Source organism: Candoia aspera, chromosome 7 (genome assembly GCF_035149785.1).
Source record: "Candoia aspera isolate rCanAsp1 chromosome 7, rCanAsp1.hap2, whole genome shotgun sequence".
Taxonomy (NCBI): Eukaryota; Metazoa; Chordata; class Lepidosauria; order Squamata; family Boidae; genus Candoia; species Candoia aspera.
The window spans coordinates 45974024-46118202 of NC_086159.1; the positions used below are offsets into that span (position 1 = coordinate 45974024).

At 37.7% G+C, this 144179-nt stretch overlaps 2 protein-coding genes across 11 annotated transcripts in view; both read right to left on the reverse strand.

Annotated features, from left to right (window-relative positions):
- Positions 1-497: 497 nt before the first annotated feature.
- CNOT2 (CCR4-NOT transcription complex subunit 2) lies at positions 498-64434 on the reverse strand. 7 transcript variants are annotated; one of them, XM_063309141.1, is made up of 17 exons: positions 64326-64399; positions 39052-39121; positions 30012-30134; positions 26286-26352; positions 23063-23210; positions 22043-22225; positions 19949-20028; positions 16655-16780; positions 14180-14304; positions 12855-12975; positions 12606-12762; positions 8100-8161; positions 7941-7990; positions 6546-6646; positions 5784-5928; positions 3115-3204; positions 498-1634 (listed from the first exon to the last, which is right to left on the reverse strand). In XM_063309141.1, exons 3-16 carry the CDS (start codon positions 30120-30122, stop codon positions 3139-3141), a joined length of 1542 nt encoding a protein of 513 aa, XP_063165211.1. In that variant the 5' UTR covers positions 30123-30134; positions 39052-39121; positions 64326-64399; the 3' UTR covers positions 498-1634; positions 3115-3138. The 7 variants fall into 7 exon arrangements, with proteins under 7 accessions (XP_063165211.1, XP_063165212.1, XP_063165207.1 ...); XM_063309142.1 differs by lacking the exon at positions 3115-3204 and having other exon boundaries at positions 26328-26352; positions 64326-64398; XM_063309137.1 differs by lacking the exon at positions 3115-3204 and having other exon boundaries at positions 64326-64397.
- A 74015-nt stretch (positions 64435-138449) lies between these two features.
- Positions 138450-144179, reverse strand: part of RAB3IP (RAB3A interacting protein) — a 15122-nt gene continuing 9392 nt past the window's right edge. For 2 of the 4 annotated variants that reach the window (XM_063309145.1, XM_063309148.1), the window contains 5 exons: positions 144009-144137; positions 142280-142392; positions 140328-140427; positions 140156-140225; positions 138450-138855 (listed from right to left, as the gene is read on the reverse strand). In XM_063309145.1, the coding sequence (XP_063165215.1) occupies positions 138773-138855; positions 140156-140225; positions 140328-140427; positions 142280-142392; positions 144009-144137 (495 nt within the window). In that variant the 3' untranslated portion in view covers positions 138450-138772. The remainder of the gene's footprint in view (positions 138856-140155; positions 140226-140327; positions 140428-142279; positions 142393-144008; positions 144138-144179) is intronic. The other 2 variants (XM_063309147.1, XM_063309146.1) reach the window with 2 other exon arrangements.

Below are 144179 nucleotides of genomic sequence, written 5' to 3' on the forward strand. Positions count from 1 at the left end.
AATATAATAGCTGACTTAAATTTGAAACAGTAAAGGGATATGCACTCCCCTTTCCCCCATTGTCTAAAGAATATAGTTACAGTGCCTTTCACAAATAGAATGTGTTCATGTTGGTTTATTTGGTTTTGAACCTCCAGGAAAAAAAAAAATCAAGCATCAAATGAAATGTATCTTTTCCTCTCAAAAGTTTAAAACAACATACCCACACAAAGTTACTTCAATGTGAATTTTTGGACCACCTTCCTCAATTGCCCAGCTAATCCATCCCAACTGCTTAACATACATTATTCTATTATGCTAGCCTGTTTAATCAAGCGTTCAGGCTACAGTGGAAATGGATGCAACTCTTATTCAATGAAATGTCTGCAGTAAAACTACTTTTCATATTAAGTGCCACAATCATTTTATAGCTTTGCATTTTTAATACTTCAACTTTTTATATTTTTTCATTGTTGAAGAAGTGATATCACAATCTCAAATCAAAGTCAACACTGCAGTGAGGAGAGCTTTTCTACTTTATTACAAAGAGAAGAAGCCTTTATGTGGTCAGAAAATACAAGATTGATCTTTTTTTTTTTCTCTTCCTATGAAACGCTGCTGTTCAAACAGCCAGAGTGAATTGTCTCAGTTCACTTCGTTAAGTCCCATCACATTCACTTGGGTATGGATGTCCTTGGCTGCTGAAATCTGGCCCTTTAGTGCACAGGGCGACATAGACGTCCCCTGACCAGCAGTTCCAGAATGTCCCGTTTTCATATATTGCATCCATGCACACCTCCTAAAAATGAGGTACAGCAGGGCAAACATTTTCCAAAATAGATGTCATATATATAATATATACACATTCGTACATACATACCTTTATTCATGTGATGTCCAAAAATTTAAAAAAAATGTACACATTTATTACAAAATCGTAACAAAGACTGGACAGTGTTTTGCTCATTCTGGAAAGATGAAGCTCAGTAACACACAACCTTGGAAATGAACCAAAAGTTGTGGCAATTTCTTTCTTCTAAACAGATATTCTTGCATTAAGTTGGCGAAAACTGCCTTTTCAAAAACTGAAGGGGAAGTAAAATGAAGGAAGCAGACCTTGCTCATCTTTCCAAATGAAATACGAGAAGGATCTTCACATAAAAATGCACAAACATTTTTTTATTACCAAGAGTGCTACAATGAACAATGCAAATTTTATTGTCTATTTTGTTTCTTTTTTCCTTTTTTTTTACATTTTGGAAACTAAGTAGTAAACTTTTGTCAGTGTACTTGCTTGTCTTTACAGACCCAAGCTTGTCTGCTGGCAAAAAAATAAAAAGAATATAAAAAAAAATCCGACCCTGCTCAAACTAAAGGAAAACAAATTATAAATTTAGTTGTTGGGCAGCACATAATTAGTAAGGCAGGACTTCAAATGGTGACCCTTTTGCATGAACCAATTGCCAGATCCTCAAAAGGAATTAAAATCGGGATGCCTGAGCCACTTCAGTTTTGCAGTTATGTTGAGTATTGTGCTGAGACAGCCATACCCAAGACAAGGGAAGTCTTCAGAAGGCTTGCTGAGCAGGGTTGTAGTTGAAGGTGGATGGCAAATGAGGCCGTTCTTCTAGTTTATCATATTCCAGATGGAACTCCTGCAAATTCAAACAAAGGTAATTATTCTACTATCAGCCAACAGGCCATTAAAATTAATGGCTCATATTAGCACACATTCAACCCAAAGAAAGCACTGTTTATTTCAAATTAATGAAATACATTTTCCCTTAGAATAGTCCTTTAGAAACTCAAGTAATCTATTTAGTTGTCTGTCTCTTCTTTATTATAATGTACATATTTCTAAATAAAGGTATTGACATTAATGTCACATTATGTAGGTATATAAAGCATATTCCAGCTTCTGGAAATCAGTGGTTTAAAAAAAAAAAATACTGTTTTCCAAAGTCTGTAATATGCCTTGCATTTATTTTATACCAACTGCATGAGATCTAACTGGATTAATTTTTAAAAATGAATTCATAATAGAAAGAGATTATGTTAGTATTGCCCATATACAGTTCTGTGAGAAAGCATTTGCCTCCTTTCAGATTTTCTGAATTTTTGCATATTTTTGCCAGGGAATGGTATCAGAGCTTAATGTGGGTCCTATTAACATATAAATATGTTTGGTCCTTATTTCAAAAATAAGCTAATACAACATGAGATGTGCCGGCATGAAAAGTAATCACACCCTTACATTAAGCAACCGGTTATGCCATCTTTAGCTGTAAATACCTACAACCAACTTCTTCCTTTAATTGATGATCAGTCTCCCACATCATCACGTAGGAATGTTGCCCTGCTTTTTTTAATGCGTAACTATTTCAAATCAGTAACATGAGAGTTTTCTAGCATGAACTTGTTTCAGACAGTGTCACAGCATTTCTATGAGGTTGAGGTCTGGGCTTTGATTTTACCATTCCAAACTACTGAATTTGTTTTCCTTATTCCATTCGTTTGTAGCCTTGCTTATTCATTAGGGATCACTGTCATCTTACATGATCCACCTAATCTTCAGCTGATGGACAGAATTCTTTGTGGACTTCTCTAATAACAAGCAAAATTCAAGCTTTCTGTAATTATGGCAAATTATCCAGGTTCTGAGGCAGTAAAACATACTCAAACCATGACACTTCCGTGCTTGATAGCTGGTATGAGGTTCTTATTGTGGAATTCAGTGTTTCATTTCTGCAAACTGTTACTGAATTGACTGAACCAGGGAGGCAATTATTTTTCACATTGGCAATGCATACTGGATTACTTTATTTATGAAATAAATGAAATCAATAGCAGTCATTGGTGTTATTTGTCCACTCATACAACCTTTATTTATCAGTAGGTCCCCTATGAAACTCTGATAACATTCAGCAGCAAAGATATGCAACCATTCAGAAAATCCAAGAGGGGTGAATACTTTCACACAGAACTGTATTTACAGGTCCAATCAACACTTTGAAAAGTACCTGGAAAGAAAACAATTAATCAATAAAAATATTAATTGCTAGAAATTAGATGGAAGCTGGTGCTCTCTGAATGCAAATGTTTCTCTCTTCCTTTCTGTATCAGGGAAGTACATACTCAATAGCAGAGAATATATGTAGCTCAGGGTTGAACTGTGGAGTCCTTCTGGAGGCACTGATGATGTTGCCTAGTCGGGTAATGAAACATCTGCAAGCAAACAACCAAGCTCAGAGAGCACCAAGGACTCCACATGTACATATTAATTATAGCACAGAGCAGTCACTTCACTGCCACATATGAAGATGTGTTTGCCAACACATGTCAACATTCCAGGAAGCTTCAGATTGGCTTTCCATTTTGCTGTTAAACCCCTTAATTACTACTAGCTTTGGAAAGAGATTTTAAAAAAAATCTCAGGGTCAAGAAAAAAATTCCTCCCCACTTTCCCAGTGACCCCAACAAGTACTAAATGGTAAATATTCTGCAAGTAACTATTTGCAGTATTGTTTTTAGACATTCATTATGCAAAGAAAAAAATTCAATCTCCATCTTTTCCCCCCTAAAAGTACTGTAAAACATTGATCTTGAGTCATACTTGAAGAAGCAAAGAAAGGTACAAATTATAGTTTAGTATCTCCATATTAAGAAGCATATATTTGAATGGGAATTAAGTAAAAGTGGTTTTCATTATGAAGTTGTTTCAAGGATGTTACTGAATAATTAGCTTTCCCCCATGACAATACTGTATTTCAAGTACTTACAAAATAAGGACTTAATTTATTCATTTTATTAGCACAACTTATATGCCTATTTCCAGAAACTGAATGTTCAGTATTACTATAGTAAGATTAAAAATAGAAATCAATTAATACAATTACAATAATTCAATCCAATTGACCATCATTTGGGGATAGCCTGATCTTTCTTATTTCCAAATTGCTTTCGAAGAGCCATGTTTTTACAGTACTCCAAAAATGTAGTAAGGAAGGTGTGGACTAGTATGCCATAGAAGGGAGGAAGCCATTACCAAGAAGGCTCAAGTCCAAAGTCCCCAAAGATGGCATTCTCTTTCTCCCAGATATTACCAGAAGAGCAAATTCAATTCAGAGATATCCGAGGCCCTGGGAAATATAGGGCTTTAAAGTGACAATCAGCATATTGAATTGCACCCAGAAACTAAGTGATAGCCAATGCAGCTCCCACAGTACTACTGTTACATGAGCACTCATAACTACTCGGGCATCTGCATGCTGCATCAGTTGAAATGTCCAAATGGTCTTCAAGGCAGCCCTGTCTACAGCAAATTGCATTAATCCAGCTGCTGAAAATGTGGCAAGAACATGAGTGGCTGTAAAGACTACCAACTGAGGAAAGGCCAAAACTGGTACACAAGATGAAAATGTGCGATAGTTCTCCTGGCCATAAGATCCACCTGCTATTCAAGTAAAAGCTATGATTCCAGGAGGACCTCTTGTGCCAGTTCTTTCCAGGGGAATCCCTGGAAAAGATGAGCTATCTCTGTATTCAGTTGGATTCCAAATCCATAGCTATTCTCTCTTTGTAGGATTTAGTCCAAGCCTGTTTTTCCCCACCTGGGGAAATCTCCAGGCACTGGATCAGAACCTTCAGTCACTACATCTCTTGCCTGGCTCAGGGTGGAAACACATAATTGCACATCATCAATATACTGTTTATATGTCACCCTGTGCCAGCAGATGAGCTCTTCAGTAGTTTTATGTAGATGTACAGTGTAGATGTTACACTGTAGGGAAGGACCAAGTCCTGTAGCATCCCATAAAGAATGGCTGAAGACTTGACCTCCCTTCACTCACCACTGGAATTGGCCACTCTGGAAGGATACCCAATGAAGGACATGATAAATGATATTGAAGGCTGCTGAGGCCCACCAAGGCTAGGATAGTCACATCCCCTCTATCCTGATCCCACCAAAGGCTGTTGATGAGAGTAAACAATGTGGTTTCAATCCCACATGGCAGCTTGGCTTGAATCCTGACTGAAAGAGGTTCATATAATTTGTTATATCTGGGTTCTTTGTAACTATGGTTCAACTACTTCTTACAAACTTCCCTAAAAAAGACAAGAAAGGAGACTGGTCAATGGTGGTCTAAAATTGCTAGGTCAAGCTAAGGTTTCTTGAGGAGGGGATGCATCATCCCCTCTTTCAAGTGGGAGGCACCACTCCTTCACTCAGGGGTGCACCTGCACCCAGCATTCTCTTACCTCCCTTCACTTTCACCAACTTGGTACAGCAGGAAACTAATCTACAAGTGGGTAGCTAACAGCACAGAGGATCCTGTTTACTTCTTCAGGCTTCACAGGCACAAATCAATCCCTGATAACTTCACAAGACAAAGCCTCCATAACCTCAGCTGAATCTGCTCATCTAGCATCTGTTTAATTTTGATTAAAAAAAACAAAGCAAACTGAAAACAAAAAATAAGCTCCCATTTACTAGGGACTCATGACACATTTCTGACCCAGAAAATTAAAAAATCAGTTACAGTTGAAATAAACACACAATTAACGGAAAGTGACCAAGGCAACCGACATTCATATGAATTTAAAACATTTTCCTTCTACCATATGCACACCTCCATCCGCTTGCTAAGAATTTTCAGAACTGGAGCCTCAGAAGTCACTGTATTTTAAACTAGTACTAGCAAGCATGTCTCACAAAGTAAATTTAAAAATTTGTGAGAAAAAATCCTACAGTAATAAGGAACATGAATTTTAAAGATTTGTTTGGGGAAAAAAAAAAGAAGTACCTTAGCTACTTTTCTCCAGTTAAGACAGTCAAAGAAATAGTATGTTCCTCTCTCATATGTATTGGTTTTCATTGTTGGCTCCATGCCTGGTGCCCTGGTAATCCATACTCTCTCTTCTTTGTGGTATCTCCAATCTCGGTTAAATCTTTCATCATCCAATCAGGAAAGAAAAGATCCTATTAGCTGGACTGATTTTAACTTGTTACAAAATAAAATCAGAATTCACGATATACCTTCACATATACAACTACGTTAAATATGTGCTTCTATGTGCAACAACAGCTTATAAAAATAATATATTTAAATATGTAAATCCCTTTGCAGTATTTGTCCTAAATGCAAACGTAGGTTAATTAAGGGAAGTATTTAGGTATTCAAAGATAAAGTGGAGCTGTTTGCCTTCCAGTAATTGGCTGTTTCATAAAAAAGAAACACTTATCACAACTGACCATTTATAAATAGAGAAGCCTGCTGAATAGCAGTCATTTTTTGAGAGTATCCATTATGTGTTTTAAAAACTCCAAACAGGTCTACTAATCCAAAAGATTCCATAGTCCTGACACAGGAGTTCTGTGCCATGTAAAGCCCGAGAGAAGGAAGCCTACAAGTCGAAGGTTTTTAAAAAAATTAAACAGTTTTTGCTTGAACTTCCCCTTCATATGGCATACAACAGTAATTTGTTTTTAAAAGAAAAGCCATTCATAATTTTAAAAATTATCTGAATAATTCTCTATTATAAAATTCACTAAAACATGAACATACAGCTCTACTGCTGCTAATAGCTGTAATACATCTCCTCCATTCATATAATAGAGATAAAAGAGTAGATCTTCCCCATAGCGACCAAGTTTTATTGCAGCCAACTGAAAAGGAAAAAAAAAAGACTTTAAAAAACTCTTAAAAGGAATGGGGCACAAAAGGCAATGTAAACATTTTATTTATGTTACTAAGAGACTATTAAAAAATAAAGATCTTAGAGTTAACTCTTTGATGCTATACAGACACATCCATGTAGTTGGTGAGAGAAAGCAATGCTGCCAGAATAATTTAACTGGCTTCCCTAAATTTCCCTAAATGTTTGTTCTAGCACCTACTTCCAGTAAGAACGGCAAAACAAACCAGGGAATCTCTGCCCATTAGCATCATACCTAAACCAGAATTCCTGTTTCTTAATAGACCAGAATTATAACCACAGACTTGTACGTAACTTACAACTCTTGATAGTTAAGAGAGATTTAAACCAAAGATCTTAATAGAAATACAATAATAGACAAGCCAGAGGTAAAGACTTCTCAGCCTGTTTAGCTATTCTTCTGTCAGGCATAACTAAGTAGAGGTGACTGAGCAGCATTCACACTCATATTACATTTGAACAGAATCTAAGAGAACCTGGACTATGAACCAAGTTTATAGTATGTTTTTTCCTTGTAGTGCAATAATATAGTTAATAGAGTTTGAAATTATAATTTACCTATTTAGCAGCACTGAATAAAGAATTAGAAAAATCTTATCTTAGAATTTGTTTTCTACAATATGTTTATAATTCTGTATTCTGTCTCTATGTAATTAGCATTCTGGCCTTTGATAATATATCTTCTGCAAATAAACTTGTTTTGAGTACTCCTTCGGACTGCTGTTTCTTATATACATGCACATTTCAAAAACACAGTATGACGTTTTCCAGGAGAAAAAGCAAAAATATTTAATATATGGATTATACTGTTAAAGTAGTATTTATTATGTTAATAAAAAAAGTCCACCCATTCTCCTGAAGTATAAGCTGAGAACAAATGTGGTGATTTTATTTGGTTTAATAAAACTTCCTTTAAAAAATCAAAACTATTCATTATGATACCTTATATTTTAAAGAAACGTTTCTCTAAAATATACAATAGGCACATACCATAATAGGGAAATGTGTTTAAGTAGGAATAACAAATATTTAGCAATTAATTGAGATTTTTAGCATTTGAACCATTTTACATATATTCATCCTAAAAACAGCCTGTTAACTTAGTGTCACTGCAGAATGACACTTTATTCAGGTCATCTGATGAGTTAATACCACTATGCATACAGATTCTCAAAAATGTAACAGCCTGAGAAATTTTCTTTATTTCTATTTTATTCTGTTAAGGGACCATAAAGTATACTCACCTTATCCCTAATGTGAATATTTGTTAAGTATTCAGAAGGAACATGGAAGTCTGGATAAGGGAATGAGACGTGATTTAATTCTTAACCCATGATAGTGATTTTCAAGAATATTAAGAGTACAGTATGTTAAATATACATGTATTAATTGATCAACCCTACCTATGTCTTGAGGTCGACAGGGTGAAGAAGCCCAAGGTGATGCAAATTTGGGGTAAAGATTTCTGCATAGAAAAAAAAGTGACTTAATTGCTTAGAAAATAATTGCTTAATTTTGTTCGCATACACAAACAGAAGCAGGTTTGCAGATTATCTAGATTCTAGACAACACAACATCAACTGAATATACTAGCTGGCCCTGTATCCAAATGGAATCAACACTTCCAATGATTGTCTGTTTATCCTGGTTGCTTCTTACACTAGTACTGCATCTAAAGTTCCTTATAATATCCAGACTTTAACTGGGTGCCTTTCTTTTAAGGGAATTGTTTGATTTGTATCTTGGAAGAATGGAGAGAACACAATGAAGTAATTCCCAAACTTAAAAGAAAGTAATCCAATTCAGCCGCCTATGTATCAAGGACGTGTGGTGCTTTAGAGTGAAGAACAAAGGTGCTTCAAAGTGCATGGGGCTGCGGCTGCTGCATGTTTTCCTGGGACTGCTTAATACATAAAACTAAACCAGATTTCCTGAATAAAGTACTAATTCATGCCATATTGTATTGGGGGGTGGAAGGACCTGTTGCTAAACTTCAGTTTTCATCAGCTCAAAGGTATGGCCAGTGATCAGGGATAATTGCAATTGAAATCCAGTAAAATATGGAGTGTCTCAAATGCCATACCCAACAGTTTGGTATCTCTTAACTGCATTAAACCAGCATTTCTGAACAATTTTTACAAGCAATTCCTCTGTGAAACGTTTTTCGTCCTGTAGTTCATCAGTAGTCTTACTGGCACAGATTTTTCATCACACCTCTAAACAAATTAACATTTCACTCATAAATGAAATGAGTGAAATGTTTAATATCATTTAATATCAAACATTTTATATTACAAATGTTTGATATTAAAATTCTATATATTACAATAATGCAAAATCCTAACGTTCACATTGTAATTGCTTCAAAATAGCCCAACTCATCCATTCTGCATCGTTACTTTCTACAGTGAGAAACTGAAAAAGTTCATTCAGTGGTCCTATTTCCCCATGGTCTGCAAATCTTATGTTTCCTTTTCTTTCACAAGTAACTTAAAAAAAAACACAACAGGAGTCCAATGGAAATAGGACACCTGTAAAAAGCATGAATCTTTGGATTCTGTATTATGAGACTAACAAAAGATTTTTCTTATGAGCAAGAAAAATGGGGCATTCTTCAGCTCATACACATGAAAGGACTAAATTAAAAGGCATATTTTATAAGCACACATTTATCTCAAATAAAATGAAAACACTCTCATTGATTTTATTTTTTGTTGAATAATTTCCTTTTAAGTGTTGAAGATGCAAGAGTAAAGATTGACAAGCTTTATATAATAACATTATACAGCACAAAAATGTTGCACATGCATGCTAAAACATCATTTGTGCCTTCCAGGATTTTTTTTTTAATCTGTTCAATCATGTCCAATTCTCCGAGACTGCCTGGACAAGTCCCTACAGTTTTCTTGGCGAGGTTTTTTGGAAGCGGTTTGCCATTGCCTCCTTTCCAGGTCTGAGAGAGGGTGACTGGCCCAAGGTCACCCAGCTGGCTTTGTACCTAAGGTGGGACTAGAACTCATGGTCTCCCAGTTTCTAGCCTGATGCCTTAACCATTACACCAAACAGGAATAGTTTTTTTTTTAAAGAAAATGTTGATTTTTTGAAATATTAAGCCTATAATCCCAAACTCGTACTCCAGATATGGAAACTGGATGGCAATTATTGACAAACAGAGCAATTTCTGGGTCCTGGATTTCAGACAAGATCACTCTGGAGTTATTGCCACTTATATCTTGCAAGTATAATTAAGCAGATTAGTAAGGGCATATTAGGACATACTTTCAATTAAGCAAATAGGATATGGTCTATCTATTATTCTTAAGAAATTAGAATGTTAGTTTTGAACAGCAAAGACAGTTTCATGCCAAATTAGCACACACTTTGCAAGAACTTAAAGGGGAATCTGGTTATGAAGCTATCCCAAATATAAGCAGTTAATTTATCTCATTAGTTAAGGTTCAATACCAACAACTAGATAATAAAAGAAACACAAAATAAACTTATTAGAAAAAGTGGGAAAATATTTGATAATATCAATTCCAATACTGTAAGAAATCTGTAATGAATTTTAAACAATATAGGATACTGTAACAACATTACATAAGGTTAAATTAGAACCTGTTCAGTATACAAAGATATGCTAACATGACTTAATTTTTTACACTAAGTACTATATGTAGTAATCCTCTCTCTATCAATACTGCCAATGCTTTATTGATGAAGAGAGGATTATCTACAAATAGTTTGGGAGAAGGTATTAATATATCATTTACACTGAGCATAGTGGCTATAAAAGGTGATCTGCTGAGCTATAGTAAAGCCTCAATTTAACAGACCTCTACGCAACAGATTTCGGGTACACTAAATTCCCATCCAGACATCTGGCTGAAATAACAAGTAATTTTGTTGGATCCAAAGTATCCCAGATAAAGCAATTAAATAATTCTACATCATTTGTGTAATGCTGTCATTGAAAAAATGATACAATTATGTCATCTGCTTCAATTTACATCATAATGCCATCATTTGGAAATCATGATTCTCACAAATGATGCAATACCTAATTTACTTTTTGCCACTTCAATTGCATCATTTCTCCATCATTTGACTCTTTGAAAGAACTGAGGAATAATGGACAATCCGTCCCCAAAATTGGTCCATTAAATTGATGTTTCACTTTGTCATTAATGGTAGCTATATTTTTCCATTGTTGCAGCAATCAATTATCAATTATCAACATACTTAAAAATATCACTCTTTTGTCATATTAATTTTTGATATGTGCCATACTAGTCATATGTCATACTAGTTTTTGATTGTGACTAAATTAACATTATTGATATCTAAAAAAAGTATATGCTTGAGAATAACTTTATCAAAACATGAATGAAACATGTTTCATTTTGGAATAAACTAGATTAATTATTAATTAATCTGATATAAAATTAATTGGATCAGAGTAATGCTGCAAACATACCATACCTGTGCAAAGCCTTTGATAATCTCTTTCATTATATTTGTCTTAATAAAGTAGTAAAATATGGGCAAAATAACACTATTTGCTGGACTCAAAATTGGCTGAAAAACTACACTCAAAGAGTGCTCATTGATAGCTTTATTTCAGCTTGGAGGGAAGTATCAAGTGGAGTGCTACAGAGCTAGTGCCTGGCTCCTGTTCTGTTCAACATTTCTATCAATGATTTGGATTAGGGAGTTGAAAGGACTTGCTACAATTTAGCAAGTTTGTAGATCATACAGAGGTGGGATGACCAGAACCACTGGGTGAAAACTACAAGTTAGCATGCTTAGATGCAATGTTTCAAATAACTTCCTGACTGAATAAGTTGCCAGCCAGTGAAAAAGGTTACTTATATGAAGCAGTGACTGGTGGTCTTCAGAGGCTACATAATCATTTGTTGAAAATGTTCTAATAGATTTTGCACTGAGTAGAAAGCTGAGCCTGATGATTTCTAAGTTCCCTTCCAAATCTTTGATTTTATGTTTTGGAGAGTTAACAACCATTTTGTGACCAGGAAAATGTGATAAAGATGCAAACCAATATTACTGGGGTTGAATTCTCATCTTTTCCCAATCTCCCAATTTACTGGAGTTTTGAGATTTTTGTAAATGCAATGGTTAATTTAAAAAAAAAACTTCTCTGGACTCCAACTGAAGAAAACTGATCATTATTGGCCAGTTAGCCACTGAATGTCAATGGCACAAATCTGGGGGCTTCAGAAAGTACATGTGACTAATGGAATATAAGCTGTTCCCCAATATATTTAAATTAGATTGTCTAAGCCCTCTTGACTTGAAATAATGACTGAAACTAAGCATTTGTATAGAAAAAAAAGAATTATTTTATAAATCATAATTTCATACATTTATTCAGCTGAATATGAAACAAGACTGACTACTTTTCCATATATTTAACAATATTAACTTTTTTCCCATATACCAATATGGTTAGGCAAGTCATACTGGTATCTGACAAGTAACCTGTCATATTAACTTCAGTGTAAACCAATTCAAAATAAAGAAATATTAAAACTAAAACACAAAAGATTTAAGGCTACGTAAAGTCTTTCTGAAATACAACTAATATGCAGGGAGGAATACACTGTCAACAGCTGCACAGATATATCATAAATTTGTGTTTTCTCTGATGTGTTAAATTTATTATGAACGACATATTAAAATGAACAGGAATGAAAAAAGTGTCCTGATTTATTGAAAGCTTGCTAAATTACACATTAACATCCTGAAGCTAATTGTGCAAATGCATATTCTACCATAATTACATTTTACTCTACCTTAGTACAATATTTTTAAAGTGTGTTATTCAAAGGTAAGTGACTGTAGCTACTAGCTTACATTAAATAATGATATTAAACCTGAAAGCAACTTACTCAGGAGAATTGAGATTGAGACCTAGAGTTGTCAAGTCACTTCCTAATGCAAGATGTACCATGCCAGGGTCTGTCTCTGCTGCCCTGATGAATGTTAACAAACCAATCATTCCAAACTGGTCTGTCACCATCCCCTGTGGAATGTTGGTAACCCGACCTAGAGACACATAAATCAGAATATTATCTAATAATAGAGAACCAATGTCTTTTGAAACATTAGTAAAAAAACAAGAAGCTTAGCAAACATACCATCAGGTAACACCTGAATCCCCTTTTTCTGCTGGTTATTGTTTTGCGTTGTTGAACTTTTATCTCCAGGAAATTTTGGACCATCTGCACTAGAAGATGTTTTGCCTGATGTATTCAAATTCTGTTAATAGGTATAGAGAAAAAGCAGTATTAAAAAAAATGGAAGAAATAGTTGACCAGCTAATTTAGTTATCTGATGTTTATAAAATAGCATCCTGCAGGGGTATCTCTCATGTTTATATATTTATATAAACTTGTGAAGTGAGATCATCCATGGATCAATACACTGATGATAGCAAACAGTTTCTCCATTACATTCAATTCAGGTGAGGCAATAGATAAAAAACATTGTCTGGGATCACTAATGGTCTTAATGACAATAAATTAAACCCCAGTCCTGCCAATATGAAATTTCTGTTCAGGGAGATGGTGTACAGCCATTTGAGGCACAGGTTCATAATCTAGGTGCTGTTCAGAGCCATGAGTATTTTACCAGCTAAGGCAGATATGCCAATATAGGGTGTATAAAACTCAGGCCAAATATACAATTTATTATATAAATTACATTAAATATTCAAATTGGTTGATTAATAAATGCTAAGAGAACATAGAAAATCTTCTAAACACTTTTTACTTGTTTGATGGTCTTTGAACATTTCTATCTACAGTGATATTTTCTCTGAAAAAAATAATAATAAAACATTGAGACTGTTCTAGAGGGGCCTGACTTTTGGAACCCCTTGGAGAGAGAGTCAGACAGACAGACACTATGTTCTAAGGCAGTGGTTCTCAAACATTAGATTCTTAAATATGATTGAGGACCCCAAAGACCTTTGGTTTATGTGGATATATCAATATATACAATATTAGAACTTAAAGCTGAGAAATGTTAAAATATTTATTTGACTTTGCAGACCCCCTGAAAGGGTCTTAGGGACCTCCAGGGGTCTCCAGACCACACTTTTGAGAACTGCCATTCTAAGGCATTCCTCTCTGAATCCCTTTAACCAGAAGTAAAGTAAATTGCAATTGAGCAAATTACCTTATCAAATACAGCACTGCATTTGAAGAATGTTATCCCCAACCTACGAAAACTGGTTTGCTAATTATATCTGTAATTTGGTAGGGATGGGAGTGAAGGACTAGTTTGCTCTGTTGGTTTCTATGCTGAAAATTATCCTGATATTTTTCACAATGAATTATGTAATATAAATTCTTAAATATAAATACACACACGATTTAATTGCCTTCTTAAAGGTGAATTATAGTGTGTATGTATGTATATGAATGTGAACTGTTCTCTCTTTAAATGAAGGCAAACTTACAGGTTTACTGTCATCATTACTCGATGTTGGATCTTTGTAGTTCGAGCCTGGTAATGCCGGAAAATCTTCATTGTGTATTGAAAAGTCCTGGGTTTGCTCATTTGCTGGTTTTGTTACCATCCCAACTATATTGGAGATAAATGCACCATGTTAAATTATTTAAATTGTAATAATTTTAATTTTATTTCACTATATTGTACTATTTTATCATTACTGGATTAATTTTCATTTTGAAAGTAAGCCTGAGAATATTTGTAGGTTAAAGAGACAGAAATTGAATAAAAATACGCAATTAGATGGTTAAAATGTCCAAATGTTTCTACTTTAATGAACAAATATAGGAAAAAGTGAAATATCCGTTTCAGACCTTCTGTCTGTAGTAATAATTAATTTAGATGAATATATTGACTCTTTATTCAGTATTTGATTTCTTTAAAAAGTCAAAAAGATTATTATTATAAGTTTTACCTCTGGAGGTAACAGAACATTATTTTTAAAGAAAAATATGCAATTAATATCTAAGTGCAAATTAGTTTTTAAAAATCACTACCAATTAATTATTTTTCAAAATGGTTTTGTTACATTACTGAAATATATTCAAATAATTTGTAATATTCCAAGCTGTATTCATGATTTACAGTAACTAAGTAAAGGCATAAAACTGAGAAGAAAGTATATGATTGAACTGCTAAAGCTAATGTAACTGAGACCAAAGGGATAGCTTGTGCTTGCACAAAAGATACAAGGCACAGCTGGACAAAATGTCTGTATCAGCCCTACTCTCTTTATGCTCAGCCTCTGTAAATTCAGAGGATTGTGTGAAGGAATTCTCATTCTGAAATGAGGATGTTCTTGATTCTATGTCTTTGCCTTTTGTTGTTATTCCTTGAAGAAAAGGAGCAAAATTATTTATATTTACGTTTCAACACTTCATATTCTTTACAACAGCATCTTCATTTATCCAAGTGTCCTGGGCACCTACTTTCATCACCAATAGTCAATATGGCCATGCCATGATAACAAGAACAACTAGAACTTTATAGTTCAACGTATCTGGACAGCAGGCTGGAGAATGCTAGTTTTAAATATTTAGCTCCATGAGTTTTTTAAAAATTTCATAAATAATATTTTCTGCAAAGCTCCCAGTTCATTTTAAATATTCTAGAATAATCAAATCACATCTTAGCATTTATTAATCATATTGAACTTTCATAAATTTTATATCTTAAGTTAAATTTTAATGTTTGGTTTGGGAATGCCTTTGTGATCTCCCATTTGGACTACTAAAACACATTCTGTATCTCCTTGAAGAGCATTCAGAAGCTTCAGCTGGTGCAGAACGGGGCAGCACAGGCAGTAAATGGCATGCCAGTTATTCAGCAGTAACACCACTGCTCCGTGAGCTCCATTAGTTACCAGTTTGCTCCCAGGTGCAATTCAAGGTGCTGGTTTTGTTTGTTGCCTTTGAGTCTGTGTTGACTCCTGTTGACTGCCCGGACAAGTCCCTGCAGTTTTCTTGGCAAGATTTCAGAATTAGCTTGCCATTGCCTCCTTCCTAGGGCTGAGAAAGAGTGACTGGCCCAAGGCCACTCAGCTGGTTTTGTAACTAAGGCGAGACTAGAACTCACAGTCTCCTGGTTTCTAGCCCGGTGCCTTAAAAACTACACCAAACTGTCTTTCTACATGCTGGTGTCACCTTTAAAGGTGTTGGTAGTCACCTTTAAAACCCTACATGGCTTGGGAGTGTTACTTAGGGGACCATCTCTTCCCACTCATTTCTAAGTGTCCTCCTCATTCCGGGAGGAGAGACATACTGCAGGCACCACTGGCCAAGGCCTGTCGCCTGGTGGAACCTTGAAAATGATCCTTTTCTGTCGTGGCACTTGCCCTCTGGAACATCACCACTCCTGATTAAGTTGATCCCTACCCTTCTGGCCTTTTGTAAGGCCCTGAAGACCTAGTTCTGTGCTTGAGCCTGGGGCCCCAGGTGTGTGACAGAATCCATGTTCTGGCTCTGTTGAGGAATTTTTTATGATTCTCTGGCAGCTGTGTGTTTTATTTTTGGTTTATTTTAGAAATATATGTATTTTTATTTATTTTAAAGTTGTATGCTGCCCAAAGTCATGTATGTGAGATGGGCAACCATATGAATCAAATAAATAAATTGGCTAAATAAAACTTTGCATAAAGGTAAAAGGATTAAAGACACTAAAAACAAACCCTCACCATTTTATATATGTCTGTTCAAAATTCCACTCAATTCTATGGGGTTCACTATCAGCAAACAGGCATTTGACGGCAGCTGAAAAACCTACAGATAATTTTCCTTTAGGAACGTTCCTTTATCAGGCAAAAGAAAAGCTTAGTAATAATAACACTAGCCAAATGGTAAGTTCAGCAAGAGCTGTTTTTAATGCCTAAGGTGTCATGTGATCAATGCTGCAAAGATACCAAATTTATATAATTTACACTCACCATAGGGTGCCCTTCCAGCTAGAGGGTTTATTAATGGAGTTGGGTTCCCACTTCCTTCCCTTCTATTTCTGTCTGCTAGTGCTGGAAAATCTGAAAGATCCAGTCCTGTAACATTTTCACTGCCATCTAAAAGAAAATACATGATGTTTTCAAATTTATAAATTTACAATAATGTATTTGGAGAACCATGCATACATATCATAAACAAACAATTCTGTAGCACCTTAATTATAATTATATTCCATTTCTTCCAAGTTACTATACCTGTAGCTTGGGAGAAAGAAGACAAGGGAGGGAGGAGAGAAAGAAAAAAAAATCCTAAGGAAAGAGCAAGTAGTGGTTTAACCCCTCTAAAAGAAACAAGTTTAAAAGATAATATATTATGCCTTCTGTGTAAGCAGGTGAATCCCAAGAAAAGATGCACATGATAGTGAAAATGGGAGACTTCAACCATGCTTATATCTGCTGGAAATCTATCTATGGCAAGAGTCAGAGGTCCAAGAAATCCCTGTCCTATCTTGCTGCCAACTTCAATTGTCAGAAGATGGAAGAAAGAACAAAGGGGTCTGATATCCCAGACCTAATCCTTACCAACAGGGAGGAACTGAAGAAGTGAAGGTGACAGGAACCTTGAGAGAAAATGGCCATGTTATCCTTGAGTTCATGATATCAAGGGGAGGAGGAATAGAGAACAGTCAGACTTGAATACTGGATTTCTTGAATTCAGACGGAAGAGGAAGGATCAGGCTTGAAATCCTGAGGAGAAAAGTGTCTGGAAAGAATGGGAAATCCTACTAAACAAGGTACCGAAGGCACAATCACAAACAATTCCTACCAGAAGGAAAAACTGGATACATCTTAAGAGAGCATGTGGATACATTTATAGCTTTCTAAATGCTGTAAAGAAAAGGGGATATGGATACAAAGTGGAAGGAATGGTACCAAGGAAGGATACAAGGCAGTCACCAGAAACTGTAGGGAATGTATCAGAAAGGCTAAAGTGCAGAATGAACTGAGGCTTGCAAAGAAATATTTCAAACAATAAAAAGGCTTTTTGGGGGATGAGGTGTACATCAGACACAAAAGGAAAAGCAAAGTTAGGTCTGCTGTGAGCAGAAAGAGGTAAATTGGTGATGAATGATGGAGAGAAGGCAGAACATCTTAGCTCATATTTTACTTGCGTCTTCTTTCAGAAGGGAAAACGCCTTCACTGGCCATTATTTTGCCACTAGTAGGAGAAGAAAACTGCTGCTCAGGATAGGAAAGAAGAAGGTAAAAGAGTACAGCTAATTTCAATGAATTCAAATCTCCAAAGTGATTTACATGCTAGGATACTGAAAGAAATAAAACTAATATTTGAGAAATCCTAGAGAATTAAAAAGGTGCAGTTTATAAAACAGCATCTTTATGAGCACTTGGATAGAAATGCAACAATTAATAAAAGCCAGCATGGGTTTGTAACAAACAAGTCAGCCAAACTAGCCTTATCTCCTTCTTTGACAGTTATTAGCTTAACAAACTGGGAGAATGCTATAGATATAATATACCTTGACCTCGGCAAAGCATTTCATGATATCATCATGAATAAAATGGTAAAATATAGGCTAGATGATACATGATAGAAAGAGTCATAGTTGGCTAAATGGCAGCACTCAGGGAATACTCATAAATTATTCCACATTAGATTGGAGAGTAGCATAAAATGGGCTCTGTGCTGGGCCATGTGCTTTTCAACATTTTTAATAAAGACCTTGATGAAATTGAGGGAATGACGATCAAAATTTCAGGTAACACAAAACTAGAAGGAGCGGCTAATACTTCAAAGAGAAAGAGAAGATCTCAACAGGTTTGAACACTGGGTCAGAAATGAATAGGATGAAATTTAACAGGAAGAAATGTAAAAACTTGCATCTCAGAAGAAAATAGCAAAGGCACAAAAGTATAAGATGGGGACTACATGTGAAAAGGACCTAATAGATCACACTTATATGAGCCAGCTGTTTGATGAAGTGCTGCTGAAAAGGTTAAATGCTATTTTGGAATGTATTAACAGGAGCATGCAGTCCAGATCATAGGAAGTAATTGTCCCGCTCTACTGTATTTTGCCTTGGCCCAGTTCTGGGCATCACAGTTAAAAAAAAAAAAGATACATGGGAGCGCGTTCAAAGGACAGTTACTAAGATGGTGATGGGCCCAAGCCCTATGAGGAACAGTTAAAGGAACGGGGCACGTTTAGTCTGCAGAAGAGAAGATTGAAGTATGTAACAGCAGTCTTCAGATTTCTAAAAGTTGCTATACAAAGAAGAAGCTAGCTTGTTCTCTGTTATTCCTTAGGACAGGTTCAGAATCAATGACTTGAAACTACAGGAAAGGAGATTCAGATTAAATATTAAGATGAATTTCCTGACAGTAAGAACTGTGAACCAGTGGAATAGCTGCCCCAAGGAGTGGTATGTTCCTCATGGCTGGAGGCAGGATTGGCGTCTGTCTGAAAGGCTTTAGCAGATCCTGCACTGAACAGGGTACAGGAATTAATGACCTCAATAATCCTTTCCAATTCTATGATTCTATGAAAACCAAAACCTAGCTGTCATCCAAAATGTGCGAGATTTACAGCATAGGCTTCCCTGTTCCTGACTTGTTAAGTGTGAGAATATCTACTGCTGGGAATAGGGAGAAGCTTTGTTCTTGCTTATATTGTTGGTTTTAATTGTAATTTGAGTTTTCCTTTGGTTTTATTAATGTACACTGCCCAGTGTCATGATCACATGAGTTGGGCAGCTATGTATATCTTCTAAATAAGTAGAGCAAGCCTGTAATTCCAGCACTATAACATTCTGCTTCTCTCAGTTTTCCACAGATACTGAACAGCTATGACAATATGTGGATTAGTGGATTTGGTCCATAATTAAAATTGATTTATTTATTTACAAAGTACTGTTGCACTGATATCATTACTCAAGTTGTTTATTTATGAAATAACTTTGTAAATAGAAAATAAATTTATTTATCATTCTAAAATATATTTTGAACACTAAAAATTCAGTTCAGTGGAGAGATACACTGGCATAAACAAGAGGACAGCTTTGACAATTTCCTTTTCCTGTGAAGTCACATGAGGCTGCAAAGGACACAAGGGGCTATGAAGAAATCAGCAGAATCATCTCCTTCACTTATGAAAATGAAGTGTACTCAAGACCATGAATATCTGTAACTAGGAAAGGAACATAAAAATACACACAAAATAAGCTTCCAAATAAAACTCTAAAGAATGAGGATTTAAAATAGGCTTACCTGTTCCATTAAAAATATTACTTGATAAAGAGTTATTCATTCCAAACGCCTGATTCCTGTTCATTCCAAATCCAGACATGCTAACATAAACAAAAGAGAAGGGGAAAGAAACTTAAGATATATAGATATATATCTATCTCTTATCACCTTATTTTTACCTGCAGGAGATGAAAGGAGAAAATTATACACAACCAGAATGTCACTCATATTGTCTGATTTGTGTATGTTCACTCCTCAGTAAATCAGTTTAAACATAAAATAAAAGAACAGCTTGGCTTGATAATAGAACCAACTAGCAATAAATGGTGGTCATATGGTTGGAAGCAGTTGACTCTCATTTGTGAATAAACACTCTGGCTAAAATAGGAAGTGAGTTACTGACTCCAACTGGAAATTAGATCCTGTTTTCTAAATCTGAAAGAATCTAGGCTGACAACCCACCTATGAACTCTTAAAGACTCTATCTCAAATTCAGGTAGGAGCCCAATGGAGGATTCAGCCCGTAAATGCTACCCAGGGATTATAACCCACCCCACCTCTTAACAGAACATAGCTGCATATTATTATATTTAATGCACCAAAAGATACCAAGAAATACAAACTGAATTGGATACAAAGATCTAAGATTTAACTCTGTGTGTACTCCAAGGCCATTGCTTGAAACAAATTGTTATGAAAAATTTTGGGCTGACACTGCTGAAAATGAAAACTAACAAAACAGAATTGAATGTGAAACGAAGCTCTGAAGATATGGAAAGCATGATCAGCCCCACAAGCCTTTAAAAAACAAAGAAATCCAAAACCTCTTCAGGAAGTTACAAGAGTACACATCAAACAAATCATTATGTGGTTTATAAACAATGAAGATGCCTCCCTAATGTCAGATCTCAGGGATAACTCATAAGCCTAAAGCAATTTCTACTTTTTCTTCCCGATTCTCACCATCACCAACTGTTTATTTCTTCCATTTAGCCATTTCTTTTTTATATAGAAAACAACCCAAGAGGAATATACCCACTGGGTTTGCCTGTACCACCTATCCTTGTGAAAAGACCTTAGCCATGGGTATAACAGTATTCTCATTAACCTGTTGTCTGTAACAGATCAGATGCAACACAAATGTTAATTTTATTACATTAATTGGAAATGGATTTCCAATAGGCAAGTTCACAACTGATTAGTGACACAGGGTGAAAGTATTAGAAACAGGAGTAAATATTCAAATAACATTCTAATACCATCCACCTGTTTCTTAGATATACTGTATTTGATACAGGTATTTTCTTAAACAGATATAATAACTGCTATTTTCAGTCAACAACTAACAAAGACTGATACTTTGGGTTAATATAACGGATGGGGGGTGCTGCTTTTCACTCAAGGGATATAAAAGAAGAAAAGTTAGACCATTACTTCTTATTTAGTATTTGCCTTTCTTCCATAATCTTTTAAACTTGGTTGGGAAAAACGTAATGAAACAGAGAATCTAATCCAAAACAGGTGCCAGAAGTCAATATGACATAGCAAAGAACTTTGGAAGGAAGATTAGTTTGTACGTCATGAGGAGTTTGCATCAGAAACTAAGGATATTAGCTCCACTACATAGATTATGTATGCCAAATGAGCCTTTGGAATATTACAGTCATTACTATTTAGTCACAGCCAAATGATGAGATCTTGTTTATCCCAGTGTAAATTCAAAAAAAAATTGACAGATTTTAATAATCATATTTTAACTAATAATTTTTTAGAGATCTTAATTTTTAAGGCTACAAAAACAATGACATTTTCAAACAGACAAGTTTCTCACAAGCCGTCTACCTCAACTTCCTATTCTAGATAAAATCCAAATATGTTATTTAGCTCAGAGGATCACCATATTAACATATTAACCTCTCCTATCATTTCAATGATGAAACAACCATAGCAGAACAGCATTTACCTCCCTGCTGTACAACCTGAAATATGCTCTGCTTCTGGATCAGAACTGTAGCATGCATAGGAATGGAGAGGGGTGAAAAGGAAAGGGAAGCTCTTTGTGTGACTGAGGGCCCCTCATATAACATGGGATACACCATCCTGAATTTATCTTACCTGTTCACAGTAAAAGGTTGTCGAGAGGGTTGTTGCTTTGGCATACAGATTATGCTGGGTGAACTTCGATTAGGACTGCCTAAACCTGAACTGCTCATGCTGTTTGTCCTGCTGGGAATTCCAATGCCCTGGCCAACCTGGGAGTGGTTCATCATATTCCTAGGATTCATAGGCAATATACCCCTGAAAAAGATGATCCAACAGTAGAGAATAAGTCAGCATATTATTATTTTCACTTTGTCCAAGCCAACTGTTTCTAGGTGGACATTTTATACACACATGAAAAGACCACCAGCGGTCCATATTTTTTTCATTCCTATCAACCTTGATTGGTTATGGTTTTAAACATTTCAGATTCAGGTCTTCCCAGTTAAATTAGGCTCAGTTATTTAAAAAACAATATTAATACTCAAACTTCATATGTTCCATGAAAGCTAGGACTTGGAAAAATTAGTACTGGCTTATCAGGCTAATGCCCTGGTTCCCAGACTGTGCACTATGGTGCCCCAGGATGCTGCAGCAAACTCACAGGATATTTTACTACTTAATAAATGGAACTGTTAGTGCTTTCGCCGCAGAGCTCCAGGGTGCTGTTTGGGAACTGCTAGGCCTGTTGAAACCTGAGAAAGTTTGAGAATTCCTAGACTAATGCACATTACTGTTGCCACTTAAATTTGGAAATGCTGTGATGCTAGCAATAGCACTTTCATCTGTTATATAAAATGTTTACATTTTATTTATTAAATTTTTATGGCTCACCAAGCAACTCTTTTATCAATGCTGCATGATTTTCCTAAAAGGCATCCACCTATCTACCTCAAAAAATGTAAACATTTTCTATAGTAGAATCAATACCGTATTAGAAGTTTTTGCCCTACACCTTCACAAGTGCAAGTAGCAACCCAGAAAACTAACACTTGGTTTATCTCTTCAAACAATATCTAGAATGCAAACTAATTTTAAGCAAAAAAAGCAGTATATTGGAGAATGTCCTGGAGAAGTATTTGTTATCAATAATACCTGCTCGGAGATGGAGGCGTGTGAAGTGACATTGTTGGTACCCCTGTTGTTGGCGTTACATGGGTTGGTAACTGCGTGCCTTGTGATAAGCTGCGATTTAACTGAGGGGTATTGTTGCTCATTCCCCTCATTGGAAGGCCTAGTGCACCTATTGAAAAAAATTCAGAAGAAGGGGAATGGAGTGAATTAAGGGACAATCTTATCTATTTCAGGAAAATATTTGCTTTAACAGTAAAAATGGTATCTTAATAAATATCAATGGAAAATTTGAACACAGTAGACCACTCATTTATGAAAATAGATTTAAGTTCACTTCTTCCAATTTCCAAACTTTATTTTTTATTAAAAATGTTGTTAAAAGACCTTTCAAGTGGGAGAATTATGGATTAAATATGTAGTTTATTTTTCCCCCAGAAACTCATGAGAATCAAAAATAAAATTTTATTTTATTTTTTAAATGAATAAATAGTTTCCATGTTTGGAGGAATACCCTAAGTGTCTTAGTCAATAATCTGCTTCATACAGTTTAAACAAATTGTTTGTTTATTAAATATCAAGATATTTTGCAGGGTACTGTACATCACAAGTTTTCATTTCCAACATTTATTGGTAGATATGCCACTTACACTGATGCTCCAGTAAGTAGCCACAGCTGAAATCCTATGCCAACTTACTAAACAATGACAGTAGGCTTGCATCAAATGTATTATTTGTGTACTATTATTTAATCCAATGGTGTCCATCTGCAAGTGGAATGGATACTGCTGGCATAATGGTTTCTTCTATTTCCCCCTTAAAATAACTCTTCAGGAAGTTTCTGGAGATGGGGAAGGCAATGGGAGTTATAAGATGGGAAGAAAGGAAGAGAAAGGAAGAGAAACAGACGGGAATTCCTCTTCTCCTATGTTCTCTTGAGTAAACATGGGTAGGACAGGGCTGTATCTTGGTCACAAATATAAGCATTTAGGTGTGATGCAATCTATGTTTCAAAACCTCAATTTACAAAGGTCAAATGAGTATTTCCTGGAGGTGTCAGAGATTTAATAGCTTATGTATCATATAGCTTGCTTTCTGGAGACAAGAAAAGAATAGACAAGGCAATGCACGTTTGTAGTCAAAATCTGCTTTTGATGAATGTAACAAATCAAACTATTCACACTAATCAAAAATTACAGAAATATATAAATTGTTTTCTTAAAATATTTAAAATATACTCCTCCTTTCAGGACTTCTTTGTGAAGTATTAATTATATGAAATATGCATATTTATATCCATGTGTGCATGCCCACATGAACGAGAGAAAGAAGATTACATGAAAATGTTATAGATAGTAGTAAAGAGAAGCATCTAATACATTGCTCATTTTACTACAAGCAATTCTTTTGTTTTTTTTGAGGACAAAGAATTTAGAGCTGGGCTTCTAAAACGTATTTCAGAGAAAGGCTTATGCAGAATAAGCAACCTTAAAAGAGAATGGCGTTTTATGTTCTATTTTAAGTAAACTAATAAACTAGTACTTAAGGTAAGACTTGATTAAGCTTATATAACATTTATACCAGTACCACTAGAATAAAACAAAGAATAAATAATATGAAATATTTAAAATATTTATCATATGCTGAGGTGGAAAGGGTCTGAAGATACCACTATTTGTCTTGAACTTATCATAAACACACACACACTGAAATACTAGTTATTTGGTATAAGGAAACGCTGCTTAAAAAGCAATACATACTTGCCTTTTGTTTCCTATACGAAGGACTAAACATCATGCATACTGCCATCTCCCTAAATGAGCAGGGAAAACTGCCAACACTGCTGTCTACAGGGACAAATTCATTCATGTGTGTCTGGGATTTCAGCTCCCTAACAGCTTAGGATGTTAAGTACAGCTGCTAGGGATGTGATTATTCTTTGTTATGGAAAATTCTTGGAGCTATCACTTTATATGCCAAAACCCTAATTTCCCCTTGAATGGTCTGACCACACTTTCTATTCTCTGCCAGTCTTGCAAGCAGTTCACAGGTCTGAGAGAAAAAGGCTCTAAAATATACTACTATGCTCTCCTACACGTGAACAAGAGAAACAGAGCATTCTGAGGATCAACTTAATTGGCATATTGGAATTATGAGGATTCCTAAGGCACCCTAGCTGAGAACTGCAATGTAAAAATTATACAAATAGAGCCATTTTGGTTATGTCACTTCAACTCTAATGAAGAAAAGCTTCAATCTCACAGTTCAATATGGGAGCCATCTAGGATAGTCACAATTTGATAATATTCACAGAAACTTTTAGACAGAAGCAAGAGTCATTTGGGGGCAGTTTAAGCTTTACCAATATCTGGGAACATTTCCGACCAATTCTGTTATAACGAAGGGGCTAGCAAAATAATACCTAGGAACTGATGTTTTTGATTTCAATTCCAAGAGGATGTTGCCCTTCCTAAAGTATGATTCATAAATATTCCCTTTATAAATACTAATAAAAGTTTGCTATTTATTAACAAACAGAAAAAAACACTGCCAGATGTAAGATGCTTAAAAGCTTTTGTGAAATACTGACTTTGGCATAAACTGAAAACGTCATTGTTATATAGCAAGTTAGATGGGATCTAAAACATATTTCCAGTAGTATTATTATTTATTTTCTAATAACTTAAGTGACAGGAATCTAATATGAACAGCTGAATGTTCTGTAGAAGTACTACAATGAAAAAGCTCCATTTATGAATTGTTCATTTTTAACACTCTCAACTGAAACATTGCTTGCAAGCATATTACAGGAAAGAGGTTTACATCATATTTTTAAGATGTAGTTATGCTGAACTTATTAAGGCTGTGCAAATATTTAAAAGAGATGTTTTGAAAAGCATGCTAACGTGAGCAAAGCACTTGTCTTCAAAGTACAAAAGTAGTAGCAGTTTTTGGAAGAGTTTCACATCTGCTCTGAAAGCTGTTCCCAGTTGTCTGCATGTGCACACACACAAACTCTTCTGCTGACAAAGCAAAGCAGCTGAATATGCACACACATGTGCAGATAACTGAAGACAGCTTTGAAAGCAGCTGTGCAGAGTCCCCAAAGACTGCATCTTTTTTAAATACTTTGAACAGCCGAAAAAATTGTATCAATAGGAAAAAAGGCTACATCAAATGAGCCTAAATTTAAGGTAACTTACACACACATACAACCATTGGCCTATTATAAAAATAGATTTCTTACTTTGTTGCCCATATAAACTTGCCCCAAACTGAGACAGCTGACCTGATGTTGATGGTGATGCCAGTATCTAAATTGGAAAATCAAATGTAAAAAAATTAGTCAAGGGTAAAATATAGATGTTATAAAATATTAAACTCTTTAAAGACAAGCACTGAAACCCACTATTAAAATTAATTTTATTAATTTAATTCAGTAAGATTGAGCAATTATCAATATATTGGTTATGAAAACTATCATGAGCACTTGTATAAATTTAAATAAAACTGAATATTATCTATTCTGTTATAATAAGTGGGAGGGTGGAAAGACCCACATGCAGAGCTTTTGTCTTAGCAATGAACTCCTGAGGCACCGCAAGCTGCCGAAATGATACAGACGAAGTGATCTCTGCTGCTAATTAAAGCAGCCATGTCTTTTTTCAGGCTGAAAAAAAAATGCATAGGCTTTAATAAGCCAGTTCATTAGAGTGAGCAGATAAATGTTCAATGAGGTATGAAATACTTCTCTGAACCTATTTGCAAAGTGTGACACCTCTTCTCACCAGTACCTCTCCACCTTAAAAACTGTTCCAGAATAATATGATCTAATCTCTAGGTGCTGAGAGAGTAGCACCTGTCAATGCATATTGGTTTGGGGGCAGGCAAATAAGGAATAAACTGGAGTAAAAGCCACTCCACTACATGGTCAGATCATTTTTGGGTGAGATTTCAGTTGACTAGACCAAAGGTCCAGTTAATAAGGCCTAAACTTAAAGGGAAATCCTGACTACTCTCCTAGATGATCCAAGCAACATGGCTGGTGATTCAGTCAAGCCCATAGCCTGGCTATGGAAAGCAAAATAAGCCTCAACGTTTCACTGATTTTCTGATCAGGTCAGGGAATGAAACAAGCTGGTAGATGGCTAAAGCACAGCAGCATATATTTTGAAACAAATGAAATTGGGCATATGTTCAAAGGCATTTCATCCCTGTAAGGTTGAAGAAGTGGTGGAAGTGACAATAGGGCTTACTTCTCCTTTGCAACTGAATCCTCAGTGAACTGTCCAGCAGACCTTTCACGACTGATGAGTAAGCTGCTCAAGACTAATTCAGCACTATGCCCAGATGACCACTACTGTAATTTATTTACTATGAGGGTAAATTTGCTTGCACTACTTCCAAATTAGATGCCACACTTGAGACCAGATCTATTAAAACTATAAAGGAAAAGAGTGGTCAGAGTTTCAATTACTGTCATATGAGAAAGTAAAGTGGTTGCTGTGAGCTGCCTAGGGTCACTGTGAGAGATAGGCAGCCATATAAGTTCTTTAAATAAAATAAATAAGTTTGTGAATATTTGTTTTTTTAACCCTTGTCAGCAACACTGGTATGATTTGACAGCAAGGGACTTTTAAGTTAAACCAAGGAGTATAATGCCTCATTACACTGTGTGCACAATTATTAGGCAAGTGAGTATTTTGACCATATCATTTTTATGCATATTTTCCAACTCCAAGCTGTATAAACCTGAATGGTTATTGGATATAAGCATATCATGTGATGTGTATTTGTGTAATGAAGGAGGGTGTGGCCTAAGGAGATAAACACCCTATATCAAGGTGTGCATAATTATTAGGCAGCTTCTTTTCCTCAGGCAAAATGGGCCAAAAAAGAGATTTAACTGACTCTGAAAAGTCAAAAATGGTAAAAAGTCTTTCAGAGGGATGCAGCGCTCTTGAAATTGCTAAGATATTGGGGCGTGACCACAGAACCATCAAACGTTTTGTTGCAAATAGTCAACAGGGTCACAAGAAACGTGTTGAGAAAAAAAGACGCAAATTAACTGCCAAAGATTTGAGAAGAATCAAACGTGAAGCTACCAGGAACCCATTATCCTCCAGTGCTGTCATATTCCAGAACTGCAACCTACCTGGAGTGCCCAGAAGGACAAGGTGTTCAGTTCTCAGAGACATGGCCAAGGTAAGGAAGGCTGAAATTGACCACCACTGAACAAGACACGTAAGTTGAAACGGCAAGACTGGGCCAAGAAATATCTGAAGACAGATTTATCAAAGGTTTTACGGACTGATGAGAGTGACTCTTGATGGACCAGATGGATGGGCCCGTGGCTGGATCAGTAATGGGCACAGAGCTCCACTTCAACTCAGACTCCAGCAAGGTGGAGGTGGGGTACTGGTATGGGCTGGTATTATTAAAGATGAGCTAGTTGGACCTTTTTGGGTTGAAGATGGACTCAAAATCAACTCCCAAACCTACTGCCAGTTTTTAGAAGACACTTTCTTCAAGCAGTGGTACAGGAAAAAGTCTGCATCTTTCAAGAAGACCATGATGTTTATGCAGGACAATGCTCCATCGCATGCATCAAAGTACTCTACTGCGTGGCTAGCCAGTAAAGGCCTCAAAGATGAAAGAATAATGACATGGCCCCCTTCCTCACCTGACGTAAACCCTAATGAGAACTTGTGGGCCCTTCTCAAACGGGAGATGTACAGTGAAGGAAAACAGTACACCTCTCTGAACAGTGTCTGGGAGGCTGTGGTTGCTGCTGCACAAAAAGTTGATCGTCAACAGATCAAGAAACTGACAGACTCCATGAATGGAAGGCTTATGACTGTTATTGCAAAGAAGGCTGGCTATATTGGTCACTGATTTTTTGTTTGAAATGTCAGAAATGTTTATTTGTAAATTTTGAGTTGTTTATTATTCTCACTTTAACAGATGAAAATAAATGAGTGAGATGGGGGAATTTTCGTTTTTCATTTAGTTGCATAATAATTCTGCACACTAACAGCTGCCCAATAATTGTGCACACATAGATATGCTCCTAAGAAAGCCAAAACCTCACTTTTACTTTCTTAAATATTCAGGTTCGAGGTTTATTAACATTTTGGATTAAGCGAGAGCACTGTAGTTGTTCAATAATGAAATTCATCCTCAAAAATACAACTTGCCTAATAATTGTGCACACAGTGTATTTAATGGAATTGTGTTCCTTATATGCCCACTGCTGTGAAAGAGGCTGCAGTTTGTTCTGTCCTTGGAGTTTCCTTGACACTCAGGATGTGAACAACTACTATCTAGTTATAAATACCACTTTCTTGAGCAAGGTTATAGAAAGGATGAAGGCCAGCCAGCTACAAATGCACTCAGAGAAAGCCTTTTTATCATTTCAGTTTGGCTTCAGGCCTGAATTCATCAGTTCAGGTAATTAAGAATGTTTTAATGCTGTAAACATCCTTGGGTACCTGAACTGATGAATTTTACAGGGATACAATACAAGTGCTACCTTTAGATGTTCTTAGATATCTTAGTAGAATTTTGCACTATTGGCAATTGTGACTTGCTACGGTGGCACCGCAGGACAGGAAGTGGAACTGTTGTTTGTATTCCTATTTGTAGCACCACCACTGTAGAGTATTTGGCCCAAGAGTAATTGGGCTCCAAAATCCCACCAAACTCCATTCCCCTTCCTTCTTGTATCTATACAAAGTCACTAAGGAAACTTATCCTGTGACTGAGAACACAGTTATAACCAGTAATACAACCATGCTATACTTTTACTATTTTTGCATATAGCACTCTGCTCTTTTAAGAGGAAGAGCAGTTAACTATAGTAAAAGTAATAGAGAATATGTATTTTTTAAGTAATGTTGAATAACGTTAGAAAAAACTATTCCCATTATGCCTAAAGGGTTAGGATAAAATATAATATGCACAAAAAACTTACATCTTTTTCTGATCGATGTGGGAACATCGAAGACTGGCTGTAGTACATATTTTCATCATGGTAGTCACTGTCGACCCCCTCTACAAACTTCTTTCTTGAAGCACCAAACATGCTGTTTGTCACCTAGATGATAATATATAGCATTGTTCCCTATAATTATTTATAAAATAAAGAACCCTAGGCATTTAAATAGCAAACAGATATATTTATGCGTACTCATGCAGGCTTTGGTCTGACATTATGTCTTAACATTATAGAACAAGCCTTCAGCTTTTGAACTCACCCTGCATCTGTGTAACATCCACAAGGATTTGCTTTATTTTCAACTAATCAGATTTACTCATTTCACCTCTCTAGATAATTTCTAATTAGTTATAATTATATTTTAGATAAACAAACTAACTTCAGACTTCATGATTCTGGCTTGTTTGCCTAAATTATAGTTATTTAACCCTTGTTCCAGTTTTAAACATGAATTATAAACCATAGTTAAATTGAAACTGGAAGCAAAAGCTTATGAAAAACTGCTGAGGATCCTAACAGAGGGGAAGGGAAATGCAAAAGTTCAAAGCTTATGCATGTTACAGTATATGATTTTGAACTGCCAATTAGCACTATGTACAACTTTCTTTCAAAGCCAAATTCTACAGTAAGAACAAGAAGCAATTTAATTCTTTAGCTACAGTTTTTAAAAATTACTCACACTTGTATACCTCTTTTTAAAAAGACCCACACATATAGTTAGTACTAATAAAGGGGTGTTTTTTTGCACATTTTCTTACTTTTAAGGTTTGGCTGGTTCCTGGATTTTTACTATATTTTTTAATTGCATCTCTGTATTGTCTTTATGTTGTAGAACTATGTACAGTATTTTTCAGAAAACCTAGGTTATTGGACAACAAACATCACAAATAAGCATGCATGAAGAATTCTATCATCTTACGCTCTTATAACATCCCACTGAACATAACTAACATACCTACTTTGTTGATGAGTAATGGAGATACATATGCAAAACCTTGCCTAGTCATAGCAACACTTTACCAAGAAGGCTATATGTTAATATTTGCACTGCTGTGGTACCACAGTCAGAAAAACCAAGCCATGGAGACCATGCCTATAAGGGATGGCTCCCTTTGTGCCCAGTCACTATGATACTGAGTTTAATTGAAGGTATTGTTTCTTAACTTCTATTTTATAGAAAACCATATCCCATCCTCCTCCAATGCACTTAACTAGTGTTCTCACTTCATGATTACCACATCCCACTGCACAAATATAATTATCACCTAGAAAAGGAAATGCTTAACAGACTATGGGGATTATCTTCTCCTTTATTCTAACTGGGCAAATTGATGAGAGGAGAAATCCTCAATGGCAGAGATGAGAATCAGAGTCAACAGAAGTATTGCCCTGTATATGTGAAGACAGAGAGAATGTTCTGCAACAGGTAACTCTTTCCTATTCCTTGTAATTTGGGAGATATCACAACTATTGCCAAGTGCTAAATCCAAGGTAGAAAATGTTACATTTTATTCAGACATTTGCATTAGAAACAAACTGCAACTGCTCCCATGTATTCATGTATTCAGCTGTGATACATAGAATTCCATCTCCATTCTATCTAGTTACTTTATTAGATTTACATCCCATTCTAAAGGAGGTGGGAGCTCAAGGCAGCATACGTAGGTGCTCCCCTCTCTTGTTTTCCCCCACAGTGCTGTTCCTGTGAAGTAGGCTGGGCTGAGAGAGAATGACTAGCCCAAACTCACTCAGCTTCTTCGGCTGAGGGTACACTTGAACCTCCTCGGTGCCTTTTTAATGCCTTCATCAAGAGACTGCACTAGCTCTTTATGACAGTGGGTAGAAACCTGTGGCTTAGTTGCCAGCAGATCCACCACCATGGCTAACCATTCAGAATGCTGGGACCAGTACATCTTAAAACACAGAATGCCACATTATGTTCATTCCAGGTATGAAGTCAGAAATGTTATAGAGATACTGAACCAAGTTGCATGACTTTACAATGATTTATCTACCTTTTTATGATCTGCACTGTGCATAAGAATCTTATATGACAATGGATATTTTCAATTAGTGGCAGAAAAAAAGATACATTTTAACCATAAATTTAACTAGATTTACATCTGCGAGCAGAATTAAACTGGATCATGCTCCTAAGAAAATTTGTGAATTGTGAATCTAATACACTTAGTGTAAAGAAGTTGATCTGCTCTATCTCATACACCTTTTCTAAGAAGTAAATAATATACGAAGTGTATAATTAGTGACTCAAGAATCATAATTCAATGTATGCAAAATTTGCTTCACAAGGCAGCCACAATGCAGTTTGTGTCTGGAAAGTGCTATAAATAGCAAATATTTGTTATTTGCTATTTATAGAACTACAGAAATCAGATCAATTGTAGGCATAATTCTAAGAGTTGTATTTTGTTAATCTTTTAACTAGGCTTTGTGATCTCTAAGTTTTACTTAGTCTACTCTTCTAATTTAGAAAATCTGTTCAGGTAACTTTTATAACAGGTTCAGTAATATTTATCCTATTTACCTATGGATTCTTTCAATCAAAACTAAATGTGAGACTTCAAATCTGACCACATACCAGATATAGAAACAATGAGAAACCACTGTATCATTTGGAGGAAAAACCTTACTTGAATGGAAAAAGATATTTTCTTTGTCATTTTATATACTTTGTTTTTGTATTCTCTTCAAATAATGTTTAAGCTACAGGCAGGTCACAATTAGTGTGAGTTCAAATAATGCAAAATTCGATTTAGTGCAAACTGTAAACTGATACCAGGTCATGTTTAATGCGACCCAACATTCAGTTAATGTGAAGCTAGCACATGTGCAATTGAGGCCAGTGCATGTGCAGTTGAATTTGGGATTTTGGATGCTGCTAATCTTCATGTGTGCAAAATGGAGAAAAGGAAGATTCCGTCAAAGGAAAACAGTACAGTAAGTTCAAAAAATAAGAGGCTCATTATTACATTAGAGCAAAAAAATTGATGTCATGGAACAACATGAACATGGTCATTGTTGTTGTTTATTCGTTTAGTCGCTTCTGACTCGTAGTGACTTCATGGACCAGCCCACGCCAGAGCTTCCTGTCGGTCGTCAACACCCCCAGCTCCCCCAGGGACGAGTCCGTCACCTCTAGAATATCATCCATCCATCTTGCCCTTGGTCGGCCCCTCTTCCTTTTGCCCTCCACTCTCCCTAGCATCAGCATCTTCTCCATGGTGTCCTGTCTTCTCATTATGTGGCCAAAGTATTTCAGTTTTGCCTTTAATATCATTCCCTCAAGTGAGCAGTCTGGCTTTATTTCCTGGAGGATGGACTGGTTTGATCTTCTTGCAGTCCAAGGCACTCTCAGAATTTTCCTCCAACACCACAGTTCAAAAGCATCGATCTTCCTTCTCTCAGCCTTCCTTATGGTCCAGCTCTCGCAGCCATATGTTACTACAGGGAACACCATTGCTTTAACTATGCGGGCCTTTGTTGTCAGTGTGATGTCTCTGCTCTTAACTATTTTATCGAGATTTGTCATTGCTCTTCTCCCAAGGATTAAGAGTCTTCTGATTTCCTGACTGCAGTCAGCATCTGCAGTAATCTTTCCACGTAGGAATACAAAGTCTTTCACTGCTTCTACATTTTCTCCCTCTATTTGCCAGTTATCAATCAAGCTGGTTGCCATAATCTTGGTTTTTTTGAGGTTCAGCTGCAAACCAGCTTTTGCACTTTCTTCTTTCACCTTCATCATAAGGCTCCTCAGTTCCTCTTCACTTTCAGCCATCAAAGTGGTATCATCTACATATCTGAGATTGTTTATGTTTCTTCCAGAGATTTTAACTCCAGCCTTGGATTCCTCAAGGCCAGCTTGTCGCATGATGTGTTCTGCATACAAGTTGAATAGGTAGGGTGAGAGTATACATGGTCATAGCAATACTAAAATAGGATGAGATCTTGGAATGCCTGAATCTATGGTAGATATTTTTTTGTTTTTATTTTGCTTTCTATAACTACTGTGACTTCGTTAACCATAAGTTTAAATTATAAGTATAATCTTTTTATCCTTTACTGTAAAATTTCATTAATATAAATATCAAATTTATGTTTAAAAATTTTCATTGAGCTAAAACCAATTATCATATTTTCCATAGAAATATCACTTCAAATAGTGCAAATTTGAATAATGTGACCATTTCATGGATTAACCACACTAATCGAGACCTACCTGTATCTTATTTTTGTAAATTTAATCTTTACACTCAAAGAATACTTTTTTCAGTGAAAATGAATTCTTAAGCTCCCAATTTTTGTATGTAGTTTTGGGATGACTTGTTTTTGCTTTCTTTTTAAGTCTATACAAGCTAATATTTTCTCAAATTTACCAAAGTCTAGATTTTCTTTCATAGTACAGGTGGGCAAATAGCAAACAATCCTTCTTGTAAATGGTAAAACTAGTTGTATGATTAGATAGTCAATAAAATGAAGCTGAAACCTAAAATGGTAGAGGTACTGTGAACACGTAGTTCACAGGTCTGGAAAACTGAAAGGTCTTTGTCTTTGAATAGGGATGCAGTCTCTCTGAAAGGGTAAGTGTACAAACTGGGTGAATTTCTGAATATATCTTTATTAGTCAAGGCCTAGGTGGCATCCATAGTCTGGAATGCATTCAGCAAGCTTCCCTTGACAGGGATGCCCTTATCACAGTACATAGTCTGTGTTTTGGTAACGTTTGGGTTATTGTAATACATTCTACACAAGTTTGTCCTTGAATATTATTTGAAAACTGCAACAAGTACAGAATGCAGGAGTGAGACTATTTCTAGAACAGCCTTCAGAGGCCATGTAACACTGGTCCTGAAAGAACTGTACTAGCACACCAAGACTATCAGTTTGAATTCATGGTTCTAGCAGTGATGTTTAAGGCCTTTAATAGTTTACCTGAAGAAACACCTCTCTTCAGTATGTATTGGCCCAGATGTTAAGAACTGCAGGGTAGGAATTCCTGTGTCCCACAGCTGGAAGAGATGTGTCACTCTTTTGTTCTTCTACCCTGGCCTTGAAATTCCCTTCTTTGGCACCAACATAATTTGCCTTTTCTACACTAGATGAAATTTGGCTTTTTACTCTTACACTTGGGATTTAGTGGGCTTTTGTCGCTGAAATGCCTCTCTGTGTTACTTCTTGATTGATTTTAATTAGTTATGTATATTACTGGGTTTTATTCTTAGCTTGTTTTTATGAACTGTAACTCACCACATTTGGTCTATAGGTATTTCAAATGAATAAAATCATTTATATAAAATATAAATCATTTATATAAAATCATTTATATAAAATAAAATCACTAAGAATCCATACCTATAGGGGTAGCTTCTTAAATTAGTAATACTACCAGGATTTATAATGGCATTATAATTAGTAATACTATCAGGACTTATAATGGAAGCTACTCAACAGTATGGAAGAATCAAATTATTTTTAAGATCTTACTATCACCACATGCTTTTCTTTTACACCACTCACACACACACCGAGACACTCCAATGCATTAATATTTTATGCACACAAACATACATGTGTTTGTGTATTCGGAATTTTCAGGTGTGACTTTTATTTTAATTAGATTTTAATTATACTACATTTCTCATGATGAATATGTAGCCAAATTACATTCAGCCTGCTGTCTTGGTCTGCCTAGGTATCCCAATTACTCCTCCATGCAAACAGTAAGTACAAGTGCTTTGAAAAATACTGATACCACTGAATCCATCCTTTAAATACCGTTCCTGCCAAGGAAAGAATAACCCATGCTTTAAATACTGTTCCTGCCAAGGAAAGAAGGAAACAGTCTCTTCCTTGATCCAATATGGAAACCAAAGTGCTTTGATCTTTGTTTTTGTTTTTAAAAAACTATTTCAAAATGTTTCAGGAGAACATTTCTTCACTTCAGTTACTGAAACAGTGTAACCTCAGTAGGTATCATTCTTGTTCGCTTGGATTCATCATTTTTTTACCCACAATGCTATGTATTTTTCCATTTGCTTTAATATCCAAAGCATATTTCTATATGCTTTGCTCAATGGAAAAGCTCTCATCATTCCAGAGAAAAACTAAGATTTCAACAAATCCATTAATTGCATCAGTGAGAACTGCTGCCAGAGTCTTCAGCAATCTTTTTACTACCAGATGAGATTTAAATGGATTATCCACCTTTGCAGACAGGAAAAGCCTCTGGAAACCTAAGTATCAATAAGAAATTATCCAACCATGTTAAAGGCATATCAAATACACCAATACCCATCAGTCCAATAAACAAATACTAGTCATGGTGGCAATGAAACTCTGAGCTATACTAGATAATACAATCCTGACATTGCTATTGATTCCCTAGAAACTTTGGGAAATGAACCTATGTCAGCTGGACCCTGAATCCCAACCACAGTGCTACTATGCCAAAGCCATCTCCTCTGCACCTACCTGGTTTGACCCTATTTAGATTCTTTTATTTTAAAATTAAACAGGAAACTACCATGCTGCAAAGCACAAATCCCAAGCGTAATTTTTTTTATTTCCAAGAATAGGCCTGGACCCTCAAATACACTTGAGGAATTCTTAAAAGACAATAATGACAGGCCTGTGGCCTAGTATTTTACAACGAGTGTAACCTCCTGCTGCCCCCCCAAAAAATGAATTAAAAAAGCATCCAACAAGAATCAAGGAAATGGTGGGAAATAATCCCATTATTTCATCTTCTGGTAAAAGGGCACAATGTGACTTTCTAAGCCCATCACAGCAATTGTTTTGTGAGAATGTCCATAACATGTTCTCAACATTTCAATTACAGTCCCAAAAAGTTAGCCAGAAAAGCTCAAATGCACTGGACCAAAAATCCTGGAGATCTACAAGTACCATCAATCTCAGTGTGAGACTTTATCAATTAAAAATGTTGCGGTCCAATAAATGTTTATATTCTATGGCAATGGTGACTCACACCTTCATCACTATGAGGATGGACTACTGCAATATGCTATACATTGGTCTGCCTTTGAAAACTACTTGAAAACTGTAACTAATATAGAATGAAGCTGCCCATCTGCTGGTGGGTAAGAACTGCCACAGCCATGTGACACTAGTTCTAGGGGTGCTGCATTAGCTACCAACAGGTTTCTAAGTACAATTTAAATGTTGTCTTTAACTTATAAAGCCATATCATGACTTGGAAGCCAGATACTTTCAGGACCACAGTTCCTGAATATTATCTACCCATCCTGTGTCTTCAGTCCAGGAAGGGCTGCTTTGGGTTCCATCTTGTCATAACTTTTTTTTAATGGAATTGGTTCAAGGCATGTCTTCTCAATAGCTACCTTCCAGAATACCTTCCCATCAGAAATCTAGATGACTCCTATTCTGCTGTTTAGTTTTTATTAAAACCACTCTCTTTCGTAGGGGCTTTGGAATTTAATGGTCTTCTCACATACCATCATTTGGGGAGGGTGTAATACTAGTTTTATTTATTTCAATTTCCTATTGTTTGTATTCTTTGACACTGTGGAAGTATCATAAACTGCCAACAGTGGCTCTTAAGTTGGTGCTACCCAAAGTATATAATAAATCCATACCACCAACTTACATATATTCCAAATTGGTATTTGTCCAGATCAGAGACCCAGAGAGGCCAAAGAGCCAACATGGACAACCATAACTCCGTTCCCCATCATTCAGGTCTATGATGTTACTGCATTAAATATCCAGGTGGCTATGGCTGGAAGAATCTTCAACTCAGGTATCGGTAACAGTTAACAGTTATCAGGTAAGCCCTTAAACATACAGTTATGAAGATGGATTTATCACAACAGCAAGCAGACCAGAAGACAGCCTGACAAGATAACTATGAATGAAACATCCAATAGAGAGACCAGATGCAGATCTTCTTTCTCTGTATTTTCTCCAGATTAGTTAAATCACTCAGGGACATGATAAAAGGTTCAATAAAAATAAGTAACCTCTTTGGAAGTAGCTCCTCTGGTAATGGGCTTGCCACCCAAGCCCATGTTCCTTTTAAGGTACTGTATAAGGAACATGATACAAGCTACTGTAAGCAGCCAGGATGTTTCTGGAAAATGCTTTCTGGTCTGGACTCCTTTGGAGGAAAAACTGTTTATGCATCATGAATCCCTCCAAAGAAGTTGTAGATAAGAATCCAGGTAAAAGAGCGTAAAGGGTGCTCATGATCAACCTGGGGAAAATGTCCATTTCTGTATTTCCAATTGGACAAGAGAAACTAGTTATTGCAATACTGGGAGATTGGTTTCCAGTCCTTAGTAACTCTTCCCTGACCAGCTATGATTATATGAAGCTGCTGTTTGGCTGGCCAAAACATAGAGAGGGAAGACATCTTTCTTTCTAATTTTTATTCTAATTGTACCATTTACCAGTTCACCTGCAGCAAGGAATCATAGATAGAAATTTGAAATATAAATAAATAAATAAATAAAATTTTTGGTGAATATGACTAGGCAACTAAATGTTAAGATTAAAATAGATACAATGAATATATATATTATCTTGAAAAATGGGCACTTGGGAAAGCTTAAACTTTACAATATACTATACAAATAATGCTGTAAGAGTTAAAATTTTAATAAATATTACTATTAATTGCTATATCTGATTCACTGAAAATGCACATAGCAGCAAATAAGATTTTGCAAATCCAGCTTTAAGAGAGCTAAGTTTTAGTACCATGGCCTTACATGAGATTTATTCCAGGAAGCCACATTCCTACTTGGACATTATCTTTTCCTCCCAATTATTTCATAGCCATCTATAAGGAAACTGTCAACCATACTTATTTTTAACACAACACACACATAAATATACAACATCAAATTCATTTTCTTATTCCTAAACTCCTTCAAATGTTTAGCAATGAAATACTTTATCAACCACTTAAAAGTCTTCCTAAAAGAATCACCTAACACACACTAGGAAAATATCTACCTACCTAAAAACCGTAATTTTGCCCATTAATTTTTTTGTGTCTGTTGAAGCAAGCAAGCTTTGATGGATACTCCCTGTAAATGAAGTAGATTAAGTTATTAGAAAAGTTGTGCAAATTCACAACATTACCAAATACAGTAAGTTTTATTTTACTAAAAAATCAAACATCAAAATAAAAAAAACAAAGCCCAATTTGTTACTTATAGGAACTCTGAAAGTATCATAAAAAACATTATTACAATTTCAAAAACTTATGCTATACATGAATTTGTCATCAGTCTCTGCTCCGTTAATCTTTTTATTTTAAAAAATCTAACTTAAAGAAGTCTCTCAAACTTATAAACCTGTTATCCAGGATGTACTCCAACCATCACTGTTAAAAAAGCTCTTATCCAATCTTACAGTATCGTTGAGGACTAACTATACACATTATTTTGAGCACAGGAAGAGCAGGGCTATATTTGTGGTTTTATTCCCATTCTGTGCCTCTTTAATTCCTAACAGGACATCAATATTTTAGTATTGAAATACTTTAGTATTTTTTCCTCAGTTATCAAAGACCTCATTCTTGAAGGATTGCAGTCAATTTAGAATTTATCCATTCATGTGCAAGATTAAACATTACCTTCTAATATGCAGTATGTGCTTAGTTATACTGTTCTTTGATTACTACTCAACAGCTTAGAAACAGAAATTAAATTCTTCACAATTTAGGATTTTACCAACTTGAACACATTTATTAGAAACTTTATTTAGAAACTTTATTCCCCCAAATAATTACCTGGGAGGAGGGCAGCATATATTTGTTGAGAACAGAAAAAGTTGTTGATAAGAAACAAATCTGTGTGTGTTATATGTGTGTAAGAGAGAACAGCTGGCACATGCACTTATACCTGATACAACATCAATTAATTTTATAAACACTTTACTGGGGAAGGAAGGAAGGAAGGAAGGAAGGAAGGAAGGAAGGAAGGAAGGAAGGAAGGAAGGAAGGAAGGAAGGAAGGAAGGAAGGATGGATGGATTCTGGCTCTGAACTTTTGTTTGGAATGTGGCTTTTGGGAGGAAGATACCATGCACACATTTATTGGATAGTAGAGTTGGTTTCAGCTGGAGTTGTTAAAGTTCTTGCCAGTGCAGCACCCCAGTGCTTACAATCCAGGCAATCGGCTCAGATTTCTGTCGCAGTGTCCTGCGGTCATGTGATCACGATTTGCAACCTTCCCTGCTGGCTTCCCACAAGCGAAGTCATCATGAAGTCAGAAGTTGCTATCACGTGAGGTCCTTGCTTAACAATCCGTGCAGTCCTCACTTAATGACAGTAACCAGGAACTGCCAGAACTGCCATTTCTAAGTGGCGTGATCATGTGACGTCGCGCTTTGTGACTGCATCAATTAGCAACAGAAATTCCAGTCCCAATTAGCATTGTTAACTGAGGACTACCTGTATGTTGAATTATAATCTACTTTCTGTTTATTCTTCCTTTGATACGGGATTGTCTTAAATTCAATTACATTTATTTCATGTTTATTCAATAATTCAGTGTCATTTGCAAGCCTATTTCATTTCTCACCCATGGATATAATTAAAAAATGTATCAGATTGAGCCAGTCTTAACAGCTGCAATAATGCCTTTCATCAATATAGCTGGGACCTCAAACTAGGTCCCTCAGAGTTGTTACAAGGCATTCAACATCTACACAAGGGATTACTCAAAACAAATGTGCTGGCCTTAAAACAAAATGCATTGTTCTACACATAGTTTTTAATATTAGTGGACTCTGCAATGGAAGCTGCAGCAAGACAAAATTGTTTTTCTCCAAAGAGCAATTAATATTTTTCAAAAAAGCCAGGAAACTGAAGGTGAGCTAAGCCATTCATCCTCTTAAACGGTATTTCTCCTCCCCCAATATCCCTCTCCTCTCTGCCTGACTTTCAGAAAGCCTGTAAAGACTTGGTTGTTTCATCAAGCCTTGGGAACAAGGCAATTGTGACTATTCCTCTGCATGACGACTTGGCTTTTAATTCTGAATGTTTAGATTCCCAGTTTATGTGTGGTTGCATTGTGTTTTATGCTTTTCAGTTTTAATTTTGATTATATTACTGATTACAGGTATCGTCTATTTATTCTGTCTACTTTTAAGCCAAAGTATGAATTTAAGGAATTGTGCAGTTCTCAGAATCATTTTGACTGGAATGGGTTACAAGACCTGAAAATAAAATAATAAAATAATAAAAATGCAGCAAAAGTAGGCAACCTGAAGCTTTACAGATATGTTGGGCTACAACTTCCTTGGTCCCTTGAACTACGTTAATTGGGGCAGAAGGGTGCTTAATATATGGAAGACACCAAACTGCAATGCCTATCCCTATATGAGTAACCAAAAATTTAGATGTAGTCCTTTATGTTTAAAAAAACAACAACAAGGCACAATACTGAATTGTTGCACTCTGGAACATAAGATTTTTGTTGTTGCTATTGTTAAAAATCCACCATAAATAGTTTATAAATACATACAGTAAAGTAAAATAACAAAAATGTTATTTAATACTGGGTAATTTACTTTCCAATTTTTTCCCCTCTTCTTTCTTCCTTTTAACTCTCCATTTATGAACTATGTTAAAGATTGTACTGTGGGTTTGATGACAGAAGGTTTGACTTACTCTTCTTTAGTGTAAAACTTTTTCTATTCCTGAATACCTTTATGTTTTATGGCTTAAAAATACACACATGCACATACACCATAAATAACTTTTGGGGCAAAGTTACATTACCTTTTTCTTTTTCAAACATCTTCCTAGCTTGACCATTGATTTCTAAACTTAATTCATCACTTCATGAAGCAAAGTATTAGAAGTTATATAAGTACTGTCCTATCATTGCTTTTGTTTTATAATTCTAAACTTTTTTTCTCCAAAGAAAACAAGACATTTTGAATATTATTCATCATAGCATCAATACCATATTGTTGCAACAGACAAACATGGCTAACTCTCTGACAATTTTCCAAAACATATAACATAGAGAAGTTTCATTTCTTACCATTTTTTTCCTAATGAGGAATTGTAATTCATGCATTTATTCCATTCACAAACACCCAGTGCCATTCAGACAGTAGAAATAAAGTACATGAAAAAAATTGAAAGGACATTTTAAAGCAGGATAAAAAAATCGAATTTTCTCCATTCTTGTGGAGTTGGGTTCCCTCTTAACTAAACCTTGGAGCATGTTGCTGAGGCAGCTTGGGTCAAGAGAGCTAAACCACAGAGGAGGCTTAAATAAAAATGTAAATCAGAGAATTCTGAAATTACTTAAACAGATATGTGAAAGTAATAAACATGAAAATAAACAAATTCATAACTAAAATAGCTTACAACTAAAACAGCTAAGTTACAAACATCCATGCTAGAAGTGCATGGCTTTCCATAATGGTTCAGATTAAAGAGAAAATTAATGAGGATCCTATTTTTATCTTAGAGAAATAGGATTATAGAGTTGGAAATTACGCTGATGTCATTTTCTGGCCAAAAGTCTTGCCATCTGCCAAAGGCTGGGCTAAAGGTCAGGAATAGAAAGCTAAGAAAAACTAGCTATGTGTCATGGTTACTGTTCCAATGTTCCTGGAAAACATCGTAACGGGTTCCCATGCCATGGTGCTGACATGAGTTCTTGTATGGGAGGGGGCTGCTCCTGTTCCTTGTATCAGGCTGCAATGCGATGTGAGGAGTGAAGAATGAGGAATGCATGTTTGGGTTATCTTGCCCTGTCAAGGACTTTTCCCACAGACCGGCAGGAACCGTTAGGGGCACCTGTGGGCATGGAATTATGCTGACTTTGGGGGGAGGGACTGTCCTGACTCCCAGGAAACACTCTGAGACAGGGATCTGGTCTCTAATGTTTTATTGCTCATACATAACAGTAATCCTAACAAACTGAACAAGCGTGGGAAAAACCCAGCCATATAAACCCCGCAGGTTAAGGCGGTCCCACTCTGTGCCTCTTGGAATGGCTCACCAATTCCTCAGTGCTACGCATGCGCTTAACAGTCTGGAAGGGAGCCCCCTGCTCGCCATCCTTACTCATGACAGGGACAGGGAGTTGCTTGGGGTTTTATTGGGAGACATCCCGCGCTTTCACTGTTCTCAGCTTTGCTTGTGATCCTGCATACTATTCATTATTAGATCAGATATCCATGAAAGCCTTGTGTGAGTCTGATGGTGATTTTGAATAGGCAATCATTACACTACGAACAAAGCAACTATAAGAATAACAGACAATTTTAAACTATGTTAGAGACTGCCAAATAAAATGGGGGTGGGGGGAAGTAAAGTATTTCATGAATTTAAAAATGAAAATTAAATTCACAAACTATACTTACACTTTCCCTTTGATACCATAGAAATTACTATATAGTACCAAAGCAAAACAAGTTAAATTCAGGAATCAGAATTCACTCCCCCTCAGCAGACCAATTCTGAATGTTTAATATACATGCATCAAATCTAATCTACATACCAAATAAATAAAAGTAAATTAAATAAAGTAGCAATGCGGAGAGCCAGTTTGGTGTAGTGGCTAAGGTGCTGGCCTGGAAACCAGGAGACTGTGAGAACTAGGCCTTCCTCAAGCATGAAAGCCAGTTGGGAGACTTTGGGCCAGTCAGTCTCTCTCAACCCAACCCACCTCACAGGGTAATTGCTGTGGGGAAAACAGGAGGAGGAAGGAGTATTAGGTATGTTTGCCACCTTGAGTTATATATAAAATAGGTGGGATAAAAGTGTATTAATAATAATGCATATTCACTCATATATACCATATAATAAATATTCTAGAAGTTATTTCATTTTCTTTACATTTTAAGAATATCTAGAATGAACTAGCTTGTTCCAGTGCAATTAATAAGCCACATACAATAACTGATTCTTGAGGAAGAATTTTAATGTGGATCTCAAATCAGTTTTTGGCATGATTAAACTAATTTTAAGAATTGACTACCAAGCTGAGGTCAGCAAGCAAGCTTAAAATGGTACATTTTATAGTTTGTTTCCATCTCTGTTGTCATCTTAGTGCTAGAGAAAATCATATTGTTGTAAGTATTGTGACATAAGGAATAGTATTATGTAATACAGTTACAGTATTAGGACATCAAAACATGTTGGAATTCTATTTAGATAATGTAATAAGAGGTATTTGGGGAAAAAAGTGTTCTGCATTTTCTCTAGTTGCTATATGATCTGAACAAGGTCATGTGGCCAACGTAAATAAAGCATGTTATTTACAAAGATTTTAGAACTGACATTTAATTTATTGCTGACAGGTTATAAAATTTCTATATTCCTCTGAAAGAACATTATGATTCCTCCATTTTATACTGATTTCCTCAATAAAGAAATAAATACAAAAAATAAACTTTAGTATAAACCAGTATGTGAGACTTGGCATATCAGGAAGAAAATTCCATGATTAGGATCATTAGAAAGGTTACTGAAAATAAAAACGCCAATTTTATAATGCTCTTTTACAAATACATGGCGTGTCCTTTGTTAACTTCTGGCCACATTTGGAAAAACATATAACAGAGCTGGAAGAAGAGGGGAAGTGGCCAACTAAAATGATCAGGAGTTCAAACACTTATTTCTGGGGGGAAAAATTAGGATGCTTGAGACGCTAGCTTGGAAAAAAATCAACTAAATGGAGACATGACTGAGAAGTGTAAAATCATGTATGGGGTAGAGAGGGTAGAAAGACAAAAGACTAGGAACAGGGCTACCCAACAAAGCTGATTGTAAGGAGATTTAGGAAAGAAAAAGGAAGCACCTATTCACACAAATTATAACCAATCTGTTGCAAACATTACCACAAAGTGTTGTGAAGGCCACTAGTTTTGGTTTTAAAAGAGAACTGGTAAAACCATGGAGGTTTGATAGAATTCAGCCTAAATCTTATCTTACACTTCTAAGTATTAATTGCAATGGGACAATAGTGGGAAGGAGTGTCTCCATCTCTTCCTTTTGAGCATACCAGAAGCATATGACTGGTCACTGTGAAACGAAGTCTTGGACTTAAAATAGGTCTTGGCTGGATCCAATGAAGCTATTCTTATGTTCTTCATCCATGACACAGTCATAGTCAAAAACACAAATAAACAAAAACTCAGGCACTGAAAATTATCCTACGAGAAAATATTATGAAAATGTTATGTCTTCGTAACACTTCCCTTCTGTTAATCCTTATGTTTTAGAATTTAAGCTGTGTTTCTAAAACCTGCTTATTCCTTGTTTCTAAAAAAATGCCAAATAAAATATTAATTATTGCAGAACCTCACAGAAATATGAGCATCAGCAAAAAAAACAACAAATGATTTGGAGGAATCCCATCACTTGTTTTGCAAATTCAGGAGACTAGGATTTCTGATGATAAAAAGACTCAAATCTTGTGGGGAAAAAACCTCAGGTTGCTTCTAGAGTACACGGTTGCTTGTGATTCTATTATTTGAATATAACAAAACCAACTAAAGAAAAGAGAACAAAACTGAAGAGCTATATATGAGGATCCACAGAGAACAGATGCTACATGTATCTGTGTTACAAAAGCCAAAGTCTTTTCCACATCCTTCAAAATTTCACTACTTTGTGCTAATTCGTATAATGAAAATCTTAGCAATTTATCATGACTTCAAACTAATAAAATTTTCTGAAACAGATTCCTTCATTGTTGAATATACTACCTGTACTACTTGTACATCTCTAAAAGATGCTATGACGACAAAGCTACATTTGTTATACATAAATAAAAATATATTGCTGGCCTTGAAAACTGTTTATACCAGAAACAAACTTGTGTGCTTTAGACAGTTCAGATTTCCATTTCTTCAGTTCCAGGTAGCACAACCAATGGCAACTGACTGTAAAAATTAGCCACAATTTATCTGGAGGGTACCAAGTTGGCAGCCCCTGCTCAAGATTTTTTTTTTAAAGAATTTTGTATCAAGTAATCACTATAATCCAGAACCCAAAAATTTTATATTCTACCATCTTTATATCCTGTACACCATCATAAGCATACTGACAGAAACAGCAAAATCTCTGGACTGAAACCCCACCAGAATAAAAGGCAAACTGAGAACATTTGCTCTTGAAGTTAACCATTCACAATGATCTCAATTCTGTCAATACACAAAGGAAAGGAAGATTTCCATAGCAAATAAAAAGCCTTCAATTTGATACAGCATCCTCAACAATGGTATTCTTCTGGACTAGCTGAGAAGGTTAGGGGAGGCACTACCTTAGAGTGATATTCTTCCTAGCTGAGGGTGCATTTTCAAGTGGGAAGAGATTGTGAGCCCAAAGGAGCTTCAATATTGGATGCTACAAGGATTGGCACTTTCGTTGCTGTACAAAGAGTTATATGAAGCTGCTGGGAGAGGTCCATCAGCATTGGGTGAAGCATCATTCATCAATATGCCCTTGCTATGAGGGCCTGGGTGTGGGAAAACAGGTTTAGGCTAAATCCTAGCAAAATGGACTGAAACTGGAAATATTCCCAATCCAGATGGAGTCGCAGTCTGCAGTATATAGTTGGCTTCCAACCTGGGGGTTCTTCTGGACTCGCAGCTGCTGTTGGAATAGCTTGTGGAAATTGCAGCCAGAAGAGCCTTTGCACAATTACATTTTATGTGCCCAATTTGGCATGGTCACTCAAGCCCTTGTCAACCCAGAGCTGGACTTGTTTGTTTGTTTGTTTGTTTATTTATTTATTTGATCAATCTAATTTGTCCCTGCCCATCTCCTCCCGTTGGGGGACTCTGGGCAGTTTACAACAATTGATTAAAACAATAAAATACACAATAAAATACAATAATAAATAATACAAATAAAGGTAAAAATAAAGAATCCAGGTGGTGAAGAATCTAAAACAGTCCAAGTGTGGGAGGAGTGGTCTATAGCAACCATTCCCATGTAGATCTATTCCCCTCTCCACCCCAAGCGAGGCGGATAACTTTAAGATCATTCATACTGGGTGACTTCAATCTGCCAACCTCTGGGACTTGCTTCAGAAACGAGTTCATGTCCTCCATGGCAACCATGGGCTTCTCTTAAGTTATCTCAACTCCAAGACCCATGGGCAGTCATATTTTGGACCTTGTTTTTGAGCAATTGTTGCTTGGTGAAAGGTGGGTTCAGAAAGTCTGAGTGAGAAAAAAAGGCAGGATGGAAATTGTGTGATGTGAGGGAGGAGAGGAAGAAAAGTTTGAATTGCTAAGGAATTGCTTTATTTTCTCCCATTTATGTTCTGTTGTTTATTTGTTTTCCTCTTGCCATCTTTTACCTCTCCCTTCTTTTTTCCATGCTTTTGCCCTCCATTTAAAAAAATATAGAAATTGAAAATACTTTTGTGCTGGTCATGGTTCTGAACATTTTGTAGCTTTCCTTTTCAAATAGTGGACATCAAGGGTGATCTTGTATAATAAGCAAATAATATTAGAAAATTTCCCACATTATTAGGAAATTGACAAATTATACATGGGGACCCCAGCCATCCACCTTACAAACATCAGCTTTGGCCTTGAGTGTCGCTGCAGCAGAGTACGCCACTCCAGTATGGAGCGAGTCTACACGTGCGAAACAAGTTGACATCGCCGTAAATGAAGCAGTACAAATAGTGACAGGATGTCTTAAACCTACACCAACTGAGAAAATGTACCCCCTTGTTGGTACTGTACCACCCAAGATCAGGAGAGAAGTAGCAGCAGATGTTGAGAAAACAAAACAAGAGAATGATCCCCGGCACCCTCTGTATGGGTACAAGCCTCAAACTCGTCGACTAAAATCTAGGAAGAGTTTCATGGCAAGAACAAATACTCTTGAGGGCACATAAGAGCAAAACGAAATTGGAAGATGGAGGAGAGAAATCACTGACCAAGGAATAGTCCCAGAGGAGAATATGGCTAAGGGATTTGACCTCCCTTATGCTATTTGGAGGACTCTGAATAGGTTGAGGGTTGGAGTGTAAGACTAATATGCTCAAATGGGGATTGCTAACAGATAATAACACACTGTGTGAATGTGGAGAGATACAGAATTCAGCTCACCTGCTAACCTGCCGATTATTACCAATAGTATGCACTGAAGATGACTTGTTTTTGGCTAATGACAACGCCAAGAAGGTGGCATCATATTGGCTGCTTAAGGTTTGATCTGGGTACAAAAGAAGCAGCAGCAAATAATAAACGATCCAGAGAGGAAAAACCAAACTCAGAATCAATCAGTGTAGAGACTAAGAAAGATAACCTTGACAGAGATAAGCAAGCTCTGTTGCCAGCGTAAAGAGGGTAAAACATATTTTAAGTCCACAACAGACAGATTATATTCAGAAGTAGGTAGATGACCTATACAGGCAGAAAGACAGGGAAATATGACACTACTTATTCCCCCCCAAATTCTCAATCACTTTTGACACCATTATACTGGGTGACAGATAAGCTGTAGAATACTACAGGATTCTATTTAGACTTTTACTCTAATATCTATATGATGGTCATTCAGAGTTTTGGTGTGAGAATTTGCTAAGAAACCCACAATACTCTTCTATCCTTAATCCATTCAAATCAGGTGAAACTATTAAGGCTGAACTGGAGGTAGTAATAGCTAAAACTGACCCATCCCAACAAGACAGAGGTGCTACTAGTTAGAAGTCCCCAGACCAGGAGGTGCAAGGTTGAACTCCCTCCCTTGAAGGTACATATCAGGGGTGAGCTGCATTGTAAATTCAGAGGGGACAAGGTGCTTTACAACACACAGAGGTGTTCATATAACACCTGTCAGCAATTCTTTAAAAAGCGGTATGTTTTTCCAGGATTGCATAGCTACCCTTTGCAGTTGTAGTGTGCTCCTGGGGAAAGATTTGTTTAAGGAGTTGCCAACAATTGTTACATACTCTTTCCCGCATGCTATGAAACTCCTTTTACCTGTTAAATCCAAATGCTGCACAGCCCTGGTGCATATACTATCTCAAGTAGAGATAGTCCTTTATTCCTGGAGGTCCAACTTTTGAGATTGTTATGAGTGTTCATTTTGAGCTCCAGCTAGCTTACTAACTATGCTCCTTTTTGAACAGGACAGCCAATCAGAAAACACCCCTTTATCAGGACGTAAGTCAAGTACTTATTAAAATACCCAGTTTGTATTCGCTTAGCCTTTACAAATCTCATTTGTGGATCTATCAGTATAAAATGTCTAGGTAGCCCTGTAAAATACTTTTTCATCTGTGCCACAGTAATTATGGAAGCATATCAGGTATTGTCAGATGATTCAGACTCAACCAAGTTTTTTGTTTCATTTTATCCATGGGTTGATTAATTAAAAATTATGCAGAATATTTGTGTGATTTTATTAGTTTGTTGTCTTCTAACTTGATAACTATATCTTGAGAACTGTTTAATTCACAGAAGAACAATCCAGAAATCAAGATTATTACTTTTTTCTAAATGAAAATAACATGCAAAAGAGACAGGGAGAAAAATCAAGAAGGTGTGCAAATCCAAATACCTTGTCCAAATTAACCCTCCCATAGATTTAACTATGTAAACAAGTATAGTATGGTAGAAAGTGAGAGCAGTACAAAATCTCCATGGTGAAACTTCATGGAGTAAATTATTCTCTTAGTTTCTTTTAAAATCAAATCTGCCTAACAAGATTTAGCAGATAAAACTGGACATGTATTTGTAACTGAGCACTTGGATAACAAAAATACAAAGAATCTGCAAGCTCTAGTAATAAAAGTCAAGGAACACAATTAAAAAATGGGACTAAAATTAAATTATAAAGAAGACCAAACTAATGACAACAGGTACAACAACCAGCCTTAGAATTGATAATGAAAGTATCAAAGTGGCAGACAACTTCTGTTTTTTAGGATTAAATATCGAGAGTAAAGGAATAAGCAATACACTGCAAACTAGCACTTGGCAGAGTAGCCATGAAGGCCTTGGAAAATATTTCAGATGCCCTGATGTGTCTATACCTACAAAGATCAGAATTGTGCAAGTAATGGTATTCCCTGTGGTACTCTATGGAAGTGAAAATTGGACTTTGAAGAAGCAGGATATTGACACTTTCGAACTCTGGCATTGGAGAAGAGTCTGGAGAATACCATGGACAGCCAAAAAATAAAGAAATGGATCATCAAACAAATTCACCCAGGATTCTCAGTCAAGGCACAAATGACGAGACTCAAATTATCCTACTTCAGACAGATTATTCAAATATCTAGCTCTCTGGAGAAGGCTCTAATGCTGGGAGAGGTGGAAGGAAAGAGAAGGACAACCAGCAGTAAGGTGGATAGACTCCATTAAAGCTGTGGAACAGGTGCACCATTGGAAGACCTGAAGGACCAAGTTAGGGACAGATTGTCATGGAAACAAATCTGTCTATGTGGATATTAAAAGTCAGCACCAACTTGATGGAACATAATCAATCAATTCAAAAGTTAAGAACTGGGTTGAAACTTTTAATTCTGCATACTTACACATTACATTATTTGTCATATTAAACAACTCTTTTAGTGATGTTACAACAATAAGCGTCAAGTAAGCAGTCAACAATTTGTTGCTGCAAATACAGGCTCTAATGAAAGGATTACTTTTTATATTAAAGATGCTCTGAATATAGGAAAATGTACTGCAAATTTCACTGGAGACAAAATGAAGCCAGTCTGGTGTAGCGGTTAAGATGTAGGACTAGGAGCAGGAAGTCCCAGGTTTTAATCCACCCTCAGCCATGGAGGTTCATTGTGTGACCCTGGGACAGTCACCACCTCCCAGAGTTGCTCTTGTGGGGACAAACAGGAGTATGGAGCAATGCTTTGAGCTCCTGTACAAAAGGTGGGATATAAACCTAATTTAAAAATATTGCTATAACATAGACTCAACATAATACTTTCCCATTTTTTTTCTGAAGGCTTTAAATATTTAAATTCAGTCTTCACTTCTTTGCCATTATCTAGTCGTTCACTACATAAAAAACACTGGCTTAAGGCTTACCTAGCCTCAGCTGCTCAAATATAAATCAGAAACAATAGCTGATGCATTGGTATACTGGCTTATGTTTTAAATTTTGTAACTGATTTTATAGCAAATACCTTGCCTACATCCTTAGATCACAACAGCTGAAACTTGAAGAGCATGGACAAGCCTGTCCAATCTGTCTAAAGTTTGGCAGCCAGGTCAGCAGAGAGATAAACTGTTTTATTCCCAAACTATTAGACAAACTTATCCTTATTGTAGCAGATCTCCTGTACACCATGGCCCCTATAATGGACCATTTATATGTGAACTGGGATCTAGGTTTTCAAATCAACTATTTTTGTTTTGAAATAATCCAACTTTTCTCTGTTCTGCTGTTTCCTTTATGAATCTAAAAACCTAGGGCCGGATTGGGAATTTACACAATCTACTCACAGTCTAAAATTAGAGCGTACAGTTATTGGTGTAAAATCAATGAAATAGAGTCTGATAGACTTCCACGATTATGTTTATTAGAACAGATAAAATCCCAACTACAGACCTCCTGGAATACACAACTGACAAGTTATATAAGGAGCTGTGGTCTCCCTGTCTCCTGCACTTCTGGAGATCAAGTCAAAAAGAATACTGCACAAAGAATCTCGGATATAGAAGCACAAAAAGATATAGCCACCCTTAGTAAGGTTGGCAATTTGAAATGGCTGAGCAGATATAAACGCAATTTTCAAATTGCCAACTGTTTAAAAATACAAATGCCGAAACATCTGAGGGTGCTATTCACCCGAGTTAGATTTGATCAGCTTGATACAATGGTCAGATAGGGAGATTTAACATTATCCCTTCTAATGAATGCATTTGTATACACGGAGCACCTGAAATTGAGGACACAGCACATAAATTATTTGATTGTAATTTGTACAAGAAAATGAGAGATCTGCAACTCAGCCCATACATTAAATGAACGACCCACTGGGAATCACATATTAGAACAACATATTTTATGTGTGGCCAAGACCCAAAATAACATATAATACAGCTCTGTACTTAAGTAAATCAATACGCTTGAGAACTACATATGTGGGGTTGATCGGGGTAAACTGTAGGGGTGACACGGAAATATGATTTGTATTTTCACTTACATGTATACTTATCTACTGTATTTTTATTTACTCCTTAATTTGTCTTTTTATATCTATCTAAAATTTTTATTAACATTCAGTGTTTAATCTTTTATTCTGATATGGCCTAAGGGCTAATCAATAAACTTTGACTGATTGATTGATAAAAACCATAAAGTGCATGTATATTTTTATATAAAAAAGGTGAAAGGTGGAGCTTTAAAACAGGAGAAAAACCAGCAAACCTAAATGGTTATATTCTGACTAATTAAAATAAAGTAATGGTAGAAATACAGACTGCACATTCTTCACGACACATTACAATGATGCAATTTTAACTTCCTTTATGCAAGACATTCAGGTTTAATATAATTTCATTACTTAGGTTATTTGAAATAGCAGATGAAATAAACTCTTCAGAATAGTACTGAAACTTTAACACAGCAAAAATCTGTTCTTAGCCACCCTGTCAAAAAGCAGTTTTGAAGAATTTCTTTTATAAAATAAATTTCATATTAAATTAACAATTACAAGAACCTCTAAAATACTAAACAGACTACTTTTTACATTTAAAAAATCACATTAGCATTACTACAGAAAATAAAGGAAGATTCCCTTGTGTCTGAAAAACATTGTCTTTTTTCTTCACTCTAGATAAATGGGAATGAAATTCTATAAAACAGCTTAAAGTGCTGTTTTCTACAAAAATGTCTGTGTGATTCCACTTACTTAAACTGGGGTCCAGGAACCAGAAGTACTGACTGATACTTATGATTAGCAGTATAAATACTACTTATGAAAACATAGCTCAATAAGTTTGGAGGAGAAGGAGGCAAACATAAAAAGCACCATTAAACCAGGTCTCCAAAACACTGAAAACAGAAGAAAATATTTGAAGAATCAGGTATCTCTTTGTATTGTCTGCTGTTTTCACTGTTTTGGCTAGGTCTTCAAAACAATAAAAACAGACGATTTTTATATTGTTAAAATTAACAGTGCAATACTATGGATGTGTATTCAGAATATCTGAAGAACCAAAGCTCTCTTTCTATGGAAATCTGTAACCACTGTGATTTCAATTGTTGCTTGAAATCTTTTAAATATTTGGCAATAAACACTTCATAGAAACTTTCTTCATCTGTAGATGTAAATGTATCTTATCTCAGATCAAAATAGATATAAATTGGTTGTTTAAAAGCCTAGTCAGCTGGGATGGGGAATAAATTTGTAAAAATGAATAGAATGTCACCAATGTACTTAAAATATTCCTATGCTAATATCTTTAAATTATTTTAAACAAAATTTAGGTTTTTAGAACAAATTAGGTATATAAGATCTAGGACAACCTTCTAGGTTTTTAAAATCTAAATTATGGTTATCATAAGACCATGATGTTTTTAACTTTTATGACTTTCAACTTTATAATATACTGTATTTTGCCTTCAATTTCTTTATGGAATGTAAATGATCAGGTTAAAAAAACATGGAAACAATTACAAAGTTACTATGTGTCCCCTTTGACATCATGGCAGGGGCTTGGCTCTACATTTGGCCACAACTCTATTTATTTCTACTGTACATAAAAGGCTACAAGGTGCATTTAGAAAATGTTGGGACAGAAGTGTAATTTTGACCTTTGCTACAAGATAAGCTTCCATGTGGGACTGTCCTAACAAGCAGGAACCACGCTAAGACGAGGAATAGGTCTCTAGTGTTTTATTACTGCTACATTAGACAGAAAATCCTAACAAACTGAAGAAGTGTGAGAAAACCCATACAGATAAACCCTGAAAGTCAAGGCAGGTCTGTTCTGTTTCTCTTTGAATGACAGCTCAAATTCTCGCTACTACGCATGCATTTTCCCCCCTGGATAGGGGCGCCCTCCTGCTCACCATCAGTGCTCATGACAGGGACAGCCCTAGCCTGAAAATAGCACTGGGGAGAAGAAAGTCCTGGACAATTAGTGGTATTAATACTGTATATCAGCTTATTGCCAATCAAATTTGTTAAACATATGAGTTATTGCAAGAGAAATTTGGATTGCCTAAAACTGCAAACCAGCAATTTATTATTAAATTTATCATATCCTGATTTCACAATTTGGTCTTAATACAGTAGCAAAATTTTAATTTCTTGAATTACTATTGTTATGATTCTGAAGAGTACTGTCATTGTACATATTATTTGCAGGAAATCCAGAATAAAGAGCTAGAATATACCATATTAACAAATCAATAGCTAAAGATATTTAAATTATTAAGAATGTTCTTTATGATCTAGAGATGATTCTAATTCAACTGTTTGCTTTCAATGTGCTGGGCATATCAGAAAATGTTTTATAAGGGCTGGCTAATAATTTCATTATACTAGAAGTGTAAAATGGTTGAGAAGGCACTTTCTCACAATATGGGTTTGTCCTACTACTAACCCATCCTGGTTTGAAAGTTTGTTAATATGGTGTTAACATATTAAATAGTTTAAAGACATGGAATTAGCTTTAAATATTAAAAACTTTATTATCTGAATAATTATTACTTTATAAAGCATAGAAACAGAAAAAATGATCACTCTTCAATGTTGGAAAAACAGTCTGCAACCCCAGATTTAACAATCCTGAATCTCTGGCATGTGTTCACTTTCTTTTTATGAGCTAGCTGTCTATCGACGTAATACAAGACCAATCAATATTATTTTGTGTGGTCACAGTTTAATGATGTGTTAAAAAAAACTAGGCTGAATGATTTCTTGCTTGCAACATTCTTTATTTTTATCCTCTTTTATCCTTTCTTTATGTACATTAAGACAACAAAAAAGCAAATTTAGAAGACTTTCAATAACTGTTTGTGCTAAAATGCAATTTCCCTATCTATTTAAATTTCGTTGAGGAAGAATGAAAGTTGTCAAATAGAACCAAATGAAGAAATCTGCTCAGAAACAGAACTGATAGATGCAGGGGTTATGTCACATGTGGAAATGAGAAAGACAGGGAAATTAAATCTGATGTTTATTCTATCTATCTATCTATCTATCTATCTATCAATCAATCAAATTTATCACCGCCCATTTCCCAAAAGGGACTCTGGGCGGTTTACAATAAAATATAACTAAGAAAAATATAAAACTGTAAAACACTATAATACACAATAAAATAAATATGATAAAAACCCCGATGGCTGGAAGTTCTCTGTGATTTGCAAGCAGAGCAGGGTCCTTCTAAGAAACTAACCATCCCCAGGAATGGCTACTCTCTCTCCCGCCCCAGGCATAATTACAGAACCAGGTCTTTAGCTGTTTCCTAAAGTCCAGGAGGGTGGAAGCCAATCTCACTTCTGAGGCAAGGATATTCCAAAGGACAGGGGCTGTTGCAGAGAAGGCCCGCCTCCTGGACCCCGCCAGATGGAATTCTCTTGCAGATGGGGTCCGTAGCATGCCCTCTTTGCACAACCAGGTGGGACGGGTTGATGTGATGGGGAGGAGACGGTCCCTTAGGTAACCTGGACCCATGCCATGTAAGGCTTTAAAGGTGATAACCAACACCTTGAATTGGACCCGGAAGCATACTGGCAACCAATGCAGCTCACGGAGCAACGGGGTGACATGTGCCCACCTAGGTGCACCAAAAATAGCCCGTGCAGCTGCATTTTGCACCAGCTGTAGCTTCCGTATACTCTTCAAGTAGCCCCATGTAGAGCGCATTGCAGTAGTCTACATGGGAGATAACCAGGGTATGAGTGACCATTCACAAGGCCTCTTGCTCCAGGAAGAGGCGTAACTGGCGCACAACACGAAGTTGCACAAAGGCCTCCTAGCCACGGCTGTCACCTGCTCTTCAAGCAGGAGCCGTGAGTCTAGGAGGACCCCCAAGTTACACACTGGGTCTGTCTGGGGCAGTGCAACCCCATCCAGAACTAAAGATGACAATTTCCTGGAAATAGAGGAGCCATTAATCCACAGCCACTCCATCTTCCCCGGGTTCAGCCATCCCCCATCCAGGCCCCCGCAGCCCCCAGGCACTCGGAAAGGGTGGCCACAGCATCACTTCCTTCACCCAGGATGGAGATGTATAATTGGGTATCATCAGCATATTGATGATACCTCACCCCGTAGTGACGTATGATCTCACCCAGTGGTTTTATGTAGATGTTAAAAAGGAGCGGAGAGAGTACTGAACCCTGTGGCACCCCACAAAGTAGGGGCCGCGGGCCAGATCTCTCATTCCCTATCAACACCGACTGGGATCAACCCTGGAGGATGGAGGTGAACCAGCGCAGAACCACGCCGCCCACCCCCAACTCCCTAAGTCAGTCCAGAAGGATACCACAGCCGATGGTATCAAAAGCTGCTGAGACGTCAAGAGCAAGGATGGATGCACTGCCTCCATCCCGTTCCCGCCAGAGGTTATCCATAAGTGCGACCAATGCCGTTTCTGTCCCATAACTGGGCCTGAAACCTGACTGAAAGGGGTCTAGATAATCTGTTTCATCCAGAATCTTCTGGAGCTGCAAAGCCACCACTTTCTCAACCACCTTCTCCAAAAAGGGGAAGTGGGAGACTGGGTGAAAATTGTCCAGTATAGTAGGGTCCAGAGATGGTTTCTTGAGGAGGGGGCGCACCAGCACTTCCTTAAAAGCTGCTGGGAACACCCCCTCTCTCAAGGATGTGTTTACCATTGCCTGGACCCAGCCACCTGTCACCTCCCACGCTGCTTTCACCAGCCAGGAGGGGCATGGGTCTAATTGGCAAGTGGTAGCATTTATAGTCCGGAGGATCCTGTCTACTTCCTCGGGTTCAACAGGATGGAACTGGTCCCAGATAACCTACTAAGTACATCCCCTGGGTAACTCCTCCGACTCTGTCTCACGCTTGGAGTCCAACTCAGTCTGGATCCAAGCGATTATTGGGAACGTAAAGAAAAATGTTATTAGAGGTAATGAGGCAGTCAAAAGCAAAAGGAGGAAATTCAGATATTCACTTACAATTTAGACTAGCATTAAACGGATTATCATTCAATTCAGCAACTGCCTTAGTAAATACATACAAAATTAGCTACCTTTATTAATATCCTACTTCACTCCAGCAAACAATATTTACTTATTAAGAAACACTAATTTATTTCTAATCTAATCAGGATTAATAATTTCCAATTCTGAACTTCTGTTATAAGTATCACCTTCAGAAAAGGGAAGTTTTAAACAAATTGCAAAGCTTCTTGCATATTTTTCTTTTATCTTTTGATCATATAAATTTTATCTTTGAATTTCTTCATTAGATGAAGAAGATAGAAGTACCTAAAAAATGAAAAGAAGAGATTATGCTGCACACGTGCTTTACTATCACGTTGCAGGAACATTTGGCAGATTTCCAGATTGTACTTTTAGAATCTAAAGATGTTTGTATTTGGCAATTTTAGAAATTACTTTTTCCAACAGCAAATTTTACGAATGTTGTTCATTTAATAGATCAAATGACAGAATTACTACATCATTTGGGTACCATTTCTGCTTTTGATCTAAATCTTCTAAGATATTTGCAGCAACATAAAATGGCTATATAATTTTAAAAGTGCCACTTTAAGTATTTTACTCTTCACAGGTATTTTTTCCTTTTATTTTTGCACTTTGGGCCTCAGATAAAAATGAGAAGAATATACTTCTCTCCTTATTCTGATATTTCAAGTATTTTACTCAGAAATCCGTAAAGGAGACAGTACTTACTTTCCAGGTAAATGCACTTCTTTCTATAGATGAAGCATTACATTTTCAAACATAGTTTTAAGACTCCTGTTTATAATAATGGTAATTACGTAACTTTTAGCCCAGATCCTCCTGTAAATTCTTAAATTTAAACCAATACGTAAATTTAACCAATACTTCTTTAGGTCACAGGATTCCAAAGATAAGCACAAACAATTTTAATGTGAAAGCTAAGGACATTCTTACATCTTGCTGCTTGAGCTCAGAAAGACTGAAATATGTATACATTTGGCTCAAACTTGTTAGCATTACAAGTCAAATATTAGACTGCAGATGTGTATAGAACTATGTAGAAGTATAGAAAAATGGGGATATATTAGGCTGCAATATAATTTATAATACTTATATAAGGATTTTCTATCACTCTGTTAGGGCTGCAAAGTGCTTCAAATGAAATACTGTAAGCTAATTTGTCATTAGAGATGTAAACCCTTTTTGGTTTAACCCATTTCAAGTGCAAAATGAAATATTTTGGTTATTTAGGGAGCATTTAGTGCTCAAAACTGAGCAGTTGAAACTGAAAACCCTTCCAAAATTATCAAAATGGCCCATTTTACACTCAAAACAATCATTTCACATTGAAAATAATCTGAACTCAAAGCATATTACATATACTTATTGGGCATGCATTCTTAGATCTCATGGATATATTCAATGGAGCTCTTCAAATACACCAGTTTCAATTCCAAAAATGTGCTTTAGTGTGTGTGGGAACACAAATGTAGTACTTGTCTGCAACTCTTTAAAGCAACCTCTAAAAATTTTTAAATTTTCTCAAAGTTGCACAGTAATCTGCGGATATCAGCCACATGATTCTAGGAAAAAATGCAGCTACTTTAAAGAGTTATAGGGTTAGAATTAGGTGCTCTAAAACCAGTCCCTATTGATAATATCAATGAGATGTAAATATAAATGAGCAGTTTATTCCTACGAGAAATGTCTTAACAAACCAAAAGGTTTCCTAGGTGCTGCTCAGAACAACTGCCTCTTGCTAAAATTATCAGATTTATTTAACTATTTTTTTTGTTGAATCTACTCATACATACATACATACCAAAAAAAAGCATACCAAATTCAAGGTCTCATGTAATTTCCAAAAACTACTATTTTTAATTTATTAAATTTTTTAACAACCCAACAGCCACTCTCTGGGCAATTTACAAAAAAATCTACAGCACACTTACTTCGTGTTTTGTACTCCATATACTTCCCTGGAAATAAACAAGATAGTTAACTATATCTACTAGCTGCTTTTCTATAACTTATAATGACTTGATCAGCAAGTAATATTTATCTTCATGTAAAAAGCTTCCTCCTACTGATTTCTTTACACCAAAGGTAGTGGAAAAAAGCCAGGCAGGTGGTGTTGTCCTGTGGCAACTCATCTCTCAGCCAAGACAAGGCAGCTGTTCGACCTATTAAAAAAATTTCTCATCAAACGGTATTAAGGCCCTACAATGATTTTCTCAGTTTAGAAAAAATATCCCTTCGTCATAGCCACCTTACAAGCCATTCCTGTAGAAAGATATAATAAACTGTAATAAATTACCAATTGAAGCGAATAAATTAATAAATTAAATAAATGTAATAAATTAAATTAATCAATTTAAATAAAATGCCCCAAATTTATTTTAAAACAGAGGGAATAAACTTATTTTAAAGAAATATTTTCTATTTTTAAAAAAGCAGTAGCGGTGCATAAATTTAGAAGGTTAGCTTTCTGAAAACACTTGGATTTTTTAGTACTGAAATATTACCCATTAAAATACGAACATTTTAATGAGTAAAAAGGAAGATTTGAACTATAAAAGCAGTATACTCCAATACTGTAGTTACCACTGGGGTCTGCCAGAGCTCTGTACACTTTATTATTAATATGCAGACAACAGTCTTCAACAGAAGACTTTTTGGATAGGGAATCTACTTCCACAACTGATCACGTGCAGGACATCCTATCACATATTTTTCAACTACCTGCAGATATACAAAGAATCAGCACAGAATACCTAATCATGAGGTTTAATAATACAATATTTCTACAATATTTCATTGCTAAACTAGTTCACTGTAAGCACTGCAAACATTGTAAGATTAGTTGACCAATACTTCAGGCTACTATCCTAGACTGAATTACTTGACACCAAGTTCTATTTAACCACATATAGGATTGTACTGTTAATTCCTTAAAACTCAGAGATAGAAGTAATATACTTGATCAGCTAAGGTTCTGGTAGATGCTTGTTAACACAAAAGCAATTCGAAATATCAGAAGATACTCTTCTTTAATTATATGTCAAACCTTTGAAATTTTGTTATTTCCCAATTTTCTTAAATCCCAATATTCAAGTAGCTTTATCTGTTTTATAATCAAAATTATCTCTAATGCATCAAAATGTATTCTAGAACATCCTAAGCAAATCAGAAAAGCAGGACAGTCTAGAGAACATGTATTATTTCCAACATATATCAACAAAAAATTGAGCCACATAGAAAATAGTACACAAACCATGTATTAGATCATTGTACAAGTGCATATACAATATACATAATTGTGTTGGCTGTAAACATAAGTTTCCTAACAGAATGTAATGATCTGTGTACTAGAAATTAGAATCATCACAGTTATTAGATACTAAGCTGCCTTAAATACTATTTTTTTTTAAAAAGAGAAACTTACAATAGCAGTTAAAATATATTGTGAAAATTTTATCAAAATATCAGAGAACCCTGGCTTAACAAGCTGCAGCGTAAATAAATTCATACCCTTTACTTATTATGTGCAAATAGGAAAATGAAACAAAAAAGAGCCTCATGTGCCAAACAAACCATATCATGTTGGTTTTGTTTGGATATATTTAAATATTCAGTAGCTAGATGTTAGTATAAAAGAGGAATATACACACAATCAAGAAATTTGTTTACGTTGTGTCTTATTAATCTAACTTCTTACTGATTAGATTCACACACTGCAATAAGCTTTAACATGGTTTTTAGATTTGACTTAGCACTATGTGAACCTAGCTATCATAGCTGGTTCCACAAATCATGCCTAAAGCCAATCAGATTAGTATGGTGTGTGAGCCCAGTTAGTATATTCAGGTTCAATAAAACAAGAACTTAAAAATATGTATCTGAACACTTGAAATGAAGCAATCTTATATCATTAGCAACTACATTTTTCATACTCTAATGCAGGAGAGGCAACTTTTTGGTGGCCCAATATTATATTAATATTTGGAGGACACTCAGAGTCATATTACAAATGGGTTTGAGGGTGGTATTGTTTTTAATTGTAATACTCCAACACTATACTATGCAACACACTTCTCTATGTTGGGGCCACATATCATAGTAAGTTCTGATTTCTTTAGTTTGTCATATTAATCACAACTGGTTAGGTTCAGACAACATACAAAGAAAAAGTATAGTTTACACATCATAATGCACTAAACCAAAAAGAAAGCAAGCTATATTATGTCTCAGCATGATCCTATATTTCTTAACAAAAAACTCGACTATTTGAGTGTTCTACCACTATTAACACAAAAGTTTTATAATACTAGTCAATCTTTGTACAGTACTTAACTATTCTTCATACTTCCAACAGATTAATTTTATAAAATGCAGCACATAGTAACAGAAAATATATTGTATACTGGTGTCACAATTAGCCAGAATTATAATGAATTCTGACTATGGATTCCTCAAGATAAGACTCAGTGGGAAAAAAATTGTGTACAGTCACTCAATCTACAGAAAAAGCCACATATAGGAAAATCTATGTTCATGGTATAATTATATCCAATAAAAATATAAGAATGCATAAATAATACATTCAGACAAATTTAATTAAAACGTTTTAAAACATAAGAACAGCCTAATCAATAACTGATAATCACTACTAATTTTCTGCAATGTTAGATTGATAGTTTTTCATGTTTTGTTTAAAATTAGAATGAGCTCTATAAACATAATGTATTTTATAAATAGGTAGAAAGCTATGATCTACTTTTTCTATGTTCATATTTAAGTATACATTCATCCACATAAACAGTAATTCTAGCTAGAGATGTATGAGTAATATAAAATATTACTGAACTATACCATTCAGAAAGATTTATTGGATTTCCATCCTGCCTTTATTCTGTTCAACTCAAGGCAGAGTACACAATCCTCCTTCCTATTTTTCTCACAACAACTATGTGAGGTGAATTGGTTTGAGAGAGTGCTCAAAGTCACCCAGCCAGGTTCCTTGCCTAAGGCAGGATAAGAACATTTTCTCAGTTTCTAGTCTAGTACCTTAATTGCTACACTAAACTGCTTTTAAACTATTAGAAGTCTAAGGAAGGGTGCTTAACTGTTCAAGTACTGAAAACCCTTACACCTTACAGCTGAAAAATAGTAACTACAGAACCTCTGTATCTGTCTGTAAATGTAGATTTTCTCAAGGTGTATGAAAAAGTATTTCATGCACACATTCAAGATGTTTAGATTCAAAGATTAAAAACAGATTCCAAAATTATCAACCATCATTCCCATTTTCCACTACATTGTACCAGAACTGTCCAAAGTTTTAAAAATTGGTGGTGTGATTTTTAGTCAGTTTTTCTTAATTCCATTTGATATTATGGGTGGAAACCCTGCTTGTGGTTTATCTATGGTGGGGGGAGGGGAGAGTTACAGCTATTAGTGGAGAAGAGATGATTGACTACATTTCTCTACAAATGCTTTGCTAAGTATTTACAAATCATAAAGCAATTCATATTTAGTATTATTTACACCTTATATTTCCTGGAAATTAAACAGTAAAGCAAAGACAGAGATAGTACAAATTGCTGCTAAAAAACAGAGGAAGCTCCTAGAGGTACTTCAGAATTCTACAGTTTACATCTGTTAAGTGCAAGAAATATTTCTTATGGTACAAGCTTTTGTGAGCTATAATCCACTTCTTCATTTGCAAGAAGAATATCTTCCCCCAAAATGCAAGAAAACAGTCTGCACAGCACCCAAGCAACCAGTTATATAGAATAGTTTGACACTCTTGAAAACTTTTCAAGAGTTTAAGAGCCAAGAATTGGTACCAGGAACACTACATGACACAGGCTAATTGTAGTTTTAAAAGGCACCATGATATTATTTTTAAAAGCAGGTGAAGAGTGGATAAAGCTCACATGAAATACACTACCATGTTTCTACCATTCTACCATGTCCCTATAGCAACTATAATGTAGAGTAAGTAAATTTCTGTTATATACAGGGTATCGACCTTTACATACCTGCCACATAACAAACTGATTACATCATGTTTTAACCTGAGTGGATGCACCAAACAGTCTCACCAAAACCTAACTCCTGTTCACTAAAATGTGACAAGTCTGATCGCGTTCCTACATGCAGCCACAAAGCAAACAAAGGATCGCCTTGCATTTTGCAGAGAAAACATATATTAAATTTTCCCATTTAAGCGTGCTCCAGTTATCAGCTTATCACAGGGGAGCTGCAGTGCTCATTGCTGAACGATTACTTTCAAACCAAAACAAGACCTTCAATAACCTCGTCCCAGAGAAAAAAAACGAAATCTATCAGCTAGAAGTTTGTCCTGCAAACCTCGCTGGGGGCCGGAAGGAGATTCTTTACGGCTGTCTGTTCGGCGAAGTTCTTGAGGCAACAGGGTCTAAGGGCAATGCGTTACATTACGGGCCTTTTTCACCGGGAGAAGCAGGTCCCGAAAGTAATAGTACACCTACGAACCAACCCTCTCACACACACTTATGAAGGAGGAGTGCATTCTGCACTATCTGTTCCTTACCCAGAGTTTCAGGCATCAGGGGCAACGCGATGCTCCGACGCGGACCCCGAACGGCGCTCGCACCCCGGAGGCATAAAGGGCAAAGCGAGACACAACTAGGCCAAGCGCTGCCTCCGCGAGAGATGCAAGCGAGAGGGGGCTTGTGGCGGGAAACCCAGCTGGGGGGCCGGAGAAGCAGCTGAACCGAGATCACGGCACCGAAGAGCGCGGCCTCTCCTGTGCCGCCTCCCGCGGCGGGGCCTCCCCCTAGCTCCGAGCACCGAGGAAGGAAAGGCGAGAGGACGCAAACGGGCTGGGCCTCGGGGCTCCTGCACTCCCGTGCTAAGCGTCGCGCCGCCGCCGCGACGTCTTCCTCCCCCTCCTCTTTCCCTCACACATCTCCCCCCGTTCTCGCTCCCTCAGAGAGACAAAAGCAAACGGAAACCGAGTGGGATGAGGCAGGCCGCAGGGAGCCCAAACCGCACCGGACCCGGCAGAAGCCCTCCCCCAGGCGCCCGCGGACTCCCGGGCAGATTCGTAGTTGGGCCGCAGCAGAGGAGGTGGTAGCGGGGGAAGAATAATAGGGCCGAACTCACCGCATGAATTTTCTTGTCCCGAGGATCCAAGATGGCTGAGCACCCCACACGGAGGATGCTGGGGGAGCGACCTTTACCCTCTGACCCCACCGCTGCCGTCGTGACCCCGCCGCCGCCGCCCGGCAGCGACTACGGGACAAGCGGGAAGGCAGACGCGGTAGGCTGGCCTAGAACCGCCTTTCCGACTGAGGCTCGCTCCCGCCCCTGAGAGAAACGAGGCCGCCCGCCTGCCTTCTTCGCGCGCGGCAGGATTCGGGCCTCGTTCTAGCCGCGCTTTGCCCGTCCCGAGGCGGCTGGAAGCAGCAGTGGAGCCGCCGCCGCCTCCGTCGGGATCTCGGGGCCCAACTTCCGAGAGAGCGGCCTTGCAGGAACAGTGAACAGATTCTGAGACATCCGGGGAAAGGGGAGGGGGCTTTTTTACACGGTGGAAGGAGGAAGCTGCTCCACACATGCACGCACGCACGCACACACAGACTCATTCGGGCCATTTGGAAAGCGAAGAAACGGTAGCCGTAGTTTCATACCAAGTCTAGCGTTGAGGCTGGGGAGAACTCAACTCTCCTCCCCCCACTACCCCCGTCAGGCTGTAATATTTTGCAGTTACTATTCCGCAGTCACTTAGGTATTTTTTTCCAAAGTGACATTTCTAAATATGCAAATAACCCTCCTGGACCCCCTACAGGTGTATTTCAAGAGGTGTATATAGTACTTCCCCATTTTTTTTGTGCATATAAGGTTTTTGTGTAAGAATATGACTACATTGTGCAATCCTCAGAATAACAACTTGTTAAGGACATGTATTTGTATTTCTACCCAATACAGAAGGAGGATGGGCTCAAATTCCAACTGGGACTACAGCAAGTGTAGTGATACCTCTGAGCATTGATTAAAATAGAAGAAACCCAAGTCTAAGCCATTGTCAGGGATGGGTTCCCTGAGCCAGTCTATTTTTCACCTCTCCTACCGCAGATATTTGTTGCGAGGTTAACAATGAAAGACAGGAGTACTAAATACAACATGTTGATTCTAGAAAACATTCAGTAAATAAGTAAAATTGTAGAATCGGGTATGGTCCCCTTACACAGGATATCAGATTCAGTACTAGGCACTGTATTTAAACTTAAGGTCTTAGGGCCAGGGTATGTGGTAATAACATTTTAGTGCCATACTCAGTGTGCTAATCTTTAAAACAGGCAAGGTGACCCAGTTTAATTTTTTAATTAGAGCGGGTATCTCCATCAGTATGTAGATACATTCTTGGGTTCATAAGCTGCAGTGTTTAAATCTGGTTCCTTTTCCTGATGGAAATGAAAACTGCACAAATCTACAACTACAGCATCTCTTATAATTGAGTAGCAGAGTTTGACGAAAAGACCCTAATGAAACAACTCCCACAAATGTGATCTTGTAATTGTAATCTCCACAGATCATAGTATTTTGGATGATAAATTGCTTTTTCCTACCTAATATTCTATAAAGTAATATATCAAAATGGTACAGAGGGTTGGCTTTTTAAATATATGGAACATATAATGGGGTGTGGGTGGGGAACAAATTAAATCTTCCAATTGCAGGGCATAAATTAAACACTGCAGTTTGCTGTAGTGGTTAAAGCACCAGACTTGAAACTGGAAGACAGTTCTAGTCCTGCCTAAGGCAGAAAGCTGGATGACCTTAGCCAGTCACTCTTTCCCAGCCCTAGGAAAAAAGCAATAGCAAACTATTTCCAAAATCCTGCCAAGCAGACTGCAGGAACTCATCCAAACACACACAAAAGTGTCTCATATGATATAAAGGTGTTATATAAATGTAAACATTTTACATAGGAAAAAAACTTCCTGTTGCATTTAAAAGGCTGTCTTCCCTAAAAATGTGTTTAGACTTGCAGATTTTAACAATGTGCCTGGATTTTATTTGTGCTGTCCGTACCAAAATCCTTGTATCTGATTGGAGTCAATTTTAGGCATTATTATATAGATTATTGTTTTAGATAGGAAATTCCTTGCAAGTCATATGTAAGTATTCAGTTATGACAATTATGTCTTGTTTTACTATGTGTACAAATGATCATCTGCCAAGAACAGTCAAATGTAACTCCTGGTGACTTCATAGTCACATATGTTGAGCTTTCTTGATAACAATACACAAATGACTTGCCATTGCTTCCTATTGTGTTCTTTCAACTCCCCCACATAGCCTATTTCCTAGTGGTGTTTCATCCTTGCTTTTTGATATCAGCCAAAGTCAATTAGGTACTGCCACCTAGCTGGGCACTCCGTATGTAGAAAATATGTAGTACTTGAAATAGCATTAATTGACAATTCTGTTGGGAAATTCCCTTACTGGATTAGGCTTTTGGGGAAGTATAACTTGTTGAAATGGGAGTCACAAATCATCTTTATTAGACAATTGCGAAGCACTACCTAACTATTGGCGATAAAGACAGCAGCACCTAAGTGACTATGGCTGATCCCCACAAAGCTGAACAGTGTTGGACATAGTTAGTATATGGGTGAGAGATCACCAGGAAATAAAAAGACTGTAGGATAGATTGAGAAGTTAAAAAACATTCTAGAAGATGACAATGGCAAGCCATTTCTGTGCTACTGCCAAAAAAGCTATGTGGACTTGTCCATGTTGCTTCCAGAATAACTGGAGTCTTTATTTCTGTTTTGCTGTTAGGTCATTCAGTTCTTTCCCACTCTTTGTATGCAGTGAGCAACAGCTTTCCAGGCTTGTTTGTCAGTATCTGCTTTTCTGAGTACTTGTGAGCTCTTGCTCATGATATTGATAGTGTCTAACCATCTTTTCATTTGCTGGCTTCTTTCTAAATTGCCTTTGATTTTTCCAAACATCAGGGTCTTCTCCAAAAATCCTTGCTTCTGTATTATGTATCCAAAATAAGCTTTAGTTTCACTATTAGCTTCAAGACTGATTTATTCATCTGCTATTGAAAAAAACCTCTGAGCACTTTTTTGCAGCACCACAATACAAAGGCATCAATTTTTCTTTTTTTCAGATTTTCTGTTAGTCTAGCTTTATAACTGAAGAGGCCATATCTTGACAACATCTTTACTGTCAGCATGATCTTTTGACTAGATTTGTAATAGTGTTTCTCCCCCAAAGCAGATGTCACTCTCATGGTTGCAGTCTCTATCACTGTGGCTTTTGAGGTCAGGAAGATAAAGTCTGTTATTTCTTCCATTACTTCTTCACATATTTGCACTCAACTGGTGATAACAGCTAATTTTGTTTGGGCTCACATCAGTCTTGACAACTGCCTGGACAAGTTCCTGCATTTTTCTCGGCAACATTTTGGGAAGTGGTTTGATGTTTTAGGTCTGAGACAGAGTGACTGATCCAAAGTCACCCAGCTAGTTTTCTGCCTAAGGCAAGACTAGAACTCATGGTCTCCTGTTTCTAAGCTTCTGATTTTAACCATTACACCAAACTGGCTCTCAACAGCTGGCATACCGCTGGTTTTTGTTTTTATTTATTTTTTATTAATATTGAGCATCAGAGCAGCTGTTGTAGTCCCATCTTCTGTTGCTTCCTGAACAACATACAGATTTTTAATACACAGATGAAGTGGTCTGATATATCCATATTTTTAAGGGCAATCCACAATACCTTACGGTCTGTGCAGGTAAAAACTTTAGTAAAGTCAATACAGCAAAAATAAATATATTTTAAATACTTTTTCCTTTTTCATTATCCTTTGGAAGTTTGCAATGTGATCAAGGGTTCATTTGCTTTTTCTGAAACCTTGTAGCTCCCGTTTCATATATTTTGAGATAAGTGCAGTTATTTATTAGTTTGAGCATTCTTTAGCACTGCCTTTTTGGTACTGAACTATAAATTAGTCTTTTCCAGTTGTTTGGCCAACTCTGCTTTCTATAACTGCTTACAAACTATGAATAGCACTTCAGAACACTTCTACTAGTATTTCAACAACTACAACTTTTTGTTAGTGATATTTTCTAGGACTATTTAACTTATTTTCCAAAATGCCTGACTCTGCATTGTAGCTCCAGAATTCCCTCAAGCCACTACTGGATATCTATCTATGACCACATCTACTTACTTCATGGGCTAAGACTTGTATTGATGCTAAATACAAATCTTTACTGGTAGCTTTTTCTGACCCATGACTTTTAGACTAAATTTTGTTACCTTAGACTTTGACTTGGGAACAGTCCCTCTTGAGATGTCCCTTTTCTCCATACTTGAAGCATTTGGAGAGTGCTCTGTCAGGATGCTAGCCCCTAGTAGCAGATTGGGTAGAATCATAGAATTGTAGAGCTGGAAAAATCCACAATAACAGTCTAGTACAACTCTTTGTGATGTGCAGTAAAACCAATTAAAACACCTATGAGAGGTGACTGTCCAGTCTCTTAAATCCTCCAGAGATGGAGTACTCACAGTCCATGTAGGTAGACTGTTCTACCTTGTACAGATGACATATTTAAACAAGATCTAGTAGCTACAACTTACACGCATTATTTTTGGTCCTAGTTTCTGTGACCATGGAAAATACAGTAGTTCTTGACAGTCTTTCCTATAGTTTCCCTTTATGTACTTGAACATGACTATTGTGCGTCACCTCAAGTCTTCATTTTTCCAAACTGAGAATTCTAGGTTTCTTCAGCCTATCATCATAGGATATATTCTCAAGTCCTTGTATCAACTTGGCTGCCCTAAATCCTCTAGCCTATCAATCTCTTTCTTGAAAACTGATGCACAGAATCTACACAGTATTCCAGATGTGTTCTCCACTGCTGAGTACAGACGAATATTGACTTTGAATTTCTTTGATAAAGTGCTTCTTCTAATGCAGCCCAGATCTATGTAAACCATTCTGGCAGCTGTCTCATACTTTTGATTCATGCTCATCTTGTTGTCAATGACCACACCCAAGTACTTTTTGATGTAGCATTTCCTGGCCAATAATCCCCCATCTTATATGCCTGTCCTTCATTTTTTCTCCCTTATATTTCTGCCTGTTGGATGACATCTTGTAGTCTTTCAACCTGTCCAGATTAGATAGCAATCTTGCTACCTGATCCTGCGTGTTGGCCAGATCTCCCAATTTTGTGTCAATTGTAACTTTGATAAGCAGCCCATCAGTCCCATCATCCAGATTCTAGTAGAAGCATAAAGGTTAATATTTTCCAGCTTGGTGTAGAGCCATTAATGCTCACTCTCTGAGTGCAGTTAGCCAGCCAGTTGTGGACCCACCTTACTTTGGTGCTTTCTAAACCTCATCTTACCTACCTTATCTACTTTTTTTTTTAATCAGTTCAATCATGTCTGATTCTCAGAGACTGCCTAGACAAATCCCTGTAGTTTTCTTGGCCAGTTTTTTCAGAAATGGTTTGCCATTGCCTCCCAGGGCTGAGAGAGAGCGACTGGCCAAGGTCACCCAGCTGGCTTTATGCTAAGGCATTACTAGAACTAACAGTCTCCCGCTTTCTAGCCTGATGCCTTAACCACTAGTCAAACTGGATCTTAGCTACCTACTATTATTAGCTATTTATTATTATTAACTTATTAATAAGAACATCATGGTGTAGAGAATCAGGGAGATGACCTGGAGGGAAATAGAGAAGAACCATTAAATAAGCAAAGAAGACTGAAACATTCCTTTAAGTCCTGGGAAACTTGATAGTATTTAGAAGAGACTTGAGCAGGGTCCTTCCTGATTCACTGGGATATAAGAGGGAAGGGAGGTAAAGTACAATCAGGCTTACCAGATTCTGTTACAGCCTATGTCAAGAAAAGTGTAGTTCTATTCTTCCTGTGGAGTCTGTTTCCTGATCTGGTTTGCCCCAGATGGCTGACACATGTAGAACCTTTTCAAGAGTTTCCTTAAATCAAGGAAGATTGTATCCAGATTATGCCTGTCTGCTAGAGTAGTTCCCCTGTCAAAGAAGGAGAGAAGATTTTTTACAAAGCATATTGCCAGGGTGAGAGAGAAGGGTAAAGACAACATGAAACTTTATTAGCAAGAAACATAAAATTGTAGGAAAAACTCCTTTTAGTTCTAAATATTTAAATGCAGGAAATCTGTGTTGAAAAACAAATTACAATGCTGTTCCAATCTGAAGATCCAACAACTGCAAATGAATGGAACAAGAAAAAAGTCCCAGAAGAATATATGGAAATAAATGGTAAAATTCAGCAGATAAAATGGAACTGTTCTATTACAAATAAGGGGAAATTGGTTTTAAGAGATCAGTGGCACACATTTCCTGAATATTTGTTTCAAACTGACAGAAAACACAATATTTTTAAACGTGCAGAGAAAAAATGGTTGCAATATATACAAAAGACAAAAATTAAACTTAGTGCATTTCTAATGAGACAGGGAAGGAGCTTATTTCTAAGTTGCACTGCATAAGGGTGATTACAGTAGAATTAAAGACTGATCCTACTCATCAGTGAATGTGATAAGATTCTAACCATGTTTGAAAGAGCTACTAAAATATGGAACTTTAGAAAAGATGACTTCATTAAATTCATGCCAAGTGTGATTAAAGAAGACCTGGCAAACATCTAAAATGATCTCTCTGAAGAATAAAGCTGCTTCATATGCTTCCTTTAAAGCAATTGTATACACAATTTGATTTTTTTTTCCAGAAAAGGCATAGATCTTCATACCCCAAAGCAAAGAAATGTTGGGTAGGATTTGGTACACAATTGTTAAAATTATTGAATAAATGATTAGACAAGAGTAAGGTAGACAGTTTAGTGTAGATGATAAAAATGACCTAAATCTATTGTGTTTTCAATTACCCCAGGAGTTAAATATAAGCTGAATAGTTTGGAGTTATCTTCAGATTGGGTACTTCTGAACTAAAAGAACCTAGCCTGAAAGACCGTACAATTTGTTTAAGTTTGTTTTGGCCAGGAAATCCACAGTACTTTTAAGAAAAGATGCAAAGATGGGAAGTTATAATTGTGGCAAAAAGGAGCCTAAGAAGGCTGATACTGTAGTTACATCAGGAGGCCAGTGGCTGGCCGGAAACCAGAACCATGAAATGAAGTGCCACAAAAAATAGAAAACAAGTTCTTTGATACCAGCTTCTTAATGACAGTAAGATGATGTGTGATTGTTGGTAAAAAAAAAAGGGGGGGGGGAGTGGTTGACACAGATACCACTTGTCAGTTACACATTCAAAACTGATGGATAGAAAATGCATTTTTCCTAAAGATTAGGAAGCAAAGGTCCTTTTAAATTATCAGTGGGAAGAGTATTGGGTTGAGAGGAGAAAGAGTTGTTTGAAATAATAACAATGGAACACCAATTTGTACCACTTTATAAGAAGAGACATCATGACTCCCAATACAGGTCTGAAGAAGGTGGAAGAGGAAGCAAGAAAGCTAGTTTTCACTGCTAAAATGCATGTGGTTAACAATAGTAAACAATTCAGTAGTAGAAGCATTAGCAACAGTTTCAGGTGAATCAGCAGAAGAATAGCAAACGGTGACTGCTGCTAAGAAAGTATAATGCCAGGCAGAAGGGAAGGAAAAGCCAGCCGCGGTTGTGGTTGAGAAAATGAAATAGTACTGCAGAACAGGAGGTGGATAGAGCTGAATGAAAAGAAAGGATTGAAAGAATCCTTGGGTTCAAGAGGTCTGTTACCTTCCATAACTCTTCTAAGGCTACTGAGTGCTCACATGATTTAAACATTAGGATAAAAAGCCTGAGAAACCTATCCAGTTAATAACAGGTGCAAGAAAAGAATACACTCTCTACGACTGTTACAAAATATTCAACATCACCTTTATGATTCCTAGTTCTGTCTAGAAACTGTGGATTTGTGTGTGTGTGTGTGTGGATATACTGTGGCAGCAGTGTTCTACAGGTAGTCCTCAATTAATGACCACAATTGGGATCAGAATTTTGGATGCTAAGCAAAGCAGTCATTAAGCGAATCTGACCCAATTTTATGACCTTTTTTGCGACAGTCATTAAGCAAATCACAGGCATTAAGTGAACCATGTAATCATTAAGCAAATCATGTGGTTCCCCATTGAGATTGCTTGCCAGAAGCCATCTGGAAAGGTCAAAAATGGCAATCGTGACCATGGGACACTGCAACTGTCATAAATGTGAACTGATTGCCATGCACCCAAATTGTGATCACGTGACCACGGGGACCCTGTGACGGTTGTAAATATGAGGACCGGTTGTAAGTTGGTTTTTTCAGCACCAGTGTAAGTCTGAACCATCACTAAAAAAATGGTTGTTAAGCGAGGACTACCTGTACCAGAATTCCAAGTAATTCAAAAGCTAATGATGTACCATATAATGACATGTACTAATCATCAGTATAAAGAATCCCACCCCGCAAAGGGCATAGCTCATTCTTGTATGTATCAAGGCCAGTAACATGAAGCTCTATAGATACACAAGTGAGAGGTTCATAAAATAAAACCCTTTGCACAGATAAAAAAATACCCAACACTATACAGGAAGGACATTTGAGTTGTGTAGAAAGGAAAGGGCAGTCTACACATCCAGACAAAAATCCCACATTGAAAGGACAACTCAGTTTCCCAGATTTATTTACAAAAATGGATTTTGGAGATAGGAGTAATCCAAGAATGCACGTACAATTTTGACTAAGTCATAATCCCTCTGCAAGCACCCACATCCAAATTCCATTAAATTCTTTTTATTATTATTTTACATCTGCAGTACATTAATGCCACCATAAATTTATTATGCCAGCCTATTTTTATATTCTAGTGACATAAAAAGATTTATGTAATAATAATCTTTTCATCCTTGGGAGAAGAGCAATGACAAATCTCGATAAAATAGTTAAGAGCAGAGACATCACACTGACAACAAAGGTCCACACAGTTAAAGCAATGGTGTTCCCCGTAGTAACATATGGCTGCGAGAGCTGGACCATAAGGAAGGCTGAGAGAAGGAAGATCGATGCTTTTGAACTGTGGTGTTGGAGGAAAATTCTGAGAGTGCCTCAGACTGCAAGAAGATCAAACCAGTCCATCCTCCAGGAAATAAAGCCAGACTGCTCACTTGAGGGAATGATATTAAAGGCAAAACTGAAATACTTTGGCCACATAAGGAGAAGACAGGACAGCCTGGAGAAGATGCTGATGCTAGGGAGAGTGGAGGGCAAAAGGAAGAGGGGCCGACCAAGGGCAAAATGGATAGATGATATTCTAGAGGTGACGGACTCGTCCCTGGGGGAGCTGGGAGTGTTGACGACCGACAGGAAGCTCTGGCATGGGCTGGTCCATGAAGTCACGAAGAGTCGGAAGCGACTAAACAAATAAACAACAACAATCTTTTCATGCAGCAGTTACAACAGAAGGGCAGAACTGAACTATATAATGTAGTGTAGTACTTTTAAGCACATGTTTTTCTTTAAGAATAAATTACCTTTACTGACTTGAAAAAGCATCAAAGAAAGCAAGCAAAAATTATTACCACCCAAAAAAAAGAGAGAGAGAATTATGGTAGGAGGAAAGAGTCAACAACCCATTCACTTTGAAAATGAAACAAAAGTAGAAGTGAAACACTTAGGTAAAATAACAATTTAATCCCTGAAGACTATACAGAAAGAATTGTTCTTGTGGTGCGAGAATAAGATGCTATTCAAGTGAAACTGAAAAATGACAGAAGAGAAGAAGTGATCACAAAACAAGTTCATTAAAGTTAAAGTTCACTGTCAATGAAATATTTTGGAGATCAGAATGGAGATTTAAGGAACTGGACGTTTTGCAATATAATGGGTGATCCTGAAACATCAAGGCTAATTCTGCTAGGAAAAATAAACATAAGAGTTAGTTTGTGGGCAGGAAGAACAAGCTTTTATATTTCTACTGCTCAAAACAACTTAGGTACCAGTCAGTAACACAACAGACAAGATGGACAATTGTTCAATATAATTTTTATCTACCATATCAGCAATGATTAATTTTATCTTATCCATAAAACTTGGACAGGAAATAATTATTCTGATTATTTTAAATAACAGTAATAAGAAAAATTTTAAAGCAGATATATTATAGTTTGTGTTTTGGCTCCTACAGTGCTAAATATAGTATGTGAGTGTTAATCATTTAATCTCTGTTGTTATTTTTTTATTCCAGTTTATTCACCATGTTCCTTGTACAATGAGTACATTAATGTTGAACTGTATTCTTATTTGCATGTATTAATATAACCATATTACACAAAAGTTGTCAATGTTTTTCTGATCTCATTACACACAGACCATCTTATTTTTTTCCACTAATGCTATAACCTGTAAACTACCTAACAAGCTATTTAATTAAAGTTCTAGGGTTGTCTTCTGCAACTGAGATTTTTTGTGTGTGTGTGACTAACCACAAGTACGTTTTTGTTAGTAAATTAGTATTATTTCCATGAAATATAGCAAGAAACTTCTGTATATTCTGTGGCAAGAAACAATTCTTAAAATAACAAGTTTAAAGAGCATCTACTACAAACAGAAACCATTGTATGTTACCAGAACCTAGAGTCATTATATGGTGTTCATCCTTAAGTAGAAGCTAGATCAAGAAATGGCATCACATTTCTCATGCCCAAATTGGTACAAAAAAACAAGACCACTTAATAATTGTGTATGATTACTGATATGCATGAATGAGCAAAGAGATAAATTTAACAGTCAGATACCAAGTTGAAAGATGATACATGTATATATGAGCTCAGCTTCAATCACTAAGTCTTAAGTGTAGAGTTATTCTTACACTAACTCAGGGTACCTTTTAGATGCAGATAGTCCTTATTTAGTGACTGCCTCATTTAGTGACCATTCACAGTTATGAAGTGATGAAAAACTAACTTTATGACTGGTCCTCACAGTTACAACTTTTGCAGGTCTGTAAAGCAAAGAAAAGCTAAGTAAGATCATAAGCACAGTTGCAGTTTCACTTAGTGACTGCTTTGCTTAACAACCAACCTGCCAGTCCCAATTGTGGTTGCTAAATGACAACTACCTGTATTGTCAAACCCCATTCAGCTGGACAAGATCGACATGCAAGAACGACACAGATTTCAGTAAGATACTTTTAATGCTAGTAATGCTGAGAGATTAATACAGACTCCCGGAAACTGTTAAGAAGAATTTCCCAGCTTCATTTATAGTGAATTAATTAAGGTAGAGTCTCTTTGAGTGATTTGAAATGCTTCTTCCCAGGTTTCTTGCCACCTAGGTGAAGTTGCCATTTATGAGATAAATGGCCAGTTGAATCACACCTCTTGATTGTTTATGTCTCTTCTCTCATACATTTTGATGAGACCAAAATTGGTAATATCCACAACGTAGAAAATAATAGCTTGGCATGCTATGGCAAGGAATTAAAAAGAAAAAAAAATAGTGTTATGAATTTTTAGACAGGGATTTAACAGCAAATAGTAACAGTACTATTACATTTATGGCACAAGGACATGTAGAGTTCTCTAGAGAGTTCTAATAATCCCATATGAACAGCAATATTGCAGAAGGTGCACCGTCATGCAGCTAAAACAGTAAGTGTGATAAATACTTTCTCACATACTCAAAAGGTATAAAACACTGGAAAAGTAAAGTTACAATCTTTCACTGGAATAAAGATACTTAAAAATAAGCTGCTTTGGTCACAAGGTTAACAGCACAACAAAGCTTTCTAAAACTCTACAATAAAGGACAAATTCAGAAGATTTGGTCACCATTATATTAAGAAACATTTTTTCTAATACATTATTCTCCTTGTATCATTTTGGAAAGAAATATTGAACATGGATGTTTAAAATGTATTTCTTTTCAAGAATACTATATATATATGTATATGTGTGTGTGTGTGTGTGTGTGTGTGTATATATATATATATTTACATATTTGCCTTTTTTAAATTTGTTGCTTTTTTTAAGCTTTCTTTTTAACTAGTGATTTTTTAATGATCTTTAAGTAAAAATTCTCAAATTCAGAATGATCCAAAAACACAAAAATAACATGTTCAAGACAAACCAAAGTTACAGTTTTTCCCATATGTTATAAACTTAATTAATGTGAGAGCCTCTAACCTAAATATCTTCAAAAGAGAATTAGATTTAAATTATGGCTGATGGATCCCACTGGCTTTTAGCAACCACAAGAGTTTAAAAAAAATTATCTGTAGAATTGTGCAATCAGTGGTATTTCCTGTGATACTATATGGAAGTGAAAGTTTAACTTTGAAGAAGCAGGATATGAACAGTAATTATGCTTCTGAATTTTGGTGTGCAAGAAGACTCCTGAGAATAATGTAGACAGCCAAGAAAACAAACAAATGGATCATCAAACAAATCAACCCAGAGTTGTCACTCAAGGCACAAATGACCAAGCCCAGTACTTCAGACACATTATGCGAAGACCTAGCTCCCTGGAGAAGGCTATAATGCTGGGAAAGGTGGAAGGAAAGAGAAGAAGAGGATGATCATCAGCAAGGTGGGTGAACTCAGTTATTGTAGTGATGGATGTGCCATTGGAAGACCTGAAAGACCAGGTTAGGGACACATCATCATGGAAAAAATCTATCTATGTGCTAGCTAGGAGTCAACAATGACTTGATGGCATATTATAATAATTTTAAAAAACCATAGTCAAAAGGAGTTTATTTATTGGTAATGCTAGCTGTTGGTGATAGATTTTGCAATCCAAAATGTCTGCAGCAAGGTCCACAGGGGGTCAAAACAGGCAAGATAGCAGTTGTGGTATTGTGACCAAAGCATTGCTCCATTGTACATATAATGGGGTGTGATGTTTATTATAATAAAAAAACCAGCATTTTGCATGTTTTGATACTCAACACAGATGCCACTGCTGCAAGACACATGAAGATTTTGGACACTAAGTAGCAAACTGATGGGCCAATAAAACTAAAACAGCACAATTCTATATATATGGGCATAATCCAAAAAGTAGCCTATAAACACATGACTATTTTACAATAAAAAAGTACAATCTTTTATATATGTTTACTGTGAAGAAAGCCCTGCTATAACTGATGGAGTTTTTAAAGGTTAATAAAAGAACTCCAAGCAGCTAACAGCCATCCTGCAGAGTAGAAGCATGAACCAAGAAAGGAACTTGCACATTAAGCTTAATTACGTTCAGAAATAAATTCAGTCTTCACACAGTAGTTAGATGAAGAAAAAATAGAGATAGCTTATTTTTATTCAGTAGATCTGGATACAGATAGGTTCATAGTAGAACACATTTAATCATCACTGGTTCTTTGCAGACACTTTCTATGTGGAATAGAAAGTGTGCGTGCAGGCAAGATGGTAGGGAGAGGAGCTGCACATAGCACCTCCTGCTTGCAGGTCTGCAAGAAGGATAACAGAGATTGTTAATCCCCAAGCCCAAGAAGGAGGAGGCAGTGGAAATCAGGTGACCCGTGTGACATCCCACAAGCACAATAGAGGTGTGTTTGCTAGAGAGACCACCTTATGCTTATGAGACAATGCTGAGTTGACCCCTGATAATTCCAACAATAATCACTGGAGTTCCCTTCTCACTAAAATATAGACACTTTGAGTTAAACTGTAGGTGGAAAGTGAAAAATGTGTTCAAAACTGTGCTAGAGTATTTGGTTGAATCAGATAAGTTATAGCATATAAGCCTTAAATTTGCTTTTAGACTTCAGCCCACTCAGCTCAATGGCATTTGTATTGGTGAGGCAGCCATTAAATCATGCCATGGCTGTTTTAAGGTCACTGAGTATTCCCATTAGGATAGATGGCCAGAGAAACCTGTTTAGCTAATACAGAAGTAAGAAAAGAATAAATCTATATGACTGTTACAAAACATTCAAACCACTTTTATGACATCTAATTCAACTGTGGATCGTTATACACACACACACACACACACACACACACACACACTGAGGGCAGCATTGTTCCAGCATTGTTTTAATGCTAATGTTTTAATATATATCTGTATAGGCGTAAGTTAACATCAAAAGCATCCATTTTCCCAATTGCTTGGGGGAAAAGGAATCAGATTATTTCCACAGGTTGATCTCTTGCACTAATCTGCACAAGGCTTGCTTCAAATAAAAATATGTCATTGGCTAAATGTGAGGTGAAATACTGTCCTAAGATTTCCATTGTACTGAGAGAGAGAGGGAGAAATGGTGAAATAAATTATTCCATTCAACTTTAACTGTCAACACTTCTTTCCAAATCCTATGTGATCTCATCAATCATCGATTATCTCTTGTATTAAGTGGGACGGTTTGTTATGGAGATTATTTCATAGTGACAGTGTAAACCTGCTTGTTAATAACCATAGGTTGCAACTTAGTACATGTATGATATCCAGCCCATGTCTTGTTATGTCCTTGTCTTTTTGACTGAACGTAGCAGATAGCATAGTATCTATGCCAGTGTTTCTCAACCTCAGCAATTTGAGGATAGGTGGACTTCAGCTCCCAGAATTCCCCAGCCAGCAAGCACATCTTCAAGCTGCCAAGGTTTAGATACAGATCAGTGCTTCTCAACCTTGGCAGCTTGAAGATGCCCTTGCTGGCTGGGATATACAGTACTATACGATAGATAGTAACATAGTAACCACGCTGGAGAGCCACATTTACAAGGAAGTGTTCCAAAGATGACTGAAGCAACACCAAGACCTAAACAATTGAAGATGATACTGGAAGATGAAAGTGGGAGTGCTGACTGCCCTGTGCAGGAGACATGCATGATTACGGATACCTACCACAAGCTATAAGCGGAGTTTTAGAGAAGGGCAGAGCAGATGTATAAACAAACTTGAACTTTGGAAGCTGCTTCTGAATCGGTAAAATGGCTCATTTTACACTGCTTTGTCTGCACATGCTAACTTTTGAAGCTCTGTATAAACCACAAGGCCTTAGATTATTTTCGAACTTCAGAAGCATTCTTAATCTGAAAAAAGAGAGAGATAAATATGAGTCCCATTTTTCAGTCAACCATTGCTCTTGCTAGTATCTGCTATAAAGCTCCACTTTTCTGAAAGTGTAAGTTTTATTGCCAAATATATCTTAGCATCTTCTAGTTCTGTTTGTTTAGAAGAGAAAGAGGTAAATCACTCTCCATGACAAAGTGTGACAGTGTGAAATGCCCCATTCAATCATTTAACTCCTCCATAACATTTCCTTTCATTCCTCCTCCCAACTGGAGTTATAATGTACCCCCCTCTACACACACACACACACACACACACACACACATCAATCAATCATCCCATGGCCACTGAGAATACTCAGTCTTTATCTCCCTAATTATCCTTAGCCTTTTTTTTTTTACAGACTTGCTGATACCTCTCACCTTTAGAGTTGCTGGCCTTTTGGCTACATAAGCAGTGATGTTCTTGCCCATGTGTCATAAATAGAGAGAAATCAAAAACCACTCAAGCCCTCAAGTGCCCACTCCTACAACACAGAAAGCCCAATTCTGATCTATTGATACATGCGCAGCTGTACTAAGGATGGGTAGTTTGCTTAGCATGTCTTGCAAATGGAGACAAGCAGCCAAGCGATCAGAGCAGTACTGTAGTGCACTACGCAGTCAGTAAATCAAAAATGGTGTTGCTATGCCATATGAAGACTGACTCAGAATCCATCCATATGGAGCTTTTGAAAAAGATTGAAAAGGTATTTGATCTCTTTCCAAACCCTGCAGTAAAGACAGGGGGATACAGCTGCTGTTACAGTCCTGTATAAACAACATGAATTACACCATTTTTGCTATTGCTCTGTATCATGAGAGAGAAATTTGCAGATCATAAAGAAACAGAGGGGAAAAGGTGCAGCTGCAGAAGGAAGAATGCCAGGACAGACAGAGTAATTTCTGTTCCATTTCTATGAACCTACGTTTCAGCAAAGAAAGGCATGAATTACTTTCTGCGTACATAACATGTCAAGCCGAGCCCTATTTCAAAGGACTTCCTTCACTGTGCACCATTTGATGGGAACAGCACTTCTCTCAGAGCACAGCTGAACAAACGGCTGAACCCCTGTGTGGAAAATGAAGGATTATCGCTGTATGTGCCTGTTGTGTTGGCTTCCAACCGTTTCACTAATATAGGGCTCTGAGTTAGCTCCTGCCCAGTCTGTCACTGCCTTCTTTTAACAATGCTGAAAAGGAGCCCTTCCCTAAGATTGTGCATCAGCTATAGAGGGGAGCTTCATAAGCCCTGAAAAAGATGCAGTTGTGTGAAGGTGTTCCTGAGAGGTACTGTGTGAGAATTTGAAGATACATTTTGCCCATTGAATCCAGACTTCTGCACAGCCCTAGTTTTATTTGACACACATATATGCATACATTTACATTAAAACGTAATCTCTTTTTAATAAAATTTCCCTTTCTATGCGGATATCAGGCAGCGTTAGTGGTGCCACTTTATGAGAGTATGGCTATCTGTTCAGCTCTCAGAAGCATTTTCCATACTTTTTATTTAGGATTGGAATGAAAATACATAACAAGGCTCCTTGAGTACAATACTATTTCTAATGGTACTCCAAAACCTGGAAGCTACTTAACTAGCTCTTTATTGATCAGTTATACTTCTAATCTACACAGTAACAGGGTTCTGGATTGCACAGCTGTGAAAAGAATGTTGTATCTTAAATTAAACTAATCAGCAGATCCACACCTAGGGTCCATTTTAATTTGTGCTGCTGCAGTGAACTATGTCATGTGAAGGCTGGAATACCATCTGATTTTTTTTTCTTAGTTCCTGCATTATCCTGCTCATGTAAATAAAAAGATAAAGATACCGTAGTGATGCTGGTAACTGCATCCTACACTTTTTCAGCAGTGTTATGAAAGTGGTTTGGCAATGCCTTTTCTTGATTTTGTTTTTTTACTTCACAGACCAGTCTACAGCTCTGGAATATTCCCAACTTGTATACCATCTAAATTCTAACCAGGGCTGACCACGCTTAGCTTCCAAGGTCAGTCAAGATTGTCTAGGAACTGCCACTTACAGAGGGACACTCTTATAAGTAGAATGGCTCATTTTCCCTTCCTAACAGGACCACTTTCATTTTCATCTTATAAGGAAATGACATTTCAAAGGTGTAACAATGCAATCTGATGTACTGCTGTTGTACTGAGTTCAGTGGAAATTACTGACATCTTATTAACATGAGGAAATATATCACCGACCAAAGAATTCAAGAGTATTTGGCTACATTTATATGGATGGATTGCATATCATATTTAAGTTTCTTTTGCATTTGTTCCCCCACACTAGATCAAATAAAATGCATGAAGCACTTTTTGGGATCAGAAATGAAGTACTGGACAGCCTTTCTGGGAATTAGGGCAGGAATGATGTTCAGCGGTCCTCAGCTTGGTTTCCTTCGAATAAGCTGAATTTTGACTTCTGTGCCAATAGTGGCCTCCTGCTGACTGAGGCAATGATAATTGAAATGTTAAAAATTTCACTGAGTATGGGAGAGAATGTCCAGTGGTTCATGTTAATTGATTTATTAAAATAAGCCAACTTCGTAATCCATGTCTATGGCTTGTCTTTCAGTATGGTTCATTCTTACAATTGTATACTAATTTGTGTCTTAGTGAAGTATCCGAACTAAGTCTCACATGGAAGAAGGGACTGCACAATGACAGATGATATGTGCTAAATCCAGATTTTCTATTACTAATTTGTGTCCCATTATTTCAATAGTTTATTCTAAGCAGAAAATAAAAATAGACATTTGGACCCATTGCTTGTTTTAACTCCATTTTAAAATCACCATCAATTTTAAACAAAGCAATTGAACGGTTTAGTCTTGGTTAATTCAAGAAAATGGGGCACACCATCAATTATCTCATTACTCCAAGGAGATTCTTCTTAGTTGTTACTGGGGGGTGGGAAAGGAATGAAACAAAGTGTTCATTCAACATTTAATGCTGTCCCTTAGAAGAACAACCTGCCTTCTATAATGCTTTTTCCTGGGATGTCTATATGGTCATTTACACTGAGTCAACCACTGTATACTGCAATTGTTGAAGTCGCTTTCTACAGTCGAAGCAGCTGCAAATTAAGGAAGCAAACTCTCCTTTCTTACCAACTCACATTTAATAAGCAGGTAAAACATGATGACAGGCTCCCTACAACACTAGTAGAAGTGGCCACAGTAACACAGATGAGACAACAAGTTGCAACTTGAACCGTCTTCCTCAAAGAGATAATTACTAATCTTGGGAAAAGGAAAGGAACCTAGGAAACTGTTGTCTTATAGTTGTCTCAGACTAGCTGTTTAAATAAACCAGGGCTGTCAGTAAGTCTGCAACTTCTCCCAGGATACCCAGAGCAGATTCCCAAAATGCCTTCTTTCTGCACTAACACTGGAGTTCCAAGGTTGGAATATCTTGCTTTGCTAGGAGAACCAACACTTGCCAGAGGTACAACATATGTATTTATTTTACAAAGTGTACATGCTGCTCAAGTTAAAGACTCTAAGCAACTCACAGACCTAAATAGCATCAGTAGAATAGACAAAAAAAAGGAAAAATGTAAAAACAAAACAGCAGCATCCAAAAAGACAGATAAACAATGCATAACAGCCTTTGTACTTAGCGTGTTGAACTCCCAAATCCTTGCAGAAAGAGGATCATTTCAACCATTTTCCTCTAAGAGCTTTGGGGCAAGCCTTTCCAGATGGGCTTGACAGCTACTGAAAATGCCTGCTTCCAGGCCACAACCCTGCTAATGTTCTGGGGGAGAAATCTGCAACTTACAGTACATGCCAGAATTGACCTCACATGACAGGCAACCACTCAGGACCTCATGGATAGCAAGGACCCAGCCGTAAAGGCTTTCGTACATTACCACCAGCACTTTGAACTGTATTTGACAACCTTTGGACAGCCAAGGCAGTGCCTGCAATAGAGGTTTTACTTTTCTAAAATAGTTCTAACCTAGGATTTCTCAACCTCAGCAACTCTAAGATATGCAGACTTCAACTCTCAGGATTCTGGGAGATGAAGCCCACACGTCTTAAAGTTGCTGAGGTTGAGAAACACTGCTCTAACCTACCAGCAAACAGGCAGCTACATTCTGCACTAATTACAGTCTCCAAGTAGTCTTTATAGGCAGCTCTGTGCATTCCAATCCTATTGTAAAATGGTGATGATGTAAATGATGTCATTGAAATATCCTACTCCAGGAATGACCACCTCTGACATACCAGCAAAAGTTGGGCAACTCAACCATATAATCAAGGATAGTCTGACAGGGGAAAATATCCAGTTTGGAGCTAATTGAAAAAGATATTACTTCAATAAGTACTTTCATTTGAGCAGCTTTATAGGCAAGATTTCTGCTCCTGCCTGTCCTTGGTTTCTAATTAAGCTCATAATCCAGAAGATGCATCCTCCTGGTCACAGGACTCAGGAACAATTGATATACTGACATATACACAGTGAAACTGATGCTAGGCTTATATGCAGGTATGCTGTCATCCTTGTTTCCAAGAATCTGAAGGTTCCCGTCTGAAATGAGGGAAATGGAACAACTCAAGCTGATGGTACAGGGAGGGCTGGATCTTTTCTGTCATTATGTTCTAAGGTGATCCTACTAGGAAGGCAACAATGTATTACAACATTACATCATTTCCATAGTTTTTCATTAAATACTGATCTCATCATACACCTAAATCTTGTACTTTAAAGCATGCTCATTCAGCTAATGATGCTCAACTTTGTCAACTTTAAGATGTGCGGACTTCAACATCCAGAATTCCCCACCAGCATGCTGGCTGGGGAGTTCTGGGAATTGAAGTCCAAACCTGAAAGTTGCCAAGGTTGAGAAACACTGAATTACAACATGGAGATATGTCATGGAAAAAGCTTTCAAGGTTGAGATGCTTCCTCTAAAAGAGAAACAACAATACAAAAAATTGTTGGCCCCTGACATTACTTCCCATGGCCCACTGGGTTATGGCATGAATTTTTTAGGGTACCAGATAACCCTGTGACCCTTTGGGTCATCCTTTCAGAGAAAGATAGTACAGTCTGATGTGACCAGAATGAACATTAAATTTTCGGCTGACCATATTTTGTTTTACCCCCAATGCTGGATGGCCCCGTGATCATCTAAGAAGAGTACATATCATAGAAAAATAATTGTAGTGGCAAATGAACTTCAGTAATAGGTCAATATTTACTTACCTAAACAGATAAACAGAATGACCACAGGCGGGTAAAAAAGCTGTAGGAGCAGGAGTGACTTCCTGCCAGCATCCCCATTCTCATTGTCCGTGGGAAGCTGGCAAGGAGTGTCGAAATCACAGTCACATGACCACAGGGACACTGCAATGGCCACAACATTGTGAATAAACCTGGTCTGAACATCGTGGAAATTTCAATTCCCCAGGGAAAGGGGTCCCAGACTTTTTATGCATTATTTAAGTTAATGGATTTTAGGTACCTTGATTCAAAAAATGATGCAGTATAATGCACCGTTTGGGCTAACCTGAGGGTACAAACAGACAAACAAGTAAACACAATGAGAGTTTTAGCGGTATATAGATAACAAGCTCCTAGTCCTATTTTCTGATTAAAGAGGGAAGAGACATTTATTGCTTTGTTATTCTTGCTATTCTCAGCTTCTTTTCTACAGGCCCTTAAAACTGCAGTTCCACTGTCAAACCTCAGCAACCTCCCATAACATAAAATACCAGGAGCTTTGCAGTATGAAGCCTAAAGCAGTATTCTCTTTTATTGCCTTTTAAATTTACTGCCCTTTAACTTAATCAGATGTCCCCATGTCCTTGTGAGGCACAATATGGGACACAGAAGCCTAATAATATTACATCCATTACAATCAATCCCTTGCCAAGTCAACTTCTTTCCAAAATAAATAATCTATCATTTCCATAGTTTTTCACTAAATGCTGACCTCATCATATACCTAAATCTTGTACTTTAAAACATGCTCGTTCAGCTAATGATAATCAATAAAATTGACCACAGCACAGACTCTTCTCCACATACATACACGTATATGTGATCAGATTAATAATGTTCTCTCTTCGTATGCAAGTTTTTTTTAAAAAATAACTTTTTCTTCACCATTTTTAATTAAAGGCTTATTTATTAAAACACAAAAACGTTATCCTTTTTCCAGGACAGAGTTATCACCGTGTACAATAGAGTTACACTGAATACCTTTCTTTTTAGCATTATACACTAGGTCCAAACATCACTTATGGCATACCCCATAACCATAATAGCTACAAATTGCCTATAAATAAAAATATACCAGTAGTAGTAACAGGAGTGGATCAAAAACCCAGTTTTGTAATTTATGCAAATAATAAATAATAGATACTTTAAATATACAAGGAACATGAACAATGTTTGCATGAAAATTTTAAAAATCTGATGAGCAAATATTTGGAAACAATTTTATTTAGTTTGTAAGCTAATAACACATTTTTTTACTGAAAATTAAATGATGTGAGAGGATATTTCCGGTTATGTGTAACTGGACTAATGCTGTAGATATAAAAGGCTATTTGGAGAGGATTTATATGCCTTTCGAAGCACCTGCCAGAAAGAAAATCAAATGGGTAAATAGGCATAAAAACAAGGTTTAATGAACATTCTCTTTTCATGCCAAAGTAACATCTCAGAAACTTTCAAGATTAAATTCTGCATAGATGGATTGGACTGAATTCAATTTGTGGGCTAATGTATTTACTGCATAGAGTGACCATGCAGTCTACTTTAGAGGAAGATCCCACCTTCTGAAGAGACCAGTTCTGTATCTGAAAGTGTGGAAAACTTCCTTGCCGCCATTTTTATTTCAAGTCCCCACCCATTTATAATGGTGATATCATCTCATACCCAACCAGATCTGTTACTAAAGGCAAACAAACTAATACAAAGAGTGGACAGTATCTTTTGAATAAGTATTCTCCACATTCTAAATTAGCTTCATTGCCATTTAGGATTCCCAAGGAGTTAATGTTTCATTTTTAATATTATATTTTTTAAAGAATGTTGCCACGCATTATAGCAGCTTGGGGAAGAACAATCTAGCCTCTAAACAGAAAATAAGATTTTCTCCAAATCAATCCACTTATTTTTCAGGACATTTATTGAAATGGACTCAGTAGGGTTTATTTATGAACAAAAATACACTATTAATATCTCACTTTTCCCTGTTGTTCCCAACTCCCTTTGAGTCTACATATACTGTAAATAAAATTTCATTTATCCCTGAAGATTATTCTTTAGAAAAGATAAAAGCATAAAATTAATTCAGTACAGCAAAAGTTCATTCCAAAAGAATTGGGAGAGCTACACAGAAGTTTGTACCCCAATTCAAGGCTGTAGCTACTATAAACTAACTTCTTAATTATCTCAGCGAATAGAAGTATGATATAGATATCTGTAGAGAAGTACGGAAATACCCTTCAAGAAGGAATACAAGAACCATTAAGTAAGCGTTAACTTAGCCCTGGGAAAGAAGAAAGGATAAAAAAGAAACTCAACGTCACCCCACCTTAATTTGGTTTGATATATGAGGGAAAAGGGAAAGCCTCTGTCAGGCTTTCAAGATTCTGTTATTTTACCCTATAACAATAAAATAGAATACCATTAGTCCTTGCATTGTCTGTTCCTTGATTTCGCTACTTCACTATCTCAAGTAACCTGGACCTATGCCACATAAAGCTTAAAGATAATGACCACCCTTTGTATCTCATCCAGTAACAAATGCCCCCAACCCATACTGCATTTCCTAAGGCAGTAAAGACCTAGATGTTCCTCCAGGCACTTGGGCCAGGAGCTTAAGCCAGCCCTCTTGGTGGATTGGTTGGTTTGGTCTGTATGGACTAAAACTAGTTTGCTTTTAGACCCAGGCATAGATTATATGTTATCGTTATTATTGTTTGGGTTCTATCTGGCATATTATGTTTTGGTTGGTTTTAATCTTTCTGTGCTGCCCAGAGATGGGCAGCTATATCAATTGTCTAAATAAATAAAATAAAACAAACCTGAAAAGCAATTAAGGCCTTCAGTACAGTTGTAATGTGGTCTCTTTGAATTCTTCCAGAAGCCAGCCAGATTGCCAAGTTACATACTAATTGAATATTTGGGAACAGATGTAAAGACTGTAGAGCGTATAGCACATTACAGTAGTCAAGCCTAGAAGTCACCAGGGTAAACCGTCTGATTTTTCAGTCACTGTAATCTAAGAAAGTGTACCATTTAACAGGTTTAACAACAGAGTTCTGTGGAATGGTATATTGCTCATTCTGGGTATTTACACTGCATCTTTTGAATAAATATTGCTTTTGGAGAAACAGTCTACCCAGTTTGTAAATAGTATGACTTAACGAAGGTATTCAGGACATTTATTGGAATGGACTCAGTAGGGTTTGTTTATGAATGAAACGACACTATTAATATCTCACTTTTCCCTGCTGCTTCCTACTCTAATGATAACCCTCGATGCATGAGGCCTTTTTGATTACCTTACATTCAAACATCATTTCTTAATAGAGTATTTTGGTAAAACAAAAAATAGAAATTTCTTCAGTTCTCTTCCTGATTCTCCTATTCCTCAGGAAAATAATTTAAACTCATCCCTGGAACTTAACTAAAGCAACCACTTATGAGATGAAATGGCAGATACAATGTCCTTAATTCAATATAACTCTAATACATATGGAAGACTAAGAACAGCAAAGATATCTCCAGAAAACAAGCCACTGTGTTATTTATTTTGGTAACAATATTGTTGCTGTACTTAATAGCATTCAAAAAACACTCTGCTTATATACAGTCTATAAAATGTAATTTTATAGCCCTGTTATAAAACTGTTTGCCTCAGTTAATGATAAACTAATGAGAAGCACACATTTTAGCCAAATTCTTAAATGTAGGTCCTACACAATTCCATTAGAAACTTGCAAAGGTTGGATTAGTGCTTTGGGGAGCTACTTTGAATAATGAGTCCCTCTCAGCCTTAGGGATCACTTCACGAGGATATTTAAACATTTTTATTAATTTATCTTTACAAGGAATAGGCTTGCTTCCCATTTGTTTTGGTAATACTAAACACATAGGGTGTCAAATTTTAGAAAGTGAGGTCTACAGAAATGCTTTTTGTAGTTAGAGGGATGAGTCGAGATTTATATCCCAGCATACCCACCCACACAGTCATATACATGTGGTTAAGAGAGATTTTAGAAAAGCAAGCCATTTCAGAAGATAGAAAAGTCATCTGACTCTGCCATAACCATAATGCCAATAAATTAAGGCCTCAGCAAAACCCAATACAAGATGGAAAAAGATTACAATGCATGTGTAACAGCCCCTGCAAACACTTAAAAGAACCCCTGTTGATGCAGTTATGATGGGAGATTAAAACAGCCAAGCAGAGTCATCAGAATTTATAGCAAACTCCAACTCAGGAAAAGGGGGTGAAAACTGTAGGGATTGTAGAAAAAGAATGCTGACTACAGAGGCTTGAAATTTTGTCTAGTCTGGAAAGAAATCTCTTCAATACCTAGTATTTATTCATTTTAAAATTTTGAAAACAACCCATTCTCTTGCACAGCAGGATGCTTTTATGCATTGCAATACATACTGTATATGTTTCCAACTATGGACATTTTCTATTGCTGTTCTAAAAATAAGACGACACTTTTTGCACTTACTATAGACATGTATTTCCATAGTCTGTGGCATTCCTCATGCATCATTAGTCACAAATGGAAACTTCTGTAAAGTCTACAGTAGTTAGTAGTATAATTCAAGGTGTGCAACTTCCATCAGGCTTTGAACAACAAGGCGAGGGCCACACTCCAGAAACTGAATGTGTTAGAATCCAGTTTTCATATATGGAACTTTAAAATTGGCATCTAATCATATTTCATTTTTAATAAAACTTAATGTCAAAGGTGCACAAAATGATGTGACCCCAGGATCTGTAGATAAGTTTCCCTTCACTGTTGGCTTAAAACAAAAAGCTCATATTTACAGTAACCATATCTTTCTAATTGGATGGATTGAGCAATTTTATTTGCAAATAACTTTTGGCAAACAAGCAATAAAAAGAGAGATCTAATAATCAGAAGAACAATTTTATACTGCAGCAAAAACTTTTGTAAGTGTATTAACATACAAATTAGTTTTCTAAGATCTGTGAGTTTAAGATAGAGAAATAACAAAACATTCAAGATACACTGAGTTCAAGAAACAGCTTTTGCTAGGCTGGAAAATAAAGCTGTAACTTTGGAGTTATTATTCCATGGGAGGTATATCTTATTTATCCATTCATTATCATCCATTGAATTGTAAGATAGCCAAACACAACAGTGAACAGGATCCTAGAGTCATCTAATAAAATCCTTTAGGCCATGGTGCCCGACTTCCTACTTTATGATGGAATCTGAATTAAAGCATCCAGGAGTTATGGTTGTCTGTCTTCTGCTTGAACTCCTCTAAGGAAAGGGAGACAAAGTGCACTTACATTAAGAAGTCCCCAACCCAATCATTCATCCGCCTTGCTGCAACCTAAATCCACTATTTTATGACCTGCGCTCTGGAATGAAACAGATCTTGATCTTCTTCTGTATGACATTGGTTGAAGTATCATTTCAAGTATCTATTATATCACTCTTCAGTCTTCTCATGGCTAAACATGCCCAACGTGATAACATTTAATATGTTAGATACAGCAGTTGATTGGACCTTGATCAATTCAGAGTTTAATGGCTGAGTAGAAATTCAAACTCACAGGAGCTACTTTTCTTTTTTTAACTAATATGTAGGAGTTTACCATCCAGGGACATGTTCAAAACAATTGTTAAAAGAGTGAAATTGGATTCATTGAAGTGCAGCTGATATGTATAGCAACCCATCTGTCTACCTGAAGTCATGCAACTATACAAATCAGAATCTAAATATTGATGTAACTGAACAACCAAAGGGCCAATAGATAGCTCTTAAGCCTCCTTATGTCATGTTCACTGATTCAATGTAGTTTATACATCGTAACAGTTCACATGCCATGGCGCTGACGCGCATTTCTGTTTGGAAGGGAGCTGCTGTGAGACCTTGTACCAAGCTCTGTATATGGAATCAGTACAATGGAATGTGTTTGGAATTATGTTATCTGTTCAAGGCTTTTTCCCACAGACCATCAGAAGTCGTTAGGAGCTACCTGGGATTGTGAACTTGAGAAGATTCTACGGGGGGGGGGTTCATTTGCACCGAGGCTTTTTCAATTTGAATTTGGTGTGCTTTAATCATTCTCAGCTTTCTCTGTGATCCTGCATACTATTTTTTAATAAATCAGATATCTTTGAATTCCTGCTCATGAGTCTGATAGTGTTTTAGAATAGGCAACCATTACATAAAGCTGAGAATCCCCAAAGTGGTACCATTAGCTCCTACCAAGATCAGTTTCTTGCGAGGGAAAATAGTTAAGGATGGCTGAGTCCAAGCTCACAACCAGGGGACTTGAGGAGACAGCTAGCTTGATGCCCGAGTCGACGGTCAAGAGCGGAGAACTGAACCTCACCCCAGAACCTTCAGACTCCCGGGATGAATTGAGTTCCAATTCTGATGTGGAGGAATCTAACGATGGGGAAGAGCCAGAGCAACCGGCACCCAGCAAATTGCTCACAGAGTTGATCACGTTGGATGAAGTAGGGGAACCCCAGCCAGGGATGTCGGGGGCGTCCTGGAAGTATCGGTTCCCGCTAAACCCAGACAAAGAATCTATTACGGTGTCAACAGAGAGAAAGCCGAACACTCGAGGGAGGGAGGACTCTCAAACCCCTGAAAGACTAAGAGTGATGGAGGCCAAAATAGAATTGATAGAGTACATGCTAAGAAACCCGTCTCTGTCACTGGAGGGGCAGGGGAGGCATGGAGGAGATCCCAACTTCCCGCAACCATCCCCCATCCTCCTATCCAGACCGCCAGCAGAGCAGGGCTGGAGACGGCTCCGGGATGAATCTCCACCCCGCAGGGCTCGATCACCAGTGTCCCCACCCCGAAGAGGGAAAGCTACTGTAACCTGGGGCCCAACCACTCAAGTGGCTGCTGATTCCACTCCAACCGGAGTGGGGGTGAGAGACTTTTCTGTCAAGTTTGATGGGGATCCAACAAAGTTATCTTTCTTTTTAACTAATGCTAAAAGTTATATGAGGCAGTTTGGAGCATGCTTCCCTTCCGAAGAGGCTAAGATAACTGCCATTGCCACCAAGTTGAAGGGTTGAGCGGCTGACTGGTATGTTAAATTAAGTGATGCTGACTCCCCTGCACTTGATTATTTTGATGATTTCATGTGTGTTAAAGCTACATTTTGAAGATCCCCTGGCCAAGGCAAGAGCTAAGAAGGCGCTGAAGGATCTTACCCAGGGCCAAATGTCCATAGCTGATTATGCCCTAGAGTTTAAGGCTCTAGCTGGGAAAATCCCTGACTGGTCTCAGTCAACCCTAATAGAACTGTTTAAAGAAGGACTCAACCGGGACGTCCTATGGTGGGTGTTGTGTAGAGACGACCCAGAGTCATTGTACGACTGGATCTGCCTGGCAGGCAAGGCTGAGCACGCTCAGCATAGCTTCATGCAAACTAGAAAATCTGAAATACCACCCGCCACCATGAAGGGACACCGAAGTGCTGCGACTGCTGCCCGGCCAAGCTATAGAGCTTGGGATGAGGAGAGAGATTGGCGCTACGTGAGGGGTCAGTGTCTCCAATGCGGAAAAGAGGGCCATCGAGCAGCTGATTGCCCAAAAGCCAAAGCTGGAGATCGAGTGGGGAAGCCGCCAGCCAAATCGGCTGTCCCTCGCAGAGAATGACAGCAGCCAAAGGGACAGCCGACGCTGAGGAAGTAATCTACTTCTCAGGAGAGGCTGAAGACAACTCTAAGGAGCCAGCAGGAAACGCCAGCCACCTGCCATGAAGAGCGCCTGCGGGCAGGTGGAAGAGGATGGGCGCGAAGATGCTATGGTGAGTGCTGACTGTCCCACTTTAGCAGTAAAAGTGAAATTGGGTTCCCGCACAAAAACTACAGAGGTATGGGCTTTAGTTGACTCTGGGTGTTCTAGGTGTTTAATTCACCCTGATCTGGTTGCTGCTTTGGACCTGCCTAGCTTCCCCCTCCAGCAGCCTTTGATCTTCACACAGTTGGATGGTTCAATGGTGGGGGGGGGGGCGGCAACCCATTTCACTGGAACTGTGGCAATGCAAATGGGCAGCCACCGTGAGACTTTGAAATTCGTTGTAGCACCTGTTGGCAATCCCTTGGTAATCCTGGGGATCCCCTGGTTGACCTATCAAAGCCCCTATATAAACTGGGAGCACAGAACTGTGACTTTTAAAGATGGATTTTACCAAGCTCCTACAGCGGAGATAATTGCACATGTGGGGGTTGGAAGGGCAGCAATCGCCATGCCGCACCCTAACTTGCCACATTTAGAAGGCTTGCCTGATCAATACCAAGACTTTGCAGACGTATTTGGGGAGATGGAAGCAGATCAGCTACCCCCCCACCAGATAACTGACTGTGCAATAGAGTTGGTCCCCAATGCTCAATTGCCCAAGCCAAAAATGTATCTGATGACTCAGAAGGAGCTTGAGGCATTATGGGACTTCATTGACAAAAATCTGTCAAGGGGATTTATTGAACCTGCTAATTCCCCAGTTGGGGCCCCTGTGTTATTCAGGGAAAAGAAAGATGGCACGCTTCGACTCTGGTTAATCGAGGGTTAAATTCCCTCCCTATTGTCAACAAGTACCCTCTCCCTCTCATGAAGGACATGTTAGCTCATTTGTCAAAGGGCAAGGTTTTCTCCAAGCTCGATCTTTGCGAAGCCTATTTCTGCATTCGCATAAGAGCTGGGGATGAGTGGAAAACTGCTTTTAATTGCCCACTAGGATTGTTTCAGTACAAAGTCCTCCCTTTGGGGTTAGCAGGGGCTTACATGATCATTTGTTTAAAGGGGTCCTGGTTTACTTAGATGATGTTCTCATTTACACTGAAACCGAGGAGGAACACGAACGCCTCCAGGTGTTACGCAAACTTAGAGATGCCAAACTCTATGCCAAACTTTCCAAATGTGAATTTCACAAAACCCAACTTGACTATCTGGGCTATCAGGTGTCTGACAAGGGCATTGAGATGGACCCTGCAAAAATTCAGGCGATTCTAAGTTGGGAACGTCCCCGCACCCGGAGGCAATTGCAAAGTTTCCTAGGGTTCAGTAATTATTATCGCCAATTTATCCAGGGGTTCGCTGAGATTGCTTTTCCCCTCACTGATTTACTCTGTACCAAGGGCTTGGGGGAGACACGCAAAGTAAAACACCCTGGGGCCGTGCTGAATTGGGCGCCTGAATGCCAGGCAGCATTTGAGAAGTTGAAAACTCTTTTCACTGCTGAGCCTATTCTACAGCACCCTGATCCTGAGCGCCCCTTTGTGGTCCAAGTTGATGCTTCTGACTCCTCAGTTGGGGCTATTTTGTTACAGAGGGATTCTGAAAATCACTTCAAACCCTGCGCTTATCTGTCCCGGAAATTTTCTGAAACCAAACGCATGGGCATGTTTGGGAAAAGGAGGCATTTGTTGTAAAAGCTGATTTGGAAACCTGGCGTCACCTCCTTGAATGCGCTAAATGCCCTTTCGAGGTTTGAACCGATCACAGGAATTTGGAAGCCCTCCGCACCCCCTCCGCTGGGCTCAGTTTTTCAGTCGCTTTAACTTCCAGTTAAAATTTATCCCTGGAAAGAAAAACTTTCTGGCCAATGCTTTGTCACGTTTACCTCAGGACCCTGACCAGATGGCAGATGTGGTTGGGACTGTTCTCACTGAACCACAACTGGGCTTGGTTGCTGTCACTCGGAGCCAGACCCGTGCACAGGCAACCCCGCCCCCAGCCCCGCCTGGGAAGCGAAAAGTGCAAGTTCCTTGTCAGTTACAGAAGGACTTTCTCCAGGCACTGAAATCTGACACTTGGTTGCTAGCTAATAGAGACACTGTTTCTTTTGAAAATGGTCTGGCGTGGGTGGAACATCACCTTTATGTGCCTGAAACGTTGAGGGCTGCTATTTTGCAGCATTCCCATGATGATAAACTTGCTGGACACTTTGGTTTTGTCAAAATCTTGTGTTTGGTTCACCGCCAATTTTGGTGGCCAACCTTGAGATGTGACGTAAAAGACTATGTTGCTTCCTGTCCTGTTTGTGCCATGTCTAAACATACAGGAGGGAAACCACAGGGGCTTCTACAGGCAGTGGCCAGTCCTTCCCATCTCTGGGATGAGATTTCTATGGATTTTATTGTGGATCTTCCTCCCAGTCAGAAGAAAACTGTAATTTGGGTTGTAAAAGATTTTTTCTCCAAGCAAGCTCATTTCATTCCATGTGCATCCATCCCATCAGCCCCACAATTGGTGCGCCTATTTCTCCTCCACATCTACCGCCTCCACGGTAGCCCCTCCCATTTGGTCTCTGACCACAGGACACAGTTTACTTCCCAGTTTTGGAAATCATTTTTAAAATTGATTGGCACTAAACAAGCACTGTCCACATCATCCCATCCCCAGACTGACCGTTCCACTAAGATTTTAAATTCCACTCTTGAACAATTTCTTAGAGCATACATTAACTACCATCAGGATGATTGGGTGGAGTTATTACCTTTTGCTGAAGTTGCTTACAACAATGCTGTCCATCAAAGAACCGGACAAACCCCTTTTCGCATGGTTTCTGGTCACAACTTTGTTCCCATCCCTGAACTGCCACGGCCCCCTTCCCAAACATGTTCTGCATCTGACTGGGCTGTTAAACTGTCTGATTCCTGTCCAGTAATTCAACAAGCTTTGGCTGATGCCCAGGCTGCTTACAAGTCCCAAGCTGATAAGCGTCGTTCTTTACAACACGACTTCAGAGTTGGGGATCAGGTGTATCTATCTACTAAATTTATCAAATCACCTCAACCCTCTAAAAAACTTGCTCCCAAATTCATTGGTCCCTTTCCTATTGTTCAGCTTATCAGTCCAGTTACCACTAAATTGGACCTGCCTCACAATTTGAAATGCTTGCACCCTGTTTTCCATTGCAGCTTGCTTAAGCCTATTCACCACTCCTCACGCTGGCACCCTCAACCTCCTCCTCCTGCTCCAATCATGACTGATGGCCAACAACACTTTGAAGTCAAAGACATCGTTGATTCCTGCAAACTTCGAGGCACCCTGCAGTATCTCGTCCGATGGAAACATTTTCCTCATCCTGAATGGGTGTCTGCTCACCATGTTAACGCTCCTGACTTAGTTAACCATTTCCACCTTGCTTATCCTTTAAAGCCTGTTGCTTGATGTAATCTTTATTTTGGGTGGGCAGTATGTCACGTTCACTGATTCAATGTAGTTTGTACATCGTAACGTTTCACATGCCATGGCGCTGACGCGCGTTTCTGTTTGGAAGGGAGCTGCTGTGAGACCTTGTACCAAGCTCTGTATATGGAATCAGTACAATGGAATGTGTTTGGAATTATGTTATCTGTTCAAGGCCTTTTCCCACAGACCATCAGAAGCCGTTAGGAGCACCTGGGATTGTGAACTTGAGAAGATTCTACGGGGGGAGGGGTTTCATTTGCACCGAGGCTTTTTCAGTTTGAATTTGGCGCACTTTAATCATTCTCAGCTTTCTCTGTGATCCTGCATACTATTTTTTAATAAATCAGATATCTTTGAATTCCTGCTCATGAGTCTGATAGTGTTTTAGAATAGGCAACCATTACACCTTAAGGGCCTGTTATAGGTAGTGTGGAGAGCATTGTGGTGATCTCAAAAGTTGAAGTTTAGTTTGAGGAGGAAGTCAAAGACCAGTCATAGGAAATCAACAACCACCACCATTTAAAATAATCAAATAGAACAGGAAGCTAACAAACACAGAGTAATTGAAAGAAAACTTTCTTGTCAATCAGTGGGAAGACTAACTAATAGCATTAGAACTTTAGGGGGGAAGAATGTGAAAAACGGTAATGGGAGAGAAGAAGGAAGGAAGGAAGGAAGGAAGGAAGGAAGGAAGGAAGGAAGGAAGGAAGGAAGGAAGGAAGGAAGGAAGGAAGGAAGGAAGGAAGGTCTCAGAACATACAATAAACATCTGAAATCTTGAGTACTATGGAGGGACCAAACATAACTTATTAAAGTACACAGAATAATTACAGAAGAAAGTGATAATAGAAACCAGTGGATATCCTCCTCAAAACTCAAATGAAAAAGAAAGATGCATCTGTAATACTCTTAAGGAGTATAAAACAACAATTAGTGAATGGAGCAATCACAAAAGTAGCATAGAATTTGGTATGATTGCAGTATCTGGGATTCAAGTACTATTTCCAAAACATTTTGTATTCTTTCAAAATGCAAAAAAATGATAACTTCCTTTAAAGCTAGCATTTGTAATAAATATGTTTAGGAACTTAAAGAAAAATGCTAAATAGTGGTGGATTATATCTGTGGTAAATTGTTGTTTATTCGTTTAGTCGCTTCCGACTCTTCGTGATTTCATGGACCAGCCCACGCCAGAGCTTCCTGTCGGTCGTCAACACCCCCAGCTCCCCCAGGGACAAATCCATCACCTCTCGAATATCATCTATCCATCTTGCCCTTGGTCGGCCCCTCTTCCTTTTGCCTTCCACTCTCCCTAGCATCAGCATCTTCTCCAGGGTGTCCTGTCTTCTCATTATGTGGCCAAAGTATTTCAGTTTTGCCTTTAATATCATTCCCTCAAGTGAGCAGTCTGGCTTTATTTCCTGGAGGATGGACTGGTTTGATCTTCTTGCAGTCCAAGGCACTCTCAGAATTTTCCTCCAACACCACAGTTCAAAAGCATCGATCTTCCTTCTCTCAGCCTTCCTTATGGTCCCGCTCTCGCAGCCATATGTTACTACAGGGAACACCATTGCTTTAACTATGCGGGCCTTTGTTGTCAGTGTGATGTCTCTGCTCTTAACTATTTTATCGAGATTTGTCATTGCTCTTCTCCCAAGGATTAAGCGTCTTCTGATTTCCTGACTGCAGTCAGCATCTGCAGTAATCTTCGCACCTAGAAATACAAAGTGTTTCACTGCCTCTACGTTTTCTCCCTCTATTTGCCAGTTATCAATCAAGCTGGTTGCCATAATCTTGGTTTTTTTGAGGTTTAGCTGCAAGCCAGCTTTTGCACTTTCTTCTTTCACCTTCATCATAAGGCTCCTCAGTTCCTCTTCGCTTTCAGCCATCAAAGTGGTATCATCTGCATATCTGAGATTGTTAATGTTTCTTCCAGCGATTTTAACTCCAGCCTTGGATTCCTCAAGCCCAGCATGTCGCATGATGTGTTCTGCATACAACTTGAATAGGTAGGGTGAGAGTATATAGCCCTGCCGTACTCCTTTCCCAATCTTAAACCAGTCCGTTGTTCTGTGGTCTGTTCTTGCTGTTGCTACTTAGTCGTTATACAGATTCTTCAGGAGGCATACAAGATGACTTGGTATCCCCATACTGCTAAGAACTTGCCACAATTTGTTATGGTCCACACAGTCAAAGGCTTTGGAATAGTTAATAAAACAGAAATAGATGTTTTTCTGAAACTCCCTGGCTTTGTCCATTATCCAGTGGATATTGGCAATTTGGTCCCTAGTTCCTCTGCCTTTTCTAAACCCAGCTTGTACATCTGGCAATTCTCGCTCCATGAATTGCTGAAGTCTACCTTGCAGGATCTTGAGCATTGCCTTACTGGCATGTGAAATGAGTGCCACTGTTCAATAGTTTGAACATTCTTTAGTGTTTCCCTTTTTTGGTATGGGGATATAAGTTGATTTTTTCCAGTCTGATGGCCATTCTTGTGTTTTCCAAATTTGCTGGCATATAGTATGCATTACCTTGACAGCATCTTCTTGCAAGATTTTGAACAGTTCAGCTGGGATGCTGTTGTCTCCCACTGCCTTGTTATTAGCAATGCTTCTTAAGGCCCATTCAACCTCACTCTTCAGGATGTCTGGCTCTAGCTCACTGACCACACCGTCAAAGCTATCCCCAATATTGTTATCCTTCCTATACAGGTCTTCTGTATATTGTTGCCACCTTTTCTTGATCTCTTCTTATTCTGTGGTAAATAGTTTTTTGCAAATGTGTCATGAGCACCGTTGAGCTGAATGCATCAGCACAATGGTACACATAACAATACCACGGAAACAAGAGCAAGGGATTAAAAGATAAGCAAAGCGACGCACAACAACAGACACAGACCCCGAGGAGAAGGGAACGACCCCGGCCGGAAAATCCAATCAAAAGAACAGAAAGGGGGAAGAAAGAGCGACAAAGACAGGACGGATCACGAGGCACGCCTGGAGCTGTCAGCAGGAACGCAAAGGATATTGCCCAGCTGAAAGCAATCACCGGCCGGAGGAAGAAGATGATTACGAGAGAAGGAAGGAAAAAAGAAAAACAAAGAAGTGCAAGAAAAGAAAAAAAAGGAAAATTAAAGTTAAGAAATATATAATATTTAATTATTTAATTAAAAGTTAAGAAATATATAATAATATAATATATATACTCAATTGTATATCTCCATCCCGGGTGAAATAAGTGGTGCCGTGACCACCCTCTCTGATTGTCTGCGGGCTGTGGGGGCCTGGATGGGGAACAACAGGCTTCAACTGAACCCTGGTAAGACCGAGTGGCTGTGGGTTAATGGTCCTTCTGTATTCGGAACATTAACATCTCTGGTTCTGGATGGGGTTGCACTGCCCCAGACAGACCCGGTGTGTAACTTGGGGGTCCTCCTGGACTCATGGCTCCTGCTTGAAGAGCAGGTGGCAGCCGTGGCCAGGAGAGCCTTTGTGCAGCTACGTGCTGAGCACCAGTTACACCCCTTCCTGGACCAGGAGGCCCTCCGAACAGTTACTCATGCCCTGGTTATCTCTCAGATAGACTATTGCAATGTGCTGTACATGGGGCTACCCTAGAAAAGTATCCAGAAGCTTCAGCTGTCCAGAATGCAGCTGCACGAGCTGCATTGGGTACCAGTTTGCTTCCGGGTCCAATTCAAGGTGTTGGTTATTACCTTTAAAGCCCTACATGGCATGGGACCAGGTTACCTGAGGGACCGCCTCTTCCCCATTACATCAACCCGTCCCACCTGATCGTGCAGAGAGGGCATGCTACGAACCCCGTCTGTAAACGAATTTCATCTGGCGGAGTCCAGGAAGCAGGCCTTCTCCGCAGTAGCTCCCGCCGTATGGAACATGCTGCCCCCGGAGGTGAGATTGGCCCCATCGCTCCTGGCCTTTCGGCGGAGTCTGAAGACCTGGTTCTGCCACCTCGCTTGGGGTGGAGAGGGGAATAGAGTTACATGGGGATGGTTGTTATAGACCACTCCTCCCACACTTGGATGTTTTAGATCTTTCATCGCTTGGATTTTTATTCTTTATTCTTTATTTCTATTTATAGTATTTTTATAGTATTTTATTATTCTGATGGTTTTAATCATTTGTTGTAAACCACCCAGAGGCCTCCGACAGGAGGAGATGGGAGGGGATAAATTAGATAAATAAAAATAAATAAATAATGACTTCCGACCTTCTTTTAAACAAATAATTACAATCTTATGTCCCTCCTCCCTCTTAAATATTTTACAAATCCCCTCACGCTGTCATTTAGTCCACATCTTTCTTAATCTTCAAATACATAGATCATCAATTCATATTTTTCTTCTTTCAGCAAAAAATCCATATAAGGGTTCTAGTCTTTCAAAAAGTTTTTGTTGTTCTTTCTCTGACCAAACAGGTCAGTTTCTCCATTTCTGCATGTTCTTGCAATCCATTCCTCCACTGTGAGAATTTTATTATTCTTCCAAGCTCTTCAGAATTTTGTATAGTGATCAGATTAAGATATCAGGCAATCAAATTACCAGTCATAAATTTGCCAAAGAAGACATCAGTAGGAACTAGGATGTTCTCAATTTGATGCTCCAGATCAAATATTCTTTGTCTGAGGTTCTTCCTGGCCAAGTCTTACCCCACAACATTAATGGTGCAACTCCTTTGCCAATCCTTTTTTTTTTCCTTTTGAGATAAAGAGGTCAACTAACACATTTGTGGCTAAACCTACAAGGAAAATAACAAACCTTACCTAAAATTCAAAGATTTAATCCATGCACTGGCTTCAAGTATGATTCCATACAACAAACAGCACTAGGCACACACTTGGAGAATATGCCTTAGGAACTTGAATTAAGCAGGTTCAATGCTTGAGAACTTGAAGTGAATAACAAGTTGCACTCCATAAACACATAAGCCTTTGCTGAAAGGAGTTTTACTGCAGCCGGGATGAACTAGGCACCCTGAGAATGGTGAAAGGCCTGGATAGCTGAGGCAGATTTAAATGCATTTTGTGTCACATAATCTCTATGGACAAGCCTGAACCAAGACATGGAAGATTATTCCAAGATATTTAAAGCAGCTTACTGTGCTCTCTTAGTGACCAATTTAGCATCCTTGGCCTCTTAGTGAACATCATTATTTTGCCTTTGTCATAATTAATCTCTAAAGAATGGTTGTCATAGTAGGAAGCAAGAGTGGGTAATGCTGTTCTTGAACCTACTGGGGTTTGAGAGAGAATCACCACATCATCCATGTAAGGTGTATACCAAGAGGTTTGCCTGCCAGTTTTGGTGCAAGTGGACAGTCGTACATAGGAATGTCCATGGTGAAACCCTTTGAAAATTTTAAAATATGTATATAGCAAACAACTATGCAAGGAATATTTTCTGGAGAAGTAATACATATATATATATATTTGTATATTTGTATATAATGTATATTAACTACTACCTTTAAAGACATACTAGTTGTGTCACAAATGTTTCTTTGGAGAAAATTAAAGAATAATTGAGAGGAAAAATGAGATTTTTTGTTAGTTTACAAATTAAAACTTTTTATAAATAAAGACATCCCCAAATGTGCAAATTAGTTTTTAGTTTGGTATACTGTAGATAGAAAAGGAGAGAACTCCTTGGCTTCAATTTATCTATTAGCTGTTAATTTATTTAATTTATACAATGGTGAATCCATGCCAACTCTCAGCAAATTACAATCAAAGTTAAGATTCAATGCATAATCTGGTCTGGTGTAGTGTGGCATGTATCATGGCTTGTGATGATTTATGGCTCAGCATTATATATAAACTGTGACTTAAATATAATGGTTTATCACAAGTATGGTTGCTGGCTAGAAAATTTAACTGGCCCTATGAACAGGTAATGAACGAACAATGATGGGTTTCAAAAAGTTGGAAAAAGGGCTAGAAATATGTGATATGTAAAATAAATATTTGGCTGTGTGTACATACAGTATGTATAAGAGAGAATGAATGGATGGATGGATGGATGGATGGATGGATGGATGGATGGATGGATGATCGATCAGTCCCATTAGGACAACCAGATCTGGACTAGAAAAACCTGGAGGGTTCCTAAATGGCATCAAAGAAATATCGAACACTCTTACCTCTTTGCTGCCCTCTTGAGGCTTTCTGGATTTTGTAGCCCAACCTGCTGTTTGCGGGACCATCCTGCCCATTCTGCCTGGCATTCCCGCCTCAAAGCCCTGTCAGTCTTGAAATCACAACTAGATCTGTTTATGGAGATCTGTTTTGACAGATGAGAGATCAATTTTACATCCTAAAAACAGATGTACTGTATCTTGTCCATTTCCAAGGTTTAAGCAAACTTGCAATGAAGCTGGGAAGTTCATAACTACTTGGCTGCATTCATACTCATAAGAGATCCAGTTTGGTGTAGTGGTTAAGGCACCAGGCTAGAAATTGCAAGACCATGAGTTCTAGTCCTGCCTTAGGCATGAACCTTGGACCAGTCATTCTCTCTCAGCCCTAGGAAGGAGGCAATGGCAACCCGCTTCTGAAATCTTGTCAAGAAAATTGCAGGGACTTGTCCAGGCAGTCGCCAGGAGTTAACACTGACTTGAAGGCATAATAATAACAACAACAACAACAACAACAACAATAATGCATACTCATGGCTGACCCAGTCTGCCACCACTGCTGAGCAAAGTACACAAAAGGCTGTCCTGGTTATCTGGGATCAGCCCCTCCCCAATAAGTCTTTTTGAGAAGGCTGGCAGCTGTCTCTTTTTAAACAACTGTTTAGATAAATGGGAAATAAAACAAGTATGAATGAAAAATCAATCCACAGAAATGACGTGAAGTAGCCTCATTCTGCTGAGCTGCTAAAAAGCCTCAGCTGCTCACCAGCATGGCTGGCTGGGGAATTCTGGGCGTTGAATTCCACACACCTTAAAGTTCCTAAGGTTGAGAAACACTGGTCTATAGTGAGAAAAAGCTGAAAATTTAACTTCAGCACTATCTACTTTGACACTATATTATTCTACATATTATGAGGATACTGTGATATGGTAACAGAGTGCCAGGGCTAAAATAGCATTGCTTATTGTTCTGCAGCACTTGTTGATTTGTTTTTAGGAACAAATTGCCCTTCTTTTCAGCTACCATACAAGCTGAATTGAGTTGCATTTGTCCACATGCAACCCCTGCTTTCTCTTGTCCTATGATTCCCCACTCTCCCCATCAGCACTTTTGTCCCCCTTTATCTTTAAGCCCGCATCCCAGAACCAGTAGCATTCGTGGATCTGTCTTTTAACTTAAATTGGTCCTAGTTAGTCTTCTAGGACAGTCTTGTCTGTTGCATCAGTGAAGCCTTATTCTGAGGTCAGCAGACTTAATATGTGAAGATCTTTCTTCTACCTGAAAGTCATAGCTTTCTGGAAGAATATTAATATAATTCCTAAATGACATCGAAGGAGGAATTCCACACTCAAATAGACTCTAGTGGTGCATTAAGTGATTTCCCAAAGAACAAAGAATTTGGATTAAATCCCAGAAAGTGAAAAACTTAGGGGGTGGGGGCAAGCAGGGCATGTGCCCCAGGCACCGCAGTGGGGGGGGTGCTAAAATGAGTGCTGGAGGGCACCAAAATGAGTGCTAGGGGGGTGCCAAAATGGGTGTGGAATCCATGTTTGCCCCAGGTGACATAGACCCTAGTTGCGGGCCTGTACTTAATAACATTAAATTGTACATGATTCACAGATGATCATACACAATTTAATGTTTAATGTTGGAATTATCAGGAGTCAACTCAGCATTGTCTCATAAGCATAAGGGGGTCTTTCTAGTAAACACATCTCTATTGTGCTTGTGGGATTTCACATGGGTCACCTGATTTCCACTGCCTCCTCCTTCTTGGACTTGGGGATTAACAATCTCTGTTACCCTTCTTGCAGACCTGCAAGCAGGAGGTGCTGCAGAATGCAGCTCTCGTCCTTTTGTCTCACTTGCATGCAGACATTTCTATTTCCATAGAAAATGTCTACAAAGAACCAGTGATGAATAAGTGCTTTCTACTACGAAGCTACTTGTATCCAGATCTACTGAATAAATGTAAGCTACCTTTTTTTTCCTCTTTATCTAACTACTATATGAAGACTGAATTCTCTTCTGAACGTAATTAAGCTTAATGTGCAAGTTTCTTTTTGGTTCACGCTTCTACTTTGCAAGATTGTTGTTAGCTGCTTGGAGTTCTTTTATAAACCTTTAAAAACTCCATCAAATGTCACAGACTTTAAAATAAAGAAACAGCAACTTTTTAAGTGATACATAAGGCAAAGCCTAGCTGTACTCATTTAAACTCACTGCCCAAAGTTATGTATTTAAGTTGGGAGCCTATATAAAATTTCTCAATAAATAAATAAACAAACTTTGCAAAAGACACAGAGATAGGGAAACATAAAAAGAAAAGGCATAAAGTGAGGTACTATACTCATGGGGACTCTTAGGAAATTGGCAGGGAGGTTACCTGTCAGTGAATGACACAACTGATAGTTTAAGACAGATACTGAAAGTATCTATGATTAGACAAGGAAAACTAGAAAGCAATGTCCTGATCACAAATAATACTAAGCCATGGTTTGCTGTGTTCCCAGTTGGCTGGATATATACAAGTTGCTAATCCATTTATCATAATTTGGATTAAATTAATAATAATAATAATAATAATAATTTATTAAATGTATATGCCACCCAACTCCCAGCAACTCTAGGCAGTTTACGATTGTTAAAAGCATTTAAAAACAGAAATCAATACCAAAACACACACACACACAAAACAAAAAACAAAAAAAACCCAGCACCAGTCAGAACAATGAAGGCAAAGAAAACAAACCTGGAGGGGAACAGAAAAGAAGAAAGGGGCATCAGTTATCCACACCAAAGGCCTGAGCAAAGAGCCATGTCTTTAAGGCTCTTTGGAATAGCAGTAGGACAGGAGCCATTTGAATTTCAGGGAGAACCTCATTCTAGAGGGCAGGCGCTGCTACAGAGAAGGTGCGCTTCTGGGGACCCAACAGAGGGCATTGTTTAATCAATGGAACTTGGAGCTCACCAACCCTGCTAGATCAAACTGGCTGGGCAGATACAGAGACAAGCATAGAAATCAGGGCCCTGTGCCAGATAGGGCTTTATAGGTGGCGACCAGCACCTTGAATAGCACTCAGAAGCAAACTGGCAACCAGTGCAGCTTGCAAAGCAGAGGTATTACATGGGCATGCTCATCACTGCCCGCACTGCTGCATTCTAGACCAGCTGAAGCTTCCGGGTGGTCTTCAAGGGCAGCCCCATGTAGGGTGCATTGCAACAGTCAAGCTGTGAGGTGACCAGGGCATGGGTGACTGTCTGAAAGGCTCCCTGATGTAGGAAAGGGCACTACCAGTGCACCAGATGAAGTTAGGCAAAAGCCTTCCCAGCCACAGCTGCCACCTGCTCATTGAGCAGGAGCTATGAGTCCAAGACAACCCCCAAATTGTGCATCAGCCTTGAATGGGGAAGTGCTACCGTATCCAAGGTCAAATTCGGAATATCCCCAGATCTGGGTGGTCCAAACACCCACAGCCACTCAATCTTGGTAAGATTGAGTCGGAGATAGTTCCTCCCCATCCAAACCCACAAAGCCTCCAGGCACTGGGACAGAACCTTGACAGCTTCATTTGGCCAGCCTGGAATTGAAAGATATAACTGTATCATCAGCATACTGATGATTGTTGTTTGTTGTTTATTCGTTTAGTCGCTTCCGACTCTTCGTGACTTCATGGACCAGCCCACGCCAGAGCTTCCTGTCGGTCCTTTGCTGAAGATACTGATGATACCAAACCCCAAACTGGCAGATGACTTCACCCAGTGGTTTCATGTAAATGTTAAAAAGGAGGGAAGAAAGAGAAGAACTCTAGGGGCCTAGGGGATGATCTCTCCCCACCAACCAATACTGATTAGAACTGGCCCAAGAAAAGGAAGAAAACCACTATAAAACGGTGCCCCCAATCCATGGAGCCAGCTCAGAAGAATACCATGGTTGATGGTATTGAAAGCAGTCAAGAAATCAAGGAGCACAAGGATGAATGCACCAGTGCCATCCTGGCTCTGCCACAGGTCATCAACAAGCATGACCAAAGCTGTCTCAGTACTAAATCCTGGCCTGAAACCTGACTGGAATGGATTTAGATAATCCATTTCATCCAGGATTCTCATGAGCTGCAGGCTGACCGCCTTCTCAACAACCTTTCTCAGAAAGGGAAGGTTGAAGACTGGTTGCTAGTTATCGAAAACCATTGGGTCCAGGGATGGTCTCTTGAGGAGGGGGCATGCCACTGCCTCTTTCAAGGCTACAGGCACCACCCCCTCTGTAAAAAAGGCTGACACTACTGCATGGACCCAACTGTGGGTCACCTCCCTGGAGACTTTCACAACCAAGGAGTGACCCAGATCCAGTAAACAGGTGGCTGAGCTGACAGCACAGAGAGCCTTGTCCACTTCCTCAGGAGTCACTGGCAAAAAATTCATCCCAGATCACACACCAGACTGTGCCCCAGGCACCTTGGCCTGCTCTGTCCAGTCAGAGTCCAAGGCAGAGTGAATCCAAGAGAATTTATCCACCAGATAGCCTGAATAATCTTTGCAATGGCCCAGCAGATGTTCCAGGGGGACATCACCACAGATTCACACAAGACACTAAACCAAAACAAGCAAACCATATTATGGCTTAGTACAATGTATGAATCCAGTCACTTAGTAGAGCCAGTCCCAATTCTGGGATAAGATGGGCAAGACATCTTTGATGGGCCCATTTTCTCTTTGCTGCCACTTTTATTAGCTATTGCTGTTACTTCCACACATTGCCAAAACATAGAGGAAATTCATCACCAAACACCCATCACACTTGAAGGAATGTAAGTCTTGATAGAAGCTCAACCATGACAGCCCTTGGTTTCCCCAGGGCCGCAACTACGGGGGGCAAGCAGGGCATGTGCCTCTGGCACAGCGCTGGGGGGGGGCGCCAAAATGAGCACCGAGGGGGTGCCAAAATGGGTGCGGAATCCATGTTTTCCCCGGATGACACAGACCCTAGATGCAGCCCTAGGTCTCCCCACTAGTATTAGGAAAGCTACATGAAAGGTAAAGACTCCCTTGAGTTGTGCTCCACTTCTGGTAACTATAAAGGCATAGCCATGTGGGTTTCTTGACCAATAGTATGGCAGTGATTTGCATGGCCACCTTCCAGGATTTTTTTCTTTTCTTTTCAACTTTCCAGTCTAGTCTACAACCATAGGATTTCCTGGTGATCTCACATCCAAGTACTAACCAGGACTATCCTTGTTTAGTTTTTCAGGATTAGCCAAAGCTGGCTAGGTGCTGCCACCTACTGCGAGGAAATCTACATACAGCCTTTAAATCCAACATTTTGCAGCTCTTAGTAGCTTCAAGTGATTTTGGAGTTAGTTGTCCAGCTTCAGACTAATACCGATGATGTGTTATCTGGCACCTTGTTGGCCTCTGACTTTATAGTATCATGACTTTTTTTAAAAATTACTTGTTCAAGAGGGCACCTGTAGGGTTTGTCAGGAATTTGATTTCATCTTTGAAGAGTGTTTTGACTGTCCAGATCTTGGTTCACTTTCTTCTCAGATTTTCTCAGAAAGTTGACTGGAGGCAAATGAAAACCACCTATTTAATCAAGATTCCCTCTAGAGCATATTTTCTTCTGAGGATTATGAACTCAAATCCTCCAAGTGTGTTCTTTGATCTTAGCCATAAGTCCTTCTCTTCGCAGCAGGGTGCAGCCTGAATGAAAGCCAGAAATGTTTATAAATAGAACATTTGCTGGAAAGTCCATGTGTCATGTTCATCATTTCAATGTTAAAAGGCAAAATTCATACAAAGTATCTGGGTCGTCTCTGCCCAACGACCACCGCAGGACCTCCATGTTCAGCCTGTCCTTAAACAGCTCTATTAAGGTGGCCTGGGACCAGTCCTCAACCATGGCAGTGATAAAACAGTATAAGGTTAATTTCAAAACAAATAAACTAGATCTTGCCAGAGGGTGAGAGGGACAAATACCTGAATGCCTAGCGAAAGAGATTACATTCTGAAGTTAAAATGTAATTTTATTTTAGGAGAACAGAAAAAAATTTGGACAGGAGCCAGCCAAACATAAGAACATAAGCAGTGCCCTCCTGGACTGGGCCCCTGGCCCATCCAGTCCAACAATCTGTTCTCACAGTGGCCCACCAATTGCACAAGCCCACTAGTCTCCCACCAGTGTCCAACTTTTCAGCAAAAGTGGAATAATATTAAAAGTTGCTCAAATAGATCATATACCTATCTTAGTTCCAAGCAGAACTTAAAGCTTGGTATATAAAGAAAAATTCTTACAGAACAAATCCTTTTTTTCCTGGGAATAAGTGTTTATCCACAAATATTCTCTATTTAAGATCTCTCCAGAGCAATTGAATTTCAAAGAAAAATAGACTGGGGATGGCTACGAAAGAGCATCACCAAGTTCTAACGTCAATGTGTGAAATCTAAATAAGATGACATACAGGCCAGAATTTCTCAACCTTGGCACTTTAAAATAGGTGGACATCAACTCAATTCACAGCTGGCTGGGGAATTCTGGGAGTCCACCTATCTTAAAGTTGCCAAGATAGAGAAACGCTTACATAGGCAAACAACATCCTTTCACATCCCCACATACTCAACACCCTCTACACAAAAGAATGTACACCTTGTGTAGATGATATGCATCTCAGCAGGCGGCAGCACTTGGCCAATGTTGTCTTGGCTCATAAGCCAAGCAGGGTCAGACCTGGTTAGTCTGCAGGAGACTTCCAGGGAACACTAGGTCTGTAAGCTAGATGAAAAAGTTAAAAAAACCCAGAAGGCAGCAATGGCAAACCACTTCTGTATTGCTATCAAGAAAATGACTTGAGTATGTTAATTGAAGCCATGAAGTGTTGAGTGTTACTTTAAGGAATCAGACACTTGAATTAGAAAGCGTGCATGCAAAGATCAAGGACATTACTGATAAGGAAGTTTTATGCAACATTCTAGAGAATTCATTAATAGCAAAGAAAGCCAGTGACTACAAACTGTAAGATTCTCAGTATATATTCAGTATATATATATATATTGCAGGCTCAAAGTTTAAATCTTAGTTTCTTTCTCCCACCTATCTATGTAGTTTCTTGATGGGAGATCTGTCTCAGATCCTTTGTTTTTGACCTTGCCCACTCAAATCAGAAGTTCTCCAATATTACTTTTCTAGATAGGGTAGACAGCTGTACACAGTAGCAAATGCCATAAGGTTGCCTTCTTTCTCCCTCTCAATCATTCTCAACTATGTTGCCTGCCAATTCCTTAAATTAGTATTTGGTAGCACAAGACTATTGGATTACTGGAAGTAAAGGTCTATGCATTTATACTGAGAAGAGGTTATAGCATGAGTCTAGTTCTTTATATTTTTATCCAGCCAAACCCAAAGGCTTAAACAAACAGAATGCAATCTAATTCGTCTTACTCTGCAATCTTTAGAGTAAACCTCCACTTACTTTCAATGATAAAAAAATTATTAAAATCATTAAAATTCCTCCCTCCAGTTCATAATAATCTAGACAAATAATATGGATTGGGGGTTCAGATTATGCTATGATTTATTTAACTTGGTACAACAATTTCCAGGAACCCTTCTCAACCACTAAGTTTAAACTTATCCCTTTTTGATGCAAATGAAAGAAAATCGAGACAGATGATAAAGAATTTCTTTAAGTACTTGTGATAAAACAAATTAAACATAATTCAAGGTTGATTTCAGTGTTATGAGATCATCCCATACTTTTCCATCTCCACCACATTATCTTAAATGAATTTACAGGATATTAAAGGTATTTCTTTGGCAAAGATTTTCTACAAGGTTGTCACCATATTTACAATTACCTGTAAAGGTGGACTTAACTTTCTACACTTCCAGGTTCAAGCTCTGGGAATCTATTCTAACATCAGTTACTGTCTGAAAAGAGGAAATTCCAAATTCACCTCCTCTTGGAGCACAGTTGAGAGTTAGTAACAAGTACTCTCAAATCCTAGCATGCATTGGATCCCTGCTGTGAGGGACCAGTTTTCATAATGCACTTAATGCTGTAAGGCATATGGAAAATACTGGGCATTTCAAATATAACTTTGACCTATTTACTCCTAAGAAGCTTATGTTGTGGGGATAATTGCAGTTTAAAAGTGGTGTCTACATCTGTTTGGAGGATAAACTGGATTTCTCACATTATTACTTTATTATACAACACTGGAAAGAGAAACCTATAACCGATTTGCAGCAATAGATTGTTGATAGATGTTGTTTGTCAGCATTTAAAGTAATGGTGGTGTGCATTTTTAGTTTTTATTGTCTTTGACAAAGGGGCAAGGAAGAAGACTTTCTAGCAAGATGATTGTTTTTGGAATTGTTGATAACGTAATTCTCAGTCCTTCCCCCCATTTTTTCTTTTTTCTCCCTTTTCTTCCATTCTTTACTGCTGTGCTTATCATTTCTAAGGTTGACCTTTTAATTCTATTAAATATATTTTTACCTTTCTTCTGTCGATTAGTTTAGCATAACAACCTTTAAAAAAAAACCCTCCCCCTTCCATCTCATCAAACAAAGTTTAATCTTGCCATCAGATGCTCTTGATTTTTCAAATGAGAAATTTACAATATACCTATGAGGCAACAGTCTGGAATTTCACTAATCTGATGGTTTCTTAAGGTTAGTTTATAATATGAAAGTATATGAACTGCAAAATACTTTTATACTGGTACAGTGCACAGCACTGTATTTACTGAAAGGAAGTTTGTAAAAAAATGTAATGGGTACTTATTAAATAGCGGAACTTGCTTCTACCTTTTTTGTTAATCAGTATATTTTGGGGAGGGTTTTCTTTAAGTCTTTGTCTTTATTTTTGTCAGTTACGTTTTTACTACATTTGGCTGCATCTATTCCTTACCAGTCCCAAACAATTCAGCATTTCTACAACTGTGCTGTGAATTTGAAGGAGAAATATGAGCCATTTCTCTCTAAATCTCTAGAACAGAGTTGGCTGGCTGGGGAATTCTGGGAGTTGAAGTCCACACGTCTTAAAGCTGCCAAGGCTGAGAAACACCGCTTTAGAAGGTCTCACCCTGTTACTTCTTATGTCAACTTTTTTAAGGCCAAGGAGCACACTTAGACCAGCATGCATAATCAACACACCTCCTGCTACCCCCCACACCTTCAGAAATAGGTAATTTTCTCCTTCCCCAAAACGATTTTCCATCCATACCATTTTCTGAAACTGAGTTCTGCCAAGTAAAAGCCTTCACACCTCTGTCATGATATTGAGCAAGCTGCTAGTGACCTCAAATGCCTATTTCTAAAATGAATATATCAGTAGGTTGAATCAAGGCTTATTGTGAGAAAGAGTGTGCTAGGAGTGGATTATACTTATTCAAAAAACAGGAAGAAATAGAAAACAGGTGTCACTAAGTATGTTTTTCCACATAGTTGGCCTTTTTTCCCTTTCAAATTATCCAAAGGCACATTTTTGCATAATCAGAATCTCCAGAATGAGACAACCAAGATTTTTCTGGTGTTCCTTTGTCAGCTTCTGTAATGGTTGCCTAATCCCAAATACTCAGTCTCACAAGCTCGGGCTTAAAGATAACTGATTTATTAAAGGAATAGTATGCAAATACAGAGAAAGCTGAGAATGAGCAAAAGCGTGCCAAATACAAACTTAAAAGCCTTGCCTTCAAGCCAGTCCCGCCCCAAGCACCCGTCAGTACTCGCCCCCTCCCAGGTGCTAGGAACCGTTACACACGCCTGGGAAAGTAACCTTGAACAGGATTGCAAACCCAAACATACATTCCAAAGATCCAAAACAAAGGAGAGCGCAGGAATGGAAAAACCCCGAACGAGCGACGCGAATGGACACGGGAAATGATTTGACATGTGAAACGTTACAATGTTAACAGAACATTGAAATGGGAAACATGACAGCTTCTCTATCATGCTCACATATATAGTTGGTTTGGTATAGGATGCATGGGAGAACATGTATTGGATACCAGAGAGTGTGTGTAGTGACAGCTTTTGGCAAAGCTGCATTATTTCACAGAAGACCTTCCATCTGTCACTATATTCAGCTATAGAAACTGACCTTTGTGGCACTAGGGAGTCCTGACAGATTAACATTTAATGATGCTTTCAGCCTAAGCCCTTATAATTTTTCATTTTCCAGGAAACTGACACAGCACAAAAGCATATTGCAGTCATGGATTAACCATTAAGGAAAATAAGCACGTGCTTATGGCACCAAGGGAAGGGGGGCACCCACCACAGAGTTTTTTCCCCTAGCTATCATACCCTTAATTCTTTCATTGCCACACTTGACTTTAGTTTTCAATAAATGTTTGTATTTGCATTTTTTTCCCTTATAACAATTTTATTTTTTTAAAAATGCATTAAAATGTGTGGAATTTGCGTTTTTTTCTATTGCCTTAGTTATAAGTAAACAATTTGCTTATATTGCTTACTGCTATTTAGTGTTAAATAAATTAAAAGGTTTATATTTAATATGGCTGTGGGGTCCTACCTGGGGGATGGACTAGAGGAAAATTGCATTTTTAATCTCTTATTTCACCTTCAGCACTTACTGAGTCTTAATGTCTTCTCAGTTAAGTAATGGAAGGGCCGAGAGGCACCATTGTTGGTTTAAGTTGGCCTTAATCCGGCCCTCACATATTGTAATAGGGCACTAGGAGAAACTTTTGCCATATTTGCCATAGAATCATAAATCACTTTTGGCTAATTTGGTAACCTAAAAAAAATGTGCATATCTACTCTCTAAGAGGGAGTCCACAATAAGGGAAAAAAAAACAGAAGAAAACCACATTTCTTTACACTCTTAAGAGTCAATGATTGCCTCAAAATTGTCCCCCAAGATGCAGTATCTGTCCACACCTATAATGAGTTTCATTTCACTGATATTTTATGATGTTCACAATCAATTTATTTCTTTGTGGAACTATGAACTCTGCCTTTCAACAGTTATTTGCTCTAAGGTGCCCACTGCAAGTTCTAGAATGCAATGGAAATAAACTGCTCATTCATACCTTTCACATTGACAGCAGCTTCTTATTTCACACTGTGAGTCTTTGTTCAAACTGGAACAGGGTATATGCAATAAGCTCAAATTACTGACTTTATTCCTGAGTAATTTTTTTTTAATAGCTTAAAATCCCCACTAATTCTGGAAGAATACCCAACCAGTTACAGGTCTATTGCTGGAACATCCCTCACAATGATCCTAAAATTTTAAAGCTGGGAGAAAGGAGGCAGTAAGTATTGATTGAATATGGTATGAATGCAGAGCTCAGAGAAATACAGATATAAGAAGCAATTCATATGTAAAAAGATGGAGCTGCCTTATGCAGATGGAGTTCACCCATCATGCTTTTCCCACAGCCTTTCCCTTTAAATATGTGATCATAGTTCCCAGAATTCCCCAACTAGCATGCCCATTGTTGAGAATTCTGGAAGTTGGTCCATACACCTATAGGATGTTCAGGGTGGGGAAAGTCAGAGGTAAGCATGGTGACCCACCTCAAAGCAACAGCTCCTCAGCTGCACCAGTTAATATTCATTGAAGCTAGACATCAGTTGAGCTACTGGGATTGCACATCACATTAAGCCATAGTACATTTTAACCCTGATTTGTTGAAAAATCCAAAGTGGCCTGATTCTGTATAACACCAGCCCTAAATTGGCATTACAATTAGGTTCGTGTTTCATGTAAGACCAAACTAAAACAGTCATACTATGGTTTAGGGCACTGTGAATTCTGCAATACACACAGTAACTAGTCATAATGTAGCTTGGTAGCAAAAGTACCTTATTATTACTATTAATTAAACTTATATGCTGCCCAACTCTCAATGACTCTGGGCATTACCTAGAATTACTGAATGATCATACAGCCATATTTTTTGATGGTAACCTCAGTGGGCCATTCTATTATAGTCTGAATATAATCTGTGGTCCTTTTTGTAGTAACAGCAGGAAAAAAATGAGTAGAATTAGGTCCTACTACATTACAGCCTGTTAATTTTTAAGCTTAAAGAAGGGGTAGGTTTGGATCCACTGATAATTTCCGACATCCAATTATTTAATAATCTCTGCCCTAAAAAAAACCTCCAAAAATCAAGGACTTCAGTGGTCTGTGTGTGAAATAATGGTAAGTATCATTCAAGTTTCAGCACAAAACTTTTTGTCTTTTACACCAGTCTCTAGATGATTTTAGTGTAAAGGAGGGCAGAATTACATTTGGTGACAAACAATTTTCTTTAATAGAGTAATTAATTGAGATTTTATCCCAGTCTTTAAAAAATTGCCATGGTAATATCATCTCCTGCTAGGGAGATTGCAGCAAATTTAAGATGAACTGGCAGAAACCAAAGAATAAATTAACTTTTATATCCCACTTTTCAGGATAACAATCCTCCCAAACTGGCTAACCAGCAATTCAAGTTGTAATTAACCTAAATAATTAATTTCTTTGGTTCCCTAAATTAGTGAAGCTGGGTATTTGACCTCCTTTGAAGTTCTAGAAATGGTCACAGAGTTATTGTTCCCTGAAAGGAGAGTGCTTCTGTCCATCACATTAATCCTTTTTCTTTTCAGTAAATGACCTAGTGCACAATTCCAGATTTTCTTTTCAAATACTAGCATCACTAGTCAAAAAGACAATTCCTTGAGAACTTCCTAAATTAAGTGCTGTATTTAGCCCTAACCAGGAGCACTTACTCCACTGTATTTCAGAATTCAGATTACATACAAAGTTAAAACCAAGCAAAACACATCACGGTCTCACATACCATACTACGCTACTTTTCAGTTTGGGTTGGGTTGGTTTAGTGGATGTTAAGCAAACTGAAACACTGTGATTTGTAAAACATGGCTTAAAGCTGAGTGTATTGTGAAAACTGCTTGCAAAAGCATGATTCAACAGACGATGGCTTATTGTAATGTGCAAATCCAGTCCTTTTAGAATAAGATGGTTTGATAAGACAGATTTAAAAAATGTAGCATAGCCACAAGTCCTGCAGAAACCTCTTTAAACCTCAGTGATTAAGTTTATTATAGAGTTTGTTGGTTGATTGATCTCATCCTTGGATCACCTAATGATATCACAACCCACAACTGTGCATTAAAACAGACAATAGAAACCAGTATTCTGAACTGGAGAGGTGGGAAGTACAACAGCTTTATGAACCATTCTTATTATTGTACTGAATTTATAGTAACAAAAAAGTAGTGTTTTTCCCCATGTAACTGTGAGTTTTCAGGGTCGTGTTAGATTTGCAATCAAGTAATGGGTGGAGGTGCTTTATCTGCAGACATCATTGCTGAAAAGTGTGGATGCCTTTGAGGTTAGTCTGCATATTAGCCATGCTTTGGGAGAGGCTACTTGCTTGAGGAATTTCATCCATTTACCAAGAGACAAAAGTTCCCAGTTTGGGAGAAGCAGACCACCCTCAAACTCTGCAGACTGATAAAGAACAGGGTAGCTTTGCTATGTTTTTAAGTATACCATATCTGAGAGAGATATAACATGGTGAGATCACAGGATTCCCAACTGAATTGGTGCAGTGAATCCCCTAATTACATTACAACTGTCCAGTGATACTGTTCATGCAATCTGGCATTTCTAAATTTGAGACAATTGTGAATATGCTTTAATAGTCAATGGAGAATTCATTCCAGTTTTCAGCAGGGAAAGAGAAAGGTGCCTAGATTGGAGAGGTTCTCCCTCCCAAATACACGTTCATAGGGTGAAAAATGTTTTGTTACTTAATACAGGTCAGACTTCACCCCTAGAATGATGAACGAAAGTTATGCAAAAGGGCACAACCTTCTATATGCATTCCAAATTCAGCTAAAAGTCCAGGATTCCCCATTTGGTTAGGAGACAGTTAAATATGCTGAGAGACTATGCAAAGTATGACAGTTTTTGTCCAATTACTCTGTTCTATAGCACCAGTAAAATAAAACAATTAGAGTCCAATCCAACTTGATCAGACATAGAGTTGAATTTAATCCAATTGATTCTTACTGCCTAAATCAGTTTATATTAAAGTAGGCTCACATGTTTTCTTTGTTAATAATCCTTTAGTTCTACCAGCACTAGCTACGGAGTTCCAGCAGAAGAAAATGCTTCAGTTTGATTTGTTTCCATTAATTTCCAGCACAGAGGTATTAACCCAAAATTTAATGCATATTTATCAGGGGAAAAATGGATGTGACAATTAAACTCTCAGTACAGTCCTCGTTTAGTGACTGCCTCATTTAGGGACTCTTTGCAGTTACAGGGGTGATAAAAAAATAACTTTCTGACCCATCCCCACATTTACAACCTTCACAGGTCTGTAAAGCAAAGGAAAGCTGAAGCAAGATCATAAGCACAGTCGCAGTTTCACTTAGTGACTGATTTGCTTAATGACCAACTTGCCAGTCCCAAATATGGTTGCTAAACAAGGACTACCTATACCAACATTCTTCCCCTTTCTTTTTCAGAAAAATGCCATCCTTTCAGATACAGTTGTGATAGAAATAGAAGTAGTAATCATACACACATATATAATCAGTTATATATACATATAATAAGTAATAATTATGTTTGTGTGTGTGTGTGTGTGTGTGTATATCAGCATAATAAGGATCTGTTGAACAGATTGCAAATTGCTAATGGAAAAAAAACAGACTAAAGCAGAGACTAATCATCTATGTGTTCTTATTCTCTTTGAACCTCAATTGCCTGTGGAAATAGAATTTACTGGAATAGCAACACAAAAATGATAGACAAGGGGATGGCAGGAAGAAACTAAACATCCTGGTATCCCTCTACAGCAGGGTTTCTCAACCAGGGTTCTGTGGAACCCTAGGGTTCTGCGGGGTCACTAGGGGTTCCCTGAGAGATCATGATTTATTTAAAAAATTATTTCAGATTTGGGCAACTTCACATTAAGAGGTAAGTTTCATTCTTATGTTGAGTTTAAGAACACTGTTAATGAATACATATAGGCCTACCCATGAAATGAATATAATAATCTTGTAACTTCTGGCCTATATTTGAGCCTGAATGTGAAGGGGTTCCCTGAGGCCTGAAAAATATTTCAAGGGTTCCTCCAGGGTCAAAAAGTTGAAAAAGGCTGCTCTATAGCCTATGAGAGAGAAAGGTGCTAAAGCAACAAACTCTGTATTTCTACATGCTGGAACGTGGTAATCTAGAGTTTCAAAAGATATGGTCATTATGGCCAACTGCTTATATGACCACAGCTCATTTATGCCTTAACTATTTTCTCCGTCCAAATGAATGTTATCCTAATATTCAGGCAGTATGTTCCTTACATTGTTGGAGGAAAATTCTGAGAGTGCCTTGGACTGCAAGAAGATCAAACCAGTCCATCCTCCAGGAAATTAAGCCAGACTGCTCACTTGAGGGAATGATATTAAAGGCAAAGCTGAAAGACTTTGGCCACATAATGAGAAGACAGGACAGCCTGGAGAAGATGCTGATGCTAGGGAGAGTGGAGGGCAAAAGGAAGAGGGGCCGACCAAGGGCCAGGTGGATGGATGATATTCTAGAGGTGATGGACTCGTCCCTGGGGGACCTGGGGGTGTTGACGATAGACAGGAAGCTCTGGCGTGGGCTGGTGCATGAAGTCACGAAGAGTCGGAAGTGACTAAACGAATAAACAACAAATGTTCCTTACATTAATTAAACATCCCTGATAGCAAAGTTGAACAGGACAGGAAATAACTATAACCATTTGCTGTGCTTTCATAACACAGAGAACATGCTGTTTAATGCAGCCATTCCACACTGATTCATGACAGACAGCCTTGGTGAACATGAGATGACAGATAATATATCTTTGTATGATATTTGATATTTGGAAGATTACCTGGTTACTACTCATGAAAAAACAAATTTGCAAAATCAGCAATTTGTCAAATCTCATCAGCCAGGCTGAGAAACAGCTATGGGCGAGGAAGGCCCTCAGTGGGGCACAAAATATAAAAGCAGCTCATCACAACTCCAGACATTTATAGTTTGGTCTTGTGGCAGCAGATTGTGCAAAGCCATGGTTTAACTTTATTGTGGCTTTCTGACGAAAATGAAATTGGTTATAATTAGCTTGATATAACAAGGTTCATACCATACAAAAAGCTAAGCTATAAATCATGATTTACAAACCATGAAACTGTGTGCATGCTACACAATAATATAAGCACAAATTATATTATGACTCGGTATGTCATATAAACCAAAGCTCTTCCCCCATCTATCAGTTTCATCTATTCCGACTGGCAATAGATCTCCAGGGTCAAAGGCAAAGAAAGTTCATTCCATCTCCAGCTTGCCAGAGGTAACTTTTTCAGATGAAGATGAACATACTGTATGCAACTTGCATATTCTGTTACTTAGTTATAGCCTCTCCCCTAGCTGTGATTTGTTTCTTGATGAGTTTTAGGATTGAAACAGAACTTTTGCCAGTCAGAACAACTAGTGAGACTTTTTCCTCCTTAGAAAATAGATGAAAACAACCTGAGACCCTTGTACCACCTGAGACTCTTGCAACTACAGGGTCCAGACTGACTTTCAGCTTCTTCAACCTCAGTAGAATTGGTCATGCATATGTACCATCACAGACTGAATTAAGTTAAGACCTGGCTTTGATGTGCTGTTACAATCTATCATAAAATGTTGATCAGCAATAGTATGATTGGCAGAAAGTGGTTTAATTTGGGTCATAACAAATTATGCTCAGCATAGACTGGAGCAATTTCAAGTCGTCATGGGCTGACCTATCCCTCATGACCATGTAGGCTGAGATGATAATTGTTTAGTTAAAACAAGTATCAACTCTCACAAAGTGATGTATAAAAGTTAAAACCATAAAAACTGTTTTAAACTTAAAACCATAAAGATTCAGCACAAAAAACAAAAGTACAAGATATATTCAGCAGTAATATATAAAGTTCTATCCCAAGTTAAAAGACATGGTGAGTAGGTAAACGTTTAGGATTATTTAAAGCTACGTAATGATGACTGATTTCAAAAAGATCTGAAAAGATTGTATTCCTTATGCCCATTCCAATACTCATAAAAATTAGTTTTGAGTACTCACATACCAGAAATACATATCACTTCCAAAGTCTGAAGCTCCCTAACTTTCCAAAAGTATTACATAGTTAATCATCTTGTAACATAGTTAAACTGATACTTTTTCTAACTACCTCACCCTAACCCCTTCTGGCCTTCTGATTTCAAAATATTTGCCTATTGCCCACATAATTTTTGCTATAAGAAATAGAAACTTAGGCTTAAAAAAACAAATTAAATAAAAATTCCAAGGACAGCACATATTAAATGGCATATGCATGATATAATTTTAGATTTACAAAAACACCGTTTATCTTTTTTAAATTTTTCTCAGCCTCTGATAATACCTTATAGCACATTATCTATCACAGTAATGAATGGAGAGAAGGTTATATTTGTTGAATTGCTAAGAAAGGGAGATATAAATATTAGCAGATAAACTTCTATTCCAGCACACTAAGAATGCATACGGCTATTCAGTTGCCCATGCCTATAACAATATCTGAAAGATGAGCGCTCACCAAAAGTAGAACTCCATCCCTTGGAATCTTGATCTGCCTAGCATGCTACAATGTTCCATTAAATACTCAAATTTTATATAGTCTGCTATCTGGTGTAAGCATTTCAAACAGAAAATCCAAACAGATGACAGATCATTTACTTGCCTCAGTTGAGAATGAACAATATTCTCCTCTACTATGCTATGCATGTAAATGATGACTATTGTCATGACACTGTAACAAGACATTGATTTCATAGATTGATATCCACCATCATATGTAAAGGAAAGTATAGCAGAAATAGAAAAACTCAATTGCTGCTGCTGCTGCTGTTTTTTCAAACACATGCATTAGAACAGGTTCTATTTAAGGAATTTAAGAGTTGGATCACATGGCACAAGTTACACTTCCCTCAAATAAAGGAAATAATAATTGGCGGGGAGGGGAAAGCAGGGCTGATGAAGAATATGTTTCTTAACAAAATGTCGTAACAACAATCAAAGCAATTACAGGGAACTGGAAAGTCCTGGAGTTGGACCATGATTGTCTTTTCTGTGGAATATACAACTAAGAAATGTGCTCTTTGCATAATGGAATATGGGCTCACTGCATAAATGCTTAGATGAACTGTGCATCTTGAAAAAAAGTACACACAATTTTTAAGGCAAATATACTTCCATTTCAGTTGTTATTAGTTTGGCTCATATGTAGCACTACATCAAGATTTTTAAAGCGTGGTTTGTTGAACAAGATGCAGGGCCCTGCTAAATCATAAAAGGAGGGTTCACACATCACATTAAGCCAATAATAAACAAACTATATTATGGCTTAGCGTTATATATGACACTAAGCCTCAGAAAGGCAACACAATGTTTGTTTTTAATTTTACTCACTTTTCTGGGTTTTATTGGAATGATTTTCTTGATAGCAAGCAAGAAGCAGCTTGGCTAAATTTCCAAAAATTATATATCCATTATTCAAATCTGTTACTTTCCTCCTCTGTCATGTCAGTAAATAATGAAACAAGCACTCTTAGAGGACAAAGATCAGCAAAGATGAAGGTTTACAGGAGGTGAATTTTCAGGAAGCAGAAGTCTACTGATAGTTTACTGTCAGAAGAAGTAACTTAGTATTATAAATCCCATTTTTTCCACAGAAACTGCAGTAGGGAATTGGAACAATTCTGTCTGCTTGAAAATGGTTTGTGACCAGAAACATGTTTGCTTTAATACTAGAATTGCCAGAATTTTTCTGATGCTGTGTCGTTCAGTCGCTTCCGACTCTTCATGACTTCATGCACCAGCCCACGCCAGAGTTTCCTGTTGGTCGTCACCACCCCCAGCATCCCCCAGGATGAGTCCGTCACCTCTAGAATATCATCCATCCATCTTGCCCTTGGTCAGCCTCTTCTCCAGGGTATCTTGTCTTCTCATTATGTGGCCAAAGTACTTCAGTTTTGCCTTTAATATTATTCCCTCAAGTGAGCAATCTGGCTTTATTTCCTGGTGCTGTGATGGGGATACAATTTGCAGTGCTACAATGTTTTCATCACCATAATGATGTATAATTATTTAAATACAAAGATGTATTTATCATGACCAGAATCTGTTATCCAAATAACACAGTGTAGACTTTTGGGACCATAAAATATCTCCCTAAACTGCTGGATGTATTTTTTTTTTTTTAAAGTTTTCCATCTGCATTAGATTGCCAGGGCAAATTTAATGCACTACCACACTAAAATATTTGTTTTGAATGATGAGATACCTACTCGTTAAATATATCAGAGCAGGCAGCTGAGGTTCTTAAATGTTTTCCTCTACAAACTGTTTTCCAGAGATAGATCCAGAATTCCCTATCAGGTTATATGTTCGAGGCATGTCAGATGCTGCTAATAGGCTCAGCTGAATCATTTATCTTGCAGTTCCCACACAACCACCCAAAGGAAAAAAGACAGATGGAAGTCAAGAGTCCCTTGTGCTATTTCTAAAAAAGAGATCAAGGATTTTTTTTTAAAGAAGGATAAATAAATGAAGGACTAAAACAGTTTCTGAGAGTCTTGCAGGGCTTCCTGTAAGGGGCTAAAGTCACATTACATTAAATGCATCTTTTGGAAAAACAACAAAGTTCTTTTTCACTTCCTGGGAACTAAGCCAATTCAAACACATCCCAAAAATGATTAAAATGGAGAGTGACTGAAAAAAAATTACAATGTGAGTTGAATGAACATTATTCAGTTCACATTGTATTATGTATTAATATTCAATGAAATTTTAATACATAGAGAAATAGCTATATCAGGGTTAAGCTATGGACCCTCCAGATGTTTTTGGCCTACAATTTTCCTGGATTACTGGGAGATGCTCATGAGAATAATAGTTTTAAAAAGTGAAGGACATCAAACAAACAAATCTTTATTACGGTCAAAGACCAACATAAGGAAGGTGGGGTACAGTTGGTTAAAAGCACAGAAAATACATTAAAATCTAATATAAAGAGCTAAAACACAGAAGTCTAAAAGAAAATGGGAAAAAAAGTGAAGGGCGTCAGGTTGCCTTCCCCTTGTCTATATCAAGGCATATTCCGACAAGAGTTTCATAGTGCATAAGTGTGGAATGGGACAGAAAGGAGGAATTAGAGATAGGTGAACCAGATTTTTTCCATCCCACATCGCTTGCATTTCTCCTAAGTCGATTCTCTTCGTATTGATACATAATTTTCAAAGCAGAAAAAGAGACAGAACAGGCATTTAGACCCACGTTTGTATTTTCCCTCAAAATATGCATTTCTAACTACTTTTTGACATGTCAAAAGTTCAGCCAAAAATGTGTGTTGAATTGTTTAGAAGAAGCAAAAGCTATTGATTTTCCCAACAACATATTAGTCCAATATGTCATTTAAGACAGAAACAGGTAGACTTCTCATTTTTTTTTTATAAACCAGATGCACTAACTCTAACAAAGGCTTAGGTGTACTTCTTATTGTTTTTAAAAGAAAAACAGAGCCAAATTACTGTTATTAGAAAGAAAGCTGTCTAATTTTGGTGAGGCATCTTAATGAACTCAGGGGTCACCAGTACATTGAAAATTGCATTTGGCCCATGAGCCATAGATTTCCAACCTCTGGAACAGGAATTCATCAAGACAGTATCCAGAAGTAAAATGACAAACACATATCCAGCCCGTGTAGTTACTTCTTTACAGATGCTGCTAATGAGGCCACCTTGAAGCAGCTCACAGACATCACAAAAATGGCATGTGAACTGATCCAAACTCTTTACTGTCTTTATAGGGACTTTATAGACTGTAGGAATGGGATTGCGCTCCTATATGCACGATTAAGTCTTCCTATTGTCCTCCACTCCTACACATCATAAAAATTAATGCATTTTCTCTTTTATTTCTCTATGGAGGCATAACTAGTCGTATGATTTGAGAGAGGTTATGCAAATACTGTACTAATTATAATGCTCCATTTAATAAAACTTCTTTCCCATGCCAATGTGTAATATGAAATCTGCCATTTTGATTCTGAATGAAGCAGTAATTGTTATGTGCATATTTAAACTGCTGCAGCATGTTTAAGCCATATAGGAGCACTATTAAAAATGCAACAGAGTTTTTCTGTTGAAATAGAACCAGTATTGTATAGTATATGCACCAGTATTTTACTGTATATGCCATGTAATATAAACAAAACCTAAACAGCATGGCCAACCCACAGAATTAACACATGCAAGATATTCACAGGTCATGTACTGACAAATATCTTCAAAACAATTTCTTCCCTTAAAAACCAGGAACTTATTATGTGGTTCCTTGCCTTATAATAATATTATCACCAGTATGAATTCTGATTAGGAAATACATGGCATCAAATAAGTAGCACAAAAACCCAAAGAGGGTTATTTCTAGACTTAGTAGTAGTTGTTGTAGCATTTTTATTTGTTATGCATGTATATCTAACACGAGAGCCAATTTGGTGTAGTAGTTAAGGCATCAAGCTGGAAACCAAACCTTTGGTTCTGGTCCTGCCTTAGGCACAAAGCCAGCTGGGTGACCTTGGGCCAGTCACTCTCTCTCAGTCATAGGAAGAAGGCAATGGCAAACCTCTTCCAAAAATCTCGCCACAAAAACTGCAGGGATTTGTCCAGGCAGTCTCCAAGAATCAGACATGATCATATACATATACATATACACACAGTACAAGATCTATTTTTGGATCAACTTTCTTAGATCAACTGCAAGCTACAAGTACAGTATTCTTTTGTTCTTCAGCACTTATATTCTCTTCCTTATGTATTTAGCTGTGCTAGTAAAAGCAAATTCATTTTATGAGTGCCAAATCTTTAAGATGGAGATTTGGTATCTTGCCCACCCTGTGTCTGTCTGTCTGTCTTTTTTTTTTTTTTTTGGTAAATGCCATCTCATGGCAGCCCAGTACTTTTTAGATGAGGGAACAGTTATTGAAAAAAAAATCCTTCTCAATCATAGTAAGACTCCACTTTATACATATCCTACTTTATAGAGACCACTGTATCTTTCCCCCCAAATCTAGAGCTCCTCCAAATGTCATTGAATTATAACAGCCTCACCACTGCCCATTCTAGCTCGGGGTGCTGGAATTTATAGGTCACTAACTGGAAGGCTTGCTTTTTCACAAATGGCTGCCTTTCTTGATGTGGTCAATTATCATATACTTACTCATTAAAAGACAAACTGATCAAGTTGCCCCTTCTAGCTTCCTAGGGTACTGTCTACCATCCTTTCGTCTTTTTCCTTTGAGATTTTATTTCTAAGAGTGTCTGGATTCCAATGTAGAGCCCTGATGTATTAGTATAAATAAGATGATGCCAAAGCTTACATTTCTTGTACAAATAATTTCTGAACATAATTATACACATTTTTAATTAATCTGTTAAATTTATAGCCTATATATTCTCCAGGAGTTCAAGGTGGATTATATGGAGATATCTCTTCGATTTATCCTGCAATTACCCTGTGAGATACAGTAGATTGGGCTGAAAAAGAATGACTGGCCCAAAGTCAGCCAGTGAATTGTCCTGGGTCCAAGACCACATTTAGCTACATCTCCCTGGTTCTAATCCAATTACACTTCACTGGCTCAGATATTATGCAACTCTACATCTCCTGTTGCCCCATCTCTTCTTTTGGGTGGTGCTTTATGTAGCCACACTAATGGTGGCATACCAGTTGTGGAATGCTAGCCCCAGGAAAGTTGCTATGCAGTAGCTTTTAACCTTTCCACATTTTTTAAAAAATATATAATCTTGTTGCTTCTTTTATGATGCTTTTATACTCTTGTGGCCATTTGGTTATTACATTTGGTTTGTATTTCTATTTTAATTGTTTCAGCTTCCTTACTGAGCAGCGATTTGAACTTAGGTTTCCCACCCCAAAATTAAACCTTCTAGCTAGTACACCATGACATCTTGGAAGAAGGCAGACTTAAAAGCAGAAGTCAGATTAAAAGAAAAAGAGAGGTTGGCCCGTGTTCAATCTCTCTGCAAGCCCACTCTTCCAAATAAAGTAAATACCAGTTGAAGCCAAGCAGTAAAGTCCTTTTCCTGCTGGGAAGCTCTCAGCTGCAGGAGTCTTACTTCCTTTCTGTAAGTGCAACAGAAGGTATAGGTAGCATGGACTAAGTAGGTGGGATAATCTGAACCTAAAATTTAGATTAGGAAGACATTTTGCTCTAGATTTTTGAGCCTACAGCTAGGGAAGGAAAGGAAATAGCAATTTTCACAATAGTACATGGCACAGCTTGACTGCCAGTGACCTTTTGAGCGTGTTTTGCTCTGTGTATTTTTCTTCCCCCATCTTTTAAAGTTGTTCTGACCTGGCTGAGGACCTCAAGAAGACTAGAGAACAGGTATTCACAATGAATAATCAAAGCAGATTTGCTCTCTGGCAGGAAAAAAAAACACAGTTGGGACACTGGAGAATTCAGTGCAGGAAGCCTCCTGTTGGTTAAATCTTAGTGGTTGTTTCAGGACTTGTCTAAGCTCAACTGAGGCCTTAAGAAGCCTGATGAATGAGGCAATTCCTTAGTTCCACACACACTTGCTGCCAGTTTCTAGAATAAATTTTCTATTGATTATGTGGTTATTCAGCCAAGCACAAAGGATCAGGGCTTTGATCCTTTGTGCTTGGCTGAATAACCACATAATCAATAGAAAAGTTTGAATCCAAGCATTCAGAAGATATATCCTCAGGTCAGAAAGATATAGAAGGGGGTTTTAAGGGTTTCCCCTAATTTAGGGTAACCATGGATTCTTCAAATTCAGAGTCTTGGTACCTGTTGATCTTCTGACCCCAAGACTCTGTTGATTTTCAAGACAGTATTGTTGAGAAATTAAGCCATCCTCTGGTCATGGCAACTGGTGATGAAGGTTAATCATTATGGTAATTGAAATCCAACACCTCTGCTTTGCACTATGGAGAAGATAAAAGGTGATCCTGTTGATCATCTACTTCAATGTTTCTCAACCTTGGCGGCTTTAAGATGTGTGGCCTTCAACTCCCAGAATTCCCCAGCCAGCAGCAAGAACTGAAGAAGATACACCTTATTGCTAACAGTGTTTAAATAAAACATTTCTACTACTTCATCCCCAAGTGAATTTTGATGGGGGGGGGGGTTATTCCAGTAACTCAAATATGGATTGTAATCTGGAAATCATGACCAAAGGTCATTCCCACATAACATTACACCTGGGTCCCATAAGATGACACTGTTTGATAGATGGGACATCGAGTGCACCCACCCTGCACCCATCCTGCTTAATTGCATAAATGGGTAGAAACAATTGGAGATAAACAGTCCCTCAGATCTAAAAAGCTCAGATTTAGAGTTATTCATACCACACTCACAATATTTTTCCTTTAAAAATATATTCCTAAGAACTATTAAATAGGTTTTTAACAGAAGATGGTAAGAAATATCCATGACTTCAAATTCATTTCAGACATGCCCATGTTCTCCCTTCAAGGGAGTATTTCCCTTGTTGCTAAGGGGGCTCGATGCATTTTAGTAAGTAAAATACCTCTCAGCAAAACCTCCTCTCATATAATATCCATTTCAGAATAAATGCATTGCTTCATGGTGTATTAATGGTGCTGTTTTTAAACCTTTATGTTTAAAGCCATGACTATATTAGTTCAATGCCATGTATTTATTATCATCTTCATCACCAGTCCTTATATTCATGGAAGAGTTAGGTCTCAAGGAGCTTACAATTTAGATAAAGAAGGAAAAGAAAATCCCAGTATGTGCAATTATATAACATCCAAAAAAGCTTATTCATGAAATAGGTTGTTAATATTAACCAACAACACTGAAGACAAATATAACATCAGCTTCAATGACAGTCATTCTATTAATGGCAGTAACAGGATTTAATAGCATCAGGCAACTAAATCTGTGCTACTGCAATAATGAGAGGAAAGCTCAAATACCCAACTGGTATGTATTTTCCACTGATATTAAAAATGTTTAACTCCCTTTGTAAGTCAGTTAAACACTAAGACATAGAAGTAGCACAGCTGGATCCTACCAATGGCCCACTTAGTAGGGCGATGCAACATCTTCAAGGGAGGACTTCAAAAAGGTCTGCAGGAGGATCAAAAAAGGCAAGATGGTGGCTATGAGTATGTAATCAGAGGCCCTGATGTGTAGCACATAACAGGGGACAGGGTTCCAATCATGGGTGCCCTCATTGCGCTTCAGTTTGAGAAAGGCCTCTTCTCATACTCCCAGTGCTGAAAGCTTACATTTGCTCTCTCTGCAATAGGGCTTTCAATGACTTAGATCAACGGTACATATTATCATTTATTTACTTAGGTAGCTTGAGTAATTTATGCATCTCAATTTTATTGCAGAGATGTTTATCTCTAGGTGTGTTTACTGAACTGACTAGTTGGTATTTCTGCGTACAATTCTAAAATACTCGAGGAAGGGAGTGAAGCAAAGGAACTATCTATACATTTTTTTAAAAGAAATAAAAATCACATAATAAAAGTAATATACAATGCAATCATGTACATTAAATATATGTAGGACCACAGTTCTTTGAGAAATGCATTCCATACAAATGTGACCCCCTCCCCATTCAAAAAGCAATTTGTGGTTTGATGCAAAGAGTACTGAAAGGGAAAGCAATCAGCAACTCCTTAAAAATGTTTCAGGGAGTTTGAAAAGCAGTTTGCGGGGAAGGTCTTTAAAAGCAATTTCTAAAAAAACGTGAGTGTGCTGACTGAAAAGTCCATAGCCTTATATGCTGAACTACTCATTTAGTCCAAATATGAAAAAAATTTGACTGATTTATTTTTTTCAGGTGGGCTAATATCTCCCTTAGCTAATATCTCCCTTTCAAATCAATACATGAACTGAAATCCATTTATCTGTGATATTCATATTATTGTAGAATAAAATATGCAGAAAAATGCATGTAGTACAGCTTGTAAATATACAAACTGGGCAAAATGGCTCTCAGAAATGCATATATTATGGACCCTGTCCATGAGAGATTGTCGATTGGCAGGGTCCGGAAAGAGGGCCTTCTCTCCCATGGCCCCCACCCTGTGGAACACGTTACCCCCAGAGGTGAGGCAGGCCGCCACTCTCCCAGCCTTCTGTAAGGGAGTGAAAACCTGGCTTTGCCACCTCACTTGGGGTGGGAGGGGGGATAGTCAGTCATGGGGGTGGTTGGTGCCATGATGTAGCCCAGAGGAATTTATATAAATTTAAAATATTTTTTATATTTTATATTTATATTTTCATGATGTACTTGTTCTTATGATTTTAATCTCTTGTTATTTTGATTGAATTGTAAACTGCCCAGAGTCACTTATGTGATGGGCGGTGCAGAAATATGAGAAACAAATAAAGAAAGAAATATTGGGGAGAGGCATAAAATGCACAATTCCACCATTTGTTATGCAAACTTTAAAACAATTCCCAAATCGAGGCAGAATTGGATGAAAGAGTATTTAAGCATGAAAAAAAAATTAACAGAATTGTCTACCCTAATCTGGTGTCTCTGTTTTGTGACATTCATTGTTCTATTTTAACCTGGCCTGGACTAAATCAATTGAGTCCAGGACAGTGTTGGAAATTTCCAAAATATCAGAAAAATCTACCTCTGGGATACCTTTGCCAGTGGGCTCACATTGTCATGAGTACTGATGGTGAGCAGGAGGGGGTCCCTATCCAGGGGGGAAAACGCATGCGCAGTACTGAGGAGTTAAGCAGCCATTCAAAGAGACACAGATCAGACCAGCCTTGACTTTTGGGGTTTATCTGTCTGGGTTTTTCCCACGCTTCTTCAGTTTGTTAGGATTTTCTGTCTAACGTAGCAGTAATAAACACTAGAGACCTATTCCTTGTCTCAGCGTGGTTCCTGGCTGTTAGGACACACGTGGAGTGAATCTGAATTTTTATATTCTACATCAATATTTTTGGCTTCTTGCAAAGGACCCAGGGAAGTGTGATAATTTCTGTTAACAATCCTTTGCTCTCTTTTACAGTTCTGGGGATCCCAGAGAAGGAGACCATGTACCCATTTAATTTTATGGCACCAAGTCTCTTTATGGAAAAAGCCTGTTATACCATCCCCTTGTGTATCATGTTTCATACCATCCAAAGCATCACAATAAAAGACCTAAAGATGCTCAACACTTACAACTGTTCATAATTATGGTTAAACAGACTACTCCAAGATGCTATCTGATATGGCTGCAATATGAGGGACTGACATTTTTCAGGAGATGCTCATTTTAATCCATAATCTTTATAGTCCTTCTAAGCAGATACTAACCAATCACTATTCTCATTCATTCCTGTACCACGGAATAGTTCACTTAGTTTTTTGGTATTCCCTATCTTGTTTCCACCATCCATTCATGAATGAATGGGTGGGTGGGAATATATTCTTCCACTGGAATATCTACTTTAATGGCTTCTTCAATTCAGAATATTGTACAACTTTTCCTCAAACTCATTCCTGGTTCATTCATTATCACCATTCACTAGAATGTAACATACAATTATCAGTAGGCTGACCATATTTCCTTGAGACAAAAACGGGACATTGGGATGGCAAAACGGGGCAGGGCTGGGCGATGGGCTGGATCGGCAGGCAGGAACTTCTCCGGTTTTCTCGGGCTGGGAATCTTCGGATTCCTTCATTTGCGAGAGGCAAGGCTGGGCTGGAGAGTCTAGTGAATAGTTGTCCTCAACAAGCCGTTCCTCCTCTGGATGTGCTTTTACGTTCTTTTCTTCCTACCATTTCAAGGCAAAGCCAATCAGCTTGCCCTTTGATCACTGCCTATCAGCTGATCCTGTTTTTTTCTTTTTAGGTTTCCTGCCAGGTTGAGCTCTGCAGCTTTTTTCCCGCCATTTCTGCTGAGCTCCCCCTCCTTCCACTCAAAGTCAGACTGCATTCTGACAGGTTCGCAGGAACTTTCAAATTTTTAAGTAAGGTTTTTAAGAAAATGGGACAAAATAGACATTTATATTAAAACAACAAGACAGTCTGGAAATGTTAAAAAAATGGGACTGTCCCGTTCAAAATGGGATGTATGGTCAGCCTAACTATCAACAACCTATGAATTCCTACTTTCATACACACCCACAACAGCCTAGATGACACTGGTTCATACTTCATGACATACCTTTTAGCCCTTCCATTTATAATTAAACCTGTACCTTCTATGTATTGCACTTATGTTCCATGCAACGCCATTCAAAGAAATGAGATTAGCTTCATTCAGTTTTATTAAATCTTTCCACTTTTTCTTATCTTCACAAACACAAAATGTATTTGTTTTTCTCTTTCTCAGGCTAAGCAGAGCACTCACAATCTCCAGCAGTAGGCCTAGGCTGCCCACCTCCAAACTCTCACTAACTATATCCCACCAAATATCTTTTGTATAGCTATGGCTTCCATTTGTGGATGTACTGGCTTGGGAACAAGGCTAATCCAGTTCCTTACTAGGTAAGATGCAGTGGACTGGCCAAGCTGGAGGAGAAGGATGCATGATGGGCTGAGACCAGCTGCCTGGAATTTCAATCAGGAGGCTCAGAGATGGGATGGGAAGGAATGGGATGAGGACTGGGGTAGATTTTCTAAGGAAATGGAGACACAAGAAAGAACTAATCCAGAGCTATCAGGGCTTGTCTGACTTACACAGATTTCAGGTTTACATAAATAGAGCACAGTATGGCTTCACATGTTCTATATTACAAAGGAACAGAATGAGGCGACTATGGGATTCCTGAAGGACAACAAAGTAAAATATTTTGTAATAGATGATGATGATGATGATGATGATACAACTAGGCCACTAATAATTTCATATGTCATTTATAAATGTCCATCCCTACCAGTACAAGTGTGTAAATTCATGATAAATACAACTTTTAAGTGCCATGTTAGACTCAGAAACAATAGATTTTGCTAAAAGATTCCAAGTACAGCATCTGATATTAACTTGGAAAACAAAATCTTAAAAACTCATTATAAACAGGAGTCTCCCCTGTTAAAACACAGTAAGGGAGCATTGGCAGCCCAGAGGAAAAACAGTGAAAATGGTTGAAAAGACATTAAAAAGACATTGATCAGGTATCATGGGCCAAAAGCAGCTGTATGTCCCTGAGGCCCCAGGGTCTCTTGTGGCCCTTGAAACTACTCTGGCAATAGTTGATATCATTGGTTTCCTGCCATTTTGAAGTGAGAATACTCAAAAACTGGAATCTAGTCCACCATTGGCCTAAAGCCACAGATGCACTTTCACTAATCATGTCATTCAATCACCAATCCAATGTAAAGATTTGTTGGCCATTTTTCCTATTCTTCAAATGTATGCTTCATTTATGAGAGAGAAAAAAATATTACTACAACCCTCTCTTTCTATGATAAATATTGGAGCTACACAGCAATCACAGGATAACACTTAAGACTCAAGAGTCTCCATTCCCTCAAGGCATAAAACTATAATATAGGTCACAGCAATTCACAGTGAGCCCAGCCTGAATAGATGGCTTTCAGAAAAGGTGGTGCTGATGGCTGGCTGGTTGCTTTCCCCAGCAGATAATAGTACAGTCATTCATGATCAACAAAACCAAAAAGGCTTTCATGGCCCAAGGGAACACCACATGATCAACATCACAGCATAGTTGCAGCTCAGCTGGTTCACTGAAATAGGCAAATGCTGTAACTACTTCTTACATTACACACTGCAGTTACTTTTATTACTTTAACATTCACAGATGAATCCACCTCTCCAACCATGTCCTCTTTGTGTGATAATTTTATACTAATGTATGATACAGAAATTTCATACACTATTACTATTATTATATTATACTTATTCTTTGTAATAATGAGGTGGGGAGAGGAGGACAGTTGTTTATCTCGGCAGATTACAATATCAAACATTACAGTATAGATGTCCATACAAATATCCATCCAATATAAATTTATGTTATTATAATATAAAACATCAAGTTTCTAAAAATTACAGAGAAAATCAGTTTAAAAAATGGAATGAATAAATAGCACAGAAAACATAAAATCTAGAATTCCAATGTGGAAGAGTCACTTAAAATCAAACTCAGTACAAAACTATGAAAAAGCCTGGGAAAAGAGCAACAGTAGCATGTCTCCCTGGGAAGCTCATTCCATTAGCAAAGTCTCCAAACCAAGAAGACCCTCCCTTTGTAGACTGATTCCTGTGTCCAGGAAGATAACTTTTATCCATACACCTAGCCGGGGAAAGGTGCCTCTCAAGCTTTCCAAAATTATACAAACTCTAAGTAGATTATCCTTTCCCCTAATTATAATGGTCTCTCTTATAACCACAAAATCTGTGTTCTCCTTTTAGAAATCAGGATTTCTAAAATTAACCAAACATTCTGTTGTATTTAGAAGAGCTGCAAAAATCAGTAAAATTAATGCTGACATCTATGAGTAGTCTGGATTTTTGCAGCATACTGTATGTTCGATAGCCCTACTGGGTCAAATACACATAACAATGCAGACATATGTGCGTGTGTGTATGTATGCATGCATGTGTGTGTATATATATACATGTGTGTATATGTATATTTGTATGTGTGTGTATACATACGTACACACAAGCACACACACTGAATCCATTCAGAGTGAAGAATTTGTACTGGAGGTTCTTTGTGTCTTCTTAATCTCTTCTTTGGTATTAATTCTTATTGGGTAACTTCAAACCCCACATTGTCTCTTCTTCTGAATTTTACCTAAACAAAAGGGCACTGCCTTAAAGAAGGGCTGTTTCCTGTAACTTAGGGCACCTTGTCTGCTTTCCTAGCCCAAACTTTCCTCTACAGGAGTGAGGAATTTGTGTCCATGTTCTTCACTGGAGTTGTAGTTGAGCAACATTTTAGAGTTCCAAGTTCCCCATTCCTTCAGTAGAGGAAGCAATTTCCAGTTGAGAAATTAGGAGAAAGGAATAATACAGACATTCCTTGATCCCTGGTTCTCCCTCCCTGTCACTTGTTAACTCCAGTTGGATTGCAAACCTGAGATTTCCTAATACAGGGAGAAGAACGTGAGCACATGAGACAAAAAGCAACTGTCTTCACATAAGGAGGTGCTACTGTTTTCAAGCAATTTGGCTGTTCCTATGTTTTGTGGTGGCTGTTGTTGTTACTGTTGTTGATTAAATATTATAATTAGGATTATCATTATGAATATAATTATAACTATTATAACTACATTGCTATGTTACTGTTTTGTTTCTGTTTCTATTATTATTACAACTATAGAATATAATTAAGAAAAAAAACAGCCATAACCTGGGATCCAACAACAAAAACTGTTTCTTAAAAAAAAGAGAATGTCTAATCATGGCCCAAACAAAGAACAAGCATTTTCAAGAAGGCAACAGAGTTACACTTCGTTGTAGTGAGTTAGCATCTGATAACTAGCATTTAGTAACCTATTACAGTCTCTGTAGTTACTACTTTCCTTGAGTCAATGGAATAAAGAAAATGTGCTGTAACAGTCTGCAGCAAACCACAGCAAACACCAAAATAATGATACATGTATGGTGACACTATCACACAAATGCCACCGTATGTATTTGCATCCCAGTGTCTGATGCAAGTCGCTGCATTTTTGGTCATTTGCCCAATGGATGCCCATGTAAATGTAACCAGGAAATAAAAAAATAGTATATAATATCTCAGATATGAAAAGGATTGAAAAGATGCAGTATCTTACATGTTTGTTTTGGGAATTAGTGCTATTAAATGCAATTATATTTACTGCAGAGTAGCCCTACATTTAAATTTGCATGCTGCCATCTTGTAGAGTTATTGATCTCTTACTCTATGTGCATTCATTAACAAAGTATGTACATAATAACATGAGCAAATACCTAAACATCGCTGAGAATGAAAACTTAGATGCTTACAAAGTAATCAGCATGATCTATTATCTTCTGCAGTTCATTTGTTCCAACCTCATTGTTTACTATTTTCTCTCCTCCTCCAACTAGGGCTGAATTCATGTTCCTGTTTCATGCAACTGATGGAGTTGATTATAACTAACAAAAACTTATGCTACATTGAAGTGAAGTGCTGTAACACCCTCAGTTGGTTTTGCTGCAGAAAACAAGATATCACCCTGGAAAAACTATTACATTAAGTACTCTTCTCCAACTGAGTGCCTTCCAAATGTTTGCAATGGCAAGTCCTGTTGTAATCTATAACAACTCTCTATTGCCAAGTGCTGGGGCTTATGGGAGTTGGCATCCAAGTTTGGGGCCAATTAGAATTTATTATGATTCCAGCAGAATAAGATTTTGTCTTTTTCCTCCAATATTAAATCATGATTTTTCTACATAGTTTACGCTGTTAAAGAGCATCAGCTACAACTTCTTCTTATAGTACAGCAAGATAAATTATAAATTACCTATGGCTGAAAGAGCTTTTTTCAAGACAGCAATTTAACTCAAGGTTACTTGAAGGTAATTCTGGAGGCTGCTTACATTGCCTATCATGAGAACCAGTCTTGGTGCAAATCACAGATTTGTCATTAGCATTTGACTTAGAAGGAATCTCCATAAAGTAGCAAGTACTTGAGAAATCTTCCAAAGTTGTTAAGATAATCAATTCATGAGAAATTAGATTGGTAGATTTGTGCTCTTTCTTGGGACTTTTGGTGGCTGTCCTTTTTTATATTCATCACAAGCTATTTATATGCAGGATACAATTGAATATACTTAGTGCTGTTTGTTGGAGATATCAAACTGTTATCACTGCCACCACCAGCACTGGAGTTCAGCAGAAGCTACCACTGCAATCATCAGAAGCTCCAAATTATTCCTTCTTCATCCAACAAGCAGAGTTCTTTGTCCATTTTAGCACTTCTTGTACCCTTGAAGATGTTAGTCTGGAATTTAACTCAATTTAGCAAGTTTTTTAACAAAAATTCCCCATCTTTCCTTTCTCCTGCAGCTATCTAAGACCATCCCCCAAAACTTTTTAAAGACATTTGGGTTTTTTTTTTCTTGGTGGCATTTCTGAGCTTAATTTATATTTGAAGATGGGGAACAGTGCCACCGCTGGCATTGCTGTTTTCTGTTACACATCTTCTATTATTTTGAAGTCTCCCAGAGAGACTTAAGGGAGGAATTCCCTCATGATGTCTTCCCTTGGGATTTCACTGAAGCATGGAAAGGGAAGAAGCTGCATCTTGCAGGAGACAAAATGGTACAGTGAAAGATACACACGTGGACATTGGTCAACTTCGAACTAAACAAGATTAAGTTCAGCACATTCCATCCATGAGTATTTTATTGAAATTCTCTTTTCTTTGTAGTCTTCTCAACTTCTCTTTTGATAAGACACTGAAATATACTCTGTGAGTTCTTCTGGAAGAATGACTTGTGTTTTTTAAATGTAAAATTAAATAGCATTCTATGAAGTTTGCAAATCTTGAGTAAGTTAATTGCTTGAAGTTATATCCAAGATTAACGTGCATAGATTAAGGCCCCTCCCCTCCACCACCCTAAGACTCAAGTCTATTTGAGACTTCATGCCTGGCCTTGGATTAGTTTCCCTCAACTGGATTTACCTGATACTTATAGAATAAATCCCCCAAGAAGTGTTACCATACCTCTAGGTATTTGCTAAGCATGCTTTCACTACTAGTATATTTTAATATCAACAACTTGATCTGAAGACTTTTTTATTGTCTCTCTGCTTTGTCTTGTATTTAGCTTGTGTGTGTTTGTTTTCATTTTTTTAATGCTGGGTATGCTACCACAAAGTCCAATATTGTGAAAGATGATATACACATTTTTTATCAGTGTCTGAATTCTAACAGAAAAGACAAACTATTCTTACAAAGAATTGAAAACATATTTATAAGATTTTTATACCATCTTTCATTATATTGAATTTCATAGTAGTATGCAACACAGAACAAATTAAACTATTACTTTTGTCAGCTCACCTGCAATCACTGGTTCAACAAGCCACAATCCCAGCATTCAATTGTATCCATCTTTTGATACATAGGAAAAAGGGACCACATTAGAAATTAAACAGTAGTAACTCCAACAGTCCTCCTTTTTTAGGCACTAATGTTCAAAGAATTCTTGCGGGGTCTCATTTTCACCCACCACATCCTCGGACACAGCAGCAGTTTCCACACTCTCAAAAATAGAGCAAAAAGCCCCAGTCCAACCAGCCATAAAAAGTTACTGTTTTCAGTGAGCTTCCAATGTTAAAAACAAACCAACCCTCCTACTGTCTCATTCTTGCAGGAAAAGCATACCTGATTACCTCTCAAATAATTCATTATATTGCACATGTGCTCTTGGATCAATCTGACAGTTTTTGCTCCGAAAGATCTTATCCCAAGTTTAGGAGAAAAGATACACTAATTTCCTGTTTACAAGCAGGTAGGTTGTAGCAAGTTATTTTTCTTCTTTCCTCATTCTAAGGACCTTTACCTTCAGATTCACTGTACTTTCCAACTCATGTGCAATTAAAAATGCAAGAAAGGCTGCTTATCTTGCTAGAGTCCTTCCTCCTTATGTTTACAAGTAATGTAACTGTAGATAAAAGTACGTAGATAGATACATGACTGGATCCAAAACCCTGCAATTTCACATGCTCCCATCAGGTTCTGTTCATGACTCTGACGCAGAGCACAACAGACTTCTAATATATTGATAAATAGTTTATTTATTGTATTGTTGTTACTATTTAGCAACCAGGCAATAAAGAAAAGCCATTTCTGTTGAAAGTTCTGGGGGACAGGCTCTCTTGCAAGTGGAGGTTATATTTAAACTTCTCTCCTGTTTTTTGGAATACTTTCACAGCAGAGGTTGTAATGACTTAATATGGAGCCGGGTGAGCAGCAAACCACATGCACTTCTTGTTTGCAGCCTCCTGAACAGTATAGCTGAAACTAGTTAACGTGCACAGAGAATTGGCTGCAGTTTTCTGCCATTATAAAGGTGATTTTAATGCTCAAACAAGGAAATCCTTAACCAGCATCCCCAAAAGCCAGGAAAGTGGTCCCACACAGTCATGCCCAAGGCACTACTCAGGGCTAGAGGGAGCAGAAAAATATAGACCCTGAACATAGCAAAATTGTCTGGCCCAGGCCTAAAAGAACTATAAAACTTTGCTGTAGTTCCTTTCTTTACATCAGTAGAAATCTGGCTTTCCATTATTTTTTAAACATAACACGCCACACAACGCTAGCAATGACAGTGGTGGTAATTTCTACGTGCTGCAACTCAGGTGCCAGCTTGCGACTTTGCTGCTGGTGCAAATGTTGTATAACATGGATTATGGAGGTTAGAAGTGAATTGTATTGCGAAGTTTTCATATTTTTTGCAATTTTTATCCAGGGGTTTCCTGAGGCCTGAAAATTATTTCAGAGGCTCTCGGGGGTAAAAAGGTTGAGAAAAGCTGGTTAATAGTATTGCAAGGCACAGAAAGCTACCATACAGAGCAAAGCTGTTAAGTATGTAGCTTTTGTTTTGCAGTACAGTTCCTAAGTAGAAAAGTTTAAAACGCTAAAATAGCCTTGCAATGCTTGAATCTGCCAGGCCAAATACAGCTCACATTGACCATGCATGGTGACTGCAGGACCATGGCCAGGAAATGTAGACAAGTCCCACTATGTGCCTCAGAGCAGCAAATTGCATAATCCACACTAAGTGGAAGATAAATGACAACTAGAAATAGAAAAGGACATGATCAGGTCTCATAATGTTGGAAATAGAAGTAATAGTGAACTTTGAAAGCTTCTTAGGCTTAGACATGGTCAAGTAAAAAAAAGAGGTGATGGATCAATAAGAATCACAGCATTTTGGAATCTTGTCATTATTAACAGTGCAGTTTGTCTACTCAGTAGCTATTGGTGAGGGAGCTTCAGTTGGTACAAGGGCCCATGTGTTTCAATTTTTATTCAAGGCTGATGAACCTTTTACATGTTGTTTTCTTCAGCAGCAACTCCTTTCTGTTCATTAACTGATCATACACAACTGTCCCATCTCCCTTAGAGTCTGTGCTTCTGTTACATTTCCCAACAAAGCAAATAATGTAGAGGGGAGAGAAAAATACTTCAAATAATTATTGATTTGCTAAATAGAATCAGAAGATGAAAGCATTCACAGGCACTCAGTACTTTGAAGGCTAAATCAACAGTGGTTGATATTATTTTTTAATTCCTATCAACATCTTATTGCAAGCAATCAATTAGTTTTTAAAGGAAATGTATGCCTCAATATGAACATTTGCTACATCCCCACCCGCACGAATTAGTCACCATTTATTTAATGTTCAGTTCTAAAACCATTTCAGGCCCATAGTTCTTGGTTTTCTGTAATAATCACTTTCTTCCACACATTTTACAAACTACACATTTTTAAAAGAATGTTTCAGACTGAGGGAGTTCAGATTTAATCTTTTATTAAGCTGAAATCTTATATTAAAAACTCTCTCTAGAACACACAAAAATCAGCAGAAATCTTGAGCAGTGTTTCACCTGAATTCCTCAGTCGTAAGTTACAGTCACAAGTGCACCTGCAAATTCTCTTGCCTTGCCAGCTTTAATCTCTTGTGTAAGATTATTTTGTTGAATTACAGGAGTATGTAGTGCAATTTGCACATAAAAGACATCTTGGACCCATTTCAAAATAAATAGACATGGACTTAGAACCAGCTCAAAAGTATGTATAGTTATGGAAGTTCATGCAGGCACCAGAAATGCTGGAGTTACAGCTCCTCCCTGTAATAGCCAAGTTTTGCCAGCGACATCTCTTTCCTTAGTTGCATTACTTCCCAAAACATCTGGTCCACTGCACAAAAGAAAAGGACATGTTATGGAAAAAAATGTGTCTCTAAATGTTCCCAGTGAACAGAGATATTTAGCAATGTTAAAAGTGAGTTTTCAGATACTAAAATCGCTATTTAAATATAATATAGCTACTGAGAGGCACTGATTGGGAAAAAAAAGATTAATGTATTTTACATTAAGGACAGCTTCATGCCTAACCACTTTTGACTTCCAGTGCATGGCCCATCATTCAGTTCATCTTTCCAACTAATTCAAGATTTTGGGAGGAATCTAATGGCACATCAAACTTACTGCACTATGTTAATTATACTATATTATTTCCCCTGCCTTAAAACCATTTAATTAATTTTTAATTAAAAGTGCCCACAAACATTTTTTATGTTTATATAAAAATATTTCCTTCTTTATTTCATGATCTTACAACTATTTACTTTTTTAAAAAAGATACACACACAAGGCCTCAGATAAGAACATCTAAAATTCAAAGTAAAACTTTTCACTACTTCATAACGGGTATTAAAGTTTGGTAAAATATTAAGAGAAGATTAGAATTAACAACTGTGCATACAGATATAAAAGGGTATGACAGATTACTTAACCAATGTTTAAGGCTGAACACATCAAATCTCTTGCAACACTTTTTCATCTTACACAAAATATTGAGATGATGTAAAATAGATTTTAAGTGACAGTAAAGTAATGATGCTTACATCTTTACAAATGTTTTACCAGTATAAGATGAAATCAGTTTGCATGCTTGAACCTAACTTTTAAAGAGTTCATGTAGTTTAATCCCCAAGTGCAGTGCAGATGCATTCACAAAAAGATGTAAAGGACTAGCAGAAAAAAAAATACTGGTTTATGTATTCTCCGTATTCCCAGTTCAGGGGAATGAAACACTGTTTTGGAATTTTCCTTTTCCCCCCTTCTGTTGATACAGACGATCTGTCACAAAAAACTGTAGACATATTTACATGAAACCCACTCATTGTCTAGAAATTAAAAGCTTAATTACATACTGCTCCTTTGAAATTTGCACAGATGACTGTCAGCTTAATTATGAAAAATAAATTCTTATTACTAGCTGTATGCCATGTGGGAATATATAAAAGCAGCAAAGTAGGAGGTCTGAGATACAGTTCCAGCAGTAGTAGGAACATTGTATCTTCCCCAAGTTTTCAACAAAAATACAATTCTGGCAGTCATGGCCGAATTTGTAAACCCAGAACCTTCTGCAAAAATATACCAGCCCTGCTAAGAAATATACAACTTTCTTATAGTAGTCCTCATTCTTAGCTTACCATCTTGCTGCTTCACAAGCCCCTGCTGAATATACCGAATGTATGTGAAGAAATTACATACTGATGTGATCTGTACAAAAGAAGGGGAGGGAGATAAAGAATTAGAATTCCACATGCTCAATTATCTGTCTGATCCAAATGTACAAACCGTGATTTAGAGCCCAACACTTACCCTATACCTACAGAAAGGAGAAATATAGTAATAGTTTCCTGAATCCCCCAGCTTGATTCTATGCTTGCAGGGTTTACTTTGTCCACTGAGAGCACATTTCCTGTCAACAGAATGGAACGGTTTTAAAAGATGGGTTATGGTTTAATTTACATGAATACTGAATTATGGCACAGTTGTTTACTGAACAGCCTGTCATCTGTTTTTACGCCACTGTTGACAGAAATCATTGTAAATTATAAACTGTTGTGCTGTATAGTGTCTGTGCTGTTTTGACTCCAGCTTTTTTATTAAGGGGAAAAAAAAGTTATTTTAAATTCCTTAAGAGAGAAACCGCCCCCCCACCCCCCGCCTCAGAAGTTGTATTTCTCCAACACTTAACAAAGCTAAGAATAGCTGGTAGAGCTGTTGACTGTGGAAAGGGCTTTCAGCGTAATTCTAAGTCAGGAGCAGCTGGAAGGATTCATGAGATCTGCTATATAAAAGCAATGTGGTTTTTCCCACTATGAACTATATAGTTCGTTCAACATTTTGTAAAGCTGTTAAAACCACACAGGTAAAATTTACAACTCCAGACAGAATTGCCTGTTTGGTCTTTGCAGTGCAGCTACCAAGTTCTTTTTAAAAAGTTTTTCTTCTAAGAGCAGCTCAACCATTCATGATCCCTTCGCATAAAACACTTAGCTTGCTTTGGCTTAGCATCTCCTATGAACCCAACCATGGTGGTTTGCAATGGTTTAAGGCCTAGTATAATGTATGAACTAACTCAGCCATAATGTTAGCTATACCTCCCTATGGAGGTAGTTTGATGCTCAACTCTTGCTAGTTATCCAGTGATATGAAGTGCCATTTGAAGCACTACTAGTAGCAAGCTTTAGATGCAATGGGAGGGCCATGTGGGAAATCAGATAATGAGATCAGTGAAACTCCTGATCCTGGGGGAAAAAAAGGCTTCATTATGCCATAAAAAACTAAGGGGATGCAGTCATGGTGGTATTTAATTTGGGGTGTGTGGATAAAAGAATGAAAATGTAGAAAGCACAGGAAAATAGGGAGACGGGAAGAGGGTTCAGTCACTCCTTGCTTCTTGAGCCAATTAACTGTCAGGGCCCTCTACCACAGGTCTGCAGAGCCTGGGATCCACAAAGATAACTACAGCTTCCCTTCCAAGTCCTGGAGCATATCAGATGCCTGGCAATAGTCCCAGGCAAGTAGCAAAACTTAAGATTATCAGTGTAAATAAATGTGCTTTATAACTCCTGCATATCACTGCCATTATTTAAGGCAGATGGTAAAAAAGTATTATTTTTGGAGATAAAGCATAAAGATTTAAAATAAAAAGCTGCCATGCAAATATTAGAATCTGTGCCAGTATCTTCATCTATTTATTCTTGTTATAGTTATTTGCCTTATAAACAAAAGAACATGGATACCACATAAAATATTAGAAAGATACTGAAATTACATTCTTGGAAAGACGTTGTTCACTACATAATTATTCTTAAGCATACAGAATATTTATTCACACGACTCTAACCTCTAATTTAGCCTCAGAATCATCACATCGATGTTATTACTGCTCCCAATTTTATTAAGAAAAGAAACCAGCCTGGGCTATTAATCAAAACCCCATAGACTAAGTTAGGATCTTTAAGTAAGTCTGAGGAACACTGTCATCCAATCTCAATCTCTCTGAGGGCACCTCGGCTTCCACGCCCTGATGATACCTGTAGGGGCAATCACTTTCCCTCTCTGTATAGAAGCAAATGGGGCTACATGGCTTTGCTGGGAAAGAAACAAGGTATCCTCTGGCTTTCCATGCAGCATTTATGGAGTTTCTGATCTGTGGTAAACCTATGTTAGTCATTTCTTATTGGCTGCCAGAAGCTAGGCCACCATGTTGAAACACAGCAATATAGCCCTGGCACAACAGGATCCTTTCCATTGCAACATACTTGGGTCCTCCACATTCAACTGCAGAAGCTTTTACAAATCGAACAGGCTGCAGACCAACAGGCTCGATGCTTAATGTATTGTTTTCTACAGCTTCCAGGACAGCAGATGCCAGCTGAAAATAGACCACAGAGTTAAGTAGTAGTTTTCACCATACTTGATGTTTCCCAAGACTTGACAAAGCATGCTATGAGCTCTATCTGGAGATACACACTTCCCTTCTCACAGATAAATAGCATCTTCAATATTTTAGAAGCACAGGAATGAAAACATGAAGGATATATCCATGCCAAAAAAAAAAAAAAGCTATACTAGGAGCAGAAATTGCATGAAGGGCAGACACCATCATGGTTCTTCTTATATAAACCAGAACAATGCAGGAGGTAGCATGAAGGAGCAAAACCATACAATTGCTTAACATAAGAACCAGCCCTAGGTTTGAACTGCAAGAGCAAGGAACATCTGAGTGGCCATACTCATTGGGAAATGAGAGTCATAGTATACTGGACAATTCCACATTTTCTTTCTTTCACATTTTTACAGGCAGGGAAGAGGATAAAAACAAAGCCCATTTTAGTGTTTACTTGCAATTCTCAATTGTTTCTGGCTTTTAAATGGCAAAACGCTACTGAATTGTATCAGAGTAGCCCATGCCCACCACACAAAAAGAGCTCAGATGTCACCAGTTGCCCATTTCTGGATTATGATCAAGAATAAAGAAGTGTATAACTACTTTCATAGTGTATAATATTCTGTATTTCAGGATAAGTGGCTTTCAATTTGAGAAACAAATGAACATATCAGCTTTTAAAGCTAATGAAAAGAAGAATAGCAGTGTAGAAGAAGAACTACCCAGAGATTCTTGGTTTGGCATAAAGCTGGGTTCATAAGATTAGGATCCAGTGCAACATCTGTATTCACTGGAATAAGCTATTAGAAGCAGTAAGATCTATAGCAAGTTGTAGTACAGTATCAGAAACAAAGGGAAAGACATTTATTATAATCTGGGATAACTGCAATATTTTCCATTAAAATAGTTTGCCTATCATTTTAACACAATTTAGTCACACAAAAAAGACTAGATCCCAAGGGATTACACATGGGACTTTCAAACACATTGGCAGTATTTCTAGCCCATCTGTTCCCAGCCGCAGCCCCTGGTTCTGAAGAGTGGAGTAAATCATTGAATGCGCCTCATAAGCTAAATACCCTATACAGGCAGTCCTTGTTTAGCAACCATAATTGGGACCAGCAACTCAGTCATTGGGCAAAGCAGTCACAAAGTGAAACTGCAACTGTGCTTATGATCTTACTTCAGCTTTCTTTTGCTTTACAGACCCGTGAAGGTCATACATAAGAGGACCAGTTGTAAAGTTACTTTATGATCACTAAATGAGGTAGTCACTAAATGAAGACTACCTGTAGATTCATTCCTTTTAGCCATATATCAACTGAACTGTTCAAAGGTTCAATGTAGCTGCTTTGAAACTCTCAGGAATGAATCCAGAGTGATGCTTTACTCATCAAATAATATGCATGGACTTAACTATAAGATGGTCCAGAGCTACGTGCAATACAAACAGAATTAATCCTACCTCTAATTCTGTGGAAATGCTTCCTAGGTTAGGACCTGATTGAAGATATCAATGTTCTTGGTGATGGTAGTTTCAAAGGCCTTCTTTCATATTATATAGCCAATCTAAATATCAATATATGGTTGCAAAGCATTACCTCACTTTTTGAGAAGGTTAAACAGGGAAAGATATCTTCCTGATAGATTTTATTGAGAAAAGGGCATGCCCTGTCCATGGTAGGATCATCCTTCCAGGATCTGAATTCATTGTACAGAGACACGTCAGCCTAGCATTGAAATAAAAGAGGCAAAATAAGAGTCCAAATCTT

Bases quoted from the DNA above. Each gene is read 5' to 3' on its own strand.
- CNOT2 (XM_063309138.1), bottom strand. From the start codon at position 30,122: ATGTTTGGTGCTTCAAGAAAGAAGTTTGTAGAGGGGGTCGACAGTGAC. The intron at 20,029-22,042 runs GTAAGATAAATT...TGTTTATGTTAG, and splicing joins CAACCTTTTACTGTGAACAG to CATGTCTGGATTTGGAATGA. The intron at 14,305-16,654 runs GTGAGTGTAAAT...TCTCCAATATAG, and splicing joins AGCTGGAAGGGCACCCTATG to TTGGGATGGTAACAAAACCA.